The 144,179-nt window shown below is 40.2% G+C and overlaps 1 protein-coding gene across 1 annotated transcript; it reads left to right on the top strand.

The window, feature by feature from the left end:
• Positions 1–32,574: 32,574 nt before the first annotated feature.
• LOC307126582 (NACHT, LRR and PYD domains-containing protein 3-like) lies at positions 32,575–114,504 on the top strand. The gene is made up of 10 exons (XM_079817178.1): positions 32,575–32,732; positions 42,589–42,726; positions 46,262–46,303; positions 47,096–48,884; positions 49,040–49,213; positions 67,465–67,635; positions 67,728–67,898; positions 85,940–86,092; positions 99,568–99,614; positions 113,529–114,504. The coding sequence occupies exons 1-10, from the start codon at positions 32,669–32,671 to the stop codon at positions 114,062–114,064; spliced, it is 3,285 nt and encodes a 1,094-aa protein (XP_079673304.1). The 5' UTR covers positions 32,575–32,668; the 3' UTR covers positions 114,065–114,504.
• Positions 114,505–144,179: the final 29,675 nt, after the last annotated feature.

Genomic DNA, 144,179 nt, shown 5'->3' with positions numbered 1-144,179 from the left:
AAACTATAACATTTCAGAGAAATCTCAACAATGGCCTATGCCCTTTGGTTGAGGATGCACTTTTTTTTTTTTTACTTATATTTCAATAATATATTTCAAATCAGCAACACAATCTCAGGTGAACTGTCACATTAATGTTTTCTATGACGTTCAAATTGCGTAAAAAAGCTAATCAGTAGGCACTTTTTTTCTTGTTTTTTTTCTTGAGGTTGACAAATGAAATGGCAATGCATTTTATTCATGTATTTGATGTATTATGTATCCTCATCCTCATGAACTAAAGGTTAATATGCAGTTTTTTATGCATGACATAATTGAATATAAATTTGTTGATAATGAGTTAAGTGCAGATAAACCATAATTCTGTCATAGTTCTGTTAAACCCTTTCTGTTACTAAGTATTGTGGTGCCTTACACAAAAAATAAAAACATTTGAAGAATTAGGCCTGATATTTGCCATTATAGTTAGGCCAGAGCTCCTAAAATATCAGTTTCATCAGTGCATCTTAGATTTGTTTCCCTGAAATGGCCCTGGTCAAACTGGTTCTGTAGATGAACTCATTTCTGCAGTGGTTACAAAATCCCCAGCTCTTAACTATCACAGCAAATCATTCGTCTTCAATCATAAATAAAGTAAATAGAAATATCAGAAGCAGTAAGAACATATTCACAGATCATTTCTTCTTGGTTTTATTCTGTTGAGCGGCTGTTCTTCACAATGAAAGGCTGTTAAACTGCATTACATCAAGATTCCACTAGAGCACAGTAACATGTGAGTGAAGTGAACTAGTGTAAAGCTGCAGGCCAGTGCATTATAATTATCCTGGATCTCACACAGACACAAGAAAGAAAAAGCCTCTTTTCGGCTCAGACTCCAGCTGCACGAACTGCCGGCTCAGACTCCTAGAACCCATCATAGCGTTACGGTATTGTTGTCCGTTACCGTGGCAACCACTTGCGTGTCAAACTTATCTGTACACATGATGGGCGGCAATGATATCGCAAGAAAAGCCTGACGTGTTCTGACAACTGCATTATTTAACCGCATTTTCTTCATTACAACGTTAAAGCAAGTATCAAGTAAGTTTCATTCATAATGTTTCCACTTCATGTAACCATGAGAGTTCATACTGGAGTGAAGCCGTTCTCATCGTGTGATTGGGGGAAACATTTCTGAGGGCGTGGTGGTGCCAGGGGCGTGGGTACCATCATATGTCACGATGTACCACAACGTCCAATAGGAAAATTCAACTGCAGTAGCCACTGTTCAACCTTAAGAGGGCAGCACAGACGGTTTTACACCATATTTTATAGAATTAAAACACTTTATACCCAAATGTCAAAACATTTACTCGAATCAATGAACAGCATTAAAGGGTTAGTTCACCCAAAAATGAAAATTCTGTCATTATTTACTTACCCTCATGTCGTTCGACACCCGTCAGACCTCCGTTCATCTTCGGAACAGAAATGAAGATATTTTAGTTGAAATCTGATGGCTCTGAAAGGCCTCCATTGGCACAATGCACGGTTCACTCTCAAGACCCTTAAAAGGTACTAAAGACGTCATTACAAAGTCCATCTCACTACAGTGATTCTAAAATAACTTTATGAATCGGTGAGAATATTTTTTGTGCGCAAAAAAACCCTAAATAACGACTTATATAATGATGAAGATTTCAAAACATGGCCTCATGAAGCTTCGAAGTGGTCTGAATCAGTATATGCGGGGACCTCTGGTGATTTGTAATAATTGCAGAGAATGTCTGTGATCTTAATCCCGTGTGAATCGGCCATGTCTGTAATATGTAAAGTAAAAATTCCCCCGCAAATTGCCATATTTCGCCGAACACCGAGGTGATAATATTAGTCCCGTGCGAATCGGCATCTATTTGGCCGGGATTAGGCCGATCGTATATAATTTTTGCAAGGTTTTCGTGTCCTGTGAGCATTTCTATCTTTATCTTTCACGAAGAATGGCGCTAGACTGCATATGTGCACCGTTATGAATTCATGAGCGGCCGCGCGGATTATAGGCTACTACTTTCACTTTAGAATGAGCACAATTTGGGAGTAAATTGCTTGAATGGTGTGTTTAATATTATTCTTAATGAAAAACACAAAAACAGAAAAGTACAATGACAACTCGCTTAAATGGGCACTTTTACATTTAGCTTTGAAACTGAATCTTCCGCCGTGTTATTATAGGCTATTGCTTAGTTACGTTTTTAATTGAGTCTGTTCTCTAACTGAACGAAATTATTTGTATTATTATAAAACAATCAAAATGATATCGATACGACTGTTTATAATTTCATACAGCTATATAACGAAAAAACATTTTCAAGTAACATCATATCCAGGAGATAAGTCAGTAAATTCGAGTAAAATCACAGCGTATCCCGTGCGAACGCGCCACGCAAAATTCAGATGTGGGGGAGTAATTTCTAAATCACACGAGGTCCCCAGATAATACTTATCCCGTGCAAATAGGGCTTTATTTGTTGTTGTTGTTGTTTTTTTTTACAGTGGGTCATAATATAGCATATCAGTGCGTTTTGTGGTGTTAGGAATTGTTTTTCTGCGCATTTTCGCACTAACTCAAAACGTGCGTACACCACCTCCTGAGCTGGCGTAGGATTTGAGCGTGCCGTACGCCAACGTCCATATTGATAAATCTCAAAGTCACCGTGGTTTTGGGTGTACGCCAGGTGTACGCTGGAAATTTGGTGTACGCACTTTTGATAAATGAGGGCCATTGTGTGTTTGTTAATGAGAGAATTCACGAGAGCGAGCAGAACTCAGCACTGAATGAGTGGATTAGATTCTAACTTAACCCTCGACTGCAGTGGTTCTCAACCTTTTTTCAGTGATGTACCCCCTGTGAAATATTTTTTCAGCCAAGTACCCCCTAACCAGCGCAAAGCATTTTTGGTTGTAAAAAAAAGACTTAAAACAGAGCACTGTGCCATCAGTGTCTGTGTAACTTTGGAACAGATAAACACATACAAAATTCAAACATTTGAAAATGTTTTACTATTTTGAACATTTTAAATGATAATAACCCATGACTAAATTTATTGCAAATATTTCTCATCACTAAAATATAGTGATTCAAACTAATGTAGTGAAAACAGTGATCATATTTCTGAAATGGAAACCGGGGACATTTCCTATTTGAGTGGTCAAATTATCACTCAAAACTCATTTGTTATTATATTTTAATTAAAAAACAGGGACAATACATTTTTGAATGTTTTTGTTGTTGTTGTGGAGTCCTATTACATTAGTATATTATTATTAACATTATTAAGTATTATGATTTATTTTGATTATTAGGATTTTTGGTCTGGATTTAATACAATAAAAAAACACAAAAAACAAACAAACAATGCAGTTATTGGTAAGCTAACCATTGTAAATAAGCAGTTCAGAACAATATTGTTACATGACTTAACAAAAACATTACAAAAATAAAACATAAATATGATAAATAAAACTATTCAACAAATATTGTAACATTTTATAATTGTATTTAAGTTTATACTAGCTATATAAATTACTTTTTTTTAAATAATTAAAAATTTATTTTGAAAATAATTCTTACTATCCTTAATTGGTCTTGTTATTTAGCATTTTAGGATTATTTTAAGCAGAAAGTATATGTACTCTGCACATGTATTGGTTGCAAGTGTAATTGTTTAGGGTTAGGTTTAGGGTTTTTATATTTAAGTTATAGTTCAGATGTGTGGTAATCACTGCGTTGTGACTGCGGAACTTTTGGGGACAAAACAATCCCGCACCCTGTTGAGGCTCTGTTATAAAGCACATACAATATTACTTTAAATTAAAAACGAATAGTTAGTATGTTTTCTACCTTGAAAGCGACAACTAGGTTTATTTTGATATTTGACGATAATGGCGCTCTGTCTGCTCTCGACTCGGTACGTTCTTCATGAAGGAGTAGGGGCGCGACCAAGTAGAGTCAGGGTACCAGCTGTATGTTGGTTGGGCGCTTTTTTCCAATATAAAAAAATAGCGCCAAAATTAAAAAATTTCTGGAAGATATTACTGAACATGTTTTTAACCATAGCAAAAGTACATTTCTTACTTAAAGTCCCTGTAAAGTCAAAACTAAACATGTGTTCTGAGTTTCTCACACCACAGATAAATGTGTTATTAACCACCCAGCCAAATTTGAATAATTAAAAAATCCGCCAAGTACATAAAATAGCTTATCAAAAACTTGAAAAAATGAGCAGCATTCTCTGTTCTCAAACGCTGGGGGCGTGTCTGCTGTCGGCACCGAAACCACGCCCACTCTCAGGAAAGCTGCTGTGGCACACAAGACAACACTCACTGATCACGAGCGTATATGATCGCGACGCACCAGATGTCGGCGGGACGGGAGGACTAAGACCGGGGCGGGGGATAGTCGGTTCTGCAGCGTATTATCAGTGAATCCCAGTTGTCTCCGGTGAAAGTTTGTAAAACGATCCGGTGTATTGTCACTGCAGACTCAGAGGCAGGCGTCGGTGGTGATCCTCAGCTCTCCATCAAGATGGCTGTTCACAAAATTAATCCACCTCTTTTTGATCATCGTTTTTGTTTTGTAAGTTGTACACTATAGTAACTAACAGTACTGACAGTAACTCGCGATCGAGCGGGCAAACTGATGCGAATGTGCTCTAGTTATGATCGTGTTGGGGAGGAGCCAGGCTCGGTGGCTCCAGTGCGTCATCGAGCCACCGTTTTAGCCCCGCCCAGAAAATCCTGAACACAGCAACGGTGAAAAACTGTTTAACGGTCTAACTTCTGAACTCAGTACTACATAGTTCACAGTCTTTGTAATTTGTTTCAGCAATACATTTCTAACATTTATAATGTGTTTAGAAAAAAATCTCAGAATTGCCTTTACAGGGACTTTAAGTTTAGTTTTCATCTCTGTTTTTTGTGTTTATTTAAAATAAGACATCCGATATTATTTTAATCTTATAGCCTATCTGTTATTTAACAGTTGAGATCATTCTTTAATGCTGATCTAACCAGCAGAAGACACGAGCCGCAGTTTAAATCCCAGTTGCAGGTGGAGTGTTTGTTAACACTGCGTTACAATGAGCCCCTATTAGAAGTATGCCATTATATTATATACTTTTGTGAATTCTTTTGAGAATGAGAAAAGGGTGAATAATGTCTGAGAGTTAATGTTCAGAAATTATTCATTATTATTATGTTTTGAATTATGCTGTATAGCTGTATTTAGCGATGTGTTTGTAGTCAAACTCAAAAATGCTTATATTTTTAATGATTAAAAAATGCCATTATTTTATTTTAAAAAGTTAATAATTGTATTTTGTTGACAAAATATTTTAGTTTGTCTTGTATATTTTTTTGATTATACCAGGTAACATTTTAAGCTGTTATTTGATCATGTTACATTGTGCCCCACCTATGGGGCATGTTGTCACATTTCACTTCCATTCTTTCGGGGTAAATCAAGAAAAAAGTAAACACTGTATTAATGAAACAAAACCACATAATTGTACTAGACATGTGTGCAATTAATGTGGGAAAAAAATAAATAGCCTACTCTGAACCCCAAGTGGATTTACACAAACTGAGAAAGTCAAAAAGCGTTAGGTTGTGCCCCGCTCTCCCCAACAAATAAATTACTAAATGCTAAAAATAAATACATGTAAATTAACTCAAATTTGCAGCACCTCCACTTCCCGTGCTGCTAGCCTATATTGGCTATTGTCACGGGGTGAGGAATCACACGACAAGGCAGGTTGAGTGAAGAAGGCCCCGGAGGGTGGATTTTATTTACAGTGCAAATAATAAGGTGAAAACAGTCAGTGAGCCGGTGCGTGGTGGCTGGTGATCCTCGTGCTCGGTGGTGCTCAATCCTAGTGAAAGTGGGTGTCCAAACGTGCTCCAGTGAAGTGGGCTGTCGGTCACTCGCTGCTTTCTGGGGGAGAACAACAAAGAGAGGTTAGTCCAGCAGTGCATTCAGCTCGAGACCAGAGTCTATCCGTCTGCTCATCCGTAGCTGTTTTTATGTCTCTGGGCTGATGAGGTGCAGCTGTGACCGATCAGCCCATGGTGATGACGTGCAGGTGCGTTGTTGCCAGGGCGACGCTGATTCCTCTGGGTGGACTCGTCACATCCCCCCCCCCCCCCTAAGCGTCGTTCTGGTCCTGTGGACATATGGAGACAGTAGGGGTGAAACAAAGGGAGGGTGGGGAATGACCCCTGACAGACCTGCATAAGCTGTCCATATCCTCGAGAGGCCGTCGGCGTTCGCGTTGGCGGCCCCGGCCCGATGACGTACCTCAAAGTGGAAGTCCTGGAGCACTAGGAACCAGCGAGTCACCCTGGCGTTGGTGTCCTTGGCGCGGGCCATCCACTGTAGGGGCGCATGGTCGGTGACCAGGGTGAACTTGCGGCCTAGCAGATAGTACCTCAGCTCCAGGACTGCCCACTTGATGGCCAGGGCCTCCCTCTCGACGGCGGCGTACCTCGTCTCAGCCGGGGACAGCTTCCTGCTGATGTAGACGATCGGATGCTCCTCGCCTTCCTGGATTTGGGACAGGACGGCTCCCAGTCCTGTGTCGGAAGCATCCGTCTGCAGCAGGAAGGGGCAACCGAAGTCCGAAGCGCGGAGTACCGGCGACGACGTCAGGGCTGTCTTGACCCGGGCGAAAGCCTCTTCGAGGGCTGGGGTCCAGCATACTTTCTCCGGCTGCCCCTTCCTGGTCAGGTCTGTCAGGGGGGTGGCTAGAGAGGAGAAGTTGGGGATAAAACATCGGTAATACCCTGCCAACCCCAAAAAGGCCCGTACCTGGGTCTTCGTCTGCGGTCTTGGGGCGGAGTGGATGGCCTCAACCTTCTTCTCCTGGGGCTGGATGAGACCCCTTCCGACTCGGAAACCCAGGTACTTGGCCTCGGAGAGGGCGAGGTGACACTTGCGGGGGTTGGCAGTGAGTCCAGCCCGCCGGAGCTCCGAAAGCACCCTCCGCAGACGTTCCAGGTGGTCTTCCCATGCCTCGGAATGGATGACGACATCATCGATGTAGGCCGCCGCGTAGGCCTGGTGGGGCCGTAAGATGATGTCCATCATCCGCTGGAAGGTCGCTGGGGCCCCGTGCAGGCCGAAGGGAAGGGTCCGGTACTGCCAGTGGCCACTGGGGGTTGAGAACGCAGTCTTGGGTTTAGCGGATTCTGAGAGTGGTACCTGCCAATAGCCTTTGGTGAGGTCCAAGGTGCTGATGTACCGGGCCCTTCCCAACCGGTCCAGCAGCTCGTCGACCCGAGGCATGGGGTACCCGTCGAATTCGGAGACTTCGTTCAGGCGTCGGAAGTCGTTGCAAAAGCGGAGGGTGCCATCCGGCTTTGGGACCATCACGATGGGGCTGGACCACGGGCTCCAGGATGGTTCGATTACCCCCAACTTCAGCATTTGTTGGATCTCTTCCTCAATAGCCTGCCGAAGAGCCTCCGGGACACGGTAGGGCCGTTGCCGGACGATGACTCCTGGCGAGGTTCGGACGTCGTGCTGTACCACGTTGGTCTGCCCGGGCTGGGTCGAGAACACATCCTGGAACTGACTGACCAGGTGTTGCAGCTCCGCCTTCTGGGCAGTTGAAAGATGGGGGTTGACGTCTACAACCACGGGATCGGTGATACTCAAGGCCGCTACCTGGTCCCGGGTCCCCACCCACTTCTTCAGGAGGTTTATGTGGTAGAGTTGCTCTGCCTGCCGCCGCCCCGGCTGCCTCAGACGATAGGTGACTGGCCCAATCCTTTCAATCACGGTATAGGGTCCTTTCCAGGTGGCCAGGAACTTGCAGGCAGAGCTGGGGACCAGGACCATGACGCGGTCTCCCGGCTGGAACTCCCGTGGTTGGGCTGCCCGGTCGTACCGGCGTTGCTGCGCCTGTTGAGCCTTGCTAAGGTGTTCCCGGACTAATGGCATCACCCGATCGATCCGGTCCCTCATCTGGCGGACGTGCTCGATGAGGGTGCGATGAGGGGCAGGCTGCTGCTCCCAAGCTTCTCGGGCGATGTCCAGGAGCCCTCGTGGTTGGCGGCCAAAGAGAAGCTCGAAGGGGGTGAAGCCAGTTGAGGCCTGGGGTACTTTGCGGATCCCGAAGAGCACATAAGGAATCATGAGGTCCCAATCCCGCTTATCCTCCGCCGCCACGCGTCTCAGCATCTGCTTGAGGGTCTGGTTGAACCTTTCTACCAGCCCGTCCGTCTGTGGGTGGTAGACTGTGGTCCTCAACTACTTCACCCGCAGCAGCTGTTGAAGAATTCTCTTCTTATAAAAATTTCTTCACAAAGGATTAGAGATTCCAGAAGAGGCTTTATTCACACCAAACACAGCAATGAAGCCGGAGGGCCGTCAGCCACCGGCCCTCCTGCTACTTGAATTTTCTGTCATATATATACCATAGTTGTCTTCCTATTTTGGTAACCACTGTTGTCTTCCTAACATGGTAACAACCCCCTGGCTCACATATTACCACATTCTAAGTTCTAATTCTGTTCTTGTCCTTCTAAAGGGCATTCTCAAAGTCAGCATACATTCAAACACAGTCAGCACACATTTGAACACACTTGAGATGTCAGCACACATTTGAACATAATAGTGTCTTTTCATTAGCCTTAAACTGCTAATTTTTAACTAATAAAATCTTCTACATTCCCCCCTCTGGGGCTTAACTAAGCCCCACCTTTACTAACCTTTTCCCAGATGTGTAGGTTTCAGAATCCAGTTTTTTCAGTTATGCTACCTAATGACTTAAAATAAGTCACTCAGTTTCACTACCAATGACTAGATTATGCAACCACACTCCGGAGGAATATTAGAACCAAACATCTCCTTCCAGATTTTGCTTTTGTTCTCTTTTTCAGGAATGGAGTAAAAGATTCTAATTTCCCTAATTCCTATGTCTTATCATCAGTACATTGTTATAAGCGTGAGTGTGCAATTTGTTCAGCCTTTTGCCTGTGGTTGTCACAGTTATGTAGTATAATCAAACATCAAATCATACATTATACTATCAAAAGTTCTTTTTATATTGTAGTCATCTTCTTCAACCCAGATACTTTGCGCCCTTTGGGGAGGGGTTAGGCTCATCATTCATCTTCTTCGTCCTCATTGGAGGTACTTGAATCAACTTCCAATGCTTGCAACCTCCAGTTTGATTTATCAGGCCAGTCTTTATTGTCCATTGGTTTTCATGGTCCTGAATACCCTCAGATACACCTGGCCGGGTCACCTGGACAAGATGTTTCTGTCTCCTCACTGGGCTGTTTTCTTTTTTCCTGTAAATATATAGCTTTACATATTGCAGTTAGTTTCCTCATATAAGATCTTAATTCCATTTGCAATTGTTCTATAGGTGGTCCTTTGTATCAATCAATTTTAATCAATCAACCTCTGCAATTTGGTACAGGCATGGGTCGACCCGTAAGCATTCCATGCGGTGTTAAATGTATGATTCTGTTAGTTTGCATGCGACAAGTCATTAGTGCAAGTTTTTTTTTTTTTTTTTTTAATAAACCCTCATCCGAAGATGGTACTGCTTCTATCGATCAATTATCACAAGCATATATCGTTTACCTTGTACTCGCTTTATCATGTCCACATAATCCATCACCAGATGCCTAAAATTGTCTACCATCGCATATAAATATGGAGACCAATATCCTTGTTGTTTAATTTTTCTTATTACTTCCCCCCTCGCGCAGTGATCAAATCCCTGCGCATTTGAAATGAGAATGTTCAAAAGCATTGTTGGTGCAACAATCTGTCCTTCATGTGAACGCCAAATATCGTTTTCATCTTTTTTGGCCCCCCTCTGATACCACATAGAATGTTCATAAGGGCCTGCTTGTTGCTGTATTCGAACAATATCTTCCAGTTGTGGTTGTGGTTCTATCAAAACTACTGGAGTAAGTATTGCCACTAAACATCCTTAAATAGCTCACTCTCAACAGTTTCTATTGATTGGGATTTTGCTATCATTTATGTTTGTACTCTTGATTTATAATTATTTCTTGAGTAATCCCCATTAATTTTGTTTCATACAAGACTTTTATGAAATTTTTGTCAATAGAGTAAAAATTTAATGGATTTATTGTTGAATTCCACTGGCATTGTTCAGCTTTTTTCATCATTGGCTGTATATCTTTTGGCTTCCTAATTCTTTCCTGTATAAAGATATGTGGAACAGACTATGGTACATTGAACCAACTTTTTTTATAAATTCATTTTCAGTTATATTCATTGCTGCTCCCTGTTTACCTATTATGATGTATTTTGAGGTAATCTCAATTTTTTGACTGTCCGTTTCTTTTTGCCATTTCTTTTCTATTTTTTCATCTCTTTCTTCGTCATATATCATAGTACAGTGAAATCCTGACTTTGGTAACTGAGCTTAAGAAATCTGCGCTTCAATAAACTTTCTCCATTTATTAATGATTTGTCTTACATAATTTTCTATTTTTCCTATTCAGTATACATTTGCTTTTGGCTCAGAAATCATCATTTGAGTTTCTATTTCTTGTAAGTCTATATACATTCCTTTTGGAGAACACCAAATTTGAAGTCCTAATTTGCATAATGCATCTCTTCCTAACAAGTTTACAGGAGTTTGATTTGATACAAGAACTGGTAAGGTCACACTTTTATTTTTAGTCTGTAATCAAACTGGAGTTGTCAGAGGAATTAACTGTATTTGTCCCCTGTCTTTGCAAATTTTGAGCGGGTCGTTGCCAACCACCCCACCTTTCACCCCTGAGTGACTGTTGCCATGGATTGTTTGGGCAATTGGTTTTGTTGTCCACAACCCTCTCTGTCCTCCATGCTGTGTATTTCTTTTCCATCCTGCCGGCCCTTGTTGCTGAGCATACACATTGACCATGGGTGCAGGAACCTGTTGTAAATTTGGAGGAATTGCTGCAGTGGGTTATTTACAGAGGTATTCACAGAAGCATTCACAGGAGCACTGCCATTTGGTCTGACTCTTCTCTTCAATGGGTCTCCTTCTGGATTCCCAGTCTTTTGCTTCCATTTTTTTTTATTTTATTTTTTATTGTCTTTGCACACATATGATTGGACTTTCTGTGTCCCCCAGCTGTCTACTTTGGTTGGATACTCCTTTTGCAATTCCTGTCATATTACCGGACGATATGCATCAAAAACAGTCTCATCCATATAGCAAGAGTTCACAGTTCTGTCTCGTTCAGAGACTTGAAGAATTTCTTCCTTTTTTTGATCCACTTAGAATTTTCGCCAGAAGTGTTTTAATGTCCCCCACAGATCACAATTTGCCCATTGTCTTATCCATTTCCCAGCTCTCTCCTGGATGTCAGGAAGGCAGTTGACAAGCCCCTCAAAATCTTTTGTCACCCAAAATCAAAATAGGGAGTTGTTTTACTTCCCTGTTTCTCTTACTTGTGACCACCTTTCTTCATCAAATGTTACCTCCTCTTCATTTTCTATATTTAAACTCTCTAATAATATTTTTTTTCTATCACTCGCCTGTATTTCTGTGCATTTTAATAATTCTTCTATTTCTTTGATGCTTTTATTTAATTCTTCTATTTGTGTTTCTGTTTCACCTTTTTATTTATTTTTTATTTTATTATTCTTTTCTTCTTCTTTCTGCCTGTTTAACCTCATTCTTAGTTTTAGTTGCTCTAATACCTAACCTAACGGTACATTTTTCTCTAATGTTTTACTTTTCTCTTTTTGTCTCACATCTTGTCTTGTTTGTTTTTCGTTTTCTAACTCCACCTGTCCTTCCATTTGCATTTAGGATTGGGAACTGCCCTTCTGGAGTTACATTTGACAGAGTGTTAGAAAACATGTGTTCTTTTTTCTTTCTACTTCTTTTAAAATTTTCCTTGCCTGTCTTATGTTTCTTAATAATTCTTCTCCTTCTTTTCTGAACAATGCCAGCACTGCTTTTTCCTTTTCTCTTTTAATTTCTCTTCTAATTTCTCTTTAAACTGTTCTTGATTTTGTAATTTTTTATCAAGGTTTCCATTTCTTTGCATAATGTTACATCAAATGTCCCTTCCTTCGGCCATTTGGTTATCATATCCTTTTTTTTCCATTTATTTGATATCTTATCTATTAATTCTGTACACAGTGGGTATTTTGAGCCTAACATTTCCACCGGAGTGGCCATAATTGTCCTTTAATCAATAACTATTTTAATAAACAATTTCTAGACCTGATTCACTTCTTTAACTTACTTTACTTTACTTTCTTTAACTTTAACTTGTTTTCAAATATAATTTTCAAATTAATCACTTATTTATTTCTTTTATTTTATTTACCTTTGCCTTTTTACTTTCATCATATACAATATCTGCTAATCAACAGCTACTTTTTAATTTTCCAATTTTTAATTTTACTATTTAACTTTACTTTACATTAATAAAATTATTCACCAATTGTCATATGGCTTCTTTATTTTATTCTAATTCTGCAACACCACTCTTCCTAACTGAATGTCTCTCGGGCTCATTCAGACATTCTTTTATCTCTTTCTCAAATGAAATGTGTACCTCCAACACAGAATGCTGGAAGACACCCTCACAAGAGGAAAAGCTTATTTTTAACCACTGACACTCAAACTTGCACACACATACACACACACTATTCTTAGCCACAGGCAGTCCAGCAAACACACTCTATTCTATACTTTTAAGAAAATAATTATTGTTTTACTCTTAATTTTTTCCTTATTTATTTAACTTAATCAAATCGATACACTTCCTCAACACGATTTGTATTTCTTATTTTTTAATTTAATCAAATCAATGCACTAATTCTTATTGTCAAGTCTATTGATACACTTCCTCAACTCAATAACTTACAATTAAAACTCTTTTTGTCCAATTTATCAATACACTTCCTCAACATGATAAACCACAATTAAAACCTTATCAATACACTTCCCCAACATGATAAAGCACAATTAAAACCTTTTTATCAAGTTTTATCAATACACTTCCTCAACATGATAAAACACAATTAAAACCTTATCAATACACTTCCCCAACATGATAAAGCTCAATTAAAACCTTTTTTTCAAATTTATCGATACACTTCCTCAACACGATAAAACACAATTGAAACCTTATCAATACACTTCCCCAACATGATAAAGCTCAATTAAAACCTTTTTTTCAAATTTATCGATACACTTCCTCAACACGATAAAACACAATTAAAACCTTATCGATACACTTCCTCAACACGATAAAGCACAATTAAAACCTTTTATCAAGTTTTATCAATACACTTCCTCAACATGATAAAACACAATTGAAACTTTATCAATACACTTCCCCAACATGATAAAGCTCAATTAAAACCTTATCGATACACTTCCTCAACACGATAAAGCACAATTAAAACCTTTTTATCAAGTTTTATCAATACACTTCCTCAACATGATAAAGCTCAATTAAAACCTTTTTAAAACTATCTGGCTTGACAAGAATACACATAACCTAATTTACGCTTCTACATAATTTTCTTAAAATCCCCAAGGCCTTTTTGTTAGACATTATACAGCATGCATTTATTCTGAAATCAAAAATCCTTTTCAGTTCTTTAAATTTGGAGAAGCTGTCTCACCACAACAGGTACATTTCTGGCGAATAACACAAACTTTAAGCAAAAACTGCTTACCGTGGCCACTTGTTTGTGCTGATTCGTCCAGGAACACCCTGCCGCGGTTCTTTATCAGCTCCTGAGCCAGTCCCATCTGGGGTGCCAAATATGTTGAAGAATTCTCTTCTTATAAAAATTTCTTCACAAAGGATTAGAGATTCCAGAAGAGGCTTTATTCACACCAAACACAGCAATGAAGCCGGAGGGCCGTCAGCCACCGGCCCTCCTGCTACTTGAATTTTCTGTCATATATATACCATAGTTGTCTTCCTATTTTGGTAACCACTGTTGTCTTCCTAACATGGTAACAACCCCCTGGCTCACATATTACCACATTCTAAGTTCTAATTCTGTTCTTGTCCTTCTAAAGGGCATTCTCAAAGTCAGCATACATTCAAACACAGTCAGCACACATTTGAACACACTTGAGATGTCAGCACACATTTGAACATAATAGTGTCTTTTCATTAGCCTTAAACTGCTAATTTTTAACTAATAAAATCTTCTACACAGCCTGCAGAGATCCGCCATTAGCCGGGACATGAACGGGGTACCCTGGTCAGTCAGTATCTCCACTGGTATGCCAACCCGGCTAGCCAGCAGGAACAGCTCCTGGGCGATGTTCTTCGCGGTGGCCTTGCGGAGGGGAATCGCTTCGGGGTACCGGGTGGCATAGTCGACGATGACCAGGATGTGTTCGTGGCCACGGGCAGACTTTGGCAACGGCCCCACTATGTCCATCCCAATCCGTTCGAAGGGCACCTCGATGATGGGCAGCGGAATGAGTGGGCTGGGGGGGAGGAGTCCTGGGCGACGTCACTTGGCAGGTCGGGCAGGCCTGGCAGAACCGCTTCACCTCGGCCTCCAGTCCCGGCCAGTGGAACCGGTCGCGGATACGCTGCGTGGTGTTAGCTGCCCCGAGGTGACCTGCCATCGGATGGGAGTGCGCCAACTCCAGGATGGTTTCGGTCTTGGTCCGAGGAACAACTAGCAATTTTTTCTCCTCCCCCCTTCGCTGTGCGACACAGTATAGCAGGCCCTTCTCAACGACAAAATGCGGGAGAGGATGGGGCCGAGGGAGGACGTCTTTCCCGTCGATGATCCGCACTTGGGACCAGCAGTGCTTCAGGCGATCGTCCTCCCGTTGTTCCTTGGCGAATGAGCCCCCTCCGGCAGCCTGCTGATACACATCAAAGAACGGATTAGTAGATTGGGAGGGGGACTCACCATCTCTCCCGCTGTCGGAGGCTAGTAGCGCTGGTCGGCGGCGGGGTCCTCGCGGCCGTCTCCGTCTTCGACGGTTCCCCTCCGGGCTGACAGGCTGAGTGGCGGCGGTGAGCAGGGCGTCGAAGCCCGGCCAGTCTCTCCCCAGCAGTACGGCCACCGGAAGGTCCTCTACCAGGGCGACTTCCACCGGCCAGGTCCCTTGGGGCGAAGAGATGGTGACTCGACGGGCTGGCACTTGGCGAGTGTCTCCATGCACACACGTAATGGGGAGGAAGCTCTTCTCGCCTCTTCGGGGCCCACACACTCTTGACTGGATGAGGGTGACCGTACTGCCAGAGTCCAGCAGGGCTCGGAAGTGTCTTCCCTCGACCACCACGTCTGCTTCCGGGGCTCCCGATGGCATCCGCTGGTGGACGATGCAGCCTGCCAGCCACGCACGCGGAGGCGGCATGGGTTCGGCGCTGGGCATGGGCTCGTCTCGCGGCGGGGGAACCGTCGGCCTGCTTACTGGTCGCGAGGTGCCCTCGAACGGCCGTCGCTCCTGGACCACCCTCCGGGGAAACGGCAACGCTCGCTCCCCTGCCTCACGGTGGTGTATGGCATCCGCCAGCTCGATCGCCTCCACGAGATCCGCGGTGTTGGCCGGGTTTCTCATTCCGACCGCCTGCCGGATGGAACGGAGAAGAGCACGGAGGAGGCGATCGACCACCACCCGTTCCGCTACCTGAGCTGTTGTGGGACTTCCTTCCATCAGCCAGTGATGCGCGATGCGTTTCAGGTCGGCGGCTTGGACACGGGCTGGCACACGAGGCTTGAATTCCAATTCATGAAACTGTTGGGCGGCACAGACAGATGATAGACCCAACCTCGCCAGGATTTCCCGCTTGACTTCGTCATAATCCTCAGCGATCGCACGGGGAAGTGAAAAATAAGCCCGCTGGGCTTCTCCAGTCAGCAGAGGTGCCAGCGCGCGTGCCCAATCGCCCTCTGGCCACTCTTCGCTCCGGGCCGTGGTCTCGAAGACCTGTAGGAAAGCCTCCACGTCATCATCCGCCGTCATCTTCAGCAGCAGGCGGGTGGCTTGGGCACGCGGATCAGGTAGCGGAACGCGCTGGGCGGCGGCAACACGGATGGTGGTGAGTTCTTCTTCCGTCCTTCCCTGGCGGGTGGCGAGATGTTCCGCGATTTGTTGCTGGCGGATGCTCACCTCCGTGAGGCGCTGCAACACTTCCTCCATCTTCGGGGAGCGAGCGCGCTACTTCCGGGTCCTGGCGTGCAGAAAAAAAAACAAACAGAGAAGATTAGGATTTTGGGTGCGGTGAACTTGTCGGTGATTCCTCACGCTTCTGCCCGCATTCTCCACCACTGTCACGGGGTGAGGAATCACACGACAAGGCAGGTTGAGTGAAGAAGGCCCCGGAGGGTGGATTTTATTTACAGTGCAAATAATAAGGTGAAAACAGTCAGTGAGCCGGTGCGTGGTGGCTGGTGATCCTCGTGCTCGGTGGTGCTCAATCCTAGTGAAAGTGGGTGTCCAAACGTGCTCCAGTGAAGTGGGCTGTCGGTCACTCGCTGCTTTCTGGGGGAGAACAACAAAGAGAGGTTAGTCCAGCAGTGCATTCAGCTCGAGACCAGAGTCTATCCGTCTGCTCATCCGTAGCTGTTTTTATGTCTCTGGGCTGATGAGGTGCAGCTGTGACCGATCAGCCCATGGTGATGACGTGCAGGTGCGTTGTTGCCAGGGCGACGCTGATTCCTCTGGGTGGACTCGTCACACTATGAATAGCCTATATTGTACCCCAGAATATCAGCAGGGAACCGATCGGTGCACAGGGACAAAAATAAATAAACACCATAAATAAAACGCACATCGGCAAACCTGACGTTACCTGAATAGGCTACTGTACAATTTTATCATTGTAATAAAAAACGCAATTTGGCACATGATTTCAACATCCTGCTATTTATCCTACTACCAATTAATGCCTATTCCAAAAAGAATAAAATAACAAGTCATTCACATTATAGGCTAATTAACTCTACGCACTGTCATGTCAGGGTGACGACTAGGACGAGCCTGAAGAAATTGAACCGTTATTTTGACTGCATGGGAAGAGAGCGCGTCTTGGCCTAACAATCAATAAACAATGGAGCCTCGATATTTAAAACCGACTCTATTCGTTCACTGAAATTCGCTGAAAGTCCACCGCACAACTGTGCAACGCATGTTCACATTTTTAATTGTCCATAACAACTCCAAAACTTGCCTGCTTGCCTTGCACGTCTAATTAATGGGCAAAGTTTTCCTACTATATTTTCGTTTTCTGCTGTGGATGTTATTGAATTTGTATAAGTTTAGCTCTTGCGTTCTCTCTTTTAAATGCCTATTCCCTGAGTGACTACAATGACTGGCTGTTTTAAGATATAACTAATATCGAAACAAAACCCAGGCAGTGTGTACGAGTTGTTTAGGCCTCCATACTGACAGCTGGGCTCCCTTGCAGGTTTGCTTAGTGGCCTACCAGGCGCTGCAACAATATTTAACAATGTAGGCCTATATGTTTTTTTTTATTATTCATTTGAATGGTTGAACCACCCGCCCGAATTTAAAATTTTAAAATATAATTTTTCGTCACGTCATCTGCCCGATCCGCGGAGTCCGCGGCTGTAACCACCCACCGCGCATCTCTAAGGCCCACTGTTTGTGCAAGGAAATATATTTGTTTACAATCATGAATATATTATTAAATATATCAATTTACACAGTCAACATTTTAGAGGGGTTAATCATGACCCCAAATAGTTGGTTAGTGCCACTCTCATTCCAAAGAAATATTTTTCATAGCCAGTGGTGGAATGTAACCACATATGAATAAGAAACATTATCGCATCTATAAAACACGTCAAAACTCGATGAAGCACAACGAGAACAGGTATGTTCAAATATTATAATGTTTTTTTTATTTATTTAATCTACATTGATTATGAAAGTGAACAGGATAAGATGAGCAATGTGTCAGAAGACATGGGGGACAGAACTGATTTTGTCACAACTTTTTTTTGACAAAACAAAGTTTTGTTTTGTTGAAAGCCTTTCTTTTCAGTGAATTTCGTTTTAAATAAATTGTATCTTAATATTAACCAATGTTTTATCAACTATTTGCCTGGATTTAATAAACAATAAGCAAATATAGCAGAGTAAGCCGACAATGACAGGCGCCAGCGCTGTGTGAACAACGACTTAAATGAACGAATAGGCTACTAGAATTTTTATTTTATTTTTATTTTTTAGTTGGGGGCAGTCCTAGCTATTTCAGATAGCCTATATTCGAACCAGCACATGTCACAAAGGGCTTTCTGGGTTGAGGGTGCTGCAAGCGGAATGAGCTTCAGAAATTAAATAAATCTTCAGAAAGTCGCTCTGGAGGAAAATGACCGCTCTTTCTACGCAAACTGGGCCACAGATGGTAAGCACAATTACATTAACCCAAAACTAAATTAATTAAACTTTTTTAAATTATTAGAATAGACATTAATAGAATAAATTGTCATGCAAGTAGGCTACTTTTCAAATCAGGTACTCTTTTACTTAAGTAGGGTTGTCATTGTGGTACTTCTACTTTTACTAAAGTCAATATGTCTCTGGTTATTTGTAGCCTATTACTTCCACCACTGGTGATAGCGAACGCATTATAGCTCAACAGGCTGCAGTAAGTGTAAGTCAAGCGTCAGTAAGTGATAATGTTAATTTTACTGCTTTAATTTTTCCTAGTTGTTAATTTAAGCCGTTCGTGCTGCGCTGGCGCCTCCATGCCATTGTCTGCAATATTTGCTTATTATTTATTAAATCCTCGAAATTGGTTGATAAAACGTTGATTAAAATGATGAAACAATTTATACAAAACGAAATCATTTCTGTCCCCCATGTTTTCTTACATAGGCCTATATCAAGATTCAAGATTCAAGATTTCAAGAGTTTTATTTGTCACATACACAGTTATATACACAATATACAACTGGCAGTGAAATGTAAACAGGTCCGCTCCATGGACAGTGCAAATAACAGTTACAAGAAATTAAAATAGAAATAGAATAAAATTAGAATAAAAAGTATTAACATAAGTAGAATTATAAATAAATCAAGTAAAGATAAAAATAGGAAATAAGATAAATAAAAATATAAAAAATATGTGGATATGATAAGTGAGATAAACTGTAGACTTAAAAATAAGTGGTTAACATAAAATATATATATATGTATATATAAAGAAGTATAATGTGCAAGGTTTATTACAGGTTGTTACGCAGTAACAATAGGAAAGTAAAGTGCAGTGCAATGGCAGTATGTGGATGTTAATGTTAAAAAACCGTATGTTTATGCGTGTGCGGGGGTGAAGTGAAGTCACGTGACTGAGTTCAGGAGTCTGATGGCCTGGGGGAAGAAACTCCTCCTGAGTCTTTCAGTTTTTGCCATCAGGCTACGGAAGCGCTTACCAGATGGCAGCAGGGTGAAGTGAGAGTTTGCAGGGTGATTAATGTCTCTGATGATTTTGGTAGCTCTACCTCTGCAGCGTTTGGTGTAGATGTCCTGCAGAGACGGGAGAGCTGAGCCTGAGATGCGCTCGGATAAGCGCACCACTCTTTGCAGGGCTTTGCCATCGTGACTGGTGCTGTTCCCGTACCACGCTGTGATGCACTGAGTCAGGACACTTTCTATCGCCCCTCGATAGAAAGTTTTCAGGATGGCTGGTGAAACCCTGAATTTCCTCAGCTGGCGCAGGTGGTACAGTCTTTGCCTGGCTTTTTTCACCTGTGTCTGGATGTGTGTAGTCCAGGTCAGATCCTCGGAGATGTTCACACCCAGGTATTTGAAGCTGCTCACTCTCTCTACCGGTGTCCCGCTGATCATGAGAGGGGAGTATGACCGATGCTGTCTCTTCCTGAAGTCCACAATCAGTTCTTTGGTCTTGTTAACATTCAGAGAGAGACAGTTGTCCTGGCACCATGATGTCAGTTGCTCCACTTCGTCCAAGTATGCCGTCTCATTGTTGTTGGAGATGAGACCCAGGACAACAGTATCATCAGCAAACTTGATGATGGAGGTGGAGCTGTGTGTGGACAAACAGTCATGGGTGTAGAGAGAGTAGAGCAGGGGACTCAGCACACAGCCCTGTGGAGCTCCAACACTCAGGGTGATGGAGGTGGAGGTGAACTGGCCTACTCTCACCGCCTGGGGTCTGCCAGTGAGGAAATCTTCAATCCAGAGGCAGAGAGAAGAATTCAGGCCTAGATCCAGGAGTTTGTGTGTTAGCTTAATGGGAACTATGGTGTTAAAGGCTGAGCTATAGTCAATAAATAGCAACCTGACATAGTTCCCACTTTTGCTGTCGATGTGAGTGAGGCAGGAGTGAAGGACGTGAGAAATGGCATCTTCAGTCGATCTATTGGGACGATAGGCAAACTGAAGAGGGTCCAAAGTGTCAGGAATGGAGGAGCAAATGTTGTTTTTAATGAGTCTCTCAAAGACCTTCATGACTAAAGATGTGAGAGCCACTGGACGATAGTCATTTAGGCAAGAGGGTTTACTGATCTTAGGTACAGGGATGATGGAGGATCGTTTGAAGGAGGTGGGGACAACAGATGTAGCAAGGGACTCGTTGAATATGGATGTAAAGAGCCCTGCGAGCTGATCAGCACAGGACCGCAGAACACGACCTGAAATACCATCCGGCCCAGCAGCTTTCCTGACATCCACACGTTTGAGTGCCCTCCGAACCTCGTCCTCCGAGACAGAGATCACGTGACCGTTGCTGCTCTGAGGGACTCTCTCTGACGCGTCACTCGCCGGAGTCGCGCTGCCGCGATTACCATCAAAGCGAGCGTAGAAAGAGTTTAACTCGTTCACCAGTAACGGATCAGCTCTCACCTCTGCAGAGGATTTAGTTCCAAAAGCACAGATGGTTCTCAGTCCCTGCCACATCCGCCGGGAGTCGTTGAGTTGGAAATGAGATTCCACTCGGTCTTTATAGCGGCTTATACTCGGTCTTTATATTATGAAATATTATATCATAATAATATTTCATAATCAACGTAGGCTAAATGAAATGAAAAAAATAACATTATAATATTTAAACATATGAAACTAAAACAAGTAAAGTAGGCTACAGTACAGAGAAATGTCATGTTGGAGCGGGATTTGAGCGCATGTCGTTTTACCAGTGAGCGGTTCATGAGCTCCTTCAGTCAAATGCTCTATAGGCTATATGGTAGGCAGGTTTTTTGTGTTCATTTTCATTTCCTGTCGCTGTGCAGGCTCTTTTATTGTAGCCTATATGACAGTGTAAACAGCTCAATAACTATTTTAGTTAAAGGTTTAATGTAGGCCAGTCCCTTGCATTACGATTGCTGGCATCAGCATCGCCCAACAAGGCTTTCTACAATCAGCGGATGGCGGGCGGGTGCGGCTTTGAACATTGGTCAAAAAACGTTGGGGCCGACGGATTTTGTGATGCGGTTGCGGATAAAATAAAAGCCCATCCGTGCATCTCTGGGCCTATAGTGAACGCGTTTCGCTCACAGCCAAGCAGTAAGCACAGTCGTGATCATGTTCATTTTACTGCTTTAATTATGAGGAAACCCCCCTAAAACGTCTATCATACAAAAGAAGAGAGTCCTAAGATTATATTTATAACAATACAATAATGTATTTCCTTGCAGATATAGAACACGTTATACTCGTATATAGCTCAACAGCGGCTGGCTGAACTGCGGCATGAGTCGCATTGGAGTGACGTCAACTTCTCTCTTCAATTGATTGGCTTGAGGATGAGCTGTCAATCTAGAACTAGTGGACCAATGGTGATGCTAAGACCCGCCCCTAATTTACATGAAACTGCAACATTTGAAACCGCAAGCACAGAATGTGGAAACAAGAGCAAAGGAGAAAAGAGCACGGACATGCAAAAAATTAAAATAAGAGCAGAAAACATGATTTTGTGAGCGATTTGGATAATTTTGAATTCATGATTCAGTTTTGAGCAATATAATTTTAAACTTGTTTAAATATTTGATTTGCGCTTATTATTTTTATTTCCGTGACTGCGTTGTTTGTGATTCTGGTTAATTTTGCATTGATTTTTCAGTTTTGTGCGTTATATTTTCACATGTCCTTTTAAAATTTTGATTGATTCATTTTGATAATTTTTTTTATGCGTGACTGCAATAAATTTGGCGGGAAACTGATCCCATAGGTGTGGGGTTGTTTTTCAGGGGTTGGGCTTGGCCCCTTAGTTCCAGTGAAAGGAACTCTTAATGCTTCAGCAACGTGTATGTTGTAACGTGTGATAATATCTAAAACGTAAGAGGTTAAGGTTGTTAAAACATTGGTTAACAGACTTCAGCCCATATGCAGCCATTGAGTTTATTGCCATCTAGTGGCTATTGATGTTTTAGCTTTTTTCCAAAATATTTTTATACCATCATAGGTCACCAGGTGGAATGAAATTTTTTTTTTTTAATGAAGTTAAAGAAATATGAAATATAACAAAAATAAGCATATTTTACATTAAAAATATGGTACTTTTAGAGGTAAATAAATGAATTAATACTAATTCATATAAAAAGGCATACATTGATATAATTTATTTTATCAAAGATGGTGATATAACATTTATAAAAAATAAAAAAAAGTGATCACACCTGAGACCTTCGTGCCCAAATTTGTCCACGAAGGCGGGATTAAGGGCTGTTATGCGAGGGGGGTTGAAGGGGTTCAGGTCATATTTAGAGGGGAGAGGATATTATGTGAGTATAGGTGACCATAAGTCTGAGTGGACATCAATGCTGGCTTAAATTTACATTTGTGCTGGTGAAATGCAATTGGCTTTTGTTTGTCTGTGTATGAAATACTGTACTGTATACTACTTCACTCCACCTTGGTTCTTGTCTTTGTCTCTTCAGACCTTTTCTTCTTCTTCGGCCATAAAAAGAGGGTTCTTTCTTGCTTTATATACATAATGTAATCACAATTTTATTATTATTTCCATACTAGAGGAGCAATGTGAAGCTGACTGTTTTGTCACTGGCTTAATTAATTGTTCCAAAATGGTTTAATTGTGCGTCAAAGAATGTCTGACAGTACATGAGTCCGTACATATCAAAATAACCCCTGATCACAGATAACTTAACATGGTTACTTACAAGTTGCAAAGAATCCACAATAACAGAAACTGAACAAAACAAAACAAAAATCCTCAACTGGTCTGCTCATATTATATGTGTCATAGGGCAAGCCAAAGAGGTAAAGAAGGCATTGACCTGTGGCTGTGCAGGCAGTGTTTCGCTGATCTATTCATTCAGTTCACTCTGTTTCAGCACGAGAGGAGGCCTATATATACATAGCCGACTCACCTATGCTCCTCAACAATTTCAGCATCCCTCCACATGTAAAAATCTTACCAGTATTAGTGGACCTAAATAATATGAATGCAATTTATGACAATTTTAACAATAAAATACTACCTCTGATTCACAAAATGCACTGTACAACGCCGATATAAGGTGCAGTTTGCCTTGCGGTGTCAGTACTTATATGCTTTAAGTTTGTTTCTATGAGCTACAAAATATATTTAAGACTGAATCGATGCAGGACTTATAGGCCTAATATTCTTAATATTCTGGAATAGTGGCAGTACATGTGTTAATAATTGGATATGATGACATTGTAGTAATTGTTACAGTGGAAGCTAAAGTAAAGTTTTATTATAAATAATAATAGTTATTTTTATTTGGGGGTTCCACATGAAACACAAACAGTTCTGCTGTCACCCTCTCGCCCTTCCCCTTTTGAAGTTATTTGAAAGAAAACCTGAGTATTTTGTTTTCTTTGAATCCAGTTATTAAATTTGAACTGCTGCAGTAAATCCGTCTCTTTATTTCATCTGCTGCAACCCTCAAATCCTGACACCCTCCCTAAGTGGTGCCCCCTCAAAAATACATGATGTGCATGATGCCCTTGATTCTGTCAACTGTGCTGAGCAGCTTTCATGCTGGCTCCATCAGGTAGTCCTCATTCTTGAATTCTGTTTATTTCTATCATTCTATATTTATCTTTTCTTTCTCCTTACAGATCAACAAAAATGCTTGGAGACGACAGCAGCAAAACTAGGTGAACCTCATTCTTGAGCCCTGTATTGCCATGACGGTTGTTTGTAAAAGGTTAGTTAAAGGGGTAAACAGACCAGCAGAGGCTATTTCACATTTAGGACATCTTAGTTTCGGTTAATGTCCAGTAATTCAGACTTTTTAATGAGCTATTATTGATTTGATAAACTTTCACCACATCTCTATAGGCTACCTGTGTAATAAACAATTCGGGAATAAAAAATCAGTCCTTCCTCTTACTTCAGTCAGATATTATTTGCACCCTAGTTTAAAAACGTCTCGGTTACGTATGTAACCCTCGTTCCCTGAGGAGGGAACGGAGACGTACGTTAGTGACTAACGAATGGGGGTTTCGCTTAGAAGCAAATCATCTTCTTCGTATTCAACAGCGCCCAATGGCAGTGCCAATGCCATGGGCATGCGGAATTTGCATGCGTAACTCCGCCCCACCTCGTGGGTATATAAGGAAGTACGCTGGCAACATCGCATTATGTTACTGCTGCAGGAGCCAAGACTGAACTCCGCGTTCCAGGCAGCACAGCTGACGTGGCTAAGGAAACGTACGTCTCCGTTCCCTCCTCAGGGAACGAGGGTTACATACGTAACCGAGACGTTCCCTTTCGTTCAGTCACTACGACGTACGTTAGTGACTAACGAATGGGGGATCCTATACAACAACGCCACTCAGCTGTCATCCAGTGCCCTGCGTAAGTGTGAGATCCCGCCACTTAAGGCCCTAGGACTCCCACTTAACACAGGATTACCAAGGTACACTGGGAAGCATATCCCAGTGAGGGAATGCCAAGATGCCTACCGTAGGGAGGACTTAGAGAATACACATATGACCCGCTGAGGGCTGCATATGGAAGATCACTAGGGTACCAGCCGAAGGTGGATTTTTAACCCTAGGGGTGGCAGGGACTTGCCAAGGGAAAGACACCTGCTCACTGAGGAGGCTTACGGTGGGAATACTCGTGTGGGGGTCGCCGGAGGGGAACCATGCACACGGAGCACCTGGCCGGACATGAGGGTCTGGGCTCGAAAGGGCAGACTGAACTGATGTCGGCGTAAGCAGTGCTGGAGGAGCTCAGGGCTCTCGGGGAGCTCACCTGAGGAAAATATCGCACGTATCCAATCCTGGGAGTGGAATGGCGAGCAAGCGAAGACACCTGAGCCTGGCCCATTACCGGCCACCCGTAGGGGCGAGTACATAGTCGGACACTGGCTCCACTCGGAGATTGTAGAATCTGGCGAATGTGTTGGGTGTCGCCCAGCCTGCAGCTCTGCAGATGTCTGTTAGCGAGGCGCCATGCGCTAGAGCCCAAGAGGAGGCCACACTCCGGGTGGAGTGTGCCCTCACACCAAGGGGACATGGTCGGCCTTGCTGCTGGTAAGCCAAAACAATGGTGTCCACTATCCAGTGAGACAACCTCTGCTTTGAGAGAGCACTTCCCTTCCGCTCTCCACCATAACAGACAAAGAGCTGGTCTGAGGTCCTGAAACACTGCGTCATGTCTACGTAGGCGCGGAGAGCGCGTACTGGACAGAGCAATGCCAAGGCTGGGTCTGCCTCCTCCAAAGGCAGCGCTTGCAGGTTCACCACCTGATCTCGGAACGGAGTGGTAGGAACCTTGGGCACATATCCGGGCCGGGGTCTCAGGATCACGTGAGAGTTAGCCGGCCCGAACTCAAGGCACGCTTCGTCAACCGAAAATGCTTGCAGGTCCCCGACCCTCTTAAGCGAGGCCAATGCGGTCAGCAGAGCCGTCTTCATAGACAAGAACTTAATCTCGGCCAACCGCAAAGGCTCAAAGGGAGGCCTCTGCAGAGCACTTAAGACTACTGAGAGGTCCCAAGAGGGAACGAGAGGAGAGCGAGGAGGATTCAGTCTCCTCGCCCCCCTCAGGAACCTGATGATCAGATCGTGCTGCTACTTACCTTTTTGTCTCCCAGGAGATCGTGGTAGGCAGATATTGCGGCCACGTACACTTAAGGGTGGAAGGAGACAGCCTTCGTCCCACCCCCTCCTGGAGAAACGAAGCACAGACCCGATCGGGCATTTCCAGGGGTCTTCCTGGCGGGAAGAGCACCAAGTGACGAAGAGGTCCCACTTCTACGCATAGAGGTGTCGTGTAGACTCTGCCCTAGCGGAAGTGATGGTAGCGACCACCGCAGGTGGAGGGCTACTCAAACCAGCCGCGTCCCGTCCAGAAGCCACACGTGGAGCTTCCAGAACGCTGGACGCGGGTGCCAAAAGGTGCCCCGTCTCTGAGTGAGGAGTCTCAGAGGAATAGGCCAGGGAGGGGCTGTCGCAAGGAGTAGCAGTTCTGAGAACCAGGTCCGGCCGCCAACGGGGCGACCAAAATGACCTGCTCCTTGTCCTCCCTGATCTTGCACAGTACCTGTGCGAGAAGGCTCACTGGGGGAAACGCATAAATGCGTAGCCCCGACGACCAGCTGTGCGCCAGTGCATCCGTGCCGACCATAGGTCAGGGAATAATACAGGGAGCAATGGGAAGAGTCCTGGGAGGCAACAGGACTACCTGTGCGTCGCCGAACCGTTCCCATATCAGCTGGACCGTCTGGGGATGGAGTCTCCATTCTCCAGGAAGTGGCTGAAGCCGTGAGCTCGTAGGCTGCACGGTTCAGGACTCCCGGGATGTGGACAGCATGAAGGGACCTCAGATGCTTCTGACTCCAAACAACGAGATGGCGGGCGAGTTGAGACATACGGCGGGAGCGTAGACCGCCCGGCCGTGTCGTCTGTCCTGACTAGTACATGTTGACCCTTCAGCAACGCTCGGAAGCGGTGCAGGGCGAACCGTACTGCCAGCAACTCGAGGCAATTGACATGCAGAAGGCGCTGGGGTCCTATCCAGGAGCCCGCGGCTGCTTGTCCATTGCACATGGCACCCCAGCCCGTGGATGATGCATCTGTTGATACAACAAGATGCCTGGAAACTCGTTCTAAGGACACTCTGGTCCGTAGAAACTGAGGTTCGACCACGGGGAGAGAGTCTGTAAGCAGGCCCGAGTCACTTGTACCCGGAGCGTGCCAGACCGCCATGCCGATCTCGGGACTCGATCGCGTAGCCAGTGCTGAAGCGGTCTCATATGAAGCAATCCGAGCGGCGTTACCGCGGCTGCAGATGCCATATGCCCCAGGAGCCTCTGAAAAAGTTTCAGTGGAACCGCATTCTTGCCCTCGATTTGACGAAGGGAAGTCAGCAGAGACTGCGCGCGCGCGCTCGAAAGCTGCGCGCACATGGCGACCGAGTCGATATCCATACCGAGAAAAGAGATCCTCTGCGCGGGGCAAAGTTGCTCTTCTCCCAGTTGACCCGAAGGCCCAGACGGGCTAGGTGATGGAGCACCAAATCTCTGTGTCCGCAAACCTGCTCTCGAGAGTGACCCAGTATGAGCCAGTCGTCGAGGTAGTTCAGGATGCGAACCCCGTGCTGCCGAAGGGGCGCAAGGGCTGCCTCGGCAATCTTCGTAAAGACGCGAGGGGACAGAGATAGCCCGAATGGTAGAACTGCGTACTGATATGCCCGCCCCTCGAAAGCAAACCGTAGGAACGGTCTGTGTCGAGGTAGAAAGGAGACATGGAAGTAGGCGTCCTTCAGGTCGATCGCTGCAACCAATGGTCTGGACGAACGCCTTCGAAAAGGCGTTACGCTGTCAACATCTTGAACGGAAACCGGTGGAGGTAACGGTTCAAGACGCGCAGGTCCAGGATCAGTCAAGCCCACCGGTCTTTTTGGGTACAATGAAGTACGGGCTGTAAAACCCGGAATTCACCTCGGCTGGAGGGACAGGTTCGATCGCACCCTTCGCCAGTAGGGTGGCAACCTCCGCTCGCATGACGGGGGCATAGCCCCGATCATAGTGGAACGGACTCCCCGGAAGCAGGGAGGAACCTGCGCGAACTGAATCGCGTAGCCGCACCTGACTGTCTTCGCGACCCAGCGGGACAGCCCTGGGATCTGAAGCCAGGCTCCCAGGAACTGCACCAGCGGGGTCAATCGGACTACAGGTGTACCCGGAGTGGGGCAGCGATGCAGCGTTACCGACCCGGACAAGGGAGGCTGTTGGGCGTCCCGGTGTGGGGGTGCGGTTAACGACTGCGTCCTGACAAAGGAGACCAGGGAAGGACGCGCGTTCCACTGGGGTCTGCTCTGCCTGGAGGCTGGCGACAGAGAGGGATGCGAGTGGCGGGACCCGTGGGTGGCGCGCACTGTCATCACCGGTCTCTGGGTCCTCAGAGACAGGAACATGAGTTCTTCCCAAGCGCTGCTAGCCCGGGGGCCAGCAGCGGAAGGATTTTCCCCCGGCCCTCCACCGGGGGAAGGAGAGGCCCTGCTACCATCCCCTGGGAAGAACTGGAACCCATCTCTGAGTTGTCCACCTCCAGCGTGGCGTTTAACCAGTCTGGGGAGCGGACTGGGCGACATCCTCAACCACCTCCACGGCGCGGCCCAGGTGAAGGCTGCTGCTGGGGCCGGGCGGGAAGAAGGAGGGCGTCCCCGGCGGCGAGCGGACTGAGGCGACTGAGCCGGCGGCTGGTGCAGCAGCTGGCCGCCGGGGCAGTACGTGTTACAGCCTCAGTCTGCTCTGGGGCGGCCGAGAACTGTTGGGCGCAGTTCCCAGCCACGCCGCCAAAGAGGCCAGCCTGGGATATGGGTGAGTTGAGGGGGCGGGCCCACTCAACGTCCTCCAAATCACCAGGTAAGGCCAGGTGTTCTCCCGGACCACAGCTGTGGACATCTCCCGACCCAGGGAGCGTGTGGCCACCTTCACCGCCCGGGGGCGGGATCAGTCGCGGCACGCAGCTCAATGAAGAGCCCTGGGTCGGCTCCACCCTTGTGCATGTGCAAAGGGGCGGCGGCCTGCCCGTAGCTCTGCAGGACCACGCCACCGAAGTAGACGAGCCCACAGGCTTTGGGAGGGTGCTTAGGACAGCCACACCACGCCACGTCAAGCCCTCTGTGGACACCGTAGTGCGCAACAGAGAGTTCAACAGTGGGGGTGAGGGGGCCCCAGTGTACCCTAGGCCGCGGCCCCATCAAGGGCAGAGAAGGCGGAGGAGACCACCAAACGATCGCGGGAAGCACGGGGACTTCCGGGACCGCGTGATCTCCTCATGCACCTCGGGAGCGAAAGGCATTGGGGGCGGGGCCCAACAGCTGTCGGGTGCCGTCCCCAAAAACCAATCACGCAACCACGAGCACTCGCGACTGGGCGGAGTTCCACACCAGCGCGAGACTCGCGGCTGCCCGAGATAACATGGCTGTCAACTTTAGGTCGGATCAGGCAGCGCTGACACACCCGGAGGCGGAGCACAACTCCTAATCGTCATCCCCAAAGGACTCCAGCCCACCTTGGGATGCGGCGATCGACATCTCACTGCTATCTGGAGCGTGAACGAAACGAACGAGGCGTCAGAGACGGGCCGCTGTTTCAGTCCAACACTCGCGGGTTAAAGCAATGTGCAAGAGGGGGCGTGGCCCGAGGAATGATCGTCGGGGTTCTTAATACCACGGCACCGCACTCAGGTCACCCTGGCCACCAGCCAAAGTACCACCTCTCTCGGAGACGGTAGATTGGGGTGTGGCAGAGGGGACTCTCTCTCCTCACGGAGATCACTGAGTCTCGACCGCAACATCGCGATGGTCACGTTCCCGCAGTGGGAACATGACGCATCCACAAACACTGCCCGAACGTGCTGAAGCCCAAACACATCGAGCAGTGAATGTGCCCATAGACAGCAACGGAGATCGATCGCACCCGGAAGTGCACGGGCGAACCGTCTTGAAAAAGACGTGCCACGCGCAAGCTCTTTTTGTGAGAGGAAAGCTCTGCAGAGTGCCGAAGCGCCCAGGGAAACACACACACAGCTGTTGCAGATCACTGCACAGATCAGCAGGCAGGCAGCATGAGATCGCTGGAACGCGCCGTAACACCAACACCCTGGAGAACCGCTGGTCTCGAAGACTGAAGAGAAGACTTCAGAATTCAGGCTTGTAGGAGTGAAGAGATCCTCTTGGCTCCAAAGCAGAAACATAATGCGATGTTGCCAGCGTACTTCCTTATATACCCACGAGGTGGGGCGGAGTTACGCATGCAAATTCCGCATGCCCATGGCATTGGCACTGCCATTGGGCGCTGTTGAATACGAAGAAGATGATTGGCTTCTAAGCGAAACCCCCATTCGTTAGTCACTAACGTACGTCGTAGTGACTGAACGAAAGGGAACTAACATACAGTACAGTATTGGGAAGGTGTGTCCAAACTGGAACACCACTGGTAGCAATTGTTCTACGATCAACTTAACCCATACAGAAATGTAATATATGTACATATATGAAATATACATATATTAAATATATCCACATAGAAAGTGAAAACAATATATGTACATATATATCTGCCCATATATAAAACCTATTAGAAAATGGAACAATTTCATATATTGACATATAAAACTAGCCCATATATTTTATGTATGTATAATACAGTATTTTATATATATGTCACATATATAATTATCAATATACATGACATATATTTCTTTGTATATATGTTCAATATACAAACTACACATATATGCATAGCATATTGCTTGCATACATGTTACATATATGTCCCTAATATATGTTTTTATATAGTCTTATTATATATTTTACATTTAAAATGAAATATATAAAATATATTTTTGATAAATGTATATGGAATATATAAATTACACACACACACATATATATATAAACAGTGTGCACATATATTTTAAATATATGTTATGTTCTCATATTATGTATAACAATTGCTAAATATTTTGAATGAATGGTGTAAACTAAACAAATGTAAAAAAACATGCTTTCATTAATTTCGTAAATATTTTTTAAATATAGGTTATGGATGTGTACTTACACACTTGCAATGCAATACATATGACATGCCTAAGCCTTAAATGTTAAACGGTGCAGTTAGCAAAAAATAAGTAATACAGTAAAACATTTAAACTTTATTAAAACAGTTTTAATATAAAAAGAAAAATTAAGCTGCGCAAAATTAGAAAACTACTGAACACACAACTTTATTATATATAAATAAAATATTACAACAAAACAAGTAACAAATAAAACAGCACAGAACATGAAAATCCACCAACAGGTATATGATACAGCCTGTAATTTTTTTTAAGTTAGAGTCTTTTTGGATGTCCTCAGCTCAGTGATCTTTTGATTTATAGCTACCCCTAGTTGGCCCCTGGTGGTTCCAGGAAATTTCTGGATCACCGATCACGGTTGTTCAGCTTAGGCTTGCGCCCTTGCCCTTTACGCACTGAAATTCCTCCAGATTCCTTGAATCTTTTAATTATGTTATGCACTGTTGAATGTGAAATATCCAAATCTCTTTCTATCTTTCTTTGAGGAACATTGTTTTCAAACATTTCAATAATTTTCTCACGTATTTTTTGGCAAACTGGCGATCCTCGGCCCATCTTTGCTCCTAAAGGATTAGACCTTTCTTGGATGCTGCTTTTGTACCAAATCATAATTACAATCACCTGTTGACATCACCTGTTTCAAATCACATTATTATTTAACCATTTTACCTCATTACTAGCCCTAAATTGCTCCTGTCCCAACTTTTTTTGAAATGTGTTGCAGGTCTGAATGACATGAAGTTGACCAGACAAAACATGAAATATTTTGTGTTCATATTGTCTGCAATGAAATACAAGTCAAAGTAAATTAAGAAATCACTTTTTTTTTCTTTTTTTTTTTGCGTTTTCCATACTGTCCCAACTTTTTCTGATTTGGGGTTGTATATATGTATATAAAAAAACCTTTTTAATGAAATGTGGATTGTGTAGACTTGTTAAAAGTTCAAGCTGTTCAAATAAGGAAAAGAAGGAATGAATTAATAAGGAAACCATAGGCATATAAAATGTATGTATGTTGTTTAAATAAATGGGCATATATAAATTAAACATATCGGTGACATATATGGTCATAACATACAATATTATATAAACAATAGTCATATATAGTATTAATATATGTCGATATACTAATTTAATATGGAAAATGTATATATGTTAATAACTTATATCAACATATATTTAGAGATATGTATATATGTGATAGCAATATATTGTCTTATATTTAGCATATATGACGGCGTCATTTGCGATATAGGGACATATATGTCATATATTACATTTCCGTATGGGAAGATCAAATAGCCCTGCAAATTTTAGCTCCAACTTGCCTCAACACACCTGCCTAGAGGTTTGAAGTTTGCCTAATAAGACCTTGATTAGCTGGTTCAGATGTGTTTACTTGAGGTTAGAGCTAAACTTTGCTGGACAGAAGGATTGGACACCCCTGGTATAAGGCCATCTTCATGTTTGTAGAACTGCTGTTCTCAGTGTTGTAGTACTAGTGTGGTAAAAGGACACTTTTTTTTTATTGCCCAGCAGAAGTAAGACAGTGACAGATGATGACGTCTATTAAAGTTTAGCTTCTGGAGACACTGAAGGATCTAAGCAGTGGAAAAACTGAAGAAGTTTAAATGGCAGAATGGAGGTCTTGCTTCAACTGCTGCTCCAGAGAACAGTCAGAGCACAAACGTAAAGGTAACTACACCAGCAAGCCAAAGCCGACAATAGGCCTTTATCACAGAGGAATTGAATACCGGAAGTGCGCGTCGAAGCAGTGTGCTGATTCTTCCGGTTATGCATGTTTTCAATGTGCTGTGAACACCTAGCTGAGCAAACGACCATTAAAATAAGCATCTGGAGGATGATTTAAAAATCCAGACATTTTCCGAGACAGGAGAAGAGATAAACTGATCATTACTGTGTACAGGATTTTCCAAACTCTGTTGAACTTGTCGTTTTTTAATCCGACATAAACCGAGGGTCGTAAACATACGTGATTATTTCACCACACGGTGTCAGTGCACGTCTAAATAGTGTCCGCGATTAAGTGTGTGTGAGACCTGACGAATAAGATCTGAATGAACATATTGATTTGTATTAATATTTTAGTCATTGTTCTGTCACTTTTCAGTGACAATCATTTCACTGTAGCCTACAGTATATGTAATTCACACATTTATGCCAAAATTCAGTCACGCTGTTAACGTATTACTGTTTAAGATTAATTAAATGCTTAACATTGTTTACTTTCTTTAAGGCAGTTACCGCGCATTCATTCATCTATTTATTTATAAAATGAACCATGGTTTTTATTACAAATAAAATAAAACATGGTTATTGTAGTTTATCATGGTATTTTTTGGTAAAACTAATACAAATGGTAGTCAATCCACGAAAAAAAAACATGGTTACTACATTCTTACTATAATAAAACCATGGTTAACTTTCGTAAGGGTGTTTATCAGTCAAATTAATTAAAAAATGTAACAACAGGTATGAAATATGATTAGTAAGAGAAACACTGTTAATGAGAAGACAATCACTGGACTGCGGCAGGTTAGAAATGTATTTATTATTCAGAATGCACATTTGGATGGGAACATTTCAGCAGGCTGACGATATGAGACGTAAACATCCGCAGTTTGGAAATGCATAGGCCTACAACACACAAACATACAACTTCATCCCACCATATCAGTCTCACCCATGCTCTCCTCTATTCTTTTAGTGTCAGGAAATGTTCAAATCTGAGGTAAGGATGTCATTATTTAGTATTAGAGCACGGGATCGCTGCAGTTACACCCGCGTTTTGATTGAGTCGCGATGGGACCGGAAGTAGAGGTGCACTGCTTCACTTTCCGGAAATAGGAAGTGTGATAAAGGCCTATACACTAATTACAATGCAAACAGTCAGAGTACAACTTCTGGATTAGAACATGCAGGACGTTAACACACAACCTCTGTATTTTTTCTGAGGTGTATTATGCAAAGTAATAAACTTTTGTCTAATGTTGCTATTTTTTATTGGAAATATAGGCTATAAGTTACTCGTTGCCATTTGTGACTGTCAATGTAACATGACAAGAAACATTAACAAAGGTGTTTTCATCAGGCATAAGATTAATAATGAATGTGCATGCGCACTCTAAAACAAGCCTAACATGGATGAGAAGACAACAACGGAACAAGTGAAGGAGACGTGTTGAATGAAAATGCACATAACATTCACTGTAGATGGTGCTTATTAAAACATTATACAACAGACACTAGTCCATATCGCGATTAGAATAAAGAACTTAAGAATAAACGTACCCATCACAATCCTCTGCTGGATAGAGTTGCTTCTTGTAATGAGAGTGAAACTAGTCACGCTCTTCCTCTGAGGTAAATTGTTTAATCATTATTCCTCACAGTGTCTCAAAACAATGTAAACCATGTTTGTTTATCTTTTGAACGCAATGGCCAATCAGAAGTGTTTAAGTTAAAATCCACTCACCGCTCAAAACGCTGGAGTTTTTGTTCAGTAATGAGTTCTGCTCTCTCACGCGAATCCTCTTATTAACAAACGAAGACAAGACGCAAGTAAGAGAATCATTATGCAGTAGACAGCTTTATGGATTTTAATGGGACGTTGTGAGATCATGAAATGAGATGAGTGACAGCTTTTTAGTGATTGTAAAGTGAGAGCTCTTTCGCACTATTGACGTGATACTAGCACGTGATAAAAATATGACATGTCAAAATATATATTCGCAATGTAAATGCAGACTGATAGATTACTAGAAAAATATTAATTTCAATTTTTTAATTCCATTCCAATTAACCCTGTAAGACCCAAATATAGAAAAAAAAACCTGTAAAAAATGTTTTCACCTTATACATGTTGTTGTAGGAGGCCTCTAATGCAGAAATAAATGTTTTTTTTACATTTTTGACATTTTAGTAAGTGTTTAGGGGAATGTTGTATTATTGCAACGTTGGGCCTGTTGGGTAGCAGAATTTCAGTGATTTCTCTCACTGTCTGAATAAATGTAGAGAACATCTAAGGGTTTATTTGCAGGGTGTAATGATTATATTAGTAGCACATGTATACAATAATAATCACACAATATTAATAATTGGACAAGTCATATTTTTATGAAAAATAATTTATTATAAAAAAAATGTTTAGATTGTATTTTCAAAACATAATGAACTTAATGAAAGCTTTGGCATTTAAGTCATTTAGCTACGTTCATAGCCATATTCAGTTACGATAGTCCCAAAGGCAGTTCATGTCCTCTGAGAAGCAGAGGTGGACATTGCACTTGCTGCAAAGTGTTTTGGTGTAGCCTTTACCACAGTGTCTGCGGCATCCTCTATTTTCTTCATATCTTCTGACACAAACTTTCAGAAATACTCCAGTGGTGTATTAAGCTCGGCATCATTAGTGATATGACCTGAAAAATCAGTGTTTGGACTGATAAAATCCTTTATCAGCCAGCGATACCTGTCACAGGGCATGGTCTGTGTTCTTGAGGGACTTGATTTTGTTGGGATGATGTCCACATAATCATTAATTACTTACCCTCATGTCGTTCGACACCCGTCAGACCCCCGTTCATCTTCGGAACAGAAATGAAGATATTTTAGTTGAAATCTGATCGCTCTGAAAGGCCTCCATTGGCACAATGCACGGTTCACTCTCAAAACCCTTAAAAGGTACTAAAGACGTCGTTACAAAGTCCATCTCACTACAGTGGTTCTAAAATAACTTTATGAATCGGCGACAATAGTTTTTGTGCGCAAAAAAACCCTAAATAACGACTTACATAGTGACAACGATTTCAAAACACGGCCTCATGAAGCTTCGAAGCGTTATGAATCAGCGAGTCGAATCAGCGGTTTGAATCGCCAAATTTCAGCAGTTTGGCGGTTTGACACACGATCCGAATCATGATTTGACTCACTGATTCATAACGCTTCGAAGCTTCATGAGGCCGGGTTTTGAAATCGTCATCACTATACAAGTCGTTATTTAGGGGGTTTTTTGCGCACAAAAACTATTCTCATCGCTTCATAGTTATTGTAGAACCACTGTAGTGAGATAGACTTTGTAACGACGTCTTTAGTGTCTTTTAAGGGTCTTGAGAGTGTAAAGTGCATTGAGCCAATGGAGGCCTTTCAGAGCCATCAGATTTCAACTAAAATATCTTCATTTCTGTTCCGAAGATGAACGGAGGTCTGATGGGTGTCAAACGACATGAGGGTAAGTAATTAATGACAGAATTTTCATTTTTGGGTGAACTAACCCTTTAACATGGAACAGGTGAGAAGTACATTTCATCCATGTAATATGCAAGGTGCACGGGTAAATTTTTGCTACCCCTTTCACCCAATGTTGTAAAATTACAGCATTGACATTTAGGGATGCACCGATCCACATTTTTTCACTTCCGATCCGATCACAATACCTGAATTTGGATATCGGCCGATACCGATACTATTCCGATACCAGAGCTGTGTTTGCTTTAATATTATTATTATCATTATTGTTGATTTTATATGATGCTGACATAAACTCCACTCAACAGGCAAGTATGATATGTACATAATAGTGACCCAAATTATCACGGTTATCAATTTATATTTGAAAATCAACAAACAAAAAATAAATCAAGCAGCTCTAAGCACTTTTTTAAGCTAGATTCTATGGGATTTCCTTCCTTATAATGGCCGTCGTCAATGGCAACGCATAATGCATAAATCTCTAATATTATATCTCTAATCTCTAATATTATCTCTGTAAATATATGCTTAAGCAATATTCTCATCAGTGTTCTATCAGCTATGACACATTTAAATCTAGCATATTTTGTGTAAGAGCCCATACAGTATCCTAGTGAAATAAAGCATATATTTTCATATGATTTTTGAGTTTATTTTATTAAATATCAAAAATCCAAAAGGTGTGCATCATACCTGACACCTAGATGAACACTTTGCAGTCATTTTTATGACTAAGTCATTCTCTTCAAATGTCATTTAAGTTAGAAAAGTGTATAGCCTACCAATGTTGTATGTAACTTTAGAGACGGTCCCTAGATTCGCGAACGTCAAGCCAACCTAATGCCACTCATATCAGATGCGCTGTGGTTCTGCTGTGCTTTGTTTGAAACTATTGTCGGTGCTGAAATATAACAAAAACAGTCCAGCACTGTATGATGAATAAATCTCCTGCGTATGTTACATAGCAAGTTCATCTCTGCTTGTAGATTTCAGCGAGAGAGAGCCGCGCGCTCTGAACAAAACTCCGCTAATCTGAACGCCTCTGATCATTATATTCATAAACTCAATAGATATGGCGTTCCGATGGGTTCTTTAATATGACTTTGCAACATGCACTCGTCTCAACGAACGTCTCACTCAACGTCTTAACTTTTTTTTTTATTCTGCTATTTATTCCATTCAATTTAAGACGCAGACGAGGCGTAGACGTGACGTAGACGTCACGCAGACGTCACGCAAATCACGTGTGGCAGTGAAGTGTCCACTCAGACGTTACGCGTCATTCACGTGTAGCAGTGAAGTTATAATTTAATTTTTTCGCTAACACGTAGTATAAAACGCTACTCAACACGGCTCAGTGCAGTGTGTCAGCGAATGTACAATTTACTTTCACTTCACTCATTCCTCTCAATGAACGTGACATTTGCGTCTGTCTTATACCGTGACGTCTGCGTCTGTGATTTTATTTGAGTGTGTAAATGCGTGTGTGAATTCTTGTTTAATCCCACAAAGATAATACATGGAGAAACGTTTTTGATAGCCTTTATAGGCCTATATATATATATATACTGTTGTCCAACTAGTGTTGTAGTAGGCTACATTAAAATTATACATGATAAAAACACAATAACAACCCCAAATATATATTTTGGCTCGATCAGGATCGCATTTACTGGTAAATAAAGAATAGAATAGAATAGAATAGAATGTCTGATTTCCGAGATAATAGCCTGCAATAACTATTATTAACACAAAACAGTTTATGTCCTATATGCCTCGCTATTTTACTGTAGTTCGTCGATTATTTCTTTAGGCCTATTTCTTTATTTCATTTGATTTATTTAAACAGCAGCATAATTCATAATCATAATGCAGTGTTTCGTTTCTAGAATGCTATATTGTTTAGTTATCAGCATTATTTTTATTCCTAATGTTCAGCTTTACATAGGCCTATTAGTTATTGAACAGTTCATTTATTTAGCTTATTGTTCAATTGCAGTTACGAAGGTTTTACTATTATAATAAGACTTTTTATCATGCAAACAGTCCTGGCTCCCATGGCCCTGACCAATTTGCTGCCCTAGCCAAAATTTGACTTGGTGCCCCATGTATCAAGGTTGAGCACTACATGTTATCAGTCTAAGTTGTATAAGTTGTATAAACTATAAAGTTGCATTAGTATTAATATAAAGTTAAGTCCTTTTTTACAGTCATTTTATGGTTTAGAATGTTTCCATAAACACTGATATCACCCTGTGCAGGTCTTAAATGCCTTAAAATAGATTTTTAGTATAGGTGATTAATAAATCATTTAGCATATTTTTAATGCCTAAAAATTAACGTTTCCATATCTTTTCATTTAATTGTTTATTCATGTATAGTAATGATTTATAAAAAGAAAACTAAAACCAGTGTGAAATAAATGTTAAAAGCAGGAATAAGAAATGAATTGTACAATTGTAATTTTCCTGCAGGTACTAAACATCTGCAATGTTTAGTGTCCACAAACGACAACGGACCTTTCGCAAAAACAGTAGTATGAAACAGAGCTTACAATTTTTTTTTTTTTTTTTTTTTTTACATTTTAAGAAACCCAATCAATAAATAGACTCACTGTTTTGTGACTTTACTGTGTAGCCTATAGTCTCAGTTCAAGCAGTAGGCTATACGTGCACTGATCGATTTTCTCTTCTAGCACATGAATAGCCTATGTTAAGTGTGATAAAAACCAAGGCAGAATTGAAAGAGTATCCCTGGCTATAAAATGTTAATTCTCTGCTAAATTATATGCTAAATAATAATAATGAACTGCTCGTCTTTCTCTTTTACATTTACATGTATTCATTTTGCAGACTCTTTTCTCCAAAGTTTGAGGAATAAGGCATAGGGAGGGATTTGGAGGTGCAACTGTTTTTAAAATTTGGTATTTGGAATAAAAAAGCTATAGCTACACAAGCAAGGTAAAATCACTTAATTGCTAATAAAACATAATTGAAGATCAGCGGGGAAAAAATAATAAAGAATGAATTGTGTGGAATGTACTGGAAACCCGGCAAACGCAGACGTCACGTTCGGCAGACGCAGGCGAAACGCTCGGCAGACGCAGACGTCACGTTCGGCAGACGCAGACGAGACGTTCATTGAGACGAGTGCATGTTGCAAAGTCATATTAAAGAACCCATCGGAACGCCATAAATAGAAACACGTGTGATTGGTTATTATGCGCAACGCGATAATAAGAGATGGCTTTTGAGAAGACCATAATAAGTTAAAAGTGGCTAGTGTGAGTGTTACGCGCCACAGCCGAAATACACGCAGATGGCGATTGTTAATATCAAGCCCTGATTATTATCTCTTAAATGTCACCCTTGTCTGAACTGAACTGGTTTTTTAAATGTTTGATTGCGTTCGTTGTGTTGTACGACGCGAGGGAGCTTCCACCTCTCTGAATTACGGTTTTGCAAATGTTGTCTTGCTCTGCGGTGTTTCCAGTGTGAAGTATTTCCACGCACAATGCTGCTCAATGCTATCTGGCTGCAAACTGCGGAATGGATTTCCTGAGCGGGGCGTGTCTCATAACTGTGTGTCTCATTGAGCCGCGCCTCCGTTCAGGAAATCCATTCCATAGTTTGCAGCCAGCTAGCAGATAAACCGGCGGGAATCACTTTTGGAGTCATTTCAGCAGACAACGTTAAAGCGCAGACATGGCTCATGGATATCGGATTTCTCCGCAGGTTGGATCGGGAAAATCCGATACGTGAATTACGCTGGTATCAGTATCGGGATCGGCCCCATCCCTATTGACATTACAAGCTCAAAATCTAATATGATTAAAGTATTCAACAGTACCTTAATATCTGCATGATCTAGACATAGTACTAATCACATAAAAAAATATTTTGGGGAATTTGACTTACTTGAATGTTGATTTATCCAGTCCAGTAAAACTTCATGATCTGCTTCAAGTCAAATCTGCAGATTGTGTGAGTTCATGGCCAGGTAAACAGGCCTATTCAAAAAAAAATAATTCATCCAATAGCATTGCAAGACTGAACAATAGGACCTATTAGTTGTGTAAATGTGGTCTTAGAGAGAGAAAAAAATATCTATGGGTTTATTTTAGTAGAGCTAAACTTGATGTTGTAATATTACAACAGTGGGTCTTACAGTTAAAATGTATGACTTGTAAATAATCTTAAATGTCTCACTGTACATTACTGTTCTTGTTATGGTGGAGTTGTTGCTAAGACATTACATCTGCACTTTACTGGAGAACTCATACTCATTTAACATAGCCTACTCCGTGATTTGATTCTTAATTGTACATCTTGCAGTAAAATGTGAATTTTTAATTAACTTGTAGCTAAAGTTCAGGTAAATGCTTATTCATCCACCTGATTAATAAAATAAAAATGTATGAATGGAAATCCATTAAAATAACTGCAAATAACTAATGAATTGTGATTTTTTTTATCATAACATGTTGTTTATTACGATGAATAGATCTAAATTTTAACAGTGAGCAGTAATATACAGACAGTGATGCATGCGCAACAACAATAATGTGCATAGTTCTGATCTACTGTCTTAATATACAGTAACTTATTCTTGATCATAATATGCTTAGTTTCTATCAATATCGAATGCTATCCCAGGTGTAAAGGAAATATATTTATTTTGTGTTTTTTGGACATACTTCATATATTCAAATTATACTATACAGTATGTTTGTATTAAATGTATTTATTACACGTTTATACTGTTACAAAACTTTCATTAAAGGGTTAGTTCACCCTAAAATGAAAATAATGTAATTTATTCCTCACCCTCATGCCGTTCCACACCTGTAAGACCTCCGTTCATCTTCAGAACACAAATGAAGATATTTGTGTTGAAATCTGATGGCTCAGTGAGGCCTGCATAGCCAGCAATGACATTTCCTCTCTCAAGATCCATTAATGTACTAAAAACATATTTAAATCAGTCCATGTCAGTACAGTGGTTCAATATTAATATTATAAAGCCACGAGAATATTTTTTGTGTGCCAAAAAAAACGAAATAACGATTTATATAGTGATGGCCAATTTCAAAACACTGATTCATGAAGCTTCGGAGTGTATCGAATCAGTGTATCACCAGATAAGCACCAGAGATAAGTCCGAAGAGGGTACAGGGTGAGAGTGAGGCGGATTTAATCTCCTCGCACCCTCAGAAACCTCGAAGAGGGGGCTCTACCCAAAGTGATGTGTCTTCCACCGATTGGGGTAGATCACCTAGAACCTTCACGTCCCGTCAAGGGACCAGACATAGAGTTTCCAGAGGTCTGGAGGCAGGTGCCAGAGGGTGCCCAGTCTCTGAGAAAGCAGGACCTTCTTCAGAGGAATGGGCCAGGGAGGGGCTGTCATGAGGAGCATGAGTTGCAATTTAAATGACCCCACTAAGCAAGCCATAGGCGACAGTGGCATGGAACAAAAACTCCATTGCAGAAAAAAAAACAGTAGCACTGCCGTCCCACCATCAAGTGTAGTGAGAGAAAAAAACTTTTATGCAGCTTTTTATGCAGCTGTGCACCAGAAAATAAACTAGATTGTGGAATAGGACGAAGGGACTCCACTCCGTTTGAGGTTTCAAAGTCTCGACCGCGCATCTAGAGATGAGTTGCCGTGACAAACCGTGCTGTCACTTTTCAGAGAGAGCACATCTGCTCGGCTCCGAAGTGAAGAACAATGTGTACAGCATCTGCTTCCTTATTTATACCTGCGCTGCGGGGCGGAATCTTGCACACCTATGTGCATTGGCTCGTTCTGTAGACACTCGAAGCTGATAGGGCTCCCAGAAGTGATCCCAATTCGTCGGTGATGTCCGGTTGGGGGATTTAAATTATTGAAATCTGGCAACCACAAGCATAAACACTCGAACACTCCTTTTTTTTCCCCTCAACAAAAACATAGAGTGATTTTGGTCAAGTTTTTAACATTTTAGTCTTGTCTTTTTCCGTCAACAATATCGCATGTTGATATAGTCTCAGTTTTTGTTAAGGACGTTTGTGTCATCTCGTCTTCGTCTTGTCTTAGACATGGAAAAAAAAGTCTCAATGAACATTTTTTCATCATATTTTTGTTAATTAAATTAACACTAGTCAGTAAAGGACGATGGCATCTGTTGACGAGATGAGCTGGAAGAAGACGAGCTGAAATTAAGAAAAGAATATCAGTAATGATAAAGTTGTCATTTAGGAAATGTAATTAATCTCTGTTAAATCTCTCTCTCTCTGTGTTCCAGGCGAGATGAGCAGCAGCGCTCACACTGGAGTCCGTGTTGATCTGAATGCTCAGACGGATGCAACTATAAATGCTCCTCTACTCACTGGAAACACTTTCACAGGCCCAGTGACCTTCAGCAACAACACTGCAGGAAACGGTACTGTCACTATAGCTGTGCTTCAGTGGTGTAATGTAAAAAAGCAATAATAATCCATTACAGTACTTGAGTATTTTTGGGATAATCTGCAGTTTTATTTTTCTGTCAACTTTTACTTTTACTCCACTACATTTCCTAAATAAAATGTATACTTTTACTCCGATACATTTCCCCAAAGCATTTTTGTTACTTACTACAAAATAAATTCAGAAGAACAGTGAGCAAGCATGTGCAAAAAAGTGCTCACTCAAGCGCGGTTGATTTCACTGTCCGTGTTGCGTCTGTTGCTGTAGCGGCTGACACATGAGGCTGCACAGAGCGGGACACTTCAAAAACTGATTTAAAACGGTGTGTTATACACTACAGTACACGTTTATGTTCTGTTATGTCGTTTCTGTCATGTCTATATTAGTTCTCATTAGTTGCTTTGGTGTCTGATTAGTTAATGTCTGTCCAGCTGTTCCCATTTAGTGTCCTCATTTGCTATGTGTCTTTATACACCCCGTTCTGTTCAGTCCTCGTCGGTTATTGTCTGTGTGAATGTGGTCGTAAACCTTCTGAGTTTGCTATATTGATTAAGGACTTTGCATCTATCAACATCTCCTTTATTGTGCGCTTTCTAAGCCATCCAACCCGTGACAGTTTTCCTATCACTATAATGTTATTCATTTGTTGACTAGATGCTGCATTAATGCCGTCGAGGCTGAGAGGATGCTAACATTAGTACCTCAAGCTCTTAAAACAATGTGACAAAAACACACACAAGTCTGATCCAAATATTTAATGTCACGTTTGTTACATCTATTTGTATTAGTTTATATCCAGCTGGACGCTTTTATGCAGTCGTTATGTAGTGAAGTGGCATATTTAAAGCTAGTGACATGAGAAAGCAAACTGTATCGTCATGCAGCCGCAGAAACATACATCAGAAACACATTCGATCAAAGCCCCTTTATATAATGTCTTTGATTAGATTTCAGTTTTATGGTCACTGTAACATATTTTGATTAGATAATCATCAAGTGTTCTGAAAGAGAAGCAAATAATATGTGAAAGTCTACATATAATATACATATACTCTGTGTCTAATTTCAATGCTATGCTTTTGTGTGTAAAGATGTCCATCTTTAAGCACAACTGTTTGGATTCATATGAAATTGTAACACTTTACTATAAGAGTCCATTTGTAACATTAACTAAGGTTAATAAAAGTATTGTTCCTTTTAACATTTACTAATACATTTTAAAGTTGTCTTTTACATTAGTTAATGCTCTAATGTAAAAGTACTCAAAAGTACTTTAAATACTTAAGTACGTTTAATATGAAAAAAATACTTTTTATACTTAAAGGGGTCATAGAATGGTACATGCACTTTTACAAGTTGATTATACGGAAATGTGTGTTGGCAGTGCCTGTACACAACCATCCTATAATGATAAAAATACATCCAGTGTTTTTTTTTAATCTCCTTATATGTTTTCCCCTGTCTCAAATCGAGCCGTCTGATCGTGTGACGTTACACGGTGTACGCCCCTCCTAAGATTGTTGATTGACAGCAGCGTTTCAACACAGACCCGCCCTGAGCGAGCTGTCATCAGTCCGCCATTGTTGATACTCTGGAGCAGAATGGCGTCTAAGCGATTGTGGTGTTGTGTTGTTGGGTGTAATAACAAACACAGCAGTCATTTTGATGTTCCTAAATCCGAACCGCTGAAGACCCAGTGGCTGCTGAGTTTTGTTTTAGAAGGGAATATTCCCCCGATCAACGTCAATGTTTGCGCGAATCATTTCTCAGCAGACTGCTTTATAAACGAGCGTCAGTATAAAGCAGGTTTTGCTAATAAGCTGCTCTTGAAAAAAGGATCGTGTTCCTGCTGCACCTCAGGAGTGAGTGTAACGTTTTATTAACCTTTATATTAATCTTTGCAAATCGCTTGCACGCTTCACGATGAATAAGGCTAAAGTTTACAGGGTAAGTTACATTACGGCATGCTTTCTGTGTATGACGTTCTCAATATAATTCATAATCCCACGTTTATAATGAACAACGCGTTATGTTTGTTATTACAAACTGTGTACTCGGGTGATAAAGTTAACGTGGTAACACTACACTAAGCTTACTTTTGTAGATGGTTTATAACGGTGTCTGTTACTGATAAAGAAGTAATGTAAAAAAAAAAAAAATCTTATAGCATCAATCTGTCAATGAACTAACTTATACATCAGTAAACACATAGCAACTACACTACTCTGCCAGTACAAAGATAGATCAAAGTGACATGACGTTAACCAACCATTCAGAAACGTCCTGTTCGAACTTCGTTGGGTTCGTCATCTTGTTCCTGGTCCGACTCCGGTTCAAAATGATAAGGTTGCTCAGATGTGTCCTCAGAGACTCCCGTTGCCATTATTTCTCGAAAATATACCCTCAAATGTTGTCAAGGCAACACTCCACGTGTGTTGTGGTGTTGTGTCGGGTCGAACCGAACGCCCCACAGAGCAGAGGGGGCGGGGTGAGCAAAGCTCATTATCATTTAAAGTCACATACACTGAAATGACTTGCTGAAAACTGAGCTGGTTTTGACCAGGTAAATTGAGTGTTTTCTTACAATACTAATGAGAATTTTTAATTAAAGTATATTACAAACTTTTCATTTAGACACTAAAGAATCATATTAACTTTTACAAAAATGTCATTCTATGACCCCTTTAAGTACAAAAAATATGACATACTTTAAAACTTTTACTCAAGTAATATTCTAAACAGTAACTTTAACTTCAACCAAAGTCATTTTCTGGTAAGATATCTCTACTTTTACTCAAGTGTGTCTTTCGAGTACTTTATCCACCACTGCTGTGCTTACTGACACACACTGCTTATTAGCAGTTAATAGCTTGATAAGTGAAATAAATCTCAGTGATCGTGAACCCTTTTCCTTTTAAAGTTCATGTAAGAATCAAGTCAAGTAAGATTGATCTTCAGTCCCTGTCAGTCATCTATGGTCTGCGTCTGCGTGGCTGTGGGAAAGAATCGCCACACAAACAGAATCCCAAGTCTTCAATCTTTACTGAGCAGTTTACACAATTTATACTTCCCATAGAATAAAGTGACATCCCCATCCAAGATGCTGCCCTTCATAGGGTGCCCAAATATAAAAGCATAGAAGGAATAATTTCACTGTTGGAAAAAACTAATAAGGAATATAACCTTGAACAAAAAAAACAGGAGCTGGCTAGAAATAAGAGGAAAAGAAACATATAAGCAGTTGTTTTTCACTGCCGTTATGGAACAATGCAAAAGAGGCTGTGTGACATTTCTTCACTCGTACATATTCTCTATGGTGACTGAGCATAATGAAGTGAATGGTGACTTATATTACACTCAGGAAGAGAACTAAAGTGAGGGCTGTATGAGGCCGCTAAATCTCACAGTTCGTTTTATGGTCAAATTGTTCATAGGCAGACATGCTTTAGTTTTAATATTTTCTTTTGTGTATCTGTATATTTTACTATTTTTTTTCTCTCTCCTCACAGAGTCACAAACAGAGACAGCAGAGAAACTCACAGAAGAGCAAGGTACAGTCTTAACAGTGTCGACACCAATAGGCATGAGTGCCAGGTTTTGTTCGGTTGGCATCTCTTAGTGTTGGTCTGTTTATTTTCACCCACTGAACATGTTCATTCACTGTTAGTCATGAGCAGGAATGTGATCTGGTGATTGCTCAGTGTCAGTCTGTGCAGTCTGAACTAGCCTGTTTAAAGTGTTTCAGGTGTGATTTAAACAGGTCGGGTGAATTTTGAATATGGACACCAGTCCAGGGGCCTAATGTACAGAAAACCTGTGTGTTTCATCCTAAATGTCTGTGTACACATTAAAGGCAGAGTCTATGAACAGATGTTTTTCACAATTTTCATTTTATAAATCAGAGTTAGTGTATGATTATTTATGACTTTTTAAATCTGAACACTGCCAGGTCAGGGGGGGGGGGGGGGGGGGGGGGTTATTAATATTAAAACGGAGGTTAACTATGAGTGGCGAATGAACCCTTTCCTCTGTACTGAGTTTACAAATTAGGCATTAAAACATATATATATATATATAATATATATATATATATATATATATATATATATGGATGCCTTTAATGCTTAAGGGTATTCACTTCCATGTGTGTAATATATTTATCAATGTGTAGTGAATTAAATGGAAGATCTGAGGCCTTGAGGCTGTAATACTTTCAATCAATTTAATTACAATATGTTGAATGAATTGTCAGATCATTAGATCACGCTGATGTGAAAGCTTTGTCATGTTTCTTTTTTTAAATGAAATATGTTTTATTTACTTACACCAATCTTTTATAACAGTGGAATTAATTCTGAAAACATTCTTGGGAACTCACAAAACCAACATGAAGAACAAAGCAGAGCGTATTTTTGAGTGCAAGAAAGAAAATGAAGTGCATCTCGAGGCTGTGTACACAGAATTGTTCATCACAGAGGGAGATATGAAAGGTGTCAATCAGGAACATGAGATTCTGAAGATTGATGATGCTTTCAAGAACAAACCAACACAGGACAAACCAATCCAATGCAATGATATATTTACATTATTAAGGGTGAAAAATAAGAAAAAGATTGTGCTGACCAAGGGAGTCGCTGGCGTCGGAAAAACTGTCTCTGTGCACAAGTTCATCCTGGACTGGGCAGAAGGAAAAGCCAATCAGGATATAGACTGTGTGTTCCTGCTTCCATTCCGAGAGATTAACTTAATGACAGATGAAGATTTCAGTCTCCATGAGCTTCTGCTGGAATTTTATCCTGAACTGGAGGGCCTGGAGAAATCAAAGTTATATAAGGAATATAAGCTAGCATTTATATTTGATGGACTTGATGAGAGTCGTCTGCCTTTGAATTTTAAAAGCAGAGCATTGAACAATGCTGAGAAAAAATCATCTGTAGACGTGCTGTTCACAAGTCTGGTCAAAGGGAAGCTGCTTCCATCAGCTCTCGTCTGGGTGACCTCACGACCAGCAGCAGCCAATCAGATCCCTCTTGAATATGTGGCTTTGTTCACAGAGGTGCGAGGATTCACTGACCAACAGAAGGACGAGTACTTCAGAAAGACAATCACAGATGAGACTCAGGCCTCCAGAATCATCTCACACATTAAGACGTCTCGTAGTCTCTTCATCATGTGCCACATTCCCGTGTTCTGCTGGATCACAGCCACCGTACTTCAGAATATTCTCAAGGATATCAAGAACACTACAGAGAACATCAGCACAACACTCACTGAAATGTACATCCACTTCCTGCGGATACAGATGGACATGAAGAACCAGAAGTACGATGAACAAGAAGAAAGAGAATGTGAAAAGAACCTGCAATCAAATAGTGAAATGATTTTTAAGTTAGCCAAGCTAGCATTTGAGCAGCTGAAGAAGGAAAACATTGTGTTCAATGAGGAAGATCTGAAAGCATGTGGTATTGAAGTGAAGAAAGACACTGAGTTCACAGGAATGATTGCTGAGATATTTAAGAAGGAGCATGGCCTTTATGCGAGAAAGGTCTTCTGCTTTGTGCATCTGAGTGCTCAAGAGTTCCTCGCTGCAGTGCATGTGTTCCTCTGCTACCTGAAGAAGGACATGCAGGAGCTGCAGTTTTTCTTTGATGAGCCCAAAGAAAATATCACATTACAGGAGCTACTGCAAGCGGCTGTTGATAAAGCAATGAAGAGTCAGAGAGGACATCTGGACCTGTTCCTGCGGTTTCTGATGGGAATTTCACTGGAATCCAGTCAAAACCTGCTCAAAGGCCTCCTCACACACACTGAAGACACCAAAGAGAGCATCACAAAAACAACTGAATACATTAAACAAAAACTACTCAGGGACATCTCAGATGAAGCTTCAGTCAACCTATTCTACTGCTTACTTGAGCTCAAGGATCATTCATTATATGAGGAAATCCAGAGATACCTCAGTTCAGATGCACATCCAGGAAGGAAACTCTCATCTTCAATGTGCACAGTGCTGGCCTATGTACTGCTGATGTCAGAGAAGGTGCTGGACGAGTTCAGCCCAAAGAGGTTCACGTCATCACGAGCTGGCTACACACAACTCCTTCCAGCTGTGAGATGCTGCAGAAAAGCCCTGTGAGTAATTTCACTGATCGCTGTTTAATCAAAGGTTTAATTCTACATCGCTAAACAACTGAATGTCAAAATACTGTGTGAAATATCTGGCTGTCCTGATTATGCAAAACACTAAACATCAGAAAATAATCTGGGTAAATGTTCTGTTTTGGCAGATTTGATGGCTGTGGTCTTGATGAAACATGCTGTGAAACTGTATCTTCAGCTCTACAATCATCAGACTCCCATCTGAGAGAGCTGGACCTGAGTAGCAATCACCTGAAGGATTCAGGAGTGAAGCTTCTTTCGGATGGACTGAAGAGTTCACACTGTCAACTGGACATACTGAGGTTTGACATTCACTCATTTACTATGTTCAAATGTGTTGGGAAGGATACTTTCAAAATGTATTTCGTTAAAGAATTCATGCCCAAAAATTTAATTTGTAACGTATTCCGTTACGTTACTCAATATTTCAATAACATAATTTATTCTGTAGCCTATGCTTTGCCCAACAAAAAGTTAATTGTGCTGGTAAATCGCGAGTTTCGGTCTGAATTGTTCCTGTTTTCTTGTTCTTGATTTGTTGTTCTTCTGTGTTTTAATAAATGTATGTTATCAGAATAATATACACAAATATTGATCTTTACATTGTTAGCCTCTTGTCTTACACTGTGAATTTAACTTAAATATTTAATTTTGTACAAGAAAACATTCCTTATTAATGAATTATTAGTATACAAGCCTATTGTAGTGTCTCATGAGATCGTCCTCATTGTCTCACAACTCTTGCTCCTGCACTGAAGCGGCAGTTTAAGATAAACACAGACTAATAACTCTTGTCTGGTTATTACTTTTAAAGACAATTTGCCTTAGCCATAATGTCAAATCAAATGAAAGAATGAAGGTGATTCTGATAACACACATTTATTAAAACACAGAAGAACAACAAATCAAGAACAAGAAAACGGGAACAATTCAGACCGAAACTCGCGATTTACCAGAACAATTACCTTTTTGTTGTGCAAAGCATAGCAAAGGCTACAAAATAAATGATGTTATTGAAATATTGTTAGGTGGTTGTATAAACTACACGAAAGAACGTTTAAAGAACAAGTGCAAAATCAAAATTGATCAGCTCTGTAATGGATTGTGAAAAGTGCTTGTCCTATTGGAAAGCCAGTAATTAGTTGGGTGAGTAAAATAACGAAATTATAGTTTTTAAGTAGAAAATAATATTTATGTAAAGAGATACAGTCAAATAAAAATTACTTAAAAGTGCACAACTCTTCTTAAGTGGAAGAATATGGGGGTAGATTTGTTGCATTATTCCAAACAAATAGATTGTTATCCACAAATAAATGTAAAGAGATTCACAAAAATGAAATAAATTCACAAATAAATAGAATGAGATCCACAAATATATGCAGGAGTTTCACAAAAATGAATTAGATTCACAAATAAATACAGTGACATTTGTGAATAAAAAAAATATCCACACATATGTTTTTATGTCACGAACACGACTCTGCCTTGCATTCATTTGTGAATCTCTTCCTGTGCATTTGTGAATCGCTTCCTCTGCATTTGTGGATCGCTTCTTGCACATTTGTAAATCGCAGCACAGCGCGTGGATTTTGAAACATTTCTAGCGTCTACACTCAAACAAATCCACAAATAGGTAGACTCCACCCACCGTCTACTTGAGCCAATCAGATAACGGCCATATTGTGCTGACTGCCATAGAGCTCTCACTAGTTCTAAACATCTCCGCGCTGTCAGTCTGTTTTAATAGGATTTAGCAGGATAGACAGCATTTTCACTGTATTTGCAGCGATTTCTGTGAAATATTAACACAATATGTGCATTGACTTCGATTAGGCTTTACAGTAGCATTTTATTCTGGGGAGAGATAAAGAAAAGACAACGTTAATCTTTTTTTGAGTGATCTGGTCATTTTATTTGGGTCATGACAGTACAACATGATATTACATCGTTGAGTATTGTAGTCAATCACGGGCATTTCTGTTGAAAATAATAACCAATCACCAGTGATGCCAGTAACGCGTTACTTAGTAACGCGTTACTCTAATTTGACCACTTTTTCCAGTAACGAGTAATCTAACGCGTTACTATTTCCAAACCAGTAATCAGATTAAAGTAACTTATCCAAGTCACTGTGAGTTACTTTTTTTGGTCATTTTCCTTAGTAAAAATATTTATTTTTGCTTTCTTGTTTAGTCTCAGCAGGGGTTTTCCTGCATAGAGAATTACGAGGCGGCCGCTCCGTCTGTCGACAAAACTCAAGACAGTCACTTCAGATTAGGCATGTCGTGATAATTAAATAATCATCAGAAATATATATTGTCACATTATCCTTCAGCAATCATTCTTAGTATATTATTATTTGCTAGTAGCCTACAAAGTAATCTAAAGCCATTCCATAGCTGAATGTCTTTCCTCCGCTGTAGCTGTCAATCATTCTTCATTCAGCAAAACTGCGCGTCGTTCGGTTACAGTCAGCAGTCAGCGGTAAAGCTCACTCCATATGATATATTCCCGTTATAATACTTGATATGTTGATAAAATAATTTATCTTCCCAGAGTTTATCTAGCGGTTTCTGAAAGATGTTGTGCTCGCTACTCGGGTGCCAACACAAGGACTATTAATTAGCATCACACGCACAAGAATTAAAAACTGTGAAGAAACAAATAATCAGTGAATGTTTGGACCGATAGGCTACATAGTAGACTAGGATATGTGGGCTCAACGCTCATCTTCTCTTTATGCCGTGGACTTTTCAATGTGCACTCGCGCTGCACTGCACACTCTGATTCCATGTTGCTTTAAGCGCATCATTCTGCACCCGGGATGCGCATAAGCACTTTGTTGCCACTCTGTTTTGAAGCGTTTCATATATTTTCATAGTTTTGTGCACTTAAAGATTATTAAAAAATATATTGTTCTCACGGATCGATCATATATTTGTTGTCCCTTTACAGAGCTGCACATTACGTTTACAATAAAATATAAATCTTGTAATTTTATATTATTTGTGTAGGCCCATATAATTATTTACATTCATATATAAATATAAATTAAAAATTAAATATAAATTGTTTTTCATAAATGTATTTAATAAGAACACAAAGTAATTTGTACCTTTTCATTAACATGTTTAGGGTTTTATGTTTAGTGTTTTATGTTTAGTAACATGTTTTATGTTTAGTGTTGGCAAAAACGTTTGTCATTTTTATGTTGATGCTGCAGAGGTGTTGTCGGCAACTGATGAATGTAACTAATAAAGTAACTTGTAATCTAACTTAGTTACTTTTAAAATCAAGTTATCTGTAAAGTAACTTAGTTACTTTTAAAATCAAGTAATCTGTAAAGTAACTAAGTTACTTTTTCAAAGTAACTGTGGCAACACTGCCAATCACAGTGTTTCCCACACATAGACTAACTTTTTTTTAACGCTATTTAAAACGTTCAGCTGCATTTCCTTTCCCTGCTCTCCCTCCGTCTCTCTGTCACTCACGCGCGTCTCTCGCTCTCAAATTGCCAAACCTGCTTTTGATATGAAACAAAGTCTAAGCGTTTACATTTTTTTAAGTTTTAAAACGAAATTCAAACAATAAAAAGTGGTGTGACACTAATTAGTAAAGTCAGAGGCGTTGAAAAACTACCTGCTCTTATCTCCCAGCGGTCACATGGTTCATGGAGCTCTCAGACGCTTTTGACTGAAAGATCTCAGAGAATCTAAAAACTGTTGAAATGACAGATAGCATCTGGATATAGTAGCTGTTGCAGTGGTGCTCACGTTATCTAACTGAAGTCTAACGATATATTATATAACACTAAACATTACCTCTAACGTGCTTCACAAAATACATCTTCTATCAAAATTCCTGAGAGGTCAACTAATGTCATAAAATCTCAAAATATGCAGTAATTTCATCAGTTTGCCAGGAGTGTGCTTGAGATAACCTACACTGAAATGAATGGGGTTCAGGGTTCAATGCTGGAACTATTATTGGTCACTCCATGACACTCTTTAAGTCTATGGGAGTGGTAACTAACGGCTCTGGACAAAACGTGATTGGTTGGAGCGAGAATGTGCTACGATTGGTCAGCACAATATGGCCGTTATCTGATTGGCTCAAGTAGACGGTGGGTGGAGTCTACCTATTTGTGGATTTGTTTGAGTGTAGACGCTAGAAATGTTTCAAAATCCACGCGCTGTGCTGCGATTTACAAATGTGCAAGAAGCGATCCACAAATGCAGAGGAAGCGATTCACAAATGCACAGGAAGAGATTCACAAATGAATACAAGGCAGAGTCGTGTTCGTGACATAAAAACATATGTGTGGATATTTTTTTTATTCACAAATGTCATTGTATTTATTTGTGAATCTAATTCATTTTTGTGAAACTCCTGCATATATTTGTGGATCTCATTCTATTTATTTGTGAATTTATTTCATTTTTGTGAATCTCTTTACATTTATTTGTGGATAACAATCTATTTGTTTGGAATAATGCAACAAATCTACCCCCATAGAAGAAAGCTACGTTTTCCCCTTTCACGTGCAAACTATTGGAAAGACCGGATAAGTCATTAGTTGGGTTGTTAGTAAAATAACAAAATGATAATTTTTAAATAGAAAATAATATTTATGTAAAGAGATAGGCCTACAGTAAAATAAAAATTTAAGTGGAAGGAAACTTTTCCCCTCACGTGCAACCTATAGGGCGGATGAGTAGTTGGGTTTTTAAAATAGCCTAACGAAGTTATAGTTTTAAATAGAAAATAATATTTATGTAAAGAGATAGTAAAATATAGAAACTCTTTTAAGTTCTTCAAGCCTTCTCGGGTATTTTCACAATAATAAAGCGCTGATTGACATAGACTTTATCACTATAGTACAGGGCTCCAGACAAAAATATCAATTACGGAGGCATTGGCTCCTATAAGGGAAAAACCTAGGCGCCAAATAATTTTTTCAAGTGCCACAAAAGAATAAACACATTTTAATTTTTCATGTGCAATTATATGGGCGGTGCTGAATTTCATTTTTGGCTTCTTCCATTCTTTCTCATTAAGACAACAGGTTAAGTAAAACATCTTTTTTTGTGTCTTTTTTGCCTGTGTAGAACTGAAACAACTTAAATCTATGCGGCTCTTAACATTTTAACAACACCACACACACACAGAGCGATTTTCACAGTTTTCTCCACTATAGGCTTTATTAATTTATTGTCATATACATAGAGCGCTTCACAGCTGTTACACATCACATAGGCTACCCAACACTTGATTTGTCTTGTTAAACTACTTCACTAAAACGCTCCCACATTTTACTTTACGTTATTTCCTGCCTTTTGTTAATTTGGTAAATTTGGCAAATTAGAACCTGAAGAAAAAAGTTTTGAACATGTTGATATTTCCAATCACTATGTTGGACAATTCTTATCAGAATCATTTCTATTAAGTTAGTGTATATTTTTTTAGGTAAAACTGTTAAATTTTTAAGCAATATCTCATGTAGGATTTTTCCTTTGCGTTATATATACTGTCCACTAGGAGGTGCTCTAAGCATATCTTATCCTTGATTTGTTTTCCCTGAATAGACGCTGGTTTTGAAAGTGAAAGAGTGATGCACGTTCGTTGCGTTTTACAGTGAAATGAGAGTTCCGTGTCTTTAATAATATCCACACATTAATTATTTATCTCTCATCCACCCGTAATTATTTACAATGTTATGATCCGCTCATCACAAACACACTCAAAAATATCCATGCACACACATACATCCGCTTAACTTATAAGCATGATCAAAAACATCCGTGATCTTATTTTTCCTTCAGATAACAAGTTAAGAGAGCCAACAATGCAAAGGAAGAAAGGAATTTTATTCAGTATTTAAAATAGCCCGTCGGGCAGGGCGGTGATACGTTTTGCTTATTCCTGTGAAGTTAAGGCAGTAACAGAAAAGTTTAATAAGAGTAAAATATATTGAGAATAAGTATCAGTATCAATTAAAAACGAGAATTGTTACTGATTAGTTGGCGTCCACACAGCCTTCCTGCACTTTTACAAGTAGAGTACTTGGATATTCATTCATTGACACGTCTCTGTCGCTTTCTATCTCTCTCTGGCTGGCACAGCCGTCAGTGTTGTTGCTTGATAGAGATGAGGGCTTTGAAAAAGCATATTTTCCGTTTTGACATCCGTTTCTGACGCGTATTTTGACGCTCCGTATTTTTTCCTGTAACTTTGCTGCGCGTCGTCTCATTTTATTACGTCAACACACAACAAGACTGGTCACCAATGGCGATCTCAGCAAAAAATATCACTCGCAAATTAATATTTTTGGTCACAAATGCGACCGTTTTAGTCGCAGTCTGGAGCCCTGCTATTGATTCATTCTGTGATAAGAAGCCACATCAGCTCACAAACACTCGACTGACTATATGAAGGGAGTTAAAACGTGTTATTAAACGTTGTACTTTGTAGGACAACAGGTTCATGAACGCTTCGTTTTACTAGTTGAAGATTTTTGACGCGTGATGGTTTTTAAACTCGCAGCATTTATATAACTGATCACAGAGCCGCTCTTCACTGACGCTGCACAGTTATATTTCGTTCTCCATTCTCTTTCTTTAATGTGAAATGCTGTTTTAATTTCCAAGATATAAACGCGTTCTTGCCCTGGCTCTGTTGTTCTCTGTTGTCTACCTCTAGCTCCCGCTGCTCCTCTTCCGACTCCATTGTGATCAAGCAAAGCATTGTGCGTTTTCATATTGGGGCGTTCTGGGAAATGCATAGAGTCGTCTTAATTTATTTAGAGAGTAAAACAGAGAAGTATCGTAATGTAATCCATTGATTTCAACAATGTACCTGTATTCTAAATACCAACTATTTAAACTGTAACGGAATACAGTAACTCATAATTTGTATTCTGAATACGTAACGCCGGTACATGTATTCTGTTACTCCCCAACACTGTTCATAACTGACTAGCAGATATTTTCCCCAGTCTATATTGTAGCATGGATGTATGAGTGGCATTTTCTCCAAGCACACAAGGCTGACAAAAAGAACATGCATAAATGAGAAAATAAAGTGTGGACATGGTTGATGTTAAAGTTAGTTACATTAACATTTAATCATTTAGCAGACGTTTTTTTCCAAAGTGACTTACAAATGAGGAAAGCAATAAAAGCAACTAAACAAACAAGGGCAACAGCATGCAAGTGCTGTAACAAGTCTCAGTTAATCTAGTGGAGTACACTAAAGTGACCAGATTATCTATTAATTAAAAACGGGGACAATATATTTGTGAATGTTTTTTGTTGTCGTTGTTGTTGTGGGCTCCCTATATTATTATTAACATTAATAATTATTATGATTTAGTTTGATTATTACGATTTTTGGTCTGGTTTTAATACAATTCACCGCACCCGCAAAAACAAAACAAAAAAACTATCAAACAATGAAAACAGTTAATAGTAAACATTCTAAATCACAAGCCGTTCAAAACAATATTATAACATGACTTAACAAAAACACATTACAAATATAAAACAACATAAATATGATAATAAATAAAACTATTTAACAAATATAATTGTATTTAATACTTTCATTTTCACAAGTTTATACTGTATAAATTACTTTTTTACTTCATAGGTTTTGTTACATTTGTGCTTGAAAATAACTCTTACTATCTTTAATTGCTCTTGTTATTTTGCATTTTAGGCTTATTTTAAGCATGTGTTTAAGTATGTGTATTCTGCACATGTATTTGTTGCAAGTGTAATTGTTTAATTTTTTTTATATTTATAGTTCAAATGTGGGATGATCACTGCGTTGTGACTGCGGAACTTTTGGGTACAAAACAATCCCGCACCTGTTGAGGCCCTGTTATAAAGCACAGACAAACAGTATTACTTTAATGTATATGCTGGTTTTTTTAACTAGTTGTAAAACGGGGACATTTCCGGGGACAGCTCCAGTTGGGGACAGAACACCAAAAACCAGGGACTGTCCCCGGAAAACGAGGGCGTCTGGTCACCCTAGAGTACAGTACACATACACTTTTTTTTACAAAGTGTACAGTTACATCACTTGCCCAACACGGCACCGTATATAAAATAATTTAGAGCAGTTGGAGAACAGACACTTTTTTACAATTAAAAACTGAAAGCATCTGTTCAATGCAGTGTGAGTCAGATTTCTCCTCGCGTCACACATTTCGCCTTCACTTTTGACTGTCAAGAGGATGGCGGAAAATTTGGTTTCAAAGCAAAATGTAAAAGTTTGGATTCAAACCATCCATCCATCCATCCATCCATCCATCATCTTCCGCTTATCCGGGGCCGGGTCGCGGGGGCAACAGTCTAAGCAGAGACGCCCAGACTTCCCTCTCCCTAGCCACTTCCTCTAGCTCTTCCGGGGGAACCCTGAGGCGTTCCCAGGCCAGCCGGGAGACATAGTCCCTCCAGCGTGTCCTAGGTCTTCCCCGGGGCCTCCTCCCGGTGGGACGTGCCTGGAACACCTCCCTGGGCAGGCGTCCAGGAGGCATCCGATATAGATGCCCGAGCCACCTCAGCTGGCTCCTCTCGATGTGGAGGAGCAGCGGCTCTACTCCGAGTTCCTCCCGAGTGACCGAGCTCCTCACCCTATCTCTAAGGGAGCGCCCAGCCACCCTACGGAGAAAGCTCATTTCGGCCGCCTGTATCCGGGATCTTGTCCTTTCGGTCATGACCCACAGCTCATGACCATAGGTGAGGGTAGGAACGTAGATTGACCGGTAAATCGAGAGCTTTGCCTTGCAGCTCAGCTCCTTCTTCACCACGACAGACCGGTACATCGACCGCATTACTGCAGAAGCTGCACCGATCCGTCTGTCAATCTCCCGTTCCATCCTTCCCTCACTCGTGAACAAGACCCCAAGATACCTGTCCAGGTATCTTGGGCAGATTCCGTGTCCAGAGATCGGGTCGTCGGGGGCCTCGCCCTCGACTGCTGCCCGATTCACAAAGCACCGGCCCCTTACGCTCCCTCCTGCAGGTGGTGAGCCCACAGGAGGGCGGCCCCACGTCACTCCTTCGGGCTGAGCCCGGCCGGACCCCATGGGGGGAGGCCCGGCCACCAGGCGCTCGCATACGAGCCCCAACCCCGGGCCTGGCTCCAGGGTGGGGCCCCGGCTGCGCCATGCCGGGCGACGTCACGGTCCTTGGTCTGATTGTGGTCATAAGGGTTTGTGAACTGTTCTTGGTCTGGCCCGTCACCAAGGACCTGTTTGCCTTGGGAGACCAGCCCCAGACAACATAGCTCCCAGGATCATTCGGGTACTCAAACCTCTCCACCACGATAAGGTGACAGTTCAAGGAGAGGTGGATTCAAACCTAATGCTAATAACCTGCAAAGGATTAGTTTTGTTTTTCTAGTTATTGTTTCTTTAAATTCAGAATAATAATGAACCCACCATTCAAGCAATTGCAGCTAATTTGAAAGCGAAAGTAAAATGCACACAAAATGTGTCCAATGGCGTGGAGCTGAGCAAGCATTTTCAGTTAATTCCTATGGAAACTTGTCTTCCATAGGACTTAATTGAAACTGCTCACTCTGCTCCACACCATAATGAATGCCCGTGCAGCTGTGCGTGAATTTTAATAATAGAGATAAAATTGTAAAAATAACTATATTGTTATTTATTAATATGTTAATTATTATTAATAAAAAAATTGGAGCAAAAGATGCATCATGAATCGCTTTATAATCAAATCATTACCCTCTGAATTGTAATCGAATTGTGAGGCAAGTGAAGACTCACACCTCTATTACTTTTCCAATTCCAATTATTTCCAATGAAATCTTTCCCAAATTTCCGATTTTCATTAAGTGATTCTCATTAACGGTTTGTTTCAATGAACATTGTTTCATGTCATAATTACAATTTTAAAACATATTCCCTTTCCTTGTGCATTTGACCTCCCGAAACTACCAGTGTCGCGGAGTGGGCGTGTTATGGATACGTGGTGTAGTCATAGACGCGGCGCGCAGTAGGCAGTTGTTTGCATCGGCGCATTTCTAGAGTGAGCTGAAATGGCAAGAGTGCACATAAATTTGGTAAATAAATATAAACTACATTTATTTACACATCACACAACTATTTGCAACACAACAGAGGCTGGCTTTGCTTGATTTGTTTCTCTGGATTTTGTTGCTTTTAAGAAAAAAAACTGTTTAGGATTGTCACCTTCTCTGTTCCTCTTCAACATTTTTTTTAAGTTACTACATGGAGCTTGCATGTACGTTTTTTGGAATATATCAGGGCTCAATACTAAGGATGTTTTCTACTGGTTCAAATTTGTACTTGCCCTGCCAAAATTTTCACTGGCCCCACATCAAAAAAGTAATAAATAAAATAAAATAAAATAGACTAACCCTTATTAAAAGTTATTCAGTCAAGAGCAGTTAGTGATTTATTTGTCTTTTGTTATCTTGATATTTATATAGCCATTGACGCTATTACGCATCTCCAAAAGACGAAGCAGAAATTACCAATATCTTATCTCAGCAGGTGCATGTGTAAAATAATGCGATCATCAACATTAGGAAGCCTATAAATCAAAACTGCCTAATGTTACTAAATGAAATATCGACCCAGGACGAGCTATAGGGCTGGGAAGCTTTGGGGGTGTTGCTGAGCTCGATCTACTCCATCTGTGTTTGATCATCGTTCTGAATCACATCCGGACGTAACGTCAGTCTTTTACAAAAATGTGATTTTCTCCGCCTTATGCTCAAAATGTTGCTTTTTCATGAAACTTGCAACATTTCAAGTGTTGATTAAAAAAAGACTGCATGAAGCTAGAATAAAACAGAGGCTCTGTGGGCCATGAAACTTGTGAAAATGACCAAAAACTCTGGCAGTGACTGGCAAATTTCATGTTTACGTTTACTTAAGACATAATCGACTATGTTTAGGATGATACTTGACAAGATAGGCATTTTGTACACATCATTTTGTGTGAATTTGTGCACGCTGTGAGATGCGTGGGCGCTTAGGATGTGTTTTGGTGCGCTTCATGAGTACCAAACCAAGAGACACTTTCTCGTCTATGTGCGCTTGAATCTTTAAATTGGCATGGCTAAAAAATGTGCAAATTATCAACTTCCGTGAAGATGCACCACTGGCACGTGACAGTTGCGGCAACTGGCCAGAGTGTCTTCCACACTGGCACCGGACCATCGGGCTGTTATTGTCGACCTTAATGACGAATATTTTTTGTCATTCTTTCAGGCGGGCTGCCCCCCCCAAAACAATGGTAGGGGAAACACTGGCATAGATGAGTTATGAACTTAACCCTCAGGAGTTGACCCTGAGGCTTTTTTGTGGCCTCTGAGATGTTTTGACATGCCCTGACACAGTTCCTCATAACATTTTATGGCTAAAGTCTGATTACACTGTATTTCGCACTAGGGTTGTGCCGATGGACGATATCATCAAGACATTTAAGCTATGTTTGATTATACACTGCCAGAGAAAGCGAAAGTAAAATCGCCTGTGTGTGTGTGTGTGTGTGTGTGTGTGTGTGTGTGTGTGTAATGCGCTATTCAAATAAACTTAACGTGCCTTACCAAGTCTAATAACAAGCACAAACTGTGTTAAATAAATGTTGAAGTAAAAAGGTAGCCTATTCGTCTTACAGTGTTTTTCTACTTTCCCACAGTAAAGGACGTTAATGGGTATATTAGACTTAATTATAAACAAGCGAAAGGAAGAAACATTTATAATTCCCTGTGAAAACGGGTGCGACGTGAGTGAAGATTTGAGAAAAGAAACGAGATATATGTCCATGTCCAGTGGGATAAAATGGACTAACGTTAGGCCTATTGTTAAAATTCACAGAAATCGCTAAATAGAATGGCTGCGATGTAACATTTATCTGTGAATTTATTTCCTTTGTAAACAAAGCTTTGTGCTTCACTCCCGTGGTATTATTCACGTAAAACAGCATTAACATACAAAACACTGGGTTTATAACGAAATTATAGTTTTGAAGTAGAAAATAGTATTTATGTAAAGAGATATATTAAAATAAAAAAAGTGCACAACTCTTCTTAAGTGGAAGGAAGCGACTTTTTTCCCTCACGTGCAACCTAGCGCGGATGAGTCATTATTTGGGTTAGTAAAATAACGAAATGATATAGTTTTTAAGTAGAAAATAGTATTTATGTAAAGAGATAGTAAAATACCGATATAGTAAATTATATATTTTTATTTTTAAAAAAACGACGATATCATCGTCCATCACGATGTTTTACTGTAAACATTGTCAACTGCCAATTTAGGAGACATCGCCAAACCCTATTTAGCACAAACATGCAGTCCAGGGGCCTCATGTATAACATTTTCCATAGATTTCATCCTAAAAGTGTGCGTAAGCACAAAAGCTAGATTTTGCGTTTGTACAAAAGTTTTCAGATTTATAAAACCATGCGTACACCAGAACCTGTGCAAAATTCCCTTTATGAAAAAACAGATTGTGCTTACATGCATCTCCATCCCGTCTCCTCCCTGAAATAACCCTATGTGGCTGACCTGTAATGTTGCCTGAACCCGTTTGTTGGCCAGAGGAGAACTGGCACCGCGACTGAGCCTGGTTTCTCCCAAGGTTTTTTTTTGTCCATCCTGCCACCAGATGGAGTTTTGGTTCCTTGCCACCGTCACCTCTTCCCTTTGGTTTGCTTAGTTGGGAACACAACTATTTTACTGATCTGCCCACATTGTCACTGTATGATAATTGAACTTAACTGATGACGTCACTGTTTTCTCCAGAGCGGCTGTACAGCCGAATCAAATTATTTTAAACAATCTACATTGTAAAAAGCACTATATAAATAAAGGTGACTTGACTATGGAGCTTACAACACCTAGTTTTACTATGCATAACATCATCTGCATATCATTTCCATGCACATTCCCATCCACGTTGTGATGCCATATTTAAGACATTAGGGAAATATGACTACATCAGTATGTCCACTGAAGGCAAGTTCATTTGAACCCATGTGCAGTGATCTTGGCTTGACTGAAATGCATAAATTGACCAACAGTAGAATAACACAAACACTGCTAGACAAGAGACTTTAGAAACATGAAGCCTATTTATACACACAAGACTAATGAGCAAACAAGGGACACCTGTGAACAATTAAACAATGATTCAATGACAAACAGAGCAGAGTATCATATGACAAGACAAACAGGTGCAGGCAGTGGTGGAAAGAGTACTGAAAAAGCATACTCAAGTAAAAGTACTGTTACTTGTCAAAAAATGTAGTGCAAGTAGAGTAAAAGTACCTGTCCTAAATACTACTCAAAGTAGGAGTAAAAAGTAGCCCTTTTAAAAGTACTCAAGAGCAGTTAGTGAGTATAGTAGTGAGTATTATGCTATGAATGTTATTCCACCTTATACCCTGCAAATTAAAAATGTAGCTTACACTTTTATGGATGTTTCTAAGTAAGAACAAAAAACAAGAGATCACCAACAGTATTTCAGTATTTCTCCAAGTTTTATTTTTGACTGTTAGCGCTAAAAATACAGCCATGGAATATTTGAGAAAGCAACCAATAATCTGGTAACATTTATAACAACCATTCTGTAGAGGTTTTCTTGTGGTTAATTAAAAAAGGTTGCAAAGAGTTGTAAATTAACAATTTTACGTTAAAAAACTTTCTTTTCAAGATGCATGTACTGCTTTAATTTCAATGGATGTTTTCTCTGTAAAATGAATACACTTCAGAAATCAGAATCATTATTCACAACTGATTATTTTTGCTTGCAATTAAAAAAAAGAAACCTGATTTAAATACAGAAAGCGGTTAAAAGGTTAATGCGTTTACATGCTGGGCGAAATCGATGTAAGGGACATAAATCTAGCAGTGACGATCAGTTAATGCCTAATGCACTGAAGCCTGGCAAACAATCAAGCTAAATTTTCAGTGTTTCCAGCAGATGGCACCGCGAGCTCAATACGCTAACAGAATACGGACCATTTGTGCATGTATTAGAAAATGTAATATTCTGCAGTTTATTTTTAGGAATTGTTTAAGGCAATTTCACGATTTCAGTCATCATACAGCAACCAGCAAGAATCCCCTTTCATAAAGTGCGCGTGCCTCTCACTCTAGGCTGGATGCTATCATTGATTTGACTGAAGTCACAGGACTGATTATTCATCTTAGCCAATCACGTTGATAAGAAAAAAATAGACATAATGTATTGACGGCAGGTTTAGGGAAAATAGCACAGTAAAAGTACCGATACAGCACTTAAAATGTACTCAAGTAAAAGTACACTGTTTTAAAACGACTTAATAAAGTACAATTCCTGAGAAAAACAACTTAATTACAGTAACGAGAGTATTTGTAATTTGTTACTTTACACCACTGCGTGCAGGTTGGGAGAAGATGAAAACGGAGACGTGAAGTTGGACACTTTCTGCTTCCCGTAGTGATGCTCGCACGGTGTTTGCATTAGGAGTGTGCATGAATAGTCGAATATTCAATATTCAAAAAATAAAAATACTATTTAATTTTTACTACGTTGCTTTGCTGGCCGTAAATGCAGTGAATCCATGATAAATCCCTCTAAAACTCGCAGTCATAACTTAATCCACTGGGTGGAGCTGTGGAGCGTGTTAAGTTGATTGTGTTTGGTCACATAATGTCGTCGTCTACTTTGCGGTGTTTGGAATTACTTGAATGAAAATTGATGAAAATTAATTATTGAAACTGAGCTATCGTAATATTACCACCACAATGAGAAACCACATGAAATCCAAACACCAGGTGAACGAGGAAAGACAGCTGTCCATCACTGCATTCATGACTGAGAGCTAGACAACTTATATGATAGCAAAATTATCTCGAGACATATGCTTCCTTTAAGTTTGGTCAAAAGTTTAAAAACAGAAAACACAAAGTGCCGTTAGAAACTTTGCATAACATGGTTATCTTTGTGTCATTATAACTGGCATGCTCTGCTTTATTAGCGTTTTTCCCCACTCGTGCTGCTTGCTTATAATGCTTTTGTTCTTTAGGCCTATATTTTTTGTTGTTTTTCATTTTCTCACCCAAAAATAATATCAACCACATGATATTATCGTTTTTCTCAACATGAACATATGAAACAATATAAACACAATAACTAGATATACCGACTCAAGTGTATATGTACGTTCTGCATTATAACTGGTGTGCTCTGCTTTATTAGCGTTTTCCCCGTTCGTGCTGCTTGCTTATAATGCTTTTGTTCTTTAGGCCTATATTTTTTGTTAACACATACTGTTTAACTCCTTTGCAGTCAAAGATCGCAGACGGCCCCAGATTACTATTGTTCAACATTCACTACTCATTAAAACATCACACTCTTACTTTATCTGGACAAACTCAGTATCATTAGACAGATTAAAGACTCCAGCTTTGATATTTGACCAGTGTTTATGATAAAACTGGGCTGCAGTGACATAAATTTATTACTTTATGTCAGGAGTGAAAAGTAACCAATCTGTAATGCAAGATGTTTTGAATGGAATATCACATGCAAATTAATTCTCTCTCGTCTGCTGCGGTTACGTTGTGTCCACACAGCTCGCAAATAACAGATTTCAGGTCAGCTCTTAGTTCAAAAGTGCACATCTGTAGAAATATTGATTTATTTTCTCACTGAAATATCCGATCTCCATACAGCTGAAACATGTACAGAGCTCTCTCTGTCTCTCCTCTTCCTTATTTGCGTCAGATATGAGTCTTCATGCGCCCATTTGCTCTCTAGCTGTCAATCATTTTACGTGCTCAATCATGCCCTCTGCATGACGCTCCTCTGTGTTTACACTTCCTCATTCTGTCTCTGTGAAGAACGAACCAATTCTACATTTCTATGTGTGAACTAAGAAGCTAATAAACACACAATAACTATGGCATAAGGTTTTTGTGTGATTTTTCATGTTTTTTCTGCTATTTTATATCAATAATGGATGTTTACATTATAAATGCTAAGCAGGTGTAGCGATGAGCTCCATATAAAATGCTAAATATAACATGGTTTAACATCACCATATGAATGAAATCCCCATTATATCGCGACAGGAAGCTAATACAAATGATGGTGGTCTAAAATGACATTTTGAGTGAATGTGTAATTTTAATCTTTATATAGTGTTATGTAGCTTGATGCTACCCTTACAAAAAAATACTGCAGTTTTTATTCATGTAGAGAAATGCAGTTTTTTTTTGTAGTTTTACTGCAATATAACAGCAGTACTGCTGAAGCCTAATGAGAGCATAACACATGAACCAAGGGAAGCACATGACATGAGAGCAAGGGAAATCACAGGACAAACATGATCCATGACTGTGAATAAACTAAAATAAAAGGCATGAAACATGAACATGACAAAAAACCCAAGACCAACCATGACAGCTATGTACCATCACATTACATTCCTAAAAATTCATTCAGTATCCGTGTCTTGTTTTAGAATAAATAAATTAAAATTGTATACACTACATTTCAGAGAAGGTTTTCTGAGAAGAGTTATTCTGAGTCTTTTCCACTGGCCAAATAGTATTTAATTGCTTTAAACAAATCAAAACATCCTATATTTTAGGATGTTTAGCCTATACATTTTTAATGGAAACAAATAGACAATTATGTAAATTATACAATTATGTAAATAATTGTCTGACTCAGTTCTTTTCAAACTCTATCCTTAAAATACAATGGTATTTTTCATAATACTGGGAAGACCATGAAACTGGTTATCATTGGGCTACTGTCTGTGCATGATATCAACAGCAGAGATTGTACAGGACTGTGTCATCAGGACTGTGACTTATTCAAACCGGCCAATGGACCGTTCGATCACTGAGCGAGTTCTACGTGTCGCTCATTATACCGTCTTTGTTGCTAAGCCATCTGCTTAGAGTCAAGTGTACATTACTGATCATTATTTGTATGAAAATATTTTCTCAGAACACAAGTTTTGCTATTTAGAACACAATTTAAAGCAGAATTATCACGCACCAATCACTCATTTCTAGTTAAAACATTGAACACTTCCTGTGGCATGCTATGTTTAAAGGCAGCTCATCCACTACAAAAGTTTTCATTTAAATTAATATAAAAATTTTTTTACTTCTGGATAATGATTTCATGTCATTTCTGTGCTTAGATTCAAGATTCAAGAGCTTAACTTCATTAATGAGTGTGGCATATTTAACACTAGAACCTCCAGAGGACGCTGTATACCTAAAACCGCCAGCGGGTAAAATTGACCCATGCAGATGATTTGCAGTTGACCCATGCAGTTTTGATGTGGCTAAAAACATAATATGTCACTGTATTATGCCACTGTCTTCACAAAGTAATGTATAGAGTCATGAAATTATTATTTTTAAACATCAACTATGTTTTTGTTCTGTTGTTTTATGCTATTTTAAGCAGGCTACACTAATCACTTTTTGCTGAATATCGAAGCTAAATCAGCCTGCAATTACAACGCGAATTAGAAGGAAATAAATAAATATTTGGGTGGTTTAATATTATAATAAAATGTGGTTAATTACATAAAGATAACCCATGTTATTTAAATGACTAAAATACCCTAAATAGACAATAAAGAGCAATAATAATACACCGCTGCATAGGATTTATAACAAAGGATGACATACGATGCATGTACATGTGCAACGACAAATTCAAGCGCACATTTTCACCTAAGTAATTATTAAATTGTTTAGTTATATCATTTATCATTTGAATAAGAGAACAAAACCAATATCATGCTAATTGTTTTATTCATTACATCATAGATAGGAAATATTGTTTTTCAGGAAACGGGCAGACTTGAATAAATAGCAACACAGCAGCAAACAATACACAATAAAAAAATATAAAGCAAAAATGTATAATTAATCCAAAGTTTGAACATTTATAAATAGGCTAAAACATCTTCATTTGATTGTGTGTTGTGTGACCATTTACAGTAAGCCGTCACGTTGCTCAAATACAGCGCAAATTTAAAGGAATAATATAGGGGTAAATTTGACCCGCTGGCACTTATAGGTATAAATGCCCATTTTTTATTCTAGTTTATGTAAACCATTTTTAACAACAGGGGATTGTAAATAACACAATTTTAGTAAAAGTCAATGACTGGGAGCCTTGGATATTTTATTGAAAATCTGTCATGTACATTTGAAAAAGAGCCATGGGTAAATTTTACCCCGTGGCAGTTCTAGTGTTAATCTAAATGTGTATATCAGATGTAAAACAGAGTTTAAATCGTTCAGTGTACTTCATTTTTTTCACTCACTCCAGTAATAGTGCGTACGCACGGTCTAGAGTGTCCGTAAGGTGTGCACTAGTTTCCGCCTAATTTTTTTTTTATAAACCCCGATATGTGCGTGGAAAATTACATATGCACATTTCTTTATACTTTAATACATCAGGCCCCAGATTATAAACCCTACCTAATAAACACATTGATATCTCTGTTTGTTTTGTTCTCTACACAGGCTATGTGGATGTAAGCTCACTGCTCAGTCCTGTGAGAGTTTGTCTTCAGCTCTACAATCCCCAAACTCTGTCCTTAGAGAACTGGACCTGAGTATCAATGACCTGCAGGATTCTGGAGTGAAGCTTCTTTCTGATGGACTGAAGAGAAACTGTAAGCTGGAGATACTGAGGTTTGAGTTTCAAATACTTTCAATGTTTGTTTCCCATTAAGTTAATTACTAAAAATCACTCAATCACTACAATTACTGTTTTTCTTGTTCAGATTTTCCATATGTAATCTCACTGCTCAGTCTTGTGAGAGTTTGTCATCAGTTTTATCCTCAAACTCTGTCCTGAGAGAGCTGGACCTGAGTAACAATGACCTGCAGGATTCAGGAGTGAAGCTTCTTTCGGATGGACTGAAGAGTTCACACTGTCAACTGGACATACTGAGGTTTGACATTCACTCATTTACTATGTTCAAATGTGTTGGGAAGGATACTTTCAAAATGTATTTCGTTAAAGAATACATGCCCAAAAATGTAATTTGTAACGTATTCCGTTACGTTACTCAATATTTCAATAACATAATTTATTCTGTAGCCTATGCTTTGCCCAACAAAAAGTTAATTGTGCTGGTAAATCGCGAGTTTCGGTCTGAATTGTTCCTGTTTTCTTGTTCTTGATTTGTTGTTCTTCTGTGTTTTAATAAATGTATGTTATCAGAATAATATACACAAATATTGATCTTTACATTGTTAGCCTTTTGTCTTACACTGTGAATTTAACTTAAATATTTAATTTTGTACAAGAAAACATTCCTTATTAATGAATTATTAGTATACAAGCTAATTGTAGTGTCTCATGAGATCGTGCTCATTGTCTCACAACTCTTGCTCCTGCACTGAAGCGGCAGTTTAAGATAAACACAGACTAATAACTCTTGTCTGGTTATTACTTTTAAAGACAATTTGCCTTAGCCATAATGTCAAATCAAATGAAAGAATGAAGGTGATTCTGATAACACACATTTATTAAAACACAGAAGAACAACAAATCAAGAACAAGAAAACGGAAACAATTCAGACCGAAACTCGCGATTTACCAGAACAATTAACTTTTTGTTGTGCAAAGCATACCAAAGGCTACAAAATAAATTATGTTAGCTATGTTATGTTAGAGTTCTGGAGCGGGTCCGCTGGGAGGGCATCAGCCTGCTCTTAGTAGCACCCCGGTGGCCCACTCGAGTATGGTTCTCGGACATCATAGCTCTACTAGACGGCTCTCCGTGGCGGATCCCTCTGAGAAGGGATCTGCTCTCTCAGGCAGGGGGCACAATATTTCACCCCCGGCCAGAGTTATGGAGCCTCTGGGTCTGGCCCCTGAGGGGGCTCGGTACCTAGAGGCGGGCCTGTCAGCAGAGGTGGTCGAGACCTTACTCAGCTCCAGGGCTCCTTCTACCAGGAGACTGTACAGCCTCAAGTGGAACGTATTTTCCACTTGGTGTAGAGAGTGTGAGGTGGATTCAGTTAACTGCCCAGTGGCTTCAGTGCTGGAGTTCCTCCAAGATCGCTTCTCCTCTGGTCTTACCCCGTCCACCCTGAAGGTGTACGTGGCTGCCCTTGGGGCTTTCCACGCACCTCTAGGTGATGGACCCTTGGGGAAGCACCACCTGGTTGTACAGTTCCTCCGTGGGGCGCGGAGGATGAGGCCTGCGGCTCGCTCCAGAGTCCCAACCTGGGACCTGGCGGTGGTTCTTGAAGGGCTGGCTGAGGCCCCCTTCGAGCCACTGGAGCTGGCTGAGCTGAAGAACCTGACGCTGAAGGTGGCCTTTCTCCTCGCCATTACCTCTCTGAGGAGAGTGGGAGATCTCCAGGCCTTGGCGGTCACGCCAACCTGCCTGGAGTTTGCCCCCGGCAGAGTGAGGGCCATCCTTCACCCTAGACCGGGCTACATTCCCAAGGTTCCATCTCAGGGAGCCCGGTCTCTGGTTCTTCAGTCTTTCCATCCCCCTCCCCACCTGACGGCGGAAGAGGGGAGACTTCATCTGCTCTGCCCGGTCAGAGCTCTGAGTATTTATTTGGAGAAGTCTTCCCATTGGAGAAGGTCAGACCAATTGTTGGTGTGCTTTGGCTCACCCAAGAAGGGGCTGCCTGCGTCAATGCAGACGATCAGTAATTGGATTGTCCAGGCTATAGCCACGGCTTATAGGGTGCGCAATTTGCCTTCACCCATGGCCGTGAGGGCCCATTCCACCAGGAGCATGGCTTCCTCAGTGGCCCTCCTTTCTGGCGTCTCGCTTCAAGAGGTATGCGAGGCGGCCGGGTAGGCCACCCCGCACACCTTCATAAGATTTAACAGTCTGCACCTCCCGGTGACGCCTGGTGCTCGAGTGCTTGCGTCCTAAGTGTGCCTGGGGTTCCAGCTTCACACTGGGATGTGGGGTGATTTCGGTGTGGCCTAGTGGGTATTAACGTTCCCAGAGTGTTGTCACTCGACGACGCAGTCCGAGTTCCCTCGAAGGGGAACGTCTTGGGTTATGACTATAACCCTTGTTCCCCGAGAAGGGAACGAGACACTGCGTCTCGTCGCCACACCTATCACGGCTAGAGCGCTTGCTTCATCGCAAAAGAGCTAGTGTGTGTTTGCATCAGCTTCCTTTTTGTATCTTCCGGGTATGCCGTCATCTACTATGTCACGACGCACCACCAATCAGATTGGCTTGATTTCATTCATACTTCAGATGCGTAACGCTGTGGGCGTTCCCAGAGTGTTGTCACTCGACGACGCAGTGTCTCGTTCCCTTCTCGGGGAACAAGGGTTATAGTCATAACCCGAGACGTTTCTCTTCCTCTCAATTCCGATTTCGTTTTAACTCCTACGGTGGCCGATTTAGTCCAAAATTTATATATGGCTTCCATTTCGACCTCGTCCACATTCGACACGGTGCCATCGAGTGTTAAAAAAAAAAGAAAAAAAAAAAGAAAGGCGAAGCTTGAATTCACGGGTATGTCCCTCTTTGGCTGATGTACTTTCAAGATGGAGGGGCAACATGGCGACCAGCATTCGAACCCATTACCGTATGTATTTTCAATGGCATATTATAAACTTACGAGAATACTTTATTACTTGAAAGAAGAAAATATACATTAATGAGCACATATATTTTAGAAAGAACTAAGTGTTTTTAGCTAATAATTAACTAAAAAAATTACACAGTGTAGCTTTAAGGAAACGCATGTGGGCTGTTCCCCTGAGCCAAACAGAAACGATTGTTGATCATTAGTTTATATTATATTAGTTAATATCATTAATAATATTATAATTAGTGGTGGGCCGTTATCGGCGTTAATGTGCTGCGTTAACGTGAGACTCTTATCGGGCGATAAAAAAAATATTAAATCTAGTTAATCTATTCTTAAAGTTGGGTTGGGAGCTGGATCTGTACTACGCAAGCTATGATGACTTTCACCTTGATATTTTAGCGTGGATGTAAACCTAGCCGAATTGCACTGTAGGGAGCGAGAGAAAGAGTCTTCGATCCTGTGTGTATGCCTACTAGTGTTGTCAAAAATATCCATATTTTGCTATGTATCGATACTGAAATATCTGAAACGATACAATACTCATTTTCTACAGTATCGATTTCAGCTGCGCTCTCCTCTCCTCTCCGACCAACAGTGAGTTGACACGCACCCGCCTCCTCTCATTCAGTCCCGTTAACCCTCTGAACATTGCGAACGCGTGTTCTGCTGGATTTTTCCTCATGACAACATGTTAGTATTGGTGTGACTGGTCTGAATTTTTGCACTTAACGTTAATTCTACTAATTCCCGCAGATTTCGTGCTCGCATCTGAAGCGCACACACACATGCCGCCTCTGACAAACAAGTGCAAAAATAAGATCATTTTTCCATCTTATTAATGGTCAAATACACTCAAAAATGTCTCAATGCCCATATTGGTGAGTTTTAACGTAACCACAGTTGTAACCAGCTCACAGGAACAGTGTTTGGGATCCATGCGTGCGTCAGGTCTTGAAGGGACAGAAGTTATTTATTATTCAAACTACAAAAAGACAAACGATCACTTACGAGCACACATATTCTGAATCCCTTCGGCAGAATTCAAATGAGCCATTTTAATCTCGATTAATTCCAAGATTACAGTGAGATTAATCTAGATTAAAAAAATTAATCTATGCCCACCACTAATTATAATACATGTTATAACTTGCTGAGGGATTGTTACATGTAGACCAAGTCTAACTTCATGAAGTTCTGTTTGAGTTCACAGTAAAAACACCACATTTTTGACAAGAAAAACTAAGAAAAGTACAGGCAAGTCAGGCGCCCCAAAAATGTTCTAGGTCTTTAAGGGTTAAATCTTTGATTTATCAAAGAATCCTGAAAAAAATACACAACTGTTTTCAACATTCATAATGATAAGAAATGTTTGTTGAGCATATCAAATCATCAGATTAGAATGATTTGTAAAGGGTCATGTGACACTGAAGACTAGAGTAATGATTATAAATGCAGCTTTGACATCACAGGAATAAATTACACTTTACCATGTATTCACATAGAACAAAAAAAAATTTATTGAAAAAAATATTTCACAATATTACTGTTTTTACTATTTTTGATCAAATAAATCCAGCCTTGGTGAGCAGAAGAGACTATTAAAAAACAAGGTAGGTCTAAAGTCTTTTAGACTTTGAAAATGTGTTGTCAGATTACTTCTTTTAAATTAAACGTGATTTTGTTAATAAGCTACAAACAATACATTCAATCATGAAGTCTCCTCACATTCATTATAGTTCCCTCTGTCACATTCCTCATTGATATTCGGGGGGGGGGGGGGGGGTTGTTGACGCCTCAGGTGTGAATCACTGCATTATTCATGTGATCCACACCCTCCCCGCATACAGCCATTCTGACAATAAGTGTCTTACAAAAGTTAAATGACTATATTGTTTTGTCTGAATGAGTGATCAAAATTATTTTTACATTATTTTGAAAAAAAAAACTTGAGGCAACAACATCCCGTTCTGAAAAGCCTTGTGAACAAATGTTTAAAGTGTGTTAGATGGCCTTATTTCAGAGACTTAACATTTTAGTTTTTTCAAAAACTATGCATAAACATTATTTTCTCAAAACTACAAACTTTTATGTAAATGCTGCTCACATATTACTGTAGCCCTGTTTGTGCTGAATACAGTGTAATCAGACTTTAGCCATTAATATGCTTTAAAGCAACTGAAAAAAATACACAAATGTCAGAACTTGTCAAAACTTCTTCTGCCACAAAATAGCCTTAGGGTCCTAAGGGTTAAATAGTGCTTGATTATAGTATATCATAATATGATGAATTTCAAATGAAATCAGAGTTACCCTAATTGATCATGTAAGAAATCAAAGCCTCTCCTTTAGAGAAGCTGGGAAACAGATCTAAAGAGTTACTGTCAATCTACATCTATATTTGAACTCAGTCACGTGACTTCACTTCACCCCGCACACGCATAAACATACGGTTTTTTAACATTAACATCCACATACTGCAATTGCACTGCACTTTACTTTCCTATTGTTACTGTGTAACAACCTGTAATAAACCTTGCACATTATACTTCTTTATATATACATATATATATATTTTATGTTAACCACTTATTTTTAAGTCTACAGTTTATCTCACTTATCATATCCACATATTTTTTATATTTTTATTTTATCTTATTTCCTATTTTTATCTTTACTTGATTTATTTATAATTCTACTTATGTTAATACTTTTTATTCTAATTTTATTCTATTTCTATTTTAATTTCTTGTAACTGTTATTTGCACTGTCCATGGAGCGGACCTGTTTACATTTCACTGCCAGTTGTATATTGTGTATATAACTGTGTATGTGACAAATAAAACTCTTGAATCTTGAATATTTATAAGTATTGGACCATGTTTCTTGATAGTGCACATTTGTAGTCCTCTTGAAAAACTGTAAGTGTCCAAACATTTTTCAGAATTAAAGTTTGGGAACATTCAGTTTATTTCCAATGGAACAAGAGCATTGTTGACATGGTGGTCCAGAACATCACCACTAGGCACAAAGGAAGAGGCCTGTGGAGACGTTGAGACAGGAGCTTGACAAACATGGATTCAACATTCATTTTTTTTCCTATTTTTCCCATGAGGCATGGCCAGCAAATATATATTCTGCAAAGTAGATGTATGTAATTCTCTTCCAGATGTAAATGAAAGGCGTAATCAATAATTCAGTGAATGCTATACATGGTGTATATACTATATATATATATATATATATATATATATATATATATATATATATATATATATATATATATATATATATATATATATATATATATATATATATATAGTATATACACCATGTATAGCATTCACTGAATTATTGATTACGCCTTTCATTTATATATTAATTTATATTCATTTATATATATATATATACATGCTGTATAATATATTAGGGGTGAAACAGTACACAAAACTGACAGTACAGCAGTTTTACAATTTTTTTTTATTTTATTCAACAGTGGTTTACTGAAAAAAATGTGTCTGTCCTTAAATAAATTCAATTATAATTAAAAGTTTTTAAAAGATAATGCTGTAAACTATATAGGGAGCCCTTACTTACGCATGGCTATAATATTAAAAGTTAACAACAGAGCCCATACTATTAGCCTAAATTCAGTTGCTATTTATTTTTTAGATATAATAATCAACACTCATAAGCTTCACATAAGGCAGTTTTTTGCATTAACTTCTAAATCTAATTATAAATAGTTTTTTTCTCCAATTCGTTGTTGAAATATAATCATTTATATTCATACACAGTGTCAGTCATTTTCATGACAGATTTATTTTAATACACATTAAATAATCCAGACATCACTAACAGGTTCAGTAGAATATAATGAATATATAGGCTGATATAGTGCATATATTAAGTGAAAGAGTTGATTTCTCTAGTGAACTAACAAATGTGGACACTGAATACTGAGGTAAATGTGATGCTACGTGACATTGTTTACAAGCTGTTTTATTGTCTTTCCGCGGTTGAAACACAGATTGAGCGAATACACGACATATGATACATTTCAGTAAGTTGTAATGTATCATCAACATACCTTAAGAGATGTTATTTTATGTTTATTCTTTAGGAAGAGATGATCGCGTTCACTCGCGCGCTGCCGCTTGAAGTTGAACTAATGCGTCTATACAGTACGTCACATTAAAGAGCATCAAACGGCATTGAATTTCATGGTAAAATGGACTGAATACTTAATATGTTTGTGTGGGAACTCGGATTGATGTGTGTTCCGCACTTAAAACAAGTCGACTGTTAACTGTTAAAGATTGCATTCAGAGCCGTTTGGTGCACCGAACCGAAAGCCCTGTACCGAAACGGTTCAATACGAATACGTGTACCGTTACACCCCTAATATACAGTATATATATATATATATATATATATATATATATATATATATATATATATATATATACAGTGGTTAAAGTGGGATTTGGCAGGTGGGGGAACCCTCAAATTTTGTGTAGGTGCAACAGGGAAAAATTACTCACAGTGGGACAACATATTGAGTATCGTGGTATAGCAATACTTTTTGGGACAACTTTTTGGTGTCACTGTGGCACCAAGTATCACAAAACTTATTTACTTTATTTTTTAAAGGGGTTGTGAAACACATTCTTTTGAAGGCTTGATTGTGTTTGTGGGGTGCACTGTAAAATGTGTTCATGCTTCGTTTGAAAAAAATTGCATTATTTTTCATATAGTTGACCTTTATTCTACACTGCTCTGTCCCTCCTTGTAAAAACGGTCTGATGGTTTCCGGGTTGTATGAAGCCAGTCCCTCAAAAATACGCAGTGGGCTCAGATTGGTTAGCTGGCCTAGTGTGTTGTGATTCGCTAACCGCCTAGTGCACGTTTGTGGGAAACGTCACACCCCTTACCTTTACCGGTAGACTGTGTTTTGGGTAGTATTAGAAACAGTGGCGTCAATAAAACCATACCAATTTGAGCCCGAATCGGACCCAGACAATTTTAGTGAAGATGATCAAGCAGAACCTGTTAAGTCCTCAAGAGTAAAGACTGCGGATCTATAGTGATCGCTACTGAATGGCACTGTTACTTTTGTATTTTTAGAACGATTATAGCCAAATATGTCGCAAGAACTATTAACCCAAAACGAACACTAAACATTGGCTTTACTATAGTAGCCAAATCAAACACAGAACCATGTTTAGCATACCTGTAGATAAATAAGCATGTAGATAAATAATACATAAAAGCTCTAACAAAGAATAATTTACACTAATGCCAAGTTCGCTGTTGAGATTTAAAAAAAGTTTCTAACGTTAAGTGTTTGTCGGATAACGTCAAGTATGAATGAGCATTTAACAAACTGGTTTGCAGAACAGCGTTGTCATCTGTGTATTTCCTTGCTACACCGTACAAATAACAATACGAACTATTACAGGAAAACACATCGATGAAAAATAAATCAGACTTAAAGGTTGTGGCCCGTAAACAGCTTCTGTTTGTAAATCCATCTTTCAGGACAAGCCGTTGTGCGAATCCTACATTGAACTCGCGAAGATTGTGGAAGCTTTCCTCCGTGAGATGTGCACCGCGCGCGTCGTGCATCCACACACTGGCAGTGTTTGTCTTGCGCAGCTGAACCGCGGCTCATGAATTGCAAATACAGACGAATATTGTCCATTATGTCATTTTCTGGTTTTCTCCTCCGACCTCTGTCTGGCTCGTGCTTTGATTTATGATGGGCAGCATATACACTTACCTAAAGGATTATTAGGAACTGTCATGGCACATTCATTTATTATATCTTGGCACCATCTTGTGGCGGTTTGGTGTAACAGCAAAAGGACATTGAGCTGTTTTCTTAGTGGTTGGTTTAGGTCATGTGGCTCTTAGGTTAGAGGTTAACTAGGAAATAACCGCAGTGTTCAAGATTCTTTCCATGCGGTTGGACAAGAGATCGCTTCTCTCTGTTTATTTTACGTTTTGTGCCTTGGAAAGGCTTTGCCTGTAAGTTATTACCCTTTTTCAGTATTATACAATGTATGTGCATATATATATATTTGTAATTCTTAAGTTTGAGTTTAAAAACGAACTATTCTACAGTGATGCTAATTTGTTAACAGCAATAACAGTATGCAGAGCTGTATGTAGCCTTTGATATACATGTTAAGAGAATATTGTAAACAATGGAAATTCATTTGTGTTTATTTTAAGAACATTTTGTAATAAGACATCTGTGGTCTTTTCATGTTTCAGTTTTACAAAAAAGAGAAAGAAGAGGAAAGAACATTACAGTAAAAATCTCAACTTTACTTCTGCGTCTGCCCCTTTTTCTGACTCCTGTTAGCTATCTGTCAGTGTTGCGTAGATGGAACACGCATCTAGGGCAGAATAGTAAAAAGGCAGCTGCACGGCGGGCACTTCAGTTCAAGGAAATCAAACTCGAACTCCACTCCTCTTTCATCATCACACTGTGCGCTACTAGTCTGCATTAGCAATTCATGATGGCGGAGAAAGCTACGGAGGCTGAGGAAACTACAGAGCGAAGCCAAGCATTAGAAACCAGATCTATAGCCTCTGCTTCAACTAACAGATCGAGAAGCTCAACGGCTAGCATTGCTGCGGCAAAAGCTTGCGCTAAGTTGGAAGCTGCACGGGCCAAGACTGAATTCCTTAAAAAAGAATCTGAAATCCTGATTGAAAAGGCTCAACTGAAAGTGACAGAGGCTCGCATGGAGGCGTCGCTATCAGTTCTAAAGCATGAGAGTGAAGTGGCAGCAGCCATCGCTGAGGCGAAAGTGTTGGAGGCAGCAGCAGAAAGTGAGCTCGGAGAAAGGATTTCTGATGTGAGGGAAGTTTCTGATCGCACTTGTGATTACGTCATGAACCAGTCTCGACTAGGATTGTCTCCTCCTGTTGAAGATGAATCATATCAACCACCTCTAAAGCCCATTGTTCATGTGTTGAGGTCTGAGTCACCCCCAAGACAGCATCGCTTTACAGCTTGTCACGTCAGGGATTCCTTCAATAAACCCGTTATTGGGAGTATGACACAGCAGCCTCAGAAGTCAGGGCAAACACCTTGCCATAAATCCCAAGTGCCACCATTCACGTCTTCGCCATATAAGACAACACCACAGCCATCGTTTAACAACGACACGAACGTGAGTGAGATCGCCAGGTACTTGGCTCGCAGAGAGCTTGTTAATTCAGGTCTCTTCAAATTTGATGATCGTCCTGAGAATTATTGGGCGTGGAAGTCATCATTTGTCAACGCTATTGAAGGTTTGCACCTGTCAGCGGTGGAGCAGTTAGACCTTCTATCAAAATGGTTAGGAGAACAATCTTCACATCATGTGCGAAGGATCAGAGCTGTGCATACAGGTAATCCTGACACAGGCTTAAGAAAGGCTTGGGAGCGTTTGGAAGATTGCTATGGCTCTCCAGAGATTATTGAGAAATCTCTCTTTGATAGGATCGATAGCTTTCCAAAGATCAGCGGCAAAGATGTGAAAAAGCTTCGGGAACTCGGAGATCTTCTTCAGGAAGTGGAATCAGTGAAACATGAAGGCTATCTACCCGGACTTACTTATCTTGACACCGCACGAGGTGTGGCCCCCATCGTAGATAAGCTACCATACAGTCTTCAGGAGAAGTGGATGGCTCAAGGTTCTCAGTATAAAACTTCACATCAAGTTGCTTTTCCTCCATTCTCGTTCTTCTGTGATTTCATCTGCAAAGAGGCTCGAACACGCAACGATCCAAGTTTTGCTCTGTCTTCAGGAATCCAAAGTGTTTTGAAACCGGAGCAGCCATTCAAGAGACAAGTGAAAAGCCCAGTCTACACTCACAAGACAGAAGTGTCATCAGGTGCTATGAGTCAGACACGCAGCTCAAACTGTGAGTTGGATGATGTGGATAAAACCTGCCCGATTCATAAGAAGCCCCATCCTCTCAAACGCTGCAGAGGCTTTAGGAGCAAACCTTTAGATGAGCGCAAGACATTCCTAAAGGAGAAAGGTGTTTGCTACAGGTGCTGTGCTACTACCACTCATCTGGCCAGGGACTGTAAAGCAGCTATTAAATGTAAGGAATGTGGCAGTGATGCTCATGTCGCAGCACTTCACCCAGGACCGCCACTTTCTACCTTACACGAGTATGGCGGGGAGGGAGAGATAGACACACCGCAACCGGTCACCTCCAAGTGTACCGAAGTCTGTGGTTATGGGAAAGGTTCACGGTCTTGTTCGAAGATTTGCCTGGCTAAGGTTTACCCAGAAGGCCACCCAGAGGAAGCAATCAAGCTTTATGTGATCCTGGATGATCAGAGCAATAGATCACTTGCTAGAACCAAGTTTTTTGACTTGCTGCGTATCAAAGGAGAGAGCTCAACATACACCCTACGTACCTGTGCAGGAGTGACAAAGACAGCAGGCAGAAGAGCCACAGGTTTCACTATAGAGTCTTTGGATGGAGAGATGAAGGTGAAATTGCCAACTTTGATCGAATGCAACAACATGCTGGATGACAGGGCCGAGATACCGACTCCTGATGCTGCACACTGGCACACTCACCTGAAGCACATCGCTCATAGCATTCCTCCTTTGGATCCAGAAGCCCAAATCCTACTTCTTTTGGGTCGTGACATCCTTCAGGTTCATAAAGTACGGGAGCAACGTAATGGGCCTAATAATGCACCCTATGCACAAAGACTAGACCTAGGATGGGTCGTAGTAGGAGATGTTTGCTTAGGAGCTGTACACAGGTCTGCAGAACTAAGTACTTACCGCACCCATGTACTTGATAATGGACGTCCTTCTCTACTTCCTCCATGTCCCAACAAATTCAGCGTCAAGGAGAAGTTTGATGCCAAGCCTCTGCCTGAGATCTCTCTAGCGTGTGACACCTTCATCTCTGATGACTACGCTATAGGGGATACCATCTTTGAGAGATCAAAGGATGATAACAAAGTAGGTTTGTCCATTGAAGACAGGCGCTTTCTGGACATCATGCACAAAGAGATGTTCATGGACGAGAGCAATAGTTGGGTTGCACCACTCCCATTCAGAACACCTCGCCAGCGACTTCCTAATAATAGAGCGCAGGTACTGACACGCCTAAACTCCCTTTTGCGCACACTGGAAAAGAAGCCTCAGATGAAGTCTCATTTTGTTACCTTCATGCAGAACATCTTTGATCGTGACCATGCCGAAGCAGCCCCTCCTCTTCGAGAAGGCCAGGAATGTTGGTATTTACCTATGTTTGGGGTGTACCATCCGCAGAAGCCCGGTCAGATCAGAGTTGTCTTCGACTCCAGCGCACAAACACAGGGCATCTCCTTGAACGATGTTCTTCTCTCTGGTCCAGATTTAAATAACAGCCTCTTGGGAGTCTTACTACGTTTCAGAAGGGAGCTGGTAGCTGTAACTGCAGACATCGAGCAGATGTTTCACAGCTTCATCGTGAAAGAGGAAGATAGAGACTTCCTTCGATTCCTTTGGTTCAAGGACAATAACACCAGGGAAAAGATCATCGAATACCGCATGAGGGTGCATGTGTTCGGAAATAGTCCATCTCCTGCTGTAGCCATTTATGGCCTCCGACGCGCAGCGGCTTATGGCATGGAGGAGTATGGTTCAGACGCCAAACACTTTGTAGAGAGAGAATTCTACGTCGATGACGGTCTTTTGTCAACACCCACAGCTGCAGAAGCAATCAACCTGTTGACACGAACAAAAGAAATGCTAGCTACTTCAAATTTGAGACTGCACAAGTTCGCTTCTAATAGCAAGGAAGTAATGGACGCATTCCCGACCGAAGATCATGCAAAGGGTTTCAAAGATCTGAACTTGGAAGTCGACCCTACGCCCATCCAACGTAGTCTCGGACTTAGCTGGGATGTGAAGAGGGACACATTCACTTTTCGTGTAACAGACATTAGGAAGCCCTTTACTCGCAGAGGGATACTTGCTACTGTCAACAGTCTCTTCGACCCTCTTGGGTTCGTTGCCCCTATCATCATTGAAGGGAAATTCCTGTTACGGGAACTCTCCGGTGAGGCTCTTGACTGGGACTCTCCTCTCCCTGAAGATAAGGAAGAAGTATGGAATGCGTGGAGGTTATCTCTGCAAGATCTTAAACAGCTTGAGATTCCCAGACCATATGTTCATACTACTCTCTCTACGGCTCTGAGAAAGGAACTCCACATTTTCTCAGATGCTTCTGTCAGAGCGATTGCAGCAGTGGCATATCTTCGTGTCATCAACAGTGAAGGAGCATGTCATACCGGGTTTGTCCTAGGGAAGACGAAGTTGGCTCCGCAAGCTGCTCATACCATTCCCAGGCTGGAACTAGGAGCTGCGGTTCTAGCTGCAGAGTTAGCAGAGACGATAATGAATGAGCTGGACTTTACTCTAGATGCTGTGGAATTTTACACAGATAGCAGAGTTATCCTGGGATACATTTTTAACCAGACAAGGCGTTTCTACGTATATGTAGCCAACAGAGTGCAGCGTATCCGCAAAGTGTCAAGCCCAACACAATGGCACTATGTCTCTACGAAGCATAACCCTGCAGACCACGGCACCCGCTCCGTTCCAGTAGCCCTGTTGAGCACCACCACCTGGCTTACAGGACCTGCCTTCCTGTCGCAAGTGGATCAGAATCCATCTGTGGAGGAAAAGGAATTCGACCTCATTGGGCCAGAGTTGGACACAGAGGTTCGTCCTCTCGCTACTACTCTATCCACTGACGATTCTTATCTCAAATGTCAAAGATTCGATCGATTCTCTTCTTGGAGGTCATTAATCGGAGCCATAGCTTCTCTCATACATGTCGCTCAGACTTACAAGTCGTCTGATGACAGAGAAAGATCCTGTAGATCGTGGCACTATTGTGCTAAGCCTCGTACAGCGAAAGAGTTGTCGCAAGCAGAGGAAGTTGTAATCAGAAGCGTTCAGAGGGAAGCCTACCAAGAAGAGCTTACCTGCATTGCTGAAAGTAACGACATCCCTAGGCACAGCGCTCTGAAAAAACTGGATCCTTACGTAGATAGTAGAGGACTTCTCAGGATAGGAGGTCGGCTTAAGAATGCAACTCTGGATCTCGAAGAGAAGTTTCCTTTGATCGTCCCAGGACGCAGTCATGCTGCAAAACTGCTTGTGAAGCATTACCATGAACGAGTCAAGCATCAGGGACGTGTGTTTACTGAATCTTCTATCCGCAATGCAGGGTACTGGATTATTGGTGTTAGGAAGCTTATAAACAGCACTCTACACAGGTGCATCATGTGCAACAAGCTTCGTGGAAAGGTAACTGAGCAGAAGATGGCAGACTTACCCATCGATCGCTTAAGCATGGAACCCCCCTTCACGTATGTTGGTCTGGATGTTTTTGGACCTTGGACAGTCGTCGCAAGGCGTACACGAGGAGGACAAGCTCAAAGTAAGAGATGGGCTGTTCTTTTCACCTGTATGAGCACTCGTGCCATACACGTTGAGCTGATTGACTGCATGGATTCATCTACCTTCATAAATGCCTTGAGAAGGTTTTTTGCTCTGCGAGGACCTGCTAAACAAATTCGTTCTGACTGTGGGACTAATTTTGTAGGAGCCTGTAAGGAGCTGGAAATTGTGTTAACAGATTCTCAAAAGCCTAGTGTGAAGAGGTACCTGAGTGGTGAAGGTTGTTCCTGGGTCTTCAATCCACCTCACGCATCCCACATGGGAGGAGCCTGGGAGCGGATGATAGGGGTCTCCAGGCGCATACTGGATTCCATGCTCCAACAGATCAGTCCTTCTTGCTTGACACATGAAGTGTTATCTACTCTGATGGCAGAGGTTACAGGAATTGTCAATTCAAGACCTCTTGTTCCTATATCAACAGACCCAGACTCACCTTTCTTGTTGACGCCAGCCATGCTTCTAACTCAAAAGAGTCATGCACTCGTCTCACCTCCAGGCGATTTCAAGGAGACCGACCTCCACAGACAGCAATGGAGAAGGGTGCAGCATCTTGCCAATGCTTTCTGGAGTAGATGGAGGCGAGAATACCTCGCAACACTTCAAAGTCGAAGTAAATGGCAAAAGGAACGACGAAATCTAAGAGAGGGCGATGTGGTCCTTCTCAAGGATGCTCAAGCCAAGCGCAACGAATGGCCTATGGCTCTTGTGACTAAGATTTTCGCCAGCAGTGATGGAAAAGTGAGAACAGTTGAACTAAGAGTTGCAAGGAATGGGACAATCAAGACATTCCTCAGACCTATAACGGAAACGGTCCTTCTCATGCAAACAGAGGACTGATACTTTGAGGGGTCTACTTGTGTGATCATTCCTTTATCTCAATTGGTTATAGTGGTATCCACCCAATACCAGGCGGGGAGTGTCATGGCACATTCATTTATTATATCTTGGCACCATCTTGTGGCGGTTTGGTGTAACAGCAAAAGGACATTGAGCTGTTTTCTTAGTGGTTGGTTTAGGTCATGTGGCTCTTAGGTTAGAGGTTAACTAGGAAATAACCGCAGTGTTCAAGATTCTTTCCATGCGGTTGGACAAGAGATCGCTTCTCTCTGTTTATTTTACGTTTTGTGCCTTGGAAAGGCTTTGCCTGTAAGTTATTACCCTTTTTCAGTATTATACAATGTATGTGCATATATATATATTTGTAATTCTTAAGTTTGAGTTTAAAAACGAACTATTCTACAGTGATGCTAATTTGTTAACAGCAATAACAGTATGCAGAGCTGTATGTAGCCTTTGATATACATGTTAAGAGAATATTGTAAACAATGGAAATTCATTTGTGTTTATTTTAAGAACATTTTGTAATAAGACATCTGTGGTCTTTTCATGTTTCAGTTTTACAAAAAAGAGAAAGAAGAGGAAAGAACATTACAGTAAAAATCTCAACTTTACTTCTGCGTCTGCCCCTTTTTCTGACTCCTGTTAGCTATCTGTCAGTGTTGCGTAGATGGAACACGCATCTAGGGCAGAATAGGAACACCTGTTCAATTTCTCATTAATGCAATTATCTAATCAACCAATCACATGGCAGTTGCTTCAATGCATTTATGGGTGTGGTCCTGGTCAAGACAATCTCCTGAACTCCAAACTGAATGTCAGAATGGGAAAGAAAGGTTATTTAAGCAATTTTGAGCATGGCATGGTTGTTGGTGCCAGACAGGCCGGTCTGAGTATTTCACAATCTGCTCAGTTACTGGGATTTTCGAGCACAACCATTTCTAGGGTTTACAAAGAATGGTGTGAAAAGGGAAAAACATCCAGTATGCGGCAGTCCTGTGGGCGAAAATGCCTTGTTGATGCTAGAGGTCAGAGGAGAATGGGCCGACTGATTAAAGCTGATAGAAGAGCAACTTTGACTGAAATAACCACTCGTTATAACCGAGGTATGCAGCAAAACATTTGTGAAGCCACAACACGCACAACCTTGAGGCAGATGGGCTACAACAGCAGAAGACCCCACCGGGTACCACTCATCTCCACTACAAATAGGAAAAAGAGGCTACAATTTGCACTAGCTCACCAAAATTGGACAGTTGAATACTGGAAAAATGTTGCCTGGTCTGATGAGTCTCGATTTCTGTTGAGACATTCAGATGGTAGAGTCAGAATTTGGCGTAAACAGAATGAGAACATGGATCAATCATGCCTTGTTACCACTGTGCAGGCTGGTGGTGATGTAGTGGTGTGGGGGATGTTTTCTTGGCACACTTTAGGCACCTTAGTGCCAATTGGGCATCGTTTAAATGCCACGGCCTACCTGAGGATTGTTTCTGACCATGTCCATACCTTTATGACCACCATGTACCCATCCTCTGATGGCTACTTCAAGCAGGATAATGCACCATGTCACAAAGCTCGAATCATTTCAAATTGGTTTCTTGAACATGACAATGAGTTCACTGAACTAAAATGGCCCCCACAGTCACCAGATCTCAACCCAATAGAGCATCTTTGGGATGTGGTGGAACGGGAACTTCATGCCCTATATGCATCCCACAAATCTCCATCAACTGCAAGATGCTATCCTATCAATATGGGCCAACATTTCTAAAGAATGCTTTCAGCACCTTGTTGAATCAATGCCACGTAGAATTAAGGCAGTTCTGAAGGCAAAAGGGGGTCAAACACAGTATTAGTATGGTGTTCCTAATAATCCTTTAGGTGAGTGTATCTGTTGCAAACGCGACCTGTTCCCCTCTGTCTCATACACACATGCATATAACATGGTGTATGTTAAACGCTCTGCAACACACCCCCGTCCCTAGGAAGGCTGAACAAAGTGGACCTGCAATCCGGATGAAAATAACAGCGTTTCGTCGGCATTGCGGCAACAACACTCCAGCCTACTAACTATACCACAACAACAACGCTTCCCCACAGCAATAAAAAATCACCCCCCCCCCCCTTATTTAATATTCTCAGAGGAGGGGTTTATGTAAATATTGGGGTTGGTGATGTCAGAGACCCTGGAGGAATGTCTGTAGTCCCTACTGGCCGTTTGCTGTAGTTCTTAGAGAATTGATTTCTTTAAAAGCAAATATCTCCCTTTGCTTTAAACTTTGAACGTTGTAACTTTGCAGATGTTGTTTATGCTCAAGCAGCAACATTACACGCTAGCTAAAGTTAGAAAAGTGAAATCGTGTTTTACCACCCTTTAATGGTTTTATTTTGGTCCATCTACATCTACACTGATATGATGATGATACTATGTTAAAATAATATGCAACACAACCTTGTTTTTCACAATGTAAATTCAAACATAAAATTGGGAAATATAAAAATGATTAAGTCCCAAATTAAGAACACGTAAGGCCCTGGGGCTATAACAAACCCTTGTTTAGCCAAACCCACCAAATCTTGGTGCCACAACGTTTTCTACCACAGAAGTAATTAGTTTTTTTTATTTTATAAAAACAAAATCGTCAAAGCACAGAGATACAATGAGTATATACTATCTGAATATTCAATTTTAATATTATTGCACCACTGTTGTCTGTGTGGGATCAAATGCCTTATTTACTTTTCATTTAAATGCAAGATATAATGTCCAATGTTTTTAGATGAATATTTGTTTGTTCCTGATAATGATAATTGACCACAAAAATATATTTTATGAAATGACAGTGAGATCAATTAAAAATGGCTCTTCAAGTTTCGACCCCTGGTGTCTAGTGACAATGTAGAAATAGTTTGTTCCTGTTCTTAAGTATATTTCTACTTTACTGGAGTATAAATGTTTCTGTTGACTTCTCTTTTGTTACTTTTGTGACTAAACCTACAGAAAATAACAGCTACTACCCATATGACTGTTAGTGAAGTCTGACTGCCAAATTAATGTGATGTGGACTTGCTGTGTGTGTTTGTAGGTTGTCGGGCTGTATGGTGACAGAGGAAGGCTGTCGTTATATGTCTTCAGCTCTGAGGTCAAACCCATCACACCTGAGAGAGCTGGATCTGAGCTACAATCACCCAGGAGACTCAGTTGATACTCTCAACCACTGCAGGCTGGACAAACTCAAGTATGTTAAGCAGGAAGAGTTTATAAGTGAATAAGTTCTACTATGTTGTAGTGTACTTCCATAACTCACTGAAATCTAATAAACATTTATACATTTATTTCTAATACATACAATAATGCTGTGTTTTGGGAGATACAAAGTATTTTTTACCTACACCATTAGCTTGCATATGAAATATTACATTTTTATGAAAGAAAAAAAACACCTTAATGATGATCTAAATTAAATATGAGTTGTCTCTGGATATTGATCTGCCATCTGCTGGTTAGATGTTTTTTTACAGATTATATAGTTTTAGAAAGAAAGTGTAATTACCATATCTCTCCAGCAGAGGCCCCATAGAGATCCATTCATTTTTCTGGATGTGGCCAACAAAAAGTGTGGTGTGTGTGTGTGTGTGTGTGTGAGAGAGAGAGAGAGAGAGAGAGAGAGAGAATGTGTTGTGAGTGTGTTGTTTTAAAAAATGTATGTGTGTGTGTGTGTGTGTGTGTGTGTGTGTGTGTGTGTGTGTGTGTGTGTGTGTGTGTGTGTGTGTGTGTGTGTGTGTGTGTGTGTGTGTGTGTGTGTGTGTGTGTGTGTGTGTGTGTGTGCGTGCATGCATACGTGTGTGTGATCAACCCTCTACAATGCGAGTAAAACACTTGCATATGTGAGTAAATCGTCACTCTGGGCGATTAAATAATATCTATCATTAGCCATTGGCTAATAAATTCTCAGATTTTACTCGCCAGTGTGTGTGTGATGCTAAGAATAAGTTTAGCATAAATATATTTTTACTCGCTGGACACTCTGAATGAGCGCTTGAGAGTTTCGCTCTTGTCAAGCGATCTATACGATTTCAAATCAGCTCATCTGACATAACGTATACTCTAGTGTGAAGAACTCAGTTGCTTTGCTGAGCACGTTTCTCACACACACGCGCTCGAGAGAGAGAGAGCGAGAGTCTTACATACCACGCAAAATCGACACGCTACATGTTAACAATATTCTTTGTTGTATTTTCCAGTTAAAATAACGGAGTTCATTTGGAATTATTCAGCTTTTAAGAACAAGCAGAAGATATGCAGTTTTTTCCAGTAGTGGGCGGAACTAATGCACAGACAGCAATCTCTCATAACACTTAAGAACATGGTACAAGTATTAGTGATCTACACAATCAAAGGCCTTCTCTTGGTCTAAGGAAACAATACCAAAATCAACATTGTACACCTTAGTATATTTTAAAATATCCCTCATTAAAAATAAATTGTCATAATTAGATCTTAGCATAGTATGGGGTGAATTCAGGTTGATTGGGACACTTTTTTTCCAAGTCATTTCAATGGCAAAAACTGTCAGAATCATTTGATTTTGTAAACTATCACACACACAGTACTTAAATATAGCTTATATCTCTATAGCTGGCTATCAAAGTGCAAAATGGCTACAAATTTAACATCAGAGCAAGAACAAAATGTATGCAGCTTACAGTAAATGAAATCCTCAGGAGTCAGGATTAGTCTAAAGATGCAGGTTAAACTCACAGCACGGGCAGTGATGGAGCTCGCAGCATCTCAACAGAACCGCCAGTCATGAGGTGCTCACGTGAACAGTGCGCTTTGCTTTCTTTTAGTTTCAAATTGTTTCGTAATCGTTTAAAAGATGACATTTCAAGCTTTCTATACACACATTTCTCATGTCTGTGAGAAGTAGTCTATACGCTGAGTTTTGGATTATTTATGAGACGCGCTCCAGTTCATGTGCAACGCAAGTGATCGCTCCTGCACCTTCATGTCATGATTATTGTCTGCTATAGTCTATTTGCTTCTTATTTAACAAATCCGGGCAATTGGTAGATGAAATATCGATTAAAATTACGATACAATTTATACAAATCGAAATTCACTTTAAAGAAAGGCTTTCTACAAAACAAAACTTAAGTGGTCAAAATCATTTCTGACCCTATGTCTTTGACATATATTACGCATTTTTGCACTTTTAATTATCAATATAGCCTAGATGACATTTAAAAATAGCATTATAATATTTAAACATAAATATGAAACAATATACATTGTTTAATGGCTACAACAGGTAGCCTATAGTAGGCTACAGTACAGATAAATGTCATGTCTGAGCGGGATTTGAGCGAACGTTGTTTTACCGTGAGCTTACACCGTTTTAAAAGTAACTGAGCTACTGAAAAATGTAGTTAAGCGCTAGTGTCGCAACTTGTATCTCGCCACTGCCCAACACTGGCTGTATGGCAGTGCACTTGATTTGAGACTTGGATGACTCGTGGTCTTTTATTGCCTCTAATTTAAGGTTAGTTGTTCCTCTAACGAACAAATTGTTGGTATTTTCTGACGATGCGTAGGTTCGACAGTAGCCGCGTTTACATTAGCCTACAGATTTGCGCAAAACTTTATATTTTCTAAATGTCAATAAACTATTGCGAAATGACGGTGTTTCCATTAACCGATGTTATGTGACTAAAACTTATTTTTTTTCCTCTTGTGATAAGTCATTCCAAAAATGATGCCACGTCTGTTGGTTTGTATATCCCAGCCACCGCACCAGACATTATTACTAATGGAAGGAGATATAGGCGTGTTATTCAAGCATTAATTCAAATTAAAAGAGCAAAATGTTTGAATCTGCATGATGGTAACTGGTGTTTTTTTTACCATTTCGTTATTTTGGCTTGGAATTTAGTTTGTTGGAAATATGAACTGTATTTAGAAATGCTTTTCAAATTAAAAACTTTGCGTTTAATAAACAAAATACATTTTTTAAATGAAGACAGCGTTTGGAGTGGAGTGCAAAATAATCGGTCCCCTCAGTCCACGGCCTTTGTTGTTATTGTGAGTGTACACAAATAAAAGTAGACAGTTTATAATTATGTCTTGCACTTATCTGTAATATTCCACTGTCATAAAGGAAAAAATCCATCAGAACGTGCCGGCACCTTCGTCAGACAGAGGGTTAAATAAACCATAGCCTATTTAGTTTCATAGTTAGGCTGTTTAAATGTTAGCCTATAATATTATTATTTTAATTTCATATTGATTAGGCGTATGAAAAGTCCCTCTTAATACCGGGGATATGTTGCCACATTTTTTTAACCGATAATTTTCCTTTAGTCTGTATCAGCTCAGCGCTGAAAACCAATCAAATGAGTTACTCAACAAAAGTGCATTATTGTTACTAGCAACAGCATTCTTTGACAAAAGCTATCCAATCCGTTACAAGTAATGTTTTAAGTAGTAACCAATAAAAATATGTTTTTCAATTCAACCCACCCGCCACTGTGGCTGGTATACAAGGCAAAGTCACCCGCCACTTTGAAAAAGTACCCGCCATTGGCTGGTTGAAGGTTCATGCTTAACATTTCCTGTACAGTTATGCACATACAGAAACATATTTTGTATTAAGTCAATTATTCGTGTGGGCCGTGTGCAGTAGAAACACCCATCCTAACTTCTATACATCACTGTATATCCTGCGGGACAAACTCACGTCTGAAGTATTAGTTCATGAGTTAATTTACATACAGTATTTTTGTTTAATACTATTTTATTATTTTAAAATATAATAGTGTTATCACATTTTATTTATTATATTACCCGTTACTGCCAGGGATGGGCTTGATTAATCGACGATCGATAATTGATCGTTAAGAATTTCGTAGATCACGTTAATTAAACACCACACTCGGTTTTCTGTGATCTTCCGTTTAGATTTCAGAAGAATAATCATGAAGAGGTCCCGGCGAAGTGTGGCGTGGGCCATTTTGATTCAGATCAGGTCAACATACTTATATTTCTCAGCAATAATCAGTCGCCTGGTGCAGAAGTTGTGTTCGAGTTACTAAAGTTAGTTATTTTTCACAAGGCTTTAAGTAGCCCAATTTGTTAAGTTAGCCTAATTGTTAGGAAGGCTATTATCTGGCCCTTTCTTCTGGCTCGGATAGTTTTGAGTTACATTTTGACAAAACCTGTCAGATCTAAGCATTATTATGTTTTTTGTTTAAGTTATTCTTTGTTATTATTATTATTTTGGAGCAAATGCGGTCTCTGTGTAAGACCGCCGGCTCGCTGCTGCAGGTTCTGCTGCTTTAGAGAACCGCAGACATGTTGGGTTTGCCTCACTGAACGCAGTTTAACTGTCGGCCACAAGTTGATCTCGTAATAAAGGTCTCATCGAGGAAAAACACGCTGGATTTTTGTATTCATTGCTGATTAATCGATAGGCGATCGTTAATTCTCCCGATCGACTAAGAAAATGTAATCAAATGCCCATCCCTAGTTACCACTGTGCCCTGAAGAAACAACAACAACATCATTTTATAAGTCTTAGGGCGTTTTCACACCTGAAAGTCCGCACCAATGTCCGAACCGAAGTTCATGTTTTGATACTTTTTATACATTCGGTTAGTTTTGTTTTGGTTTCACATTGCAATTATGCGAGCGCACTAAAGAACTTTACATGACGTACTTGCGTCCACTCATCATCATCAGTGTGGGCTGCATCTGGACATTGATTGGTTTGTAAACGGACGTGCGTCTGACGTCAGCGTCTTTGACAAGAGTGAATGAACGGACGCATATCGTTGCCACTATTGAACAGTGCTGTTACAAGTAGACAGGAGGCAGACACATATGTTACCAGGAATGGTAGTTTATTGACCACAGTAGAGCATGGGAAGTGGAGCAGGTGAGTAAACCGGTTGATGGTAGATAGGAAGGTGATATGAGAGAGAGAGTTACTGTCTTTAGTATCGAAGGTGGAATGACGCTGGAGCCTGGAGGTTTCTGGAGACTGGAGATCGCTGGAGACTGGAGATCGCTGGAGGACAGAGGGACGGACAGGAACACACCCACACAGCAGACAGGAAACACGGAAGGAGGGATACATGCTGGAGACAGGTAGTATCGCTGGTAGAGTCCTTGAGGTAAGCATAGGTAGCAGTATATGCGAACGAGACCGGACGTGGAGTGCTGTGTGCGTGTGCTTCTTGTAGTGCTGGTGATGAGTGCCATGATGAGGTGCAGGTGATAGTGATCAGAACTCTGGGGATGGAGTGCGCTGTGATTGGTGGAGGGTGGAACCTGACGTGTCTGTGACAGTACCCCCCCCTCCACGGCCCGCTCCAGAGGGCAGAGAACCCCGACGCCGTGGTGGTCGTCCTCTAACCCGCGGAGCTGGCTTCTCAGGATGACTGTCGTGGAATGTCTGGAGTAACATGGGATCTAAAATGTCGTTCCTTGGGACCCAGGAGCGTTCCTCGGGACCATATCCTTCCCAATCCACAAGATATTCCAGCTGACCACCACGACCTCAGATCTCATTGACCTTGTAGGCCGTACCGTCCTCCAGGATGAGTGGAAGGGGGGGTTCGGCGGGAACTACGTCAGGTCCTGTGGGGGAAACAGAGGGATGGTGAGCTTTGAGTAGTGACACATGGAAAGTGGGATGTATACGATACCCTTGTGGAAGACGGAGTTGATATGTGACCGGGTTGACCTGCTTGGTGATGGGGAACGGGCCAATGAACCTGGGACTCAGCTTTTTGCAAGGCAGACGCATTCTGATGTCTCGGGTAGAAAGCCACACCAGTTGACCAGGCTGAAAGACGGGGGTGTCAGAACGCCAAAGATCCGCGACCATCCTGCGTCTGCGCAGGGCCCGTTGCAGCTGATGGTGAGCTGAGTCCCAGACCCTCTCGCTCTCTCGGAACCAGTAGTCCACAGCAGGAACGTCGGAGGGTTCCCCATCCCAGGGGAACAGTGGAGGTTGGAAACCGAGTACGCATTGGAATGGGGTGAGTCCTGTAGTTGACTGCTTCAGGGAGTTTTGGGCGTACTCGGCCCAACCTAGGAACTGGTTCCAAGAGTCCTGGTGGTCATGACAGAAGGTACGTAGGAAGCGACCAATTTCCTGAACCTTCCTTTCCGTCTGCCCGTTTGACTGTGGATGATACCCCGACGTCAGGCTAACGGCCACACCTAGGAGTGAGAAGCACGATCTCCATACTCTGGAAATGAACTGGGGACCTCGATCGGATACTATGTCTTCAGGTACTCCGAAGTATCTAAAAACTTGATTGAAGAGTGTTTCGGCTGTTTCCATGGCAGTAGGCAGACCTGGGAGTGGGATCAGACGACATGATTTGGAGAAGCGATCTACTACCACTAGGATGGTGGTATTACCGTCTGAGACCGGCAGGTCAGTGATGAAATCTACTCCTAGGTGTGACCATGGGCGTTCTGGAACGGGCAGAGGAAGGAGCTTACCAGCTGGAAGATGACGTGGAGATTTGGAAATGGCACACTCCCTACAGCCCTGCACGTACCTTCTGACATCCTTTGCCATCCCTGGCCACCAGAAGCGTTCTTTTAGCAACGAGAGGGTTTCATTGACCCCCAGGTGACCAGTACCGAGTGACGTGTGAGCCGAGTGAATGGTGGGAGTGCGTCGTGTCCGAGTGAGGTATAGCAAGCCAGGTGGACAACCCGGCAGAGAGTTCGTGGAGGCATTGGAGGAGGGAATGGTTTCTTCGGACCAGGTAATAGGACTTACTATGAGGGAGCTTGGAATAATGGGTTCTGGTTCTTCGATCTGTTCGTCAGGGGCATGAAGACGGGATAGAGCATCAGCCTTAAGATTCTTGGTACCAGGACGGTAGGAGATGGTGTAGTTGAAACGGGAGAAGAACATGGCCCACCGGGCTTGTCTGGGGTTTAATCTCTTGGCTGATCGAAGATATTCAAGGTTTTTATGATCTGTTAGCACCAGGAACGCATGTTTGGCTCCCTCCAACCAATGCCTCCATTCCTCTAAGGCAAGCTTGACTGCGAGAAGTTCCCTGTCACCGATGGAGTAGTTGACCACCGCCGGGCTGAGCTTGCGGGAGAAGAAGGCGCATGGATGGAGTCTACTTGGCGTCCCCTGCTGCTGCGACACTCCGGTTGTGGAGGCGTCCACCTCCACGACAAAGGGCTTTTCCGGGCCTGGATGGACTAGGAGGGGAGCGGTGGTGAAGGCTTTCTTGAGGTGGCAGAAGGCGTTGGTGGCTGCCGGGGTCCAGGACAGAGACTTGGGTTTGTTGCGTAACATACTGGTGAGTGGATGAGTGATGGAGCTGTAACCTTTGATGAATCGTCGATAGAAATTGGAGAAACCTAGGAAGCGCTGGAGTTCTTTTATAGTGGTGGGTTCTGGCCAGGTGGTGATGGATTCCACCTTCCTCTCGTCCATCCGGATGCCACTGTGATCGATGTGGTATCCCAGGAAGGAAACTGAAGTTTGGTGGAAAGAACAGTTTTCGGCCTTGAGGAATAGATGGAACTGACGTAGACGGTTGAGGACCTCCGCAACGTGTTGGCGATGTTCGGCCTGGCTCCGGGAGTAGATGAGGATGTCGTCGATGTAGACTAGGACGAATCGATGGAGAAACTCCGGGAGCACTTCATGGATGAAATCCTGGAATACGGAGGGGGCGTTTACCAATCCATACGGCATGACGAGGTATTCATAGTGTCCAGTAGGGGTAATAAAGGCAGTCTTCCACTCGTCCCCCTCACGTATCCGGATGAGGTTGTACGCGCTGCGGAGGTCCAACTTGGTGAACACAGTGGCACCACGGAGATGTTCGAGGGCTGCTGGGACGAGAGGAAGGGGATACCGGAACTTAACTGTTATCTTGTTGAGGGAACGATAGTCGATGCATGGCCGCAAGCCTCCGTCCTTCTTTGCCACGAAGAAGAAGCTGGATGCAGCAGGGGAAGTAGACGGCCTGATGTAACCTTGGACGAGGGCTTCCTGGATGTATTCCTCCATGGCCTTCTCCTCCGGGATGGATAGTGGGTATATCTTACCCCTTGGTACTGGTTCACCCGGAAGCAGGTCGATGGCACAGTCCCATGGCCGGTGTGGAGGCAGCTTGGAAGCCCGTTGCGGGCAGAAGACATCGCTGAAGGGGGTGTAACACTTGGGAACATCGACGGAGCGTTGTTCAACTGGACTTTCGATGGATGTGGCACAGAGAGTCAGATCAGGCAGAGATGAGGATGGAAGAGGAAGCTCAGTCAGACATTGTGAGAAGCAAGTGTCGCCCCACTTCAGGATTTCGCCCGTTTTCCAAGAGATGGTAGGATTGTGCTGCTCCAAACAGGGGCGCCCCAGAACCACGTCAGCGGTCGAATCCTCCAGAACCAGCATGTGAGCCTCTTCCCGATGAAGAAGCCCGACCTGAAGAGTGACTGGTCCAGCCACGGTACGGACGTGCTTGCGACTGAGGGGTCTTCCGGTTATTGAGCTGATCCTGTAGGTGGTCGGAGACGGAGTGGTCTTGAGGCGTAACTGGCGGCAGATGGCACCGGACAGGAAGTTGCCGGCTGACCCCGAGTCGAGGAGCGCGACCACTGAAAGGGAGACATTAGCGGCAGTAAGGGTGACGACAGTGGTGAGTGGTTTAATTTTATGATCAGCAGGAATAATGGCACTCACCATGGGTCGCGGAGGTCGTGTGGGGCATGCAGCTATGACATGCCCAGGCTCACCACAATACAAACAGAGACGTAGGGTCAGCCGACGGCGGCGTTCTTCAGGGGTTAGTCGGGAGTTCTCTAACTCCATGGGTTCGTGGGCTGGTTCTGGGGTGCTGACGGGCTCGGATCGGCGGAAGGGCACGTTGAAGGGATACTGGTCCTGGTGCTCTTGGATGCACGCCTGCATGCGAGTGGCACAGCGAATGGAATGCTGGATGAACTTCTCAAGGCCGATGGAGTCCTCGCATGCAGCGAGATGCAGCCGTACCCGAGGTTCCAATCCTTGCCGAAAAGTAGTTATCAGCGCCTGTTCATTCCATCCGCTGACTGCTGCAAGCGTTCTGAATTGCAAAGCATAATCGTAAATAGACATGGATCCCTGTTTTAAATTGTAAAGTTTCTCACCAGCTGACGAATCTGTGATAGGCTTCCCAAACACCTCCCGGAAGTGGGAAATGAACGCTGAGTATGACTGCGTTACCGCGCCTTGTTGTGACCAGATGGAATCGGCCCACATTAATGCATTGCCGCAGAGCTGAGATATAATGAAGGCGATCTTTGAAGTGTCGCTCGGGTACAAGTGCGGCTGCATCTCCAGGACCAGTGTGCATTGCAGCAGGAAGCCGCTGCAATTCTCCGCCGATCCTGAGTAGGGCGCCGGTTTGGCCATGGGACTAGCATACGGAGGTAGTGAAGGAGGGTTGTTGACAGATGGGTTGGTGTTCGCTGGTGCAGGTGAATGAACAGTAACTGGAGTGGGTTGTGGAGGAAATGTGCGCCGAAGCGCATCTACCAATTCCTGGAAGGGATCCGGTTGGCTCATACTGGGTCTCGGTTGGGGTCCGGTCTTCTGTTACAAGTAGACAGGAGGCAGACACAGATGTTAACAGGAATGGTAGTTTATTGACCACAGTAGAGCATGGGAAGTGGAGCAGGTGAGTAAACCGGTTGATGGTAGATAGGAAGGTGATATGAGAGAGAGAGTTACTGTCTTTAGTATCGAAGGTGGAATGACGCTGGAGCCTGGAGGTTTCTGGAGACTGGAGATCGCTGGAGGACAGAGGGACGGACAGGAACACACCCACACAGCAGACAGGAAACACGGAAGGAGGGATACATGCTGGAGACAGGTAGTATCGCTGGTAGAGTCCTTGAGGTAAGCATAGGTAGCAGTATATGCGAACGAGACCGGACGTGGAGTGCTGTGTGCGTGTGCTTCTTGTAGTGCTGGTGATGAGTGCCATGATGAGGTGCAGGTGATAGTGATCAGTACTCTGGGGATGGAGTGCGCTGTGATTGGTGGAGGGTGGAACCTGACGTGTCTGTGACAAGTGCGCATTGCTTGACTATTTTCTTTTCGTCACGTTTAAAAGTGGACATTTCAAGCTTTATATACACATATTTCTCATGTTTGTGAGACGAGTATCTGCTGACTTTCGGTTTATTTGAGATGCGCTCCAGTTCATGTGCAAAGCATGTGATCGCTCCCGCCATTATTGTCTGCTATAGACTATTTGCTTCTTATTTATTAAATCCAGGCAATTATCTGATTAAACGTTGATTAAAATTAAGATACAATTAATACAAAACGAAATTCCCATTAAAGAAATGCTTTCTAAGCAAAATCATACAAAATTTTGTTCAAAATTATTTCTGACTTTCTGTCTTCTGACATATTGCGCATATTTTCACTTTTCATAATCAATGTAGCCTAGATTTAATTTTAAAATAACGTTATAATATTTAAACATGAACTGGAACTTCCTGTAAATGGTCTGAAAGTACGAACCATACAGAAAATGCTTTCACACTAGAGACAAACCGAACCTTTGTTCAGTTTGATCCGGACCGAGACTACCTCTTTTCGTCAGACCAAATTTCGTCAGTTTGGTCCGGACCGTGGTACGGGGAAGGTTTCACACCTGCAATTTTGATTCGGACCAAACTGAAAAGTCTGAAAATACGGACCAAACAAGGTAGGTGTGAAAGCGCCCTAAAAGGGATAGTTCACCCAAAAATGAAAATTAGCCCATGATTTACTTTCCCTCAAGTCATCCGAGGTGTAAATGACTTTCTTCTTTCAGACGAACACAATCTGAGTTATATTAAAGATGTTCTGGCTAATCCAAGTATTATAATGGCAGTAATAGTTGCTCTGTTGTTGAAGTCCATAAAAACTGCACCTGTCCGTCAAATAATATGTAAGGATTATTCACTTCAATTTGATAAAAATGTACTATTACAGTTTTTTATTTGCTTTGGTTGTTTTCAAAGGTGTATATTGTTTGTGTATATAAAAGTTGTATATTTTCAAACTAGCAAAACAGATCATCAAAGGTGCACTATTTTCCTTTTTTGTTGCTAGAGTGTTCTGGGTGGTTGCTAGGGTGTCCTGAGTGGTTGCTAGTTGGTTGCTAAGGTGCTATGGGTGGTTGCTAGGCTGTTGCTAAGGTGTTCTGGGCTGTTGCCAGTTGGTTACTAAGGTATTCTGGGCGGTTGCTAGGGTGTCCTGGGTGGTTGCTAACGTATAACGCTAATGATTTTTCCGCATTTATCTTATTGTGCTACAAGCTGGTCTCAAGCAAGTGTAACAACATTGAAGCCATTATATATTCTCTATAAACAAACTGAAAGTTTTAAATAAAAAAAACAAGGAGTTATCATCACTGCCTTATCATCAGACATTATAAATGATTGACGTTTGATAGTTTTTTTATTCTTTGCAGATATGTGTTTGATGTATAAATTAATTCCTGATCTTGCGCCACCACCTCTTAAACATTGTATGACTTTCTGTAAAGACAACCTTAGGGAAACCAGGGCATCCGTTAGAGGCGATTGTTCAGTTAAATTTAAGAAAACTACCTTTGGACAATCAGCGTTCTCATATAGAGCAGCAGAAAGATGGAACTCATTGCCTGTTCATATTAGAGAGTGTACATCATTTAGTACTTTTAAAACAGAACTAAAACCATGGTTTAAGAAAAAGCAATCATCTGATCATTATTTTTTTTTTATTTTTTTGTGTATGTATGTATGTGTATATATATGTGTATATGTATGTATATATGTGTGTGTGTATGTATATATATATATGTATATGTGTATTTTTTTATTTTTTATTTATGTGATTTAACATTTGTGATGATATATGATATTGTTATTTGTGTATTTACTCCTTTTTTCCCCTCTCTCTTGGATTGTAATTGAATGCTGTAATTGTATTGAACATCATCCTGCCCAGGGACCACAGATGCAAATGAGCTATTTAGCTAACTCTGGCACAAAATTTGTGTTGTGCATGGTCCCTGTTAAATAAATAAATAAACTACACTAAACTAAACTATTCTGGGTTGTTGCTAGGGCATTTCTAAGGTGTTCTGGGTGGTTGCTATGGTATTGCTAGACGGTTGTGTGGGTATTCTGGGCAGTTGCTGGTTGGTTACTAAGGTATTCTGGGTGGTTGCTATGGGGTCCTGGGTGGTTGCTAGGGTGTTGCCAATGTGCTCTGGGTGGATTCTAGGGCATTGCTAGGCAGTTGCTAGGGTATTCTGGATGGTTGCTAGGCAGTTGGTAGGGTGTTCTGAACAGTTGCTAGTTGGTTACTAAGGTATTCTGGGTTATTGCTAGGGTGTTCTGAGTGATTACTAGGCAGTTGCTAAGGTATTCCGGGTGGTTCCTAGGGCATTGCTAGGGTATTGTGGGTGGTTTATAGGGTGTTCTGGGCAGTTACTAGTTGGTTACTAAGGTATTCTGGGTGGGTGCTAGGTGGTTGCTAGGGTGCTCTGGGTGGTTGTTAGGGCATTGCTAGGCAGTTGCTATGGTATTCTTAGTGGTTGCTAGGCAGTTGCTAGATGTTCTGGACAGTTGCTAGGGTGTTCTGGGTGGTTGCTGAGGTATTCTGGGCTGTTGCTTGGGAGTTCTGGGGGGTTACTAGGCGGTTGCTAAGGTATTCTGGGTGGTTGCTAGGGTGTTGCTAGCATGTTCTGGGTGGTTGCTATGGTGTTACTAGATGGTTGCTAGGGTATTCTAGGTGGTTGCTAAAGTATTCTGGGGGGGTTGCTAGGCAGTTGCTAGGGAGTTCTGTGGGGTTGCTATGGTGTTGCTAGGTGGTTGGTAGATGGTTACAGATGGTTACTATGGAGTTTTTAGCCTGAGTTAACACTTAGCTAATCACTATTAGCATGTAACTAGTCACTGCTAGCATGTTGGAAGTCCTGTATGCTAACATGTGTCAAAAGAGCCCCCAACTCTGTACCCCCATGTTTCTACGACGTTCTAATGCAGAGATACGGTTCTTGCTAAATGGTTGCTAGGGTACTCTGTTTGGTTGCTAAGGAGTGGCTTGGGAGCTGCCAATGATGATCCGCCAAAGGCTGCTTGTCAGTATGAACGATATAAACCAACCGCAGTCCTTCTATGACTTTCAGATTAGAAGATATTCATCTTTGGGTTCGGGTTGCTAGGGTGCCTGATAATGGTTGCTAGGGCGTGGCTAGGAAGTAGTAAAGGGTAATTTGTGATTCGCTGTTTCTGCTCGAGTCAAACGACCCCAACCTCATGTTTCTATGACACTTCTGTCTAGAGACATCCCTTTGATCTCTTTCAATGGAAGACTATATTTGTGTGTGTGTGTGTGTGTGTGAGAGAGAGAGAGAGAGAGAGAGAGAGAGAGAGAAAGGGAGTGTGTGTGTGTGTGTGTGTGTGTGTGTGTGTGAGAGAGAGAGAGAGAGAGAGAGAAAGGGAGTGTGTGTGTGTGTGTGTGTGTGTGTGTGAGAGAGAGAGAGAGAGAGAGAGAGAGAGAAAGGGAGTGTGTGTGTGTGTGTGTGTGTGTGTGTGTGTGTGTGTGTGTGTGTGTGTGTGTGTGTGTGTGTGTGTGTGTGTGTGTGTGTGTGTGTGTGTGTGTGTGTTCACTGATTAACTATCACTGTGTGTGTTTTCTAGTGTGGGTCATGGAGGAGAGATCAGGATTACAGCAGGAGTACACAAATGTATGTCTACACACACACACACACACACACACACACACACACACACACACACACACACACACACACACACACTCTCTGTCACACACACACACACACACACACACACTCTCTCTCTCTGTCACACACACACACTCTCTCATATACGCACACTCACACACACACTCTCTCATACACGCGCACTCACACACACACACACACACACACACACACACACACACACACACACACACACACACACACACACACTTTTGTGATTGTTGTTGTGTTATAAATGTCCCTTGTGTTCAGACCTCTCTACATGATAAAAAGTAAAAATATTGTTTCTATGTCTAGAATGGCTTTAGACATATTTGTGTTTAGAATCTTTTCATTAGGGAATCCAACAAATCGACAAACATTGTACATAGCTTTTATGATTCCTCATTATAAACATAAGAAAGAAACACACAAACAGATAATACAATAAAAAACAACAACAAAGCAGAACAATCCCCATACTACCCACCCTAGGGACTTATATCACATTAATGGGACAATCAATGTTACACAGTTACTCAAGCCACGGTATCAAGGTAGTGGAGAAGGGGAAACCAAATTTTATCAAATTGATCCAGCTTGTTTAACAAAGAAAAACAAATTCTTTCCAAATGTAATAACTTTACCATTTCATCCAACCACAATTTAAGTTCTTCCAGAACTTTAGTATTAGTTTATTTGCAATAATAATCCCATAGGACATGAACTGTTGTTGCGATTTTTGAAAAGTGAGGTTATTTGAGATAATATCACCACAAGTGGGATCAGGCTCTAATTCAACATGTAACATTTCTGACTGCATTTGAAAAATATTAGTCCAGAATGGAATTAACTTGGAGCAAAGAGCATAGCTATGCAGGAGAGTGTTTTCCTCTGTCTGACATTTATCACATATTGGGGAAACATCTAAAAATATATATATATTCTGCTTTGTTTTAGAGTAATGGTGTTGATGAATAATCTTAAATTGAATAAGGCAGTGCCCAGAATTAACAGAGCATGTATGAATAGTCTCTAATGCATTAACCCATAGTTTGTCACTAATCCCCCCCTACTTCCTGCTCCCACTGTGATCTTTTATTCTGTGTAGAAGGTGAAGTTGTCGATAGTAGTGAGTTATACAGTAGAGAGATCAAGTGCCTAACCCCATTCCCAAGATTTAAGAGCTCATCAAACTTTGCAGAAGAAGCCTCATTCAGACAAGGCAAATGCTTTCTGACATAATCCCTGAGCTGCGAATATTGGAAAAAAATAGTTTTTATGCAAACCGTATTGTGCCTGCAGCTGACTAAATGAGGCAAAAGAACCATCAATAAATAGATCACCAATAGTTTGAAAGCCAAATTCTCTCCACTTTGTGAAAGCAGAGTCCATAGTAGAAGGAGTAAATGAGGGGTTCCCTCCAATTGGTAAGAGGAAAGATTACAAATTTTGATTTTGATTCTGCTTCCAAATGCGAATAGTACTATGGATTATACAATTAATAGTATAGGCCATAGGGCTGTCACTTTTTATTCGATATTCGAATATGCATTCAAACATGACGTGAATTATCTGTAATCGAACTATAAATAACCTATCCGGTTTTTAAAGTGCCATGTAGCGCATTTTTTACAGTCTATGATTAGACCGTTTGTTTTTTATTGTTTGCCATCCCATCCAATAGAGGGCGCTCTAAACGTATTTTAGCATAGGCCCATGACCAAATCAAGCGAATTATAGCCAGTCTGTTTTGAAAATGGAAGATAACTCTCAGAACGGCCAGCCTGAGCAGACAATTACGACCCCAACCCATCTTAAAAGTAGTTTCTGGAAACATTTTGGGTTCTACACCATAGATGGTAAAGTAACCGTTAAAGATAACCACTTCTCTCAACATTGACGCGCAAATACCTGTGTGTGCCAGGCACGTCTGTGCGCTCCGAACGGGTGTTCTCCACCGCGGGGAACATCGTCAACAAAAAGAGAGCCGCACTTGTTCCAGATCAAGTTGATAGATTAGTGTTTCTAGCAAACAATATAAAGAAATGAATGAGGCTATAGGCCGTTCTCCTGCTGCTGTTTAAGTTGTCACGTTATTGTTTGTGCCTGTTCTGATACTGTTTTTTTCCATGTAGCCTTGTGTTGTGATTGGCTATGCATAGTGGCACTTCATATCGATTAAGTTGATAACCTGCTGTTTCAAACATTAAGTTAACAATTTGTTTTTCCAGACAGGCTATGGAGTCCTGTTAAAGGGTAACCTCAGTGATTTAGCATTAGGCTTTGTATCAGTAGAAACCTGGTAGTATATTCAAATGATGGTACTTTCCCCCCTCATATCCCCCTGAGACAAGAGAATTATGCATTTTATTTCTGGAAAAATTCCTGCGTCATCGGAGGATTTTTTGGCCAGAGGCTAAAGACTACAGCCACTAGATGGAGCTGTTCCGCATGTTATCAACCCGCCCACAGGGAAGAGATCTCACGCACAGAATGTAAGACACAGACGGCCGAACGGACAATCATAACGGTGCGATGCAGACCAAAGTGAGTGTTTCAACTTTTCAATGAATTCCTGGTATAGTTTAGCTTCCATATGCGATCTGAAAACGTGCCAGACTGGCGCTTCACGTTACCTGAGCTCTTCGTGATGAAGGAAATCTGACACTGCTGCGTCTGTGCCGTGACTTTCGTTCGGCTCACTCACACTTTATTGAAAAGACACGTTCAGTTTTTAATTGTAGTGTTTATTCACTAACTGAACAAAATTATTGTATTACTATGAAGATCAAAACGACGGTGTACAGAGTGGCCTCGTAGGGCAGCGAAGCAAGTGCATTCTGGGAGTTGTTGTCTTTAATTCACATGTCTAGAAGGCACCAAATTCAAAAATAATTTCGCATTTCTACTACATAAATGACCCAGTATAATTAATAATAATAATTAATAATTTGTTACATTTATATAGCGCTTTTCTAGGCACTCAAAGCGCTTTACATAGAAGGGGGGAATCTCCTCAACCACCACCAATGTGCAGCATCCACCTGGATGATGCGACGGCAGCCATATTGCGCCAGTACGCCCACCACACACCAGCTGATTGGTGGAGAGGAGACAGAGTGATGATACCAATCGTATATATAGTTTAAATACAAAGCTTAATGCTAAACCACTGAAGTAACCCTTTAATGACTGTCAGACTGTTAATAAATTTGTGATTGAATCTCCGTTACAGTGTTGTTGTTGTTGTGTTTTTTGTTTGTTTTTTTCTCGGTTGGGGACGGCGCTCGTAGATTTTCGAATATATTTGAATACATTGCTTGATATTTGATATCCGTTCAAATTAGATTTTTCTCAAAAATGACAGCCCTAATAGGCCATCTTAGCTATTTTTATAGGAGACAAGATCACCGCCCCAATATCATACAGGATACATGCTTCTCTTTCCATTTGGATCCGCTGACTAAAGGAAGCAAAAGAACCATCAATAAATAGATCACCAATAGTTTGAATGCCCAAATCTCTCCACTTTGTGAAAGCAGAGTCCATAGTAGAAGGAGTAAATGAGGGGTTCCCTCCAATTGGTAAAAGGAAAGATTACACATTTTTATTTAATCTGCTTCCAAATGCGAATAGTACTATGGATTATACAATTAATAGTATAGGCCAGTTTAGCTATTTTTATAGGAGACAAGATCACCGCCCCAATATCATACAGGATACATGCTTCTCTTTCCATCTGGATCCAAGTGGAGTGTGTAAAGTTGTGATCTAATCACATTATGATAGTATGAAGAGCACAATAATTTTTTATTATTATTATTATTTATTTATTTATTTTGGGCAAGTGAACATTTTAACACAAAGAAACATAATTTACATCTTTTTTGGACAGTTTGTGCGGTTAATCCACAAATAAAAATAATAACAAAAAAAAAAACACACAAAAAACCCCCCCACAAAAGACTTATATGTAATGTGCAAAGTTATTTTCCCATTTTCCCAAAAAGGAGTGGGAAGAAGAAAACTTTTTTAATCCCACCCCCATTTCTCATAAATCATATAACATAATATAATAAGCTTCCTTTTTTTTTCATTGGACCATTACTTCATATCATTACACTTGAGGACGAAAAGTAACTGTTTTATCTTTGCTAACTTAATAATTAGATTGCAATAATAACTATAAGATACCAACAATGGTAAGGACATTTTACAGATACCAACACTGGTAAGGACAGCACATACCAACAATGGTAAAAAAAAAAAAAAAAAAAGAAATAACTAAAAATGACAAGCACAAACCAGCACTGCAGGATGGAATATTGAGATCATGTTAAGACAATCTCTCTATATATTGTGACCAGACCTTGTGTTTGTATTGCATCTTGAATATATTGATATTTTGGCATTGTTTGCAGTGTATATCCAAACTGTTCCAAAGTTTCACACCACGTATAGACACACAAAAGCTTTTATGAGTGGTTCAGACATTAGGTAATTTAAAATCTCCATATCCTCTTAAATTATGAATTCTCTCTTTGATTGTAAACAAGCCTTGCAAATTACATGGTAATAAATTGTTGAATGCTTTAAATAAAATGATTAGTGTGTAATATTTTACAAGGTCAAGAAATTTTAAGAGCTTGGAGTAAAGAAATAAATTATGAGTGTGTTCAAGAAAACCGACTTTATGGATGATTCTCATAGCACGTTTCTGTAAAATAACTATTGGATTAACTGTGGATTGGTAAGTATTTCCCCACACCTCAACACAATATGTGAGGTAAGGGAGTACCAAGGAACAGTATAATGTACGTAGTGAATTTTGATCAAGATCATATTTTACTTTATTTATTATTGAGAGGCATTTTGAAATTGTAGTTTTTATGTGTCTTACGTGGGCTTTCCATGATAATTTATTGTCCATTACAACTCCCAAGAATTTATACTCGTTTACTTTCTCGATTTGGACACCTTCAATCATAATTGGTAACTCTGAGTTAATTTTTAGGTTGCCAAACATCATTACTTTGGTCTTACTTAAATTAAGCGACAATTTGTTAGCATCCATCCACTTCTTTATATTATCTAGCTCCTCATTTACAGTACCTATAAGTTCATTATAATTATAACTACTGTACAACCCCAAATCAGAAAAAGTTGGGACAGTATGGAAAATGCAAAAAAAAAAAAAAAGTGATTTCTAAATTTACTTTGACTTGTATTTCATTGCAGACAATATGAACACAAAATATTTCATGTTTTGTCTGGTCAACTTCATGTCATTTGTAAATATGCATCCTTTCCTGTCATTCAGACCTGCAACACATTTCAAAAAAAGTTGGGACAGTAAAGCATTTACCACTTTGTAATGTTGCCATTCCTTTTCACAACACTTAAAAGACGTTTAGGGACTGAAGACACCAAGTGATGAAGTGTTTCAGGTGTAATTTTGTCCCATTCTTCCTGCAAACAAGTCTTAAGGTGGGCAACAGTACGGGGTCTTCGTTGTCGCATTTTGCACTTCAAAATGCATCACACATTCTCTATTGGAGACAGGTCGGGACTGCAGGCAGGCCAGTCAAGTACCCGTACCCTCTTCCTCCGCAGCCAGGACTTTGTAATGTGTGCAGAATGTGGTTTTGCATTGTCTGTTGAAATATGCATGGACGTCCCTGGAAAAGATGTCTTCTTGAAGGCAGCATATTATGCTCCAAAATCTCTATGTACTTTTCAGCATTAATGGTGCCTTCACAGAAGTGCAAGTTACCTTTGCCAAGGGCACTGACACAACCCCATACCATGACAGACCCTGGCTTTTGGACTTGTTGCTGGTAACAGTCTGGATGATCCTTTTCTTCTTTGGTCTGGAGCACACAGCGTCCATTCCTCCCAAAAACTACCTGAAATACTGATTCATCTGACCACAGTACACGTTTCCACTGTGTGATGGTCCATCCCAGATGCCTCCGAGCCCAGAGAAGTCGACGGCGCTTCTGGACACTGTTAACATAGGGCTTCCTTTTGGCACAGTACAGTTTTAACTGGCATTTGTGGATGTAACTACGTATTGTGGTACTTGACAAAGGTTTGCCAAAGTAGTCCTGAGCCCATGTGGTGATATCGCTTATAGATGAATGACGATTCTTGATGCAGTGCCGCCTGAGGGATCGGAGATCACGGTTGTTCAGCTTAGGCTTGCGCCCTTGTCCTTTACGCACTGAAATTCCTCCAGATTCCTTGAATCTTTTAATTATGTTATGCACTGTTGAATGTGAAATATCCAAATTTCTTTCTATCTTTCTTTGAGGAACATTGTTTTTAAACATTTCAATAATTTTCTCACGTATTTGTTGGCAAACTGGCGATCCTCTGCCCATCTTTGCTCCTAAAGGATTAGACCTTTCTTGGATGCTGCTTTTGTACCAAATCATAATTACAATCACCTGTTGACATCACCTGTTTCAAATCACATCATTATTTAACCATTTTACCTCATTACTAGCCCTAAATTGCTCCTGTCCCAACTTTTTTTTAAATGTGTTGCAGGTCTGAATGACAGGAAAGGATGCATATTTACAAATGACCATGAAGTTGTTCATATTGTCTGCAATGAAATAAGTCAAAGTAAATTTACTCACTTACTCACTCAAAAATCACTTCTTTTTTTTTATTTGCGTTTTCCATACTGTCCCAACTTTTTCTGATTTGGGGTTGTAAAATATATTGGTGTAATCTGTGAAAAGTATAAGTTTTAGTAACTGGGAAACCTTAAAAATATCGTTTATGTATAAATTGAACAACTTTGGCCCCAGTACTGAGCCCTGGGGGACACCACAAACAATGCCAAGTTTATTAGATGTATACGTTCCCATTTGTACAAACTGAACTCTTTCTATAAGATAGCTTCTTAACCAGTTCCCAGCGACCCCTCTGATACCGTACTGTTCTAATTTTTCAAATAAGAATGCATGATTAATTGTGTCAAAAGCTTTCTTCAAATCAATAAAAATACCCACAGCATTTTTCTTTTCATCAAATGCACGTATTATGTCCTCTATTGCATCAACTATTGCCATAGAAGTTGTTATTTTTGTCCTGAAACCATATTGCCCTTCATCAATTATTTGATGCTTATCAAGAAACTTTTCAAGACGTGAATCGAAGAGTTTTTCAAGAATTTTCGAAAACTGAGGCAGTAGGGAAATTGGTCGATAATTTGTAAAACTGTACTGTATTCTCACTTTTAAATATAGGTATTACTTTGGCAATTTTCATTTTTGGGGGAAATTGACCTGACTGGAAAGATAAGTTGCAGATATGAGTTAAAGGTGTTGCTATGTTGTTGATTACCCTTTTGACTAATACCATATCAATGTCGTGGCAATCTCTAGATAACTTACTTTTGGACTTGAGAACAATGTTTGTCACCTCTTGTACATTTGTTGCAGCTAGAAAAATAGAATATGGATTTTTTTCAATACTTGTATTTCTTTGAGAAGCTCCTTTATCGTGAATTTTTGCCGCCAACTCTGGACCAACATTTACAAAAAAACTATTGAAGCCATTAGCTTTATCATTCATGTTGTGAATTACACATTTATTGTCATTGAAATATTCAGGATACATTGCCTTTGTAGCTCCTTGTCTGATTAATCTATTTAATATATGCCATGTTACTTTCATATCATTATTATTTTCATATAATACTTTCCTGTGATATAGATAATAATAAAGAGAGAAGTTAGGGAGTGCCAATCCACCTACAGCTTTGGGTTTACAAAGGTGAGCTTTGCTTATTCTATGGGCTTTATAATCCCCCAAGTAAGGAATAATGATTGAATCCAGCTCAGAAGTTAGCTTTGAATAGTGACTGGAAATCCTTCATAACCTCAATTCCTAGATAAGTAAATTTATGCTGTGTTATTTTAAAAGGAAAGTTTTGTGAAACAGAAAGATCGCGTACCTTTTTATAGCCATTAATTCGCTCTTAGACCAGTTTATCCTGTACCCTGAGAATGTATCAAAATGAGAGAGGATTTCTAAAATTCTTTCAATAGTAAACTGGGGTTTAGTAATATATAACAGGATATCATCAGTATATAATGAAATTTTGCTTATTGTAATCTTTAACCTTTTCAGTAATACTGTTATGGTGGCCTCATTTAAAGTAGGAGGCAAAATGCCCACAGTATTCGCATGGGTATACTAAATAAATAAGGTGAAAAAAGATCACGGAATTATTTGTAGAATTCACTAGGGTACCCATCAGGGCCAGGGGCCTTTCCACACTTCATTGACCCAATTGTATCTCGTATTTTTGAGAATGAAAGTTCAGCATTGAGGAAGTCAAGATCTTTCTGAACTAGAGTAGGGAGGTCACAACTATCCAAGAAGTTTTTTTACAGCCAGGTCATTGATTAAGGCCCTAGAGGAGTATAATTCCTCATATAATTGTTTGAATCTTCTATTAATGTCCTTATGAGATGTTAATATAACACCTTTTTCTGACTTAACTTTGCTTATAGTATGATCACTTTCCACTTTCTTAATTTGTCTAGTCAATAATTTATGAGATTTTTCATCAAATTAAAAAAAAAATGTGTTGTGTAAATAAATATCCCCTAGTTATACGATCCGAGAGAATCTGATTGTATTTAAACCTTAATAAAAGGATCTTCTTATAGATCTCCATGGATGGGAACACCGCATTTTCTTTATCCAATCTATTAATTTGTTGTTCCAGATCTGCCAACTCAGCCCTTTTTCTTTTCTTTCTAGCAGCCTTAAAAGAAATAATACAACCCCTGATATAAGCTTTCATGTTTTCCCACAATATTGAGGGGGACATTCCAGGAAGATCATTGTTACGTGCTTAGGAGATGTTAAAGGGATGATGACGCAACACTTCTGTGAGATGCAACTGTTGAGGTGTGCAGGCAGCAAATAGAATCAACAGACTGAATTAACAGCATTGAAAAGGTTTATTTCCATAAAATAATAAGTTACCAAAACAGATAACATATATAAGAAAAGGTAGAAGAACTGAAACAATGATAACAAGAGAGTCGCCCAAATCAATGAAACAATCAAAACAAAACCCCAATCATTACTAACCCAAACCTCTAATACTAACTAACGAAAGAAAAATGTAGAAACAAAACCGAGATCTTCAGCGTATACGACGCTCAAAATAAACTACGCTAAATACAATACAAGATTACAACTGAGGGCGATCTCCCTTTCTAACTAAATAACAATAAGAAAACTATCTACCTAAATAGAACTAAATAAACAGGCAACTAAAGCTTAACAAAGGGAATCAACTCTACCGGATGGTTAACATGCCTAGGCCTCATACACGTACTGATTCACGTTGATCTCAAACACCTGCGAGGAACAGCGACAAACACTCTCAGACGCAACTAGTGTGTCACTAACATGATAATGAACAAACCTCAAAGGAGTGTTAACTCGGCAATAACTATGCACAAACTGCAACATATGATCAGGGTACTTGATAGTCACAGATAAGACAAATGAGTGAGAGTTCGTATGAATCCCCTCACTGCCCATTCACAAGAAATGGGGCCTCTTATCATGCCGGCACGTCCGCTGATTGGTCGACGTCACTCGTTACGTCGAACGTCCCTCCTCCTTGCGTAGTGACAATAGTATAGCGTTCGTCTGCTGTGATTCCCTAGATAAAGCAAAACAAGAACAATGGAAAAGACAACAAGCCCCCCCCCCCCACCCCCACCCCCACCCCCGCCGAACCATACAAGAAAACACATGGAATGTAACAATCATTCATCTCAAAGAAAAAATGATTTAGTTTTCTTATAAAATTGCAAAACTGTGGTTCCTTTAAAAACTGTGGGTCCAGTTTCCATATCCTGTCAAAATGAGGCAAGTTAGCTAGATTTAACCCTCTGGAGTCTGAGCTCTTTTGGGGCTCTTTAGAAGTTTTTACATGCTCTTACATCTGTGTTTTTTTTCAGTTGCTTATAAATACATTAATGGCAAAGTGTAATTACACTGTATTCAGCACAAACTGGGCTACCAGAATATGTGAGCAACATGAATGTACATGCTTGTATTTTTGAGAGAAAAATGTTTATGCACGGTTTTTGAAAAAACAAAAACTTTGTTTTAAAATTAAGGCCTCAAAACACACAATAGATATGTGTTCACAAGACTTTTGACTCCATCTTGTATTTCCATAGAGTTTTTTCTTTATACTGGTGTGAGAATCTTTGAGCCTACTCATTCACATAAAACAATACACTGATTTAAAATTGTAAGACAGTTTCTCTTCACAAAGCCAATATGCAAGGAGGCGTGATATCTAATGAATAATGATGAGATAGCACCTGAGATAACAAAGGACATAATAGCCCACATTAATGAGCTGCATAATGAATGATATCTAATGAATAATGATGAGATAGCTCCAGAGATAACAAAGGACATAATAGCCCGCATTAATGAGCTGCATAATGAATGAGCTTCAGGTAGGCCTATGTGACAGAGAGCAACAGAGCAAAGGAAATATATATTTTTTGTAGTTTCTTTTATTTGGAATGTAGTCAACAAAGGCCTATTATATTTTAAATCATCAAAAGATTTGACTACACTGCAAAAAATGCTCTTCTTATTTGTTTTTTTTTCTTGTTTCCAGTCCAAATATTTAAAATTCTTAAATCAAGATTAATTTACTAGATAAGTAAAAATTGCTGGGGGGGGAAATCAAAATGAAGTGAGTTTTTGCTTAGTTAGTTAGTTAGTAAGTTAACTTGAATGTCCCCAAGGGGAATGAAGATCGAAATTTTATTGTTTAATGTTATTTTTATTTAGTATTATTATGTTGTATTATTTTTCATAATTATTTGTATAATGTACAATGTAAAGTCAGACTGTGTTGAACATTGTGTCCCAAGGAGAGACTTGGATGAGCTATATTTGTTACAGGAATGTGCACTCTTATAGAACATGTTTCCACTGATGCACACAGTAGCATGCATCTGTTCCTGATGTATTGTCAACTGATTCTTTATAAGGAAAGTGGATTGTGCAACTGATGTAAGCATGATGTATACGCTCTATTTTAAACATAGGACGCATGTTTCTCTTCCTTCTATGGAAGTCTCTTCCTAGTGAGATCCTCTGTTAGTAGTATATATAATATTCAAATTGAGTGTCCAGCCTCAGATAAGAGACTCAGAGGAGAGACGAGACGAGATGAGAGATGGACGAGGGACGAAGAGAGGATGAAGAAGGGAGAGGGGAGAGAAATGGAGGAATGGAGAAACATACAGCTGGCATGAGACAATAACTTTTTAATGTCTCAACTATGTCTGATATATAAAATAATAAAAAGAGATCTTTTGGCAAATTACTGGTATCCGGTCCTGTGATTCAATCATAACGGGGACAAAAGCTGAATTTTCAGATCTACAGGGAAATTCTGCTTGGGCACAGTGCAGAGTTTCATAAAGGTAGACCAGATAACTTAAAACATATTATCTGTATTATCTGCCACAACAATTTATGATATATTAAACCATAATTTATGATTTATTACACCAATGTATCAAAACACAACAATTAATGAGATTAAAACCATGTTTTTACTCCAAACTTTATATCACAAGTCAAACGTTATAAATAGCCAAGCCAACATGGTTTAAATAACACAAATAAGCCATATATTGTCGCGATTGTGTGTTTATTATCTTCAGACGTGTCTATCTGCATGTTAGAGCAATTTCTGGAAGCTGTTTATGTCAGAGAGAATGTCACATGGTATCTTCTTCATGCGTGCTATATATGGACTACATGTGCACGGAACGCCCTCCGGCTGCCAGTATGAACTGAAAACACAACAGATTGAAATAACACTTCTCTGTATAGAAATTTGACACAGACATATGAAAATCTATCAATATTTCTACTCATCTGCACACTTATGAACTAAAAGGGATGTTGTTTAGTCGTGAGTCTTCATGAGGAGAATGGAGGACATTTCAGCGTTTCTTTAGACATATGCCTCATGTTTGTGAGACAAGTATTCACTAAGCTAGAGGTCATTTTCTGAAGACAATCAGAATGAATGTCTTTGACAGAGAGGCTGCAGATCGCGCATCATGTTTGATTTCTTTATTTTGCAAAAAGCACAACAATTTGTTTTTATTGTGACTGTACACAAAAAATAGAAACTTAACAGATTATAATGATGTATAACACTTGCCTGAATGATAGAAAACGACAGAGTTATTTGAGTCTCTTTGGCACTGATTAAAAAAAAGCAAGCCAATCACGCCGGCGCAACGGCGGACTCGAGAGGGTTAAAGAGAATGAGAGAGAAGCATGATCTGAAATCACTATATCATGATATGCAACCTTACTAGCAAGTGGCACCAATTTAACATCAGCCAAGAAATAATCAATTCTAGTATATACATTGTGAACATTAGAATGAAAAGAGTATGCTCTGTCCTGAAGGTTAAAAATTCTCCAAAAATCAAACAAATTAGAATTATTACAATATTCCTTCATAAAAATGCTGGAATTAGAAGGTGGTGCTCTATGGGATGATGCTCTATCCAGATATGATTCCAAAACTAAATTCAAGTCACCTGCAATGAGTAAACTTGTTTGCGACATGTCAGGGATCTGAGCGAAATATTAACCAGTGTTATGGGTAATGAATATAAATCTCCAATAACTATTAAATACCTTCCTTCCTTATCTGCGATAGTTATCTTATGAGTGAATGGTGTGCCCTTCCTGAAGAGTATGGCCACCCCTCTTGATCTAACTGCACAAGTAGAGTGATAAGTTTGACCGATCCATAAACAACTTAGCTTGATGTATTCATTTTTATTTAGGTGCGTTTCTTGGAGAAAAATTATATCACTAGATAACATCCTTAGATGTGCCAATACCTTGTCCCTTTTAACTGAGTGATTTAATCCTTTCATGTTCCAAGTAACCACAGTCAATTTTCTCCCCTTATCCTGCTGTGTTAAATTATCCTGCGTGGCGTAGGCTCATTCAAAATGTTTATAAATCCCATCAGTGCAAAATATATGGTCAAATCCTGAGTATAAATGTCCCAAAACAACCCTCCCTTTAACATACTCTTGCCTATACATAAGAGAAAGTTTCAGAGTAAGGCGTGACCCCACTAAGCAATTTACAAAATAGAAAAAACAGAACAGCAATAGCAAGGAAATCAAAACTTATTGATAAAATGTAGAACTATGAAAAGAGATTTTAAATGTTTTACTCACATAAGTGTGTGTTGCACCATTCCTGTCGGATCCAATATAGAAGGCATAGCATTGTGTTTTAATCTCAATATGTCTGCAAATCCAGTCTCGACCTGTGTCTTGTTTTCAATTGATTCTGCAGTGAAATGAAGCGAACAAACACGCCATGTCTTACGCATGTGAGCTGGAACCGGCATGTTTATTGCTTGGTAGCGACCCGTTTAGCTCCACGTGTCGGTGGGCTTGAGGCGGTGCTTCTGCATCCTATGACGTCAGTGGTCGACATATTCTGAGATCTCTCGTTTTCTGGGCCTGGTGTCTATAAAAGCTTTTCTTTGACTAACAAGAACAATTTCAGCTCTGGAACTTACAGGATATTCTTATATCACAATTAACTTTTATATATCAAAGGCTCAAGGGAAAGTTGATTTCTCAATTCATCACCCCTTTAAGTGTTTTTAACTAGCAAGGAAAATGTCCCCTGAGTCGGTTCTCAGAATATTTCACTATAAAAGCGAGGACATTTGGCCCTTATAAGTATAGCCAAACCTGTACACACACAAATACACAGCTTTAGTAATTATTGTTGTGTTATAAATGTCTCTCTCCTTGTGTTCAGATGCCTGTGATCTCACACTGGATCCAAACACAGCAAACAATCATCTCATTCTGTCTGAGAAGAACAGAAAGGTGACATCTGTGAAAGAGTCCCAGTCATATCCTGATCATCGAGAGAGATTTGATGGGTGTTGTCAGGTTCTGTGTAGAGAGAGTCTGTCTGGAGGCTGTTACTGGGAGGCTAAACTGAGTGGAGATGCTAATATATCAGTGGCATATAAAGAGATCAGCAGGAAAGGAGTGAAAGAAAACTGTTGGTTTGGATTCAATGAAAACTCCTGGAATCTGAACTGCTCTAATGACGGCTTCTCTGTCTGCCATGATAGTAAGGAAACTGGCATAACTTCAGGTTCCTCAAATAGATTTGGAGTGTATGTGGATGAGTCTGCCGGCATTCTCTCCTTCTACAGCGTCTCTGGCACAAACACACTAACACACTTACACACATTCACTCAAAAATTCACTGGGTCTCTCTATGCTGGATTTGAGGTTCCTGATGGTTCCTCAGTTTCTCTGTGTGAGATTGTAAAGCTGTGATCAACAACAGAGACATCACACACACACCTGGCTGAACAAAAAACAAAACAAAAAAACACACAATTTATATACTGTTGTTCTTTCGGTTACCAAGGATGCTTCACTGCATGAGCTCTTACCGGGTTTGTGTCCATTTACTCTCAATGACTGTGTAATTATGTGAAGAGGGTTTGGTGGTTTGTTCTTTAGTTAAAGGTCCAGAATTGTGTATAATATCACATGTATGTGTGTTTATCGATATCGAGTTGTCTAGTCTCATTAGTGTAGAGCAGCTTGATGGCAAGTTCAAATATGTGACTTTGAAGTGAACTGATAGAAAATACTTGTGTGAAAAGAGTTCATGAATGTTTCTTAATGTAATTGCATGGTACAATTATAATGATTGAATCGGGGCTCGTAAAACTACAAAGTCTGGGCTAATAAATGTTTATATACTTTGCATACTTTGTTTAAGGAGTGCTTTGTCTTCACCTTTAAGGACTGCCACCTAAAATGTGTTTAAACTACAATGTATTGCTTCATTATTTAGACTTGATGACTGCAGCGAAGTATCAGCAAAGAAAATTAAAAACAATACAAAGTGGATAATAATATTGTTCTGTATTAATATACAAAAAGGAAAATCGGCTCTCAAATGGGAACTGACTCTCACCGTTCATGAACGACACATCACTCAGACTGATCTCATGAAATAGCGTATGTATGACACGCCAATTCGCTATGCCATTTTGGTGTGCTATCAAGACGCATAATCGCTTTTTAGCGTGTTTATCAACGCCGTTTCATTCTATCCCCTACACTGCCCCTACCCCTAAACCTACCCATCACACACACACGCGCACACACACACACACACACACACACACACACACACACACACACACACACACACATACACACACACTGCCCCTGCCCCTGCCCCTGCCCCTAAACCTATCCATCACAAGAAACATTCTGCATTTTTTAATTTTCAAAAAAACATAATTTAGTATGTTTATAAATCCATTTACATTCACGCGGAATCACACGGCGTACACATACACGTGGAATCACATGGCGTTGACATACAGGTGGAATCACACGGCGTAGACATACACGCAGAGATTATTGTTCGTTTCGGCGTACACATACACGCGGAATCACACGGCATAGACATTCACATGGAATCACACGGCGTAGACATACACGCGGAATGACACGTCGTAGACATACACGCGGATAACTCAAAATGCGTACAGATAACACGCCATTTGGCTTTAGAAAGTGGCGTGTATTTTACGCAAAGTCATGATGTCATGTTGCATCACTACTGTTTCTGCTGATGGTGTTTTATTTACTGTTGGTTTCTAAGTTACCAATACGACTGTAATTTGCTCGAACAACTGGATGGAAATGCACCTAATTCGCATTTGTAATTAGTTTTTTTCTTTTTTGTGAACTGAAAAGATTTGCTTCATGTTTGGATAGAAACCCAGCTACAGACAAGCAGTGTTGGGGAAAGTTACTTTGAAAAGTAATGCATTACAATATTGCGTTACTCCCTTAAAAAGTAACTAATTGAGTTACTTAGTTACTTTTTAAGAAAAATAATACGTTACGTTACTTTTGTGTTACTTTTTCTCACCTGGGCTGGGCTTGTTTTTGTTTATAACAAAAAAGGAATATTTTTGTGCAACGGTCAAGACCTCTTCATACCAAAATTGAAATAATAAGCCCCAGGCTGAGGTAAAAATGCAAATTCACGCATGAACAGTAGAGGGCGCAGCTCTGCTGTGCTGCCATTCTGGATAATCGTAGAATAGGATGCAGTAAAAAAAGTTTTACCAATAAAAACAAAAAATCTAGTAATTTTCATCATCAAAGGTCAGCAGCAAGACATTGGTAAATTAAATATAAAGGTAGATTATGCAAAAAAAAAATTATTTTACTTAACATTTAATTATTGGAGGTTTGCATAGTACTCTGATTTTGCATTTGACTGATTTTATTCATTTTGAGGAGTACAGAATCTTTATTGTGCAAGTGAGATAAATAAATGCTCACATTTAGTCTGGAACTACAATAACCATCATGGTTACACACAACGCCTCTGCACTTATTTTTCTCAACATGGGGCAGGAGAGCTGTCAGTCAAATTAATGTGAAAAAGTAACTTGCGTTACTTTTTTGAAAAAGTAACTCAGTTATTTTGTTCTAAATTTGAAAAGTAATGCGTTACTTTACTAGTTACTTGGAAAAAGTAATATTATTACGTAACTCAAGTTACTTGTAATGCGTTACCCCCAACACTGCAGACAAGCATGAAGCACTCACTGAGTTAAACACAAAGAGGCTGGCTATCATGCGTTTTAATGAAGATGTCTGTGTGAGATGGAAAACAACTGAAACATGAAAATCCCACAATTTTCAATCTGGTTTCCGGCCGCATCACAGCACAGAGACAGCGCTCATAAAGATAATAAATGATATTCGCTTAAATACTGATACAGGTAAATTATCAGTGCTGGTGCTACTCGACCTCAGTGCTGCATTCGACACTGTTGACCACAACATACTTCTTGACAGGCTGGAAAACTGGGTCGTGCTTTCTGGGATGATCCTTATATGGTTCAGGTCATACTCAGAAGGGAGAGGTTATTATGTGAGTATAGGTGACCATAAGTCTGAATGGACATCCATGACATGCGGAGTCCCACAAGGGTCAATTCTTGCACCACTCCTATTCAACCTGTATATGCTGCCACTCAGCCAAATAATGAGAGAGAACCAAATTGCTTACCACAGCTATGCTGACGACACCCAGATCTACTTAGCCCTATCACCTAATGACTACAGCCCCATTGACTCTCTATGTAAATGCATTGATGAAGTTAACAACTGGATGTGCCAAAACTTTCTTCAGTTAAACAAAGACAAAACTGAAATCACTACATTTGGAACTAAAGATGAAATTCTCAAGGTGAACGCATATCTTGAGGCTAAAGGTCTAAAAACAAAAGATCAAGGCAGGAATCTTGGTGAGATTTTGGAGTCAGACCTGAGTTTCAGTCGTCATGTCAAAGCAATAACTAAATCAGCTTACTATCATCTGAAAATATCGCCAGAATTAGATGCTTTGTTTCCAGGCAAGACTTAGAGAAACGCTCCGAAGCTTCATGTTTTGAAATCGGTCATCACTACATACAGTAAGTCGTTTTTTTTTTTTTTGTGCACAAAAACTATTCTCGTCGCTTCATAAAGTTATTGTAGAACCACTGTAGTGAGATGGACTTTGTAACGACGTCTTTAGTACCTTTTATGGGTCTTGAGAGTGTAAAGTGCATTGTGCCAATGGAGGCCTTTCTGAGCCATCAGATTTCAACTAAAATATCTTCATTTCATCGTCTGATAAGAGGTGATACACTGACGTTAGCAGCGCTGCACAGCTGTTAGTGTACGTTCGATATTTATGGGACAGTAAAATTGTGGAAGATTTTTTATTTTCAAAAGAAATTGAAGGAAGAGCTACGGGTGAGGAAATTTTCAAAATGTTGGACACTTTCATGGTAGAAGAACATCTGAGTTGGAAAAAATGTGTGTCTGTTTCGATGGTTTCAGCCATCAGCTTTCAACAAAAATATCTTCATTTCTGTTCCGAAGATGAACGGAGGTCTTACGGGTGTCGAACGACATGAGGGGAAGTAATTAATGAAAGAATTTTCATTTTTGCCTGAACTAACCCTTTAAAGGGGTGGTAAACCACGATTTCACTATTCTAACTTTAGCTAGTGTAATGTTGCTGCTTGAGCATAAACAACATCTGCAAAGTTACAACGTTCAAAGTTTAAAGCAAAGGGAGATATTTGCTTTTAAAGAAATCAGTTTCTAAGAACTACAGCAAACGGCCAGTAGGCGACTACACACATTCCTCCAGGGTTGGTGACATCAACAGGCTCAATATTTACATAAACCCCTCCTCCGAGAATATTAAATAAGGGGGGGGTGAGGCCATTTTGTATTGCGGCGCTGTTGTGGTATAGTCAGGCTGGAGTGTTGTTGCCGCGATGCCGAGGAAACGCTGTTATTTTCATCCGGATTGCAGGTCTGGGGTACTTGCTCTGTTCAGCCTTCATAGGGACGGGGGTGCGTTGCAGAGCGTTTAACATAAAACATGTTATATGCACGTGTGTTTGAGTCAGCGGGGAATCAGGCGCGCGCAGGGCTCCCTGCAGCACATCCACGGAGGAGAACATCCACCGTCTTCGCGATTTCAATGCCGGATTTGCACAACGTCAGCTGCGTGAAAAAAACACTGCCGGTGCGTGGATGCACGACGCGCGCGCTGCACATTTCACGGAGGACAACACAAACTTCCACAAACTTCGCGAGTTCAATACAGGATATGCACAACGGCTTGTCCTGAAAGCTGGATTTACAAACAGAAGCTGTTTACGGGCCACAACCTGTAAGTCTGATTTATTTTTCATCGATGTGTTTTCCTGTAATAGGTTGTAGCAAGGAAGTAAACAGATGACAACGCTGTTCTGCAAACCAGTCTGTTAAATGCTCATTCATACTTAACGTTATCCGACGAACACCTTACGTTACAAACACTAACGTTAAAATCTCAACAGCGAACCTGGCATTAGTGTAAATGATTCTTTGATTAGAGCTTTTATGTATTGTTTATCTACAGGCATGCTAAACATGCTTCTGTGTGTGATTTGGCTAACTTACTAGTTAAAGCCAGTGCTTAGTGTTTGTTTTGGGTTAGTTCTTGCGACAGATATTTGGCTATAATCGTTCTAAAAATACAAAAGTTAAAGTGCCATTCAGTAGCGATCACTATAGATCCGCAGTCTTTACTCTTGAGGACTGAACAGGTTCTGCTCGATCATCTTCACTCAAATGTTATGGGTCTGATTCGGGCTCAGATTGGTATGGTTTTATTGACGCCGTTGTTTCTAACACTGACCAAAGCACAGCCTCCGATAAAGGTAAGGGGCGTGACGTTTCCGACATACGTCCACTAGGCGTTTAGCGAATCACAACACACTGGGCCAGCTAACCAATCTGAGCCCATTGCGTATTTTTGAGGGACTGGCTTCATACAACCCGGAAAGCATCAGACCGTTTTACAAGGAGGGACAGAGCAGTGTAAAATAAAGGTCAAATATATGAAAAATAAGGCTTTTTTTTTTTAAACGAAGCATGAACACATGTTACAATGCACCCCACAAACACAGTCAAGCCTTCAAAAGAATGTGTTTTACCACCCCTTTAAAATGTATGTATAAAAATAATAATTATTATTATTAGGGTAGGCCTACTTTTATTATTAAATTGATATTAGGCCTACATTTAATTTGCCCTGCAACAATTTCATAACGCATCAATAACTGACACACTGCATAATAAAAGAATAGATCGATTAGATTACTCTTCATTAAAATATTTTAAAACATTTGGGCCGATTATACAATGAACTACAGGCCTATAATTAAAATGATTATCAGTCTATAATTGTTACATATCCTATGCCTGCCATTTCACTCTACTCACCACCAGAGGTCACCATTAAGACTTTTTCACTGCACACACAGTTACATGTTACCCTGGACTACATTTCCCATGTTCCATTGCTCTAATTAGTTCCACACCTGTAGTCAATCACAAGGACTATAAAACACTGATGCACAAGCTTAATGATGGCCAAATGAACCGTTTCGAAGCATTATTGCTTTCTGATACAATTGTGTCGAAAATGGTTCATTACTCGAAGCTTCATTCAGATAGAAATTGCAGCACCATCTCCTGGTGAAGTAAATGTAATGCAACAAAGCTGACAACCATAAAATGCAAGTAGGCTTATATGTTAACGCCCCGTTATTACGTGTTTACCGAGTTGATCAAAGCTGAAACAGTAGCCACGTTTACATTCTTTTTGTCATTCCGATTAAAATCATTCTGATTGAAAGATTCGGTGGACTGTTTACATGAGACGTTATCTAAACCGATCTGGTGTTTACATGTGCTGACTTTCAGTAGGAATCCTTTTGTGACATGCGCACACAGTTTGTCTGCCGCCTCAGATTCGTTACGTATCGTGGATCAATAGTTCTGTGTTGGTAATTTTTATATTTATTTATTTTTCTGTGGGCGGACATGCAGTAGTTTAACCTAATTTATGTCCTATACAATGGCTATTTCAACAGCTGTGAATGATGAACGCGGAATCAAAAATTAATTAAATTCATTTATTTTGAAAAACACAAAATTAACAATAAAATGCACTCAAATTATTAATAAAAACATAGGATATACGGTGAAACATGAATGAAGCATTAAAGACGTGCTCAGCATCATTACTAGTAGTACTAAACATATAGATTTCAGATGATTAAGGAAAGATACCATAATCACAAAGGTATAAATATTAACAAAAGTAATTAAAGTAGACTGTGGGTAATGTTACTTAACCAATTTGAAGCAGTTGTTGATTCAATTTTTTTTTATAGCTAACTTAACTAACGAGAAACAGAGAGCAGCTTGAATGTTCCCCGTTGAAATGGCAGCTCTCAACGGCCACCAGGACTTGTAGAGTTTTATAAAAGCTATTTATTATTTGTCGTAAAGTGTAAGAATCACCTCAGAAAAAAAATGTATTCTGTCAGGCGCAGTTGAAGCCTCGGACAAACGCTGTCAAGATGAGATGCTGTAGCCAGGCTATGTCTGTGTCATTATTCCAACATCATGTTCATAACATGTTACGTAATAAAAAGTTTAATACCTCAGAAAAATGAACTTTCCTTTCTTGTCAACATTAGCCTGGTGTGAGCGCGGCGCGCGCTCTTCAGTTGAGGAGGCGCGCGCTGTATATCACGTCACAGAAAGACGTGCACTCAAAGTAATCGGATCAGGTCGTTTACATGGTGGAATTTTTCGTTTGATCGGTTCATGAAAAGGTTTATCCCACCCCTCTCAAACCGATTACAATTTCATTCGGTTTGGCCATTTTTATTCCGATTGAGGTGTTTATATGGAGTATTTTTATTCGGATTGGACTTTTAAACCGATTACAGTGCTCCATGTAAACGCACCTAGTGTTAGTGCTGTGAAACTCATTTAGGTGAATTTTACAGATACTGATGAATTTCATGTGTTCACCTTGATAATAAAACATTAAGCATGATGTGTGTGTGTGTGTGTGTGTGTGTGTGTGTGTGTGTGTGTGTGTGTGTGTGTGTGTGTGTGTCTAATTATTTCTTTAGACAAGGACAGAAGATCAGACTAGCTTAAAAAAAGTTGGAAACATCACAGAAATTCTAATGGTTTCTATTAAAATACCAATAGGAACCATTGGCTTTTACCATTTAAACCACTACAGAATTATTTTTGGTAGTGTGTTTGGGACATATTCCATTAGGATTTAATGCCCCCACCAATAGAACCCAACATATATCAGTAGAGACCACTATAATTCCCATTACAACCAATAAAATTCCCATAAACCATTAAATCCAATAGAATTTCTGTAATGGTTTCTATAGTTTTTTTTGCAGGGCAGTATAATGTGTGAAAGCTTTGTACTTGTATAATGTAGAAGAGGGTTTTTGAAGTTTCTGTCTTTGATGCATTTTTTTATGTAACAATGTTCATATGTTCTCTAATTAATAATAATAAAAAGAAATAAAATAAAAAAATATGGCAGAGGGTGACACTGAAATAAACTCAATCCACTCTCCTCAACAATAAAGCCAATCCAAACACCGACTACTACAACCCACGGTGTTGCCATGGTTTGGCTTCACTTTTATAAGAAATTCAGCCGCCAGGTTTCAAACCTGTCAACACTGGATTGGGCTGTCAAAGCAGTCAGGTGGTTCACTACAGGAGTGAACCAGTGTGTTTGCTTCAGAAGTAATTTTCACGTGACTAATGACGTAATGATACAAGCTCCGAAGCAGTGGTTCATTGCAAGGACCGTTCGAGTTTGAAGCAAGCTTCGGAGCGTCGGTGTCAGACGTAACATCACTACACAAGCTCACTGATTGCCGAGTATTGTTAGCTTATGTTGCTGTCTAGCTGATAGCGGCTTTATGGAGCCAACAGTGTTCTAGTCTTACTTTTGCCCTGTGTTTTGATCCAAGCTTGGTTTCCTCTCTGCCTGCTCTCTGGACTCTTGCTTGCCTTGGATTACCTCTTTTGTCTTGACCTGTTCAGATACTGTTTGCCTCTCGCCTGGACCTTAGCCTGGTAGTCGGATTATCCTCTTTCATTGTCCCCTGGATAATGTTCTCCGTTTGGTGACCCTCGCCTGTCCCTTGCCTTTGTTTGACTCCTGCCTGTTATTAACTCCTCTTCAATAAAAAGCTTTGCATATGGATCCACAAGCCTCTCATCTCAATCCCTCCGTAACAACCCTAGTGAAAAAAATATGCTTAGTATACTTGCAGCAAGACGTGTGGTAATGATTAGTTAACTTGAAATGTGCTATTTTGAAACAACTAATTTTGTACTAAGTATATTTTAGTTGTATTAAAGCATAATTGTAAGTGTATTTAGTGTACTTTTATGTTCTAAATTGGAACAACTTTAAGTATTCTTAGTATGCTTTAAGTATAGGGACTAATTACATGCTTGATTAGTGATGTTAAATGTGCTTTATTTGTATTATAAGTATACTTTGTGTTATAAGTATACTTTATTTGTGTTATACGTATACTTTATTTGTGTTATACATATACTTTATTTGTGTTTAGTGTACTTTATTTTTATTATAAGTATATTATTTGTTATAAGTATACTTTATTTGTGTTACATTACATATTAATTAACAGTGTCTTCAGAACACACAAGCAATATACTATGAATATATATTTTTTTCATTTATTTACTTTACCTTCCCTGAATACAAAAAATATACACTTTGTAGTCAATAACAATATAATGCATTATTACTTAGCGATACATTGAACAATATACTTTGAATGACATAATGTCACACAATACAGTAGTTTAAATGAGCTACCAAGTCTGTGAAGAGACAGTCCATTAACAAGCCCAAAAACTTCACATGGTTTCAGCAAAACTAAACAAAATGATCTTACTATGTTTTTCATTAAAAGAACACTGGAAGATTTAATATATATATATATATATATATATATATATATATATATATATATATATATATATATATATATATATATATATATATATATATATATATATATATATATATATATAGTTGTGTTCAAAATTATTCAACCCCCAATGCTGTAAATGGTTTTAGGGAATTTAGTGTACATTTGTAATTGTATTCAGAATGAAATCCTACAAGGACTTCTTAAAGAACCATATGCAACTAAAATGACATCAATTAGTTTTGTAATACAGTAGTAAATGTTTCTTTTGTGAATTCTTCATTAACACAATTATTCAACCCCTTAAACACTACCACTCTGAAGAACAGAGGTTCATTGAAGTGTTTTCAATCAGGTATTGAAAACACCTGTGAATGTCAGGGAGCAGCAATAAAGCCTAATAAGCACCAATTAGGCAGCTTTAAAATGACTGTGATACTCAGCTCCTTCTAGACATTTACTGGTGTGGTTACAAACATGGTGAAGTCAAGAGAATGGTCCAGGAAGACAAGAGAACAGGTGATTACTCTTCACAGGAAGGGCAATGGCTATAAGAAGATTGCAAAGATGTTAAACATACCAAGAGACACCATAGGAAGCATCATTCGCAAATTCAAGGCAAAGGGTACTGTTGAAACGCTACCTGGTGGTGGAAGAAAGAAGATGCTGACTTCGACTGCTGTGCGCTACCTGAAGCGTAGAGTGGAGAAAAGTCCCCGTGTGACTGCTGAGGAACTGAGAAAAGATTTGTCAGATGTGGGTACTGAAGTTTCTGCTCCGACAATACGGCGCACCCTGCGTAATGAAGGCCTCCATGCCAGAACTCCTATGCTTCACGTTTAAAAGCTGTTATAACTGTAAAAGGATGTTGTACTAAGTACTAAGATTGAATGTCACTTGGGGGTTGAATAAAACTGATAATGATGTGAGCTCAGAAAAGACATTTGTGATTATTTCATTATAAATGTTGTTATATTTGTCTGACCTACACGTGCCTCTTTGATTTAATTGTAAGCAGGATGACTGAATGATCAAAATCAATGTCAAACCGACCAAAACAATCAATTTCAGTGGGGGTTGAATAATTTTGAACACAACTGTATATGCATATAATTACTTAAAGGAGCTGTATGTAGTTTTTAGCGACCTCTAGCGGTGATGTTTCAGATTGCAATCAATACGTTTACAAGCGCGTGCTCAAATTTATGAGCGAGCACTGTGTGTACAGTGCTCGCTCAGTAGTAACAGTAGTAACGATTGTGTCCTACTCTGTGCATGCACTTAACATGAACATGTGTCTCACTCACTTCAACAATGGTTCCAGGGTAAACCTCATCGTCATATCTGATGACACACCACTGACCAACAATGTCATCTCTATCCCACTGTACTTAAAGGTCTGGTTGTTCTTGGTGCAATGCAGGAACAGCAGAGTTGACTTTGAAGTCGAAGGCCTGAGCTTGGTAACACTGACATTGCAGAATCTGCCTTGTTGAACACAGGCAGCTCACATCACGGTATGTCAGTTTCCCTGGTGCTTGCGTGATGACCTGGTGAATCCGCATAGTGCATGGTACAGCGGGGAGTCGTTGTGGCATCTGCTGTATGGCCTTTTCCACTGTAGCCTCTTCAATGTAGAAGATCTTGACAGCTGTATTGGTGTTTACCAATGCATTGAAAAGATGTTTAGCGGTGGAAATGTCTTCACCTTGGCTCACCAATCTGTCAGCTGTTCTCTTCAGAAGGCCTCCTATCCCATCGGGGGCACCCTTTCCGTGGCTGGCCTCAAAAAAATTCCAAGTGCCCGCAGTGAAGCCCTGGTTGTACAATTCAGTTGTCAACATGTAAAAGTTGCCCTTCTGCTTGTATTGTGAGCAGGGACCATCACTGAAAAAGTGGATAATTGACACTGTTGGGCATGTTTCCTTGAGATGGTTAAGTACTGGGGAGAGGTGTGCCCATATGGCAGGTGGAGCCTTTTCTTTGCATGGCGAAATTGTTGTGAAGCACAAGTGGTCTTCCTCACCACCAATGTAGAGGACCCCTGTATGAAGAGTTGCTTGTTGATGAGAAGAGGCTAAATGGACAGCTTGAATCTCTTTGTGAAACTTGCAAGAGTAGTTTTCAGAGAAATCAATGTGTATGAGGCATTCATTACTCTTCATGTTCTTTTTCAATTCCCTGTAGTAGTTAAACTGGGTCTTGATGTTGAACAAGTGCCTTTTGAACTTTTTGAGCTGTTTCTGGAAAGTCTCAATCAGGTCCTCCAAAGAACTCTCCATTTCCCTCTTCACGGTGATATTCACAGGCAACTTTTCTTTGCTGTCACCACTTTTCTTCTCTCTGAGGACAGTTTCAGTTGTCCACTGCACACAAGAAACTTGGGTTTGACCACCATAGCCAGACTGAATCTTGAGGTCTTGTAGTTTGCAGTTCTTGCATTACGCATACATGCATGGCTTAAATGTTGGATTACAGCAAGTTTCCTCAGCAAGAGATTCCAACTCTGTTCTCTCCAGAAGTTTAAGTCCATGAAGTTTCTCCACGATAAATTCCAAGTTTTCATGCACCTTACATAGACACGTATCTCTGTCTGCAATGGTTGGATGGACTACCCAGTATGGGCGCATTCGGCAGAAGAGTGTATAGGAAAGTTTGCTAGAGACGTTTTCCAGCAGGAATTTCCTATGGAGGTTTTTCATGGTGTGAGTCATAAACCGCTTCTGCTTTTTTACTTTTCCCTTTGTTACGGTCTGCTTTTCACCTGCTGTTGAACGACTTACGTCATCCCTGGTGTAAAAGGCAACAACCTGGTCTTGCAGTTTTGAGTGTGTGGATATGTATTTCTTCCTGGCAAAACAGGCTATTTCGTCCCCATTTGTGTTCACATTCTTGCAGAATTGTTTGGCTGAGACACCCAGTGTGTCATGAATGATTTTCTGGAACCTGTATTTTTTCAATATTTTTCCAGATACGATTCTGGCGATTAGGTTCCTGGTCTTTTATTTTGCTGCACACTGAAATTTATGTTTGAGGCTTTTCACAAGTGCATGATGATAGACCAGAGTTCTCCGCACATCATTACTGACTGGACTTGTTCCGAGCATCCTTTTTGTTATTTTCCTAGGAGAGTCGACACTGCACAGTAGCCATTCATAATGCTTACGGTATTTGTCTGATGTTTTTGTTTGAGCTTTAAGCTTTTCCTTGAGTTTGTGATTCTCAATGTATATTTTCTGGTACCGTCTTCTTCTAATCCTTCTTCCTTGTATTCTCTGTCTGAAATTACATGAAGACATTTTAAAATTATTTTCTAACATTGCAGGTGTCACTTAAAGCATTTGAAATTAATTGTCATGTAATTTTGCATTTTAATCTAACATTATAATCTAACAAGTACTTTTTCATGAGACATTGTTCTGTTTAATGTACTTTCTACATAGCCTGCCTACATAGTTCTGTTTGAGGTTCTTTCTACATAACCTTCTAACCTTCCTGGTTGTGGAACTGGTTGTTCCTCGCTGTCAGCCCATACGGAAATGTAATATATGACATATATGTCCCTATATCGCAAATGACGCTGTCATATATGCTAAATATAAGACAATATATTGCTATCACATATATACATATCTCTAGATATATGTTGATATAAGTTTATAACATATATACATTTTCCATATTAAATTAGTATATTGACATATATTAATACGATATATATGACTATTGTTTATATAATATTGTATGTTATGACCATATATGTCACCGATATGTTTAATTTATATATGCCCATTTATTTAAACAACATACATACATTTATATGCCTATGGTTTCCTTATTAATTCATTCCTTCTTTTCCTTATTTGAACAGCTTGAACTTTTAACAAGTCTACACAATTCACATTTCATTAAAAAAGTTTTTTTATATATATATATACAACCCCAAATCAGAAAAAGTTGGGACAGTATGGAAAACGCAAATAAAAAAAAAAGAAGTGATTTCTAAATTTACTTTGACTTGTATTTCATTGCAGACAATATGAACACAAAATATTTCATGTTTTGTCTGGTCAACTTCATGTCATTCAGACCTGCAACACATTTTAAAAAAAGTTGGGACAGGAGCAATTTAGGGCTAGTAGTTTTTAGTAGTAATTTAGGTGATTGTAATTATGATTTGGTACAAAAGCAGCATCCAAGAAAGGTCTAATCCTTTAGGAGCAAAGATGGGCCGAGGATCGCCAGTTTGCCAACAAATACGTGAGAAAATTATTGAAATGTTTAAAAACAATGTTCATCAAAGAAAGATAGGAAGAGATTTGGATATTTCACATTCAACAGTGCATAACATAATTAAAAGATTCAGGGAATCTGGAGGAATTTCAGTGCGTAAAGGACAAGGGCGCAAGCCTAAGCTGAACAACCGTGATCGGTGATCCAGAAATTTCCTGGAAGCACCAGGGGCCAACTAGGGGTAGCTATAAATCAAAAGATCACTGAGCTGAGGACATCCAAAAAGACTCTAACTTAAAAAAAAATTACAGGCTGTATCATATACCTGTTGGTGGATTTTCATGTTCTGTGCTGTTTTATTTGTTACTTGTTTTGTTGTAATATTGTATTTATATATAATAAAGTTGTGTGTTCAGTAGTTTTCTAATTTTGCGCAGCTTAATTTTTCTTTTTATATTAAAACTGTGTAACAGTTTTGAGAAGCTGTTTCATGTCATGTGATGTAATGCTCCTCCCCACCTCAAGAGGGATCTAGGGAGGTTTCTGAAGGGCAGGTTATCCTTTTAAGAGGGACAAGTAAGACTGTTTTGGGGAGGTATTGGCATGGCTTTGAGTGTTTGCTCAACTTTGTGATGCATGGGACCCTGTACTGTCCTCAACATAGTTTCTGTTTTAACAGTCAGATAAACTCCCTTCCCTCACACGACTCTGAAGACAACAAGTTTGATTGCCCACAGGTTTAATGGTCTTGGGTATAGAGTGAAACTACAAATAAACAAATAAACATATTTCAATAATAACATCCAGAAATGAACAATTACAGCATGTCAACATCCACATTAATCTAGTATTTTGTGATACTTGTAAATGAACATGATATTTTGTAATGTAAATAATGATTACGGTATGACGCTAATGTCCTAAATGGAAAATGATTAATAACTCCTTTTAACTGAAACAATTCGCAATTATATAAAAACATTATGCACATCAATGTATATCAACAAATACTTACAAGCGATGCTGTTGCAAAGTTTAAGATTACAGTGATATTTGGCGATTTAAGAGAGCCATCTTTACCGCTGCCCGCATGGAGCACTCACTACTTCCTGATTCATGTAAATACTGGAAATTGCAGAATTCAAACTCTCCACTAGGTGGAGCTCTAAACCCTAAATACACTGAACAAGAGAAGCAAGTCCATGAACAACACTAAAGAATCAGAGACATTCAACAAAATATGCAATCTTTTTCAGCTGACTTTTCAGACTTGTTCCAGCACACTCCCCGTCTGGCGTGGACAACATGCCACTATCCACAAGTCATTTAGATTAATCTAACCAAGTTTCTCAGGAGTGAGGAGAAGGATTGTCTTTGTGATAGGCCGTATGAAGACCTTCGGCCCTTCCTTTTTAAAGACCTTGACTTCCACCTTACGGACTTTATTGTCCTTGCTTGGGAAGACTTGAGTAACAAGTCCCATAGGCCATTCATTCCTTTTTTGCTGTTCATCCTTCAAGAGCACAATGCTTCCTAGTTCCAGGTCAGGCTTACTAGAGGGCCACTTTCTTTTTGGTTGCAAAAGAGTAAGGTATTGCTTTTTCCATTTATCCCAGAAAGTTTGTGCCAAGTGTTGTACCCGGCGCCACTGCCGGTTATGAAGGTCTTTGACCCAATCACCCGCTGGGGCAGGAGCAATTGTGACCTTTTGAGTTAGGAGGGCATTGGGTGTGAGTAGGAATGGGTCATCTGGGTCAGTTGACACTGGGACAAGGGGTCGAGCATTGATTATAGCAGCAACTTCTGCCATTAGAGTGGAGAGTGTCTCATGTGTTAGTGCTGAAGGTCCAAGCTGTTGGAACATTGCATCCAATATCCTTCTAGCAAGTCCAATCATCCTCTCCCAGGACCCACCCATATGAGACGCATGAGGCGGGTTGAACTGCCAGGTACAGCCCTGGTCCACAAGAAATTTCGTAACAGAGGTATTGTCAACATTGGAGGAAATGTTAAGCTCCTTGCAAGCACCTACGAAATTTGTTCCTCTGTCTGAGCGGATGAGCTTCACAGGCCCTCGAATAGCCAGAAAACGCCGCAGGGCATTAATGAAGCTAGATGTATCTAAAGACTCAATAAGCTCAATGTGCACAGCTCTCACACTCATGCAGGTGAATATTACTGCCCACCTTTTGCTTTGCGCATGACCACCTCTGGTACGTCGTGCCGCCACACTCCATGGGCCGAAAACATCTAGTCCCACATTCGTAAATGGAGGGTCAGTGGATACACGATCTGCTGGAAGGTCAGCCATTTTTTGAGTTTGTGGTTCTCTTCTAAGTCTTCTGCATTTAACACACTCATGAATGACACTGCAAACGCGTCTCTTTCCACCAACTATCCAATAGCCAGCAGCACGCACAGCACCCTCTGTGTAATGTCGTCCCTGGTGTTGCACTTTCTCATGATGATGTTTAACTAAAAGTGTTGCAATGTGATGTTTCCCAGGGATGATAAGGGGCTTTTTTACTTCAAGCTCAATCTGTGCTTCTGTCAATCGTCCTCCTACTCTTAGCAGGCCATCTGCATCTATGAATGGGTCTAAGGCTTTAAGCGGGCTTTTTCTGGAGAGCTTGTCCCCGGTTTCCAAGCTTTTGTACTCTTGGTCATATGTCTCCTGTTGGACTGCTTTGATGATAATTTTTTCAGCACATAAGAGTTCTTCCACTGTTGGAGCATTGGAACAGTAATGCCAGCCCTTGCAGCTAGATGTTCCTGTTGTAGAACCTTTATGGAACTGACGAGATATATGAAGAAGACGTGCAATGGCATGAGTGATGGACTTCCAAGTGGAAAATTTGGAGAAGCGTTGAGCTCCAAGACTCTTACTCATCATTGCGGTCTTCAATGTGGAGACTTGAGGACGTACCTCAGCATCAGATGAAGGATTCACAAGCTCATGTGTGTTCTCTTCAGGTAGAGTCTGGGGGTTGTTTCTCAGAAACTTTGGTCCTTGAAGCCAGTTGGTGTCTTGGAGATGAGCAGCAGTGACAGACCTTGTCGCAATGTCTGCTGGGTTCTCATCAGTACGCACATATCTCCACTGACTTGGATGTGAAGACTTGCGAATCCGGAGGACTCGATTGCTTACATATACATAGAAGCGTCGGGTCTCATTATATATGTAGCCAAGCACAACCTTACTATCCGTAAAGTACGTAGTGCCATCCAAAGGTATGTCAATTTCTGAAGTGATGAACTCTGCTAGTTCTACTGCCAGAACCGCAGCACACAACTCAAGCCGGGGAACTGTTTGCTCAGGGCTGAGTTTTGCTTTCCCCATGATGAAGCCGACATGGTTGATTCCCAATGAATCTGTCAATCTAAGGTAGGCAACTGCAGCTATTGCTTTTGTTGAAGCATCTGAGAAGACAAACAATTCCCTTTGTGTAGCTATAGAAGGTGATATGTTCGTGTAGCATCTTGGAATGTGAAGCTTACTTAAATCCTTAAGTGAAAGTCGCCACATGTCCCACTTTTCCTCCATTTCCTTGGGAAGAGGGGAGTCCCAGTCATTATTCTGGCTATTAAGTTCTCTCATGATTAATTTGCCCTGGATTGTAACTGGAGCAACAAAGCCAAGGGGGTCAAAGATGCTATTAATGGTGGATAGGACACCTCGACGAGTAAAGGGTTTTGCTTCAGTAGCTATTTCGAAAGTAAAGGTGTCAGATTTCAGACTCCAATTCAATCCCAGACTGCGCTGCGTAGGAAGCATGTCAGATCCAAGATCCAAATCTTTGAGATCACTGGCATGATCTTGAGGTGGAAAGGCCTTTAGAACCTCTTTGCTGTTTGAAGCTATCTTGTGAAGCCGTAAGTTGGAACCAGCAAGAGTCTTCTGTGTGTTTTTTAGCAGGTCCACTGCCGCCTTGACTGTAGGAAGAGACTTCAAACCATCGTCGACATAGAAGTCACGGTTCACAAAGTTCATCACCTCAGGGTCACCATCTTTAACAGACTGCCGGAGACAATAGATGGCTACAGCAGGAGATGGACTGTTTCCAAAAACATGGACCCGCATGCGGTACTCAATGATGTCTTCAGATGGGTCATTATTACGGAACCACAAGAACCTTAGGAAATTGCGGTCATCCTCTCTCACTAAGAAACAGTAGAACATTTGTTCAATGTCAGCTGTTATGGCCACTGCTTCCTTGCGAAACCGTGTAAGCACCCCAAGAAGGGTGTTGTTCAGGTCTGGTCCAGATAAAAGAACATCATTCAGCGAGACATCCTCATGACGGGCACTGGAATCAAAGACAACTCTTATATTCCCGGGTTTTTTAGGGTGATATACCCCAAAGAGAGGCAAATACCAGCACTCTTCTCCTTCCATGAGAGGGGGAGCTTCTTCAGCATGTTTGTTACTAAAAACTTTGCCCATAAAGGTAAAGAAGTGCTGTTTCATCTCTGGATTTCTCTCTAGATTACGTCTCAAGGCTGACAACCTTTTCATGGCTTGACATATGTTGTTAGGGAGTCTGCACCTTGGAGCTTTGAAAGGTAATGGTGCTACCCAGCTGTTGCTTTCGTCTTTATCCAGCTCTTGTTCCATAATGTGAAGGAACGACAGGTCATTGATAGATGGGGCTACTTTGTTGTCATCACAGGTAACCTTAAACACTTCTCGACCAAACTGATCTCCTTTGTGATTGTTAACAAGTTGCTCCACACAACACATCCCATTGTAATGTCTACAATCGTTCCTGTTTCTCTCTTTCACATAAAAAACATTTGGACAGGGATCAAAGATGGATGGGCGTTGCTCTTTTGTGTTGGTGAAGAATGTACTTACTGTGGTAGACTTGTGAATGCCGTTCAGACAAACATTGCCAACTATCACCCATCCTAGGTCAAGCTTCTGTGCATAAGGAGCATCATGAGGACCGTTTACCTGTCTGCGAACCTTATGTACTCTGATAATGTCACGACCCAGAAGAATCATGATAGGAGCATCTGGGTCTAACTCTGGTATGAGTGGAGCTATAGGCTTCAAGTGAGAGTGATAGAGAGCAGCACTGGGTGTGGGAATCTCTGCCCTATTGTCCGGAATGTTGTTACACTCTAGCAAACTTGGAAGGGAGAGGATTACCTTTCCATCTACAGACTCGATTTGGTAGCCAGATGCTTTTCGACCAACAGTCTCTGTCACTCCAGAACAAGTTCTAAGGGTATACGGAGAAGCTGAGCCATTTTCTTTGAAGGCATCAAAGAATTCAGAACGAGCTAATGACCTATTGCTCTGCTCATCAAGGATCACATAGACTTTCAGTGCTTTCTCAGGCTGGCTTTTGGGATAGACTTTCACCAAGCTGATTTTTGAACATGACTTATTACTGAGGTCACCTCTGCAAACTTCAGTACAGTGAGCTTCCACTTCTGTTGGAGGCATGGAAACTTCCTCCCCGCCATGCTGTGATGAGGAGGCTGCTTCTTGAGCCTTTGGAGCTGGGCCTGGGTGTAGCGCAGAAATGTGTTTCTCACTTCCACACTCAGAACATTTGGTCACAAATCTGCAGTACTTGGATGTGTGAGTTGTGGCTAAACAACACTTGAAACAGATTCTCTTTTCTTTCAAAAAAGCAAAACGTTCCTCCAAAGGCTTCTCACGGAAGGAACGACATTTCCTTAACAAGTGAGGTCTTTTGTGAATGGGACAAAGTCTTTCAGCATCCTCAGTTTTCCTTTCATCTCTGTCAGTGTCAAAATTTAGAGGGGAAGACACATTTATCTTGTTAACTGAGACTTCTCTTGATTTGCTTGGCCTCCAACTGACCTTGTCTGCTTTATAAAGTGAATCTGTTTGATTAGAAAAATTGAACCCAGGGTCATTCCTTATTCTAGCCTGCTGACTTATAAAGTCAACCAAGACCTCGAAGGGGGGAAATGATACAGCATACCTCTCCTTGTAAGCAGATCCATGTGACAGCCACTTTTCTTGTAGATTAAATGGCAGCTTCTGAACTATGGGATTGATGCCCCTAGCTGTATCCAGGTATGACAGGCCTGGAAGGTATCCATCAGCTTTAGCTGACTCCGTTTCCATTAGAAGATCACTCAATTCGTGAAGCTTTGCATAATCTCTGCTTGAAATTCGCGGAAAATTTTCAACACGCTTGAAAAGAGCTCTTTCGATGACCTCTGGAGCACCATAACACTCTTCCAGTCTAGTCCATATCATGTCAAGACCCCTCGATGGTTGATTAATGTGTACTGACCTCATGCGTCTAGCGTGTTCAGCTGATTCTTTTCCCAACCATTTGACTAACAAGTCCATTTCTTCACTAGGTGTCAAGTTCAAACCACTTACAGCATTTTGAAAGGACCGTTGCCAGGCTCTGAAGCTTTCTGGTTGGTCATTGAACTGTATTAAACCAGTGTTAACAAGTTCACGGCGAGCAAAATATCTGACAAAGTCTGAAATGTCTGTCTTGTCTTGTTGGGAAGGCTGAGGTGTTGGACTTGCCATTGTGAGAGGCAGTGTGCTGCACTGGGTGAAACGTGTGTGCCTTCTGCGCTGGTTATCATCTGTCATGTTATCAGAAGGATGATATGTGCCTGCTGTGAGTTGTGATGGTTGAGCAGAATCTTTCCTTGGTCGCATGTGATCAAATTCAGCGTCGTCTGAGCAACTCTCTTCCTTGAAACGTATAGCAGAAACAGAATTTCTTACTGGTAACTTGAGGGAGTGGCTCTGCTTTTGATGCTGATTCTGTGACTGCATGTAGATTCATCTGCTCAACGTATTCACATGTCCGCTGCATAACATCAACAGGAGCTGTTTCCAGTGGAGGATCATGTTTACTATGGACGCTGGTGTCAACAGCTGCTTCTAGAGCCTCTGCTTCGGCTACTGCTGCAGCAGTTTCTCTCTCTAACACCATTTTATCCATTTTTGCCTCCAATTTGGCTTTCTCCACTTTTATTTTTTCCTCCTCATCTGCATACAATAAACGTGCCTTGGCTGCTTCAGCTTTTGCTCTCGCCATAGCAGCAGCAGCATTTGTAGAGGAGCTGCCTGATCGTGAACACGATAAATACGATCTGGTCTTGAGTGAGGGTGTGGACTCCATTGCTCACACAATACTCTATCAATTTACTTGAATCTTCTCAAGCTGCTGCTGTAACTTCCTCTGCAGCCGCTTTTTCACTGTACTGTCCTCAACATAGTTTCTGTTTTAACAGTCAGATAAACTCCCTTCCCTCACACGACTCTGAAGACAACAAGTTTGATTGCCCACAGGTTTAATGGTCTTGGGTATAGAGTGAAACTACAAATAAACAAATAAACATATTTCAATAATAACATCCAGAAATGAACAATTACAGCATGTCAACATCCACATTAATCTAGTATTTTGTGATACTTGTAAATGAACATGATATTTTGTAATGTAAATAATGATTACGGTATGACGCTAATGTCCTAAATGGAAAATGATTAATAACTCCTTTTAACTGAAACAATTCGCAATTATATAAAAACATTATGCACATCAATGTATATCAACAAATACTTACAAGCGATGCTGTTGCAAAGTTTAAGATTACAGTGATATTTGGCGATTTAAGAGAGCCATCTTTACCGCTGCCCGCATGGAGCACTCACTACTTCCTGATTCATGTAAATACTGGAAATTGCAGAATTCAAACTCTCCACTAGGTGGAGCTCTAAACCCTAAATACACTGAACAAGAGAAGCAAGTCCATGAACAACACTAAAGAATCAGAGACATTCAACAAAATATGCAATCTTTTTCAGCTGACTTTTCAGACTTGTTCCAGCACCTGTATTGAGGAACCTCTTTGGTTCTACAGGTCAGTAGGGTTTTCTTTTGGCCTCATTCGTCAAGCAAGGACGCTTCATCTGGACTATATGGTTTTCTTCCACACCTTTGATTATTTGGACTGTCGTTTGGTTATAGTTTGGGACACTGTATGTTGAACTTTTGTGGACTTCCATTGAACTGTCAGGATGGGGTAAGATGCACACTTCTTACCTGACTAGGTGGGAGTTGTGAGAAATGGACTTTATTTCTGAGTGAACTCTACATGTTGTGGTTGGGCTGAAATGCTCTAACAAGATGTGAATTGTGAATTTCCATTTCTTTGAATGTATGTTTGGTGATATTGTTGATGTTTGGGATATTTACTCTTTAAACCTTTAAATATATTCTTCTCTACTCTGGGATAAACGGATCTCCCTCATTTATATATGTTACAAAATGAGAGCGTTACAACTGTTTTGATAAAGTTTAAATGTTTTACTGTATTGCTTATTTTTTGCTAACTGCACCGTTTAACATTTAAGGCTTAGGCATGTCATATGTATTGCATTGCAAGTGTGTAAGTACACATCCATAACCTATATTTAAAAAATATGTACGAAATTAATGAAAGCATGTTTTTTTACATTTGTTTAGTTTACACCATTAATTCAAAATATTTAGCAAATGATATACATAATATAAGAACATAACATATATTTAAAATATATGTGCACACTGTTTATATATATATATATGTCATTTATATATTCCATATACATTTATCAAAAATATATTTTATATATTTCATTTAAAATGTAAAATATATAATAAGACTATATAAAAACATATATTAGGGACATATATTTAACATGTATGCAAGCAATATGCTATGCATATATGTGTAGTTTGTATATTGAACATATATATATACATATATATACTTTGTATAAATACATATATATACAACGAAATATATGTCATGTATATTGATAATTATATATGTGACATATATATAAAACACTGTATTATACATACATAAAATATATGGGCTAGTTTTATATGTCAATATATGAAATTGTTCCATTTTCTAATAGGTTTTATATATGGGCAGATATATATGTACATATGTTTTCACTTTCTATGTGGATATATTTAATATATGTATATTTCATATATGTACATATATTACATTTCCGTATGGGTAGGCATGTCATATGTATTGCATTGCAAGTGTGTAAGTACACATCCATAACCGATATTTAAAAAATATGTACAAAATTAATGAAAGCATGTTTTTTTACATTTGTTTAGTTTACACCATTAATTCAAAATATTTAGCAAATGATATACATAATATAAGAACATAACATATATTTAAAATATATGTGCACACTGTTATATATATATATAATGTCATTTATATATTCCATATACATTTATCAAAAATATATTTTATATATTTCATTTTAAATGTAAAATATATAATAAGACTATATAAAAACATATATTAGGGACATATAACGTATGCAAGTAATATGCTATGCATATATGTGTAGTTTGTATATTGAACATATATACAGAAAGAAATGTCATGTATATTGATAATTATATATGTGACATATATATAAAATACTGTATTATACATACATAAAATATATGGGCTAGTTTTATATGTCAATATATGAAATTGTTCCATTTTCTAATAGGTTTTATATATGGGCAGATATATATGTACATATATGTTTTCACTTTCTATGTGGATATATTTAATATATGTATATTTCATATATGTACATATATTACATTTCCGTATGGGAGGACTCAGTGGTGGGGTAACAATAGCAGAAGCCTGTTTCTTTCTGCGTCTGCTCTGTTCCTGGGCTCTTCTCCAGGCCTTTCTCTTTGCACGTTTTTCCCTCTCACTCTGTTCAGATATGGGCTTATAGTATGCACCTTGCTCCCTCTTTTCTCTCCATTTCTGCTGGCCTTTTGCCAAGTATGCCTCCCTTTTTGCAGGATCAGCATCTCGCCGTGCACGGTAACGGCGCTGCTTTTCTGCAGCAGATAATCGTGGCATTTGCCTGAAAACAAGTTTACTTTTATAATATTTATTGCGAAGTATTTTATAGTTACTGTACAATTACAATATTAAATGAACTCCTGAAAACTATAAAAAACATGTCATGAATGTCAACTATGTTACTCTTGGTCAACTAAGTTACCGTTGCAGAGTAACATAGGTGACTGGTAACCTAGTTTACATTTTTGCTGTTTTTAGGGATAAAATCAAAATGGTTGCCTAGCACCAGACACCAGGTTCTTCTAAATATTATATGTACAACTGAGTAAAATTTAAATTCAAAGTTATTTATGAATTCATTGTAGTAACATTGTTGACATATGATAAGTACACATTTGCCCCAAGCACTACTTTAGGTGAAATAACTGAAAATGTGGAGGGAGATTATACCTTGGAGTCTTGCTAGTTTTCTCTTCAGGAGGAAATGACATCATGTGGAGCAGGTCATGTGATTTGGAAAACACACTCTTCCTTGAGGGGTGTATTTGCTATGGGTAACTTAGATGACAGCGACTTCTCGGACACATATTCAATTTGTCGATTTTTATTGAAAATGTGACATATTGCCCAAAAAGACACATTGTTCACAATTACCTCAACTTAATGTAAATAATATAATTAAAACTGTTTTTGAATATGTTTTTTAAATGTTTTTTTAGGTAATGAGATTGTGGTTGTAATTCATTTTGGACGGTTATTTAGTTGACATTTTAGGGATATCTAGTAAATATTTATACATAAATGATTATTTCCATAATAATTAACTATGGAATTTGTAAAGACAAGATCATGAAGAACAGTGAAGACTTTTAAAATTTTATTTTAATAAGCATGTTTGCGAGATAAATCTCATGGACATGAAAACTCCCTCAATTATATATTGACTCAGTTAGTTCTTACTTTGTAAATGAATAATTGCCGGAATAAAAACAGCAATCAAAAATCGCTGACTTTCTTCTTTCAGATGAACACAATCAGAGTTATAATAAATCATGTCCTGGCTCTTCCAAGCTTTATAATGGCAGTGAATGGGGACATGATTTTGAAGCCCAGAAAGTGCATCCATTCATCATAATAGGCTTGTTCGACTTCACCCAGCGATGCGCAGACCGATCGGTGGCTGACTTGAAGCAGTGCATGCCGGTTAGAAATTTTGTCCGACTTGAGGCAGCGCTGACGGTACGTGACAGTGACGTATGTCAACAAAGCACCGCGAGCGATTCGAGAGCAGCCGCTAATACAGCCGGTGCAGTTTCTCCAGAGCAGCTGCACGGACTCTGATGACGACACAGCCATTCCACGATTGGCCAGATTCACCGCATGACAGCAATCACGTGTGTTTCGTGTTTATTCTTAAACCTTCAGCTCCACTAATGCGCACAAATCTGTTTTTATAACAGTGAAACCTCCTTTCATGTAGTCGTGATGTTATATTGTCATGTTTATCAAAATAAAACTGATTAAAAATGTAGACCCCACTTCATTGATAGTGTAGGCTTAAATGTTGAACTTTATTCTTGTACAAACACACCCTGTATTAAGCAGTGCATAAAGTATTACATGACAATAATGTCTCTGAAACATCTGTGTATTGCCAAATACTGCATTTATTTCACTTCAGCTGATAAAGTATGCAAACAGCGCGAGCGTCACTGTGGGAAGCAGAAAGTGTCCGACTTCACGTCTCCGTTTGCAGCTCCTCCCCGCCTGCACGCGGCTACTCTCGCCGATCAGTTGCATCCGGCCGCAGCCGATGTCCAACACACCTAATGTTACATATCTGTGTTTCTGTCGTGTTGTTTGCTTTGGTCACATGTTCTTTTGTCTATGTTTCCCGCCACTTTCTCTGTTTCCTTGGTTACCCTGGTTAGTCTAGTTCTGTTCAGCTGTGTTTAGTTATCCTCATCTGTATCACCTGTGCCCCTCGTTAGTCAGTCATCAGTGTTTGTATTTAGTTCCCTCTTGTTCCCTCTTGCTTTGTCCGTTCTACATTATGTTTGTGCTGTTTGGTGTTCTGTTCTATGTTTACTTTGAATAAAGCCATTCTTTGTGGAAGTCCCGAATCACCTCTTCTTTGCTGCACCAGACATCCCTAACAGAAGAACGGACCAATACAGCAAAAGGACTTTTCTTTAAAGGCTGAGTTCACCCAAAAATGAAAATAATGTCATTAAATCCTCACCCTCATGTCGTTCGACACCCGTAAGACCTCCGTTAATCTTCAGAACACAAATGAAGATATTTTTGTTGAAAGCTGATGGCTGAAACCATCGAAACAGACACACATTTTTCCCAACTCAGATGTTCTTCTACCATGAAAGTGTCCAACATTTAGAAAATTTCCTCACCCGTAGCTCTTCCCTCAATTTCTTTTGAAAATAAAAAAATCTTCCACAATTTTACTGTCCCATAAATATCGAACGTACACTAACAGCTGTGCAGCGCTGCTAACGTCAGTGTATCACCTCTTATCAGACGAACGCTTTAGCTCTCCAGACCGCCATCACTTCCCATTGGTGAGGTCAAAATAGCGGCCGGGTCATAGATATGTATACGTAGATTCCTCATTTGAGCGATCCACGCCATGATCCATGCAGGCACTAATGAGGTATCTATGTATATATCTATGAGCCGGCCGCTATTTTGACCTCACAAATGGGAAGTGATGGCACCCATATGGAAATTTAATATATGTACATATATGAAATATACATATATTAAATATATCCACATAGAAAGTGAAAACATATATGTATATATATCTGCCCATATATAAAACCTATTAGAAAATGGAACAATGTCATATATTGACATATAAAACTAGCCCATATATTTTATGTATGTATAATACAGTATTTTATATATGTCACATATATAATTATCAATATACATGACATATATTTCTTTGTATATATGTTCAATATACAAACTACACATATATGCATAGCATATTGCTTGCATACATGTTACATATATGTCCCTAATATATGTTTTTATATAGTCTTATTATATATTTTACATTTCAAATGAAATATATAAAATATATTTTTGATAAATGTATATGGAATATATAAATGACATATATATATATATAAACAGTGTGCACATATATTTTAAATATGTTATGTTTTTATATTATGTATATCAATTGCTAAATATTTTGAATTAATGGTGTAAACTAAACAAATGTAAAAAAACATGCTTTCATTAATTTCGTAAATATTTTTTAAATATAGGTTATGGATGTGTACTTACACACTTGCAATGCAATACATATGACATGCCTAAGCCTTAAATGTTAAACGGTGCAGTTAGCAAAAAATAAGTAATACAGTAAAACATTTAAACTTTATTAAAACAGTTTTAATATAAAAACAAAAATTAAGCTGCGCAAAATTAGAAAACTACTGAACACACAACTTTATTATATATAAATACAATATTACAACAAAACAAGTAACAACTAAAACAGCACAGAACATGAAAATCCACCAACAGGTATATGATACAGCCTGTAATTTTTTTTAAGTTAGAGTCTTTTTGGATGTCCTCAGCTCAGTGATCTTTTGATTTATAGCTACCCCTAGTTGGCTCCTGGTGGTTCCAGGAAATTTCTGGATCACCGATCACGGTTGTTCAGCTTAGGCTTGCGCCCTTGTCCTTTACGCACTGAAATTCCTCCAGATTCCTTGAATCTTTGAATTATGTTATGCACTGTTGAATGTGAAATATCCAAATCTCTTCCTATCTTTCTTTGAGGAACATTGTTTTTAAACATTTCAATAATTTTCTCACGTATTTGTTGGCAAACTGGCGATCCTCGGCCCATCTTTGCTCCTAAAGGATTAGACCTTTCTTGGATGCTGCTTTTGTACCAAATCATAATTACAATCACCTGTTGACATCACCTGTTTCAAATCACATCATTATTTAACCATTTTACCTCATTACTAGCCCTAAATTGCTCCTGTCCCAACTTTTTTTAAATGTGTTGCAGGTCTGAATGACATGAAGTTGACCAGACAAAACATGAAATATTTTGTTCTCATATTGTCTGCAATGAAATACAAGTCAAAGTAAATATAGAAATCACTTCTTTTTTTTTTTTTGCGCTTTCCATACTGTCCCAACTTTTTCTGATTTGGGGTTGTATATATGTATATAAAAAAACTTTTTTAATGAAATGTGGATTGTGTAGACTTGTTAAAAGTTCAAGCTGTTCAAATAAGGAAAAGAAGGAATGAATTAATAAGGAAACCATAGGCATATAAAATGTATGTATGTTGTTTAAATAAATGGGCATATATAAATTAAACATATCGGTGACATATATGGTCATAACATACAATATTATATAAACAATAGTCATATATATCGTATTAATATATGTCAATATACTAATTTAATATGGAAAATGTATATATGTTATAAACTTATATCAACATAAATCTAGAGATATGTATATATGTGATAGCAATATATTGTCTTATATTTAGCATATATGACGGCGTCATTTGCGATATAGGGACATATATGTCATATATTACATTTCCGTATGGGTACTGTCATGGTAATGCAGTAAGTAGTAACATGTATGTTGACGAGCAGTGATGCATTTCCTAATAAACCTATTCAATGTTCATTCTAACCTAAAACCACAAACCTTTAGTGCCAGGGGTATCAAGGAGTAGGTTTTCTTGACTGTCAGTTAAAATTATCTTTTCATCAGCACCCATAGCAAGGGCTTCCTTTACTTTAGCTGTCATCGTAGGCAAACAGGCCTCAGATTCTTCAAATGGAATAATCAATGCCTTGTCCTGAACAATTTTTTCACCCTCAAGTTGACCAAGGAAAATAGTTCTGTGGAAACACACATACAAACACATTGTCTAATGAACAAATTAAGCTAACTGTTTATTTCTGCAACCTAGAAACCAGACTCATTCTTGTAATGTGTTTTTTTTCTCTACATACACATATAATGCTCTATTGGAAAGTTTTTCATTACATTTATGCAACTGGCAGTTGCTTTGAGCCAAAGCCAGTGCTTTCAGTCTACATGTTTTATCAGCATGTGTGTTGTTCCCTTGGTATCACACCCATAACCTTTGCTACTAACGAATGCCCTACCAATTAAGTTTATGTTTGTGTCTATCTACCAGTTTTGTTGGACTTATTTTAAAGTTGGGTTCATTTTTCTCAACACCTTCTTGTTCTCATCTGCATCTTATCTTAATTAGTCCATTAATGTGAATTTTATCTTGATAAGTTTATTTAAGATCTTATGTTCTCTTCATCCTTTGTCAGATTTTTTTTTTTTTTTGCCATCTTATGTTAATTATTTTAGTTTCTGGTTTTGTAAGCTACTGCTGTGTCCTGTTTTAATACATCTGATGTACTATTACAGGTTATATAAGACCCAGAGCTGTTATCTTGTCAAACAGAGGTTGCACAAAGTATTAAATGAAGAATGTCAGTAACTGTCAAGTTGTGGTTTCATTAATTGTTTTATTTTAAATAGAGATTGGGTTTTGGTGAAAACGTTATATGAAAACTAGTGCTGTCAGTTAAACGCGTTATTAACGCCGTTAACGCAAACCTATTTTAACGGCGTTAATTTTTTTATCGCGAGATTAACGTTCTTTTTGGTCTAACAAACTTTGTAGTTTTTTCACATGCTGTTGCAACAACTAGTAACGTTAGAAAAACTACAACACCACTCCGGGTGTAGCTAGACCGGAAACAAAACATCAGGCACGCTGCGGCTGCCCACACTTGTTTGGGCCATTAAAAGAGTAGACGTGGATGGCAAGCGTGAGATGCCGAAATGAGAAACGTATTAAGCCATGGTTTAACTCAGGGGTCTTCAACTAAAAGTGCTTGTCTTGAGCGCTGCTTTCTGCTCTGATGGTGCGTAGCCTACACACCGGACGCGAATGAAGCGTTTTGCGCGAGTGATTTAAGTCAATGCAAAGACGCAAATAGACATTCTGCGGCGCGAATTAAGCGGCGTGCATGTCGCGTCATTCGCGTCCGGTGTGAGCGCACCATCAGTCTCTTCTTCACTGCATGCTTGACCGCGCGTCTGGGTCTGAAGTGAACGTAGTAACAGTGAACATTGCAACGTTAACTGTTTCATTATGTCAAAAGGCTTCGCGGTCCGGATGGACGCATCTCGCGGTCCGGATTCGGACCGGAGTTCACTAGTTGGCGACCCCTGGTTTAACTGCACTATAGGCGGAGTCCTAGTTTACCTTGCATGTGCACTTTGTAATTTTATTTTGTATCACCCTGTTTTGATCCCTTAGAAAGGGCTGTTGAAGGGGCTGTTTGTGCAACAAAGTATTTTTTTCACCCTTTTATTGATGGACAGTGCTACATTGTGTGAGCGATTATTTGCTCCAAGTGTGAATGACTGCTTCAAGTGAGAATGTTGGTGTGAAATCGAACACTACAGTATGCCAATGTTGTTTTCAATAAAACAAACATTTGAACAAAGCAAGCCGATCCACTTTTCTATGTTGATAAGAGCATTAAAATAAGAAAAAATAATGGGACAAAAAGAAATCAAGGGCCATTTAGAATAAATAAAAATATGCGATTAATTTTGAGTTAACTATGGCATTAATGCGATTAATCGCGATTAAATATTTTAATCGTTTGACAGCACTAATGAAAACCTAATAAAAAATTAAAAAATCCAGTCAGTTTTTTTTATATTTAACAATGCTGACCTACCGTAATCTACAGCAACTTACCTTTGGTACTTTTTAGGACAAGTTGCAGGATGAGGTGTGCGAGTAGCAGTGGCTGTTGCAGTGGCTGATCTTGAAAAGCTAAAACGAGGT

This window comes from Gobio gobio, assembly GCF_949357685.1.
Source record: "Gobio gobio genome assembly, chromosome: 5".
Taxonomy (NCBI): domain Eukaryota; kingdom Metazoa; phylum Chordata; class Actinopteri; order Cypriniformes; family Gobionidae; genus Gobio; species Gobio gobio.
Note: the sequence above shows the minus strand (reverse complement) of the source record. Positions and strands in the feature narration are given on the sequence as shown.

What these genes read in the sequence shown, in the direction of transcription:
- LOC307126582 (XM_079817178.1), top strand. Translation starts at nt 32,669, where the DNA reads ATGGCAGAATGGAGGTCTTGCTTCAACTGCTGCTCCAGAGAACAGTCA. An exon ending in TGTCAACTGGACATACTGAG is followed by an intron (nt 49,214 to 67,464) that starts GTTTGACATTCA and finishes TTCTCTACACAG; the next exon opens with GCTATGTGGATGTAAGCTCA. An exon ending in TGTCAACTGGACATACTGAG is followed by an intron (nt 67,899 to 85,939) that starts GTTTGACATTCA and finishes GTGTGTTTGTAG; the next exon opens with GTTGTCGGGCTGTATGGTGA.